The 128702-nt window shown below is 39.6% G+C and overlaps 1 protein-coding gene across 2 annotated transcripts; it reads left to right on the plus strand.

The window, feature by feature from the left end:
* The first annotated feature begins 74076 nt into the window (after window positions 1-74076).
* On the plus strand, window positions 74077-114429 carry LOC122809235 (protein BTG3-like). Of its 2 annotated transcripts, none has more exons than XM_044080548.1 (5): window positions 74077-74290; window positions 93375-93570; window positions 99562-99699; window positions 109218-109446; window positions 112632-114429. In XM_044080548.1, the coding sequence occupies exons 2-5, from the start codon at window positions 93404-93406 to the stop codon at window positions 112821-112823; spliced, it is 726 nt and encodes a 241-aa protein (XP_043936483.1). In that variant the 5' UTR covers window positions 74077-74290; window positions 93375-93403; the 3' UTR covers window positions 112824-114429. The 2 variants fall into 2 exon arrangements, with proteins under 2 accessions (XP_043936483.1, XP_043936484.1); XM_044080549.1 differs by lacking the exon at window positions 74077-74290 and adding an exon at window positions 74300-75322.
* Window positions 114430-128702: the final 14273 nt, after the last annotated feature.

Here is a 128702-nt window from a genome sequence, read left to right on the forward strand (position 1 = left end):
CTATAAGAACCAAATAGATGGTCTAAGTAGGAGAATTTTTGGAAAGAGTTGTTGGAAAAATAGGACTTTGCATCGTATGAATATGCACCCAAAATATATTTATAAGAACGTATTGAAAGGACAGTTTTTTGCAAGCATCCAGGCTGCACACTAATGATTCAGAGTTAGATAATATATATAATTTAGTGAATAAAGAATTTAGAGAAAGGGGATGTAATAGTGATGAAGTGGAATGAACAGTAGCCCACATACCAAGTTAGTAAGGGATAGTAAAGGGAAACCCTATTTTTCAGCTAGAGATGAGCAAGATGAGAGTGATTAGGTAATGGTGTGAAGCCTGGTAAGGGTGACTATAATATAAATATCAAAAATAATGCAAAATGACCTCAGCATATTCTAGTAATATTAATTTGGTTTGTGATACTATCAGAAAGAATTGGCCTATTTTATTAGCAGACGAGGGACTGAGGAAAGTGGTTGGTGATAACCCTAGTTTTTGTTTTAAAAATGGGTTGTCTCTAAAAAGAAGGTTATGTTATGGTAAGAAAAGAATTAAGGGACATGCTGCACCTCAAAAAAATCCAAATCCCATCGAGCTACACGCTCAAGAGACTTGAACCTCAGCACTGAAATAAATAGGACATGCTGGAGGGACAGATTCATAACCCAGAGGCTCCCTTCACTCTGGAATAAAATCCCAGTCCAGGTTAGGCAGAGTCCCTCATTGACTCTCTTCAAGAGGAATCTTGATGAGTGGATGGGAGATCGTAGGTTTACCCCGGGTATCACTTCTGTGTCACTGTTAGACAGAGGCACAGTATACTAACCTCGAAAAAGGGCATAGCAAAATTAATTTAAAATGGGTGGCGAAAGCCAAACATACTCTGGCTAGGCTTATAAATGCCCTAGGGCAGATAGCCTAGTATGAACCTATGAACCTATGAAAAGAGAGAATGTTAGATTAGTCTCAGACAGAATAGGTACATTTCCATGTAGGAACTGTAAAACCTGTGGGTCAATATCCATGAAGAATGTATTTGTTCATCCAGTAACTAAGGCAGAATATTCACCTAAGATATATGCTGGTTGTAAAACCAGAAATTTTATTTATTTAGCTATGTGTAGGAAATGTCCATGTTATTATGTTGGAAAACCAACAGGAGTTTGAAGGATAGGATTTTAGAACACCTGGGAGATATAAGGAGAGATGTAGCAAGTAATGCTTTGAATAAACACATAAAGATCCATGAAGGACATAGCTCTGGGTTTATAGTCTTGCAGTTAATTTATGATAAAAACTGAGGAGGTAATATAACTGATAGGACAGAAAATAGTGAGATGAAATGGATTATTTTACTACAAGCAGACAAAGGATTTGGCTATAATGGTAGTATACTACTGAAACCAGAACTCAAAGCAACAAAATTATGTCATTAACTTTTATTGGGTTTCTATGGACAACAATTGTATGTGATTAGATTTTAGATTGTTTAATTGATGCTCCTAATGTATTTAAGGTGATGTTTTGTTAGAATATTATATGGTCTGATGAACTGCAGTTGGCACAAAAGCGCTTACCTGAGTTTGCTCTATTAAATTATTTCTTCAGCTGAGGTGGTTGATTGTTTGAGCCTTGATTGTTAAGTTTACAGGACTTCTAGGATGGCAGTCTTGCATGCACATTTACATCACGGCAGACTAAGTCATAGAATATCTCCTTCACAGCTGTCAGAAAACAGTCTTCTTTCTGCTGTCATTGCAGGCCCATGGAGATTTTATTTTCTGTGTCATGATTCAAGAGGTACAACTCCTGTCATGTAAGGACATTATTTTCCTTGTTGTTGTACACTCAAAGATCATTTCAGTCAGACAGGATACATACTTTGTGCTATATGAGATGAAGTTCAGCTGTGCACTGCTGGAACAGAGTCACTGACTCCAGCAGATATACATGAGCATTAGCTGCTGTGGTACCTCATTGTGTTTTTTAACACACCTACTCCATAGTTTGGTCATTATAATGCGTGTGTTCTATTTTCTACACATCTTAACGAGTCTGCTATTCTGATTTCCATCATAGGATAAACAAGGTAAGTTTGACCAGATGGCATGAACACCTTACCAACACGTCATTGGACACTAACACCTTTTGCAAGGAGGACAGAGCCTGTAAGTCCAGGGGTAATTTTAAGAAGACCCATCCAGTTGCACAAGCTATGTTTGAAGAATGATAAGGAATCACTAGTTGCCATGCAGGAGGGGTCTGTTTCACAGAAAGAAGAAGTACTGGGTGATGAACCTATCTCTGCACCTAGTTTCCTTAATGAAGGTTGAGATCTTGTGTTCTGCTGTTGGCTGCACAATTTAATTTGCTTAGGCAAAGGAGGTTGAGAAGAATTGGATCTCTACAAGCATGGTGAGCTAATCATAGGTCTCCCCTCAGGAGCATACATGACACTGAATGCAAGGACCAGGTTTCCAGTCTCTCCTGGTACCTAAGGTTCTTCAGACCAGAGACCCTTTTTCTTAGGACTCTCTGCTTTTTTTTTATTTTTTTAATGTGTTTAACCAGATACATGCTGAAGGGTACACTATATTCATGAATAGGTTTGACTAGTGCAGAATATAGAAGAACAGTAATTTCTTTGGTTTTATAAGAGAAGCTTTTGTCAATTAGTTGTGAGATGTACAAGAACTGCCTAACTATAGTTACCATGTGATAATCAAATTAAGGGGAGCTACCAACCCAACTATCCAGATCTCTGATCACGGATTCATATTGGAATGGAATATTTTCAGTGCATTAAGATGCAAATGTTTATGCTTCCTGAAGTGGATGATGCCCTTTCTCTAAGCACCAGGAATTGCCTTTAGTTAGTTCTTTTTGGAGGGTGTATCTATCCAAAGGCAATCTGGCAACCACACTTAATTTGCATTCATCAGCAAACTTTGTTTATCAGTTTGGATGTCCAAAAATAAATATATTTGATTACATATACATACTTTTTTATATTTTTATATGGTTTTATATTTCCTGTATACATTACTTACCTGCAGATAGTAGAGATGAAGCATATTTAGCTGAGGTTTAAACTAGGTACTTGGTTCTCTGTAAAACGACACCCATAGTGATTTTCAAAGTTAATTGATTTTAAACACTTGTCTAATTAAGCTTAATGAGCTGTGTTTTATAAGCATGTAATTTTAGCTGATGCTTATCTGAAGAAGTTTAGCCAAAGTGTTAAACAAAAAGTGCTTAATCTTATTCAGTTTTCAGTTCTTTTGTGTTCTACAATAAAGTGGATTTCTGGTCAGTTGAGAAGACTTTTGTGTTTCCAAGTTTGTGTTCATGTTTCCAATTTTGGTTTAGCAGTTATGGCTTCTGAAAGTCTTTCAACTTCCTCGACCAGTTTATCTTCTCCGAATGGAGTGAACAAAGAGAAAGAAGGTGACTTAACTATATTAATTAATTTGATGAACCAATGTTTAGATGAGCTTTCTAACCGAATGGACAGTTTATCACAATCTAGTTTTCAGCTATCAACAAGGGAAGTTTTTAATGTGCATTCTACACAAGGTAATGACAATCAACCAACTGCCAGACTTGTTAATAGTGGCAACAAGAACCAGATAGAGACTACCAGCAACTTAGTGAACAGTAATATAACTGACCATAATTCATCTAACACCAGGCATTTCCAACAAGGCGCCCTAAGTGGTGAAAGTATAAGAGTCCCCGACCTAGCAGTTTGGCTCAGAGATCTACCTGACTTATTAAGAACCAATGACAGTTCAGTTCAAAGGCAACCTGCAAGGGATAGGAGTAGTATAGTTTCAAACTTGAGATCCCTTGACCAGAGGCTCTTCAAAATTAAAAAAAAAACTACAGTTGGAAGTCTCTTATTTCCAGGAGTGTTTGAAAGAGGAAATTGTACCTAAATTTACGTTCCTGGCAATACCCGACTGGACTACAGCCAGATCTCTCTTCCACCAGGAACTTTTATAATTATTTAACAAACATGGTTTAGAATTGTTACAATTTATGTCTAAACATTATCAGCTTTTCATAGCTAAACTGGAGGAAGAGGTGGCTCAAACTGACACTATCAAACATGATGATTTTGAAAGGTACCACTACGATTACAGTAGAATTTTAAGCAGTATTAACCAACAAATTAACAAATTCAAGGACATCAAGATTAAAAAATTGCAAAGGGACCGTAAAGATTACAGCAACCGAGTGGCATATCCCAACCCTCCCCCTTCTCAAACATGGAATGGATCAGGCAGAATACACAATGGTAATGTTAGACCTGCCGTTAACCAGGAAGTGTATCAATCTAACAGCAGGCAAGGTACTGAATGGAATGGGTTCGGACGCAATAATGTAGAAGAAGAAAATATTCTCTCTGTATATGGAGTCAGGAACGACTCTTCGAATTTAGCAGTGGACTACACACTGACAGATAACCAACAGTACCATTTTCCCTCAACACAAGGCCAAAACCACCAACGGAAAAAACAAAGCCAACAACCCAAAACTCGGACTTACAACACCAGGGCGGGCAATTCGAAGAGGAATCAGATGTGAACTCCCAGACTGGTAATTAAACATTTTTACACAATTCAAAACGTGACTTTAAGCTGTACAATTTCACTGATGTTAATTTTGATACAGAACTTATTGAACTGTTTGCCAAAGGCTTAATTTTCATTCTTGCCAAACATAGTGACTTGAATTCAGTATTGTTAGACTTAAAACTTTACATTACATAGTTGAACTTGGCTGTGATACTAGGCAATCATGTGCACAACAGCAGGGACATTGTATATATTTCTAGTACATTTAATCCACCACTGCACCCCTTATTAGACTTGTTTGATACTGTTTGTGAGTTGGATATCAGGTCAGAACTTGGGTAGGTGTGCCACCACCCGGTCAGCAAAAACAAAGTATCTGAAAAACTTGGACCAAACCACAAAAGGAGGGGGAGTATCGATATATATCAAAGATAACCACACCTACAGGTTGGTGGCAAAGCACGAAGCATCAGAGACTATCCATGTGCAACTAACAGTGGGTAAAACTGCCTTCCAGTTTATAGCCTGCTACAGACCACCCTCCCAAACCCAGGAACCCCACTCGACCTTTCTGAGAACACTGGAAAATATGAAGGTCTCTCCAAACACCATTATATTGGGTGACTTCAACTACCCAAACATAGACTGGGAGCATTACTCTAGCTCCAACACCCTAGCCCAAAGGTTCCTAGAATTTATAAACTCAAATGCTATGGAACAACTTGTTACCACTCCCACAAGAGGGGAAAACATACTGGACCTGATCATCACAACATGGGGACTCTATGCTCCAGACCAGAAGTGTATCCCTCACTGGTAAGATCAGACCATAAACTAATCTCACTGGATATTCACGTCCCGACCCCACCCCCTGCCCAGAAAACCACAGTGAAAAACTTCTCTAAAGCAAATTTCACACTCCTCAAAACCGAGGTGGAATCCTTCAAAGCCCCCGGGCCTGTAGAAAATACGTCCAGACTGCAGAATCCTTTATAAATGCATTCTATGAACACCTTCAGGAATGCATGGATCATGCGATCCCAAATAAAACCAAGACCCAATCCTCCAAAGGCAGACGTCCTGTCTGGTGGACCCCAGCCATAAACAAACTATACAATAGAAGGAGGAAGCTACTAAATGATAGAGCAATATCCCAAAAAGGGAAGGCGTCACTGATCATGTGTGCAAAAAACTACAGGCACACATAAAATTGTCTAAGGCCAGCTTCGAGAGAAAAATTGCACAGGACACTAAGGATAATCACAAGGCTTTCTTTAGTTATGTTAGGAACCTGGGTGGTAATTCCCAGATATGCTCAGAATTAGTCCAAAATGACAAAAAATACACTGAACCCACAGACATTGCCAACATCCTAGCTGACAGGTTCAGTGCAAACTCTCCCCCCCCTCCCCACCAAAAGGGCAAATATCTATCCCAGCAGAGTGCTGCCCCCCTGACATCTCAGATGCTCAGGTAAGAGCCGCCCTCTCCAAAGCAAAAAGCACAGCATCAATGGGACCAGACAGTGTCCCGAGCTGCATCCTACACGAACTCCAAGAAGAGCTAAACCCAAACATAAAACTACTGTTCAATCTCAGCCTTACTACAGGATATGTGTCCAAAGAGTGGCGTACAGCAACAATGGTCCCTCTCCATAATGGTGGTGCCTCAACGGATCCTGGAAACTATCGCCCCATAAGCCTGACTAGCTTAGTCTGCAAAGCTAGAGAAAGGATCATCATGGACCTCATAATTAAAGATATTGGGGACCTACAGACACTGGATCCTACCCAGTTCGGCTTTGTTAAGGGCATATCCTGCCTCTTAAACCTGGTTGATTTCTTTGAAACAGTCACCAAGGCCATTGACGAGGGGAAGGTGGTCCACACAGCCTACCTGGACCTCACAAAAGCCTTCGATACAATACCCCACTCGGGCATTATAGATAAGCTCACCAGCTTAAATATAAACCCCTATGTCACTAGATGGATTGCAAACTGGCTCAAGGACAGAACCCACATGGTTAGAATTGCTGGAGCCATGTCAGACTCCAAACCAGTTACAAGTGGTGTCCCACAAGGCTCAGTCCTGGGACCTCTCTTGTTTGGTATATATTTCTAGGAGGTACAGGCCAGCACGGAAGGACTGTGGCTAACCAAGTTCACAGATGACTGCAAACTGGGTGCCATAATTGACTCTCCAGCCGACACAAGCATCCTCCAAAAGGGCCTCATAGAAACAGACAACTGGTGCCAGAGCCATGGCCTCAAGCTAAATGCCAAAAGTGTATAGTCATCCCCTTTGGCAAAAACAAAGTGCCCACAAATTACCACATAGGTGGTAATCCATTAAGTACTGAAGAAGTAATTAGGGACCTGGGGACCCAAGTTGATAGCAATCTTTCATTTGACAATCACGTGGCCAAAGTGGTTAGAAAAACATTTTATATAGCCCACCTAATCATGAAGGGATTCACATCTAGATCAGGGGAGGTCATCGTGCCTCTTTACTCATCCCTCATCAGGCCCATAATTGAGTACAATGCCCCTTTTGGGATGTACCTTACCAGACACCTGCAGCAACTGGAAAGACCCCAAAAGTACCTCACCAAGAGGATCAAAGGGCTCAAACAGATGCCATATGCTGCCCGGTTAAAGAAACTCAAGCTCTACTCAGTGGCATACCGCCTGTTCAGAGGCGATCTGTGCCTGACGTATAAAGCCATGTCCAACCCGGAATTAATGGACAAATGGGAGGAGGACTTTGTGTTAAACAACACAGACTACATGCAGCATATCACATGCTATTTACGTTTTATTGACAATGTCTTTATTGTGTGGGAAGGTGACACCTTGCAGCTTGGAAATTTTATCCCTTACCTCAATCAAACAACCCCCTTCCTGAAGTTTACCTCTTTCCATAGCTGTACTTCAACCACTTTTTTAGATATGCAGATTTCCAAGGAGACCAACAATAACAGAATCACCACTGATCTGTTCAGAAAACCAACAAGGGTTAACTTATTACTCCACAGTAAAAGTCTACATCCTACAAAAAAACAAGTATAATGTAATGAAGCCCCAAGGCTATAGATTAGCTCGAATTACCACAGAGATGCAACCATTTTTGAGAAACCTGAACAACTTAGAGAATGATTTTCTAGTGAGAGGCTATGAAAGTCAGATGTTAAAAAACATCCTGGAACCCATTATAGAACTGAAAAGGACTGAAGCACCTTCACTCAACCTCCCCAGTAGAAAAATGTTAAGTAATCCCACAGAGAATAACAAATGCAAAAATAGCTGCATCCTGACATACACTTTGGATTATCACAGTATCAAAAATATTATTGAAGAAAACTGGGACATTGTCACAGGAAACCCTTTTCTGATTAACATCTTAGGTGAAGCCCCATCATTTGTTTATAGGAAGGCCAGGAATATTAGAAGTTTTGTTGAATTTAAACCTAGACCATGTGAGAAAAGCACTAAAAGATGTGAAACTAATTGTACATTTTGTATATTTATACAGCAAGGTGATAGTTTTATTGCCCTTATTTAAAGAAGATCATTAAAACCTGTGCAGGGGTGACTGTAACACTAAAAAGTAATTTACAGGGCACAGTGCAATGAATGTGATGCATTCTATGTGGGCAAGACTGTAAATAAACTCAAGCAAAGGATTTCATGTCATCTGTCAGAAATCCGCTCTGGATGTAAAAATAATGCACTAGCCAAACACCTTTCTCTTCATAAAAGACACACAGGTTTTAAGTTCCAGATCCTGGATCGCATAGACATGGGTGATCTTGAAGGAGACATCCCGAATATTCTGGAGAAACATGAACTCATGTGACAATTAAAGCTGAACTCTTTTAGAAAGCCTGGACTAAACTACTACTGTTCAATTAAAAGTGCACTGGAACTTAGAAAATTGCCACATTGTTTACATGACTAATTGTATTTTATTTTATTATTTTTTTCTACAAATTGGTTTTAAATACCATTTTAAATCATTTGAAATTTAAGTGTATATTTTGTTTCCATCATCATACATATATATATTTTTATATTTCTTTTCTGGTTCTCTTTTTTCCACTTTATTCAAAATGATGGTAATAACAATACTAACTAATTATACAATTATATAGGTTTTTAGGGTTCTTGTACACAGACCTGAAGAAGTCTAGAAGGACGGAAGCGATCTTTGTTAACAATAGGTTATGAAAATAGAAACTGATTTTTACATGCAAAATGTATATGTATATATTTATATATAATTTTTGATCGCAAATTGAACTTAGGTTGATATATTTCCAGCCATGTAGTATATTGCCTTGTATAAAATCACAGACTTAATAATCTACTTAATAATTTGGTTAAATAAGATGTACCATTAAAGTACGTTAGGGCTATATATTATTATGACAGCTACTAGGTAGGGCAGGACCAGCTTGAATGTCACACTGATGGGGGAAGGGATGTGAATTTAACATGTGTACCAATAACACTTTGTTTTACAGCACAGTAAACCACTCCCATGCCTGATAAAAAGTATATATATATTTAGAAAGCTTGTGAGGAAATTATTACTCTATTTTTGTTTTACTTGGATCGCTTGTCTGTGTACTTAATAAAGGATTTTCGACTGGAAACAGACTGCCTGCCTTGCTTGGATTACTTTTGAATACGTAGTAATGCTGTAGAATTATATATTTTCTATTATTACTTTTTGACTTGACGAGTTTACGTTCACTGCTTCTACTACTATTGTCTGATCTGATTAATATACAGTGATTAACTAGAAATATCTGGACTGAAAATCTTCCACACAGAGAAGTTTCTTACACTGTTTTGTTTTTAGACCCACTACACTTTAGTGGGTTGTTTTGTGACTTCAGGGATACCATGGAGATTACTTGTTTTTTCTGACCTGTATACATCCATACCCCATAGAACACGGATTGAATGGGTCATTGATTTTATGAGGAACAAGCAAGCATCTGCGGAAGAGATGAGACTGGTAGAGGTACTTTTGGAAATAATCTTAGAAAATAACTTCTTTCTGTTCAACAAGGAACATTACCTACAGCAAATTGGTGTTGCCATGGGTTCACCATGTGGTGCCAGCTTCTCCAACTTAATAATGGCACAATGGGAACACCAATTTGTCTTGGCTAATGAAGCTATTAACAAGTACATTTTCTTCTACACACAGTTCCTTTACAACATTTGTATAATATTAAAAGGGGACAGTCAGAATTCCTGTGACATGGTGAATTATTTTAACAACACCACCAGGTTTTTAAAACTCACAAGTGCATTTAACAAGGAGAAAATGAACTACCTGGACATTGAATTAAGGAAAGACAGGGCAAACCAAAGGTACACATCCTGCATATACAGGAAAGAAACTTATTACAACACCTTTTTGCACTTTTCTAGCTCGCACCCTTGACATCAAAAGAAATATGTTCTTAAGGGTCAACTGGTGCGAGCCGCCAGGATGACGAGTGAGGACAGTTATCAAAGAGTGCACAATATTACGAAATATGTTTGCCCATAGAGGATGCCCGGAAACCTTGTTAACCAATGTAATTACGGAACTTAAACTAAAATGTGAACTAGGGGTGCTCACCCCCATTCTTTACCATGACGTTGGACATGTCTATACCGACAGTGTAACGGCACTTCCAATGTCTACGGTAACCTCTGTGAATGTGACAGGATGCATAGAAGTGAACAGCACTAAAGCTCAATTTACTTTAAGTTTTACAACAATTTATTCAACAGATGCGATTGAGGTAAGGCAAATACTACGGAAAAGCTGGGCTTTATTGAAAACAGATAAAATGGTGGTACAGAAACTAGGATCCTCACCTGTGATTACTTATAGAAAAGGAAGGAATTTAAAAAGTTTAATCAAAGTTGAGAAGATTAATACCAGCAGAAGTACAGGAATGTACAAATGCGAATCCTGTAATCAATGTAAGTTCATGGACATGGGGCAAATGTTTAAAATTGGAGCCCTTACATTTAACACCAAATACAGATTAAACTGTAATTCAAAATATGTGATATATTTAGCCCAATGCCAAACCTGCCCAGCCTTTTACATAGGCAAGACGGACCGCAAGCTGAGGGAACGTGTGTATGAACATGTATATAATATTAGTAAGAAAAAAGGGGAAAATGCCCTAGCCCATCATTGTACTGAATATCCATTACACAAATTCAAATTTAGGGCTATTGATCATGTTCCCTCTGACAGTCGTGGTAGTCCTACCTCGCTTCTGTTGGAGAAACATGAGCTAATGTGGCAGCTGCGAGTGAATGCTGAATGTCCACCAGGTTTGAATGACATTTGTTCTTTAGCGTGTGTCCTAAAACTGAAAAGCCTGGAGAGAAATCACTATAAGTGTAGTGCCATATGGTCTTAGTCTACACTTTGTAAATACTTAGTAAATGTTTTAGTTAACTGAGTTATGTAACACACAGTCTGGTGTTAAGATGTTACTCATTGTTTGTACAGTGATATTTTATTTACATAGGTATACTGTTTTAGTTTGACATTTGTCATCATCATCATCATCATCATCTTTCGGCTTTTCCCATTAGAGGTCGCCACAGCGGATCATCTCTTTCCATTTCTTCCTATCCTCTGCATCCTGCTCTGTCACACCAACCGCCTGCATGTCCTCTCTCACCACATCCATAAACCTTATCTTAGGCCTTCCTCTTTTCCTCTTACCTGGCAGCTCCATCCTTAGCATCTTTTTCCCCAATATACCCATCATCCCTCCTCAGCACATGTCCAAACCAACGCAATCTCATCTCTCTTGCTTTGTCTCCAAACTGTCCAACATGAGCTGACCCTCTAATATACTGATTCCTAATCCTATCCATCCTAGTCACACCAAGTGCAAATCTTAACATCTTTAACTCTGCCACATCCAGCTCTGACGCCTGCCTTTTTGTCAATGCCACTGTCTCCAACCCATATAACATAGCTGGTCTCACTACTGTCTTGTAGACCTTCCCTTTCACTCTTACTGGTACCCGTCTGTCACAAATCACTCCTGACACTCTTCTCCACCCATTCCACCCTGCCTGTACTCTCTTCTTCACCTCTCTTCCACAATCACCATTACTCTGAACTGTTGATCCCAAGTACTTAAACTCGTCCACCTTTACCAACTCTACTCCCTGCATCCTCACAATTCCTCTACCCTCCCTCTCATTTACAGACATATATCCTGTCTTAGCCCTGCTGACCTTCATTCCTCTGCTCTCTAGAGCATATCTCCACCTCTCCAGAGTCACCTCAACCTGATTCCTACTCTCACTACAGATCACAATGTCATCTGCAAACATCATAGTCCATGGGGCCTCCTGTCTGATCTCATCTGTCAACCTGTCCATCACCACTGCAAATAAGAAAGGACTCAGAGCTGATCCTTGATGTAATCCCACCTCCACCTTAAACGGATCTGTCACTCCCACTGCAGTCCTCACCACTGTCACACTACCCTTGTATATATCCTGTACCACTCTTACATACTTCTCTGCCACTCCCGACTTCCTCATACAATACCACAACTCTTCTCTAGGCACCCTGTCATATGCTTTCTCCAAGTCTACAAAGACACAATGCAACTCCTTCTGACCTTCTCTGTATTTCTCCAATAACACTCTCTACAAAGACACAATGCAACTTCTTCTGACCTTCTCTGTATTTCTCCAATAACACTCTCAGAGAAAACATCGCATCTGTAGTGCTCTTTCCTGGCATGAAACCATACTGCTGATCACTAATCATCACCTCCCTTCTTAACCTAGCTTCTACTACTCTCTCCCATAACTTCAAGCTGTGACTGATCAATTTTATCCCTCTGTAGTTACTGCAGCTCTGCACATCACCCTTATGCTTAATGATAGGTACCAAAACACTTTTTCTCCACTCCTCAGGCATCCTCTGACTTACCAAAATTTCATTAAACAATCTAGTTAAAAATTCCACTGCCATTTCTCCTAAGCACCTCCATGCTTCCATTGGGATGTCATCTGGGCCAACAGCCTTTCCATTCTTCATCCTCTTCATAGCTGTCTTTACTTCCTCCTTGCTAATCTGTTTCACTTCCTGATTCACTATCCTCACACCATCCAACCTTCTCTCTCTCTCATTCTCTTCATTCATCAGCCTCTAAAAATACTCTTTCTGTCTACTCAACACACTCTCCCCTCTTGTGAGTACCTTTCCCTCACTATCCTTTATCACCCTTACTTGCTGCACATCTTTCCCAGCTCTGTCCCTCTGTCTAGCCAATTGGTACAGGTCCTTTTCTCCCTCTTTAGTGTCCAATCTCTCATACAACTCTCCATACGCCTTATCCTTAGCTTTCGCCACCTCTCTCTTTGCCATGCGTCTCATCTCCTTATACCTATGTCTACTTTCTTTATCTCTTTGAAAATCCCACTTCTTCTTCGCCAGCCTCTTCCTCTGTATACTCTCCTGTACTTCCTCATTCCAACACCAGGTCTCCTTGTCCTCCTTCCTCTGTCCAGATATCACACCAAGCACCTTTCTAGCAGTCTCCCTTACTAGTTCTGCTGTAGTTACCCAGCTATTCGGTAACTCTCCACTGCCTCCCAGTGCCTGTCTTAACTCTTCCCTAAACTCCACTTCACAATCACCCTTTTTTAACTTCCACAATTTAATCCTTGGCACTGCTTTCACACTCCTCCTCCTCTTCCTGATCACCAACGTCATCCTGCAGACCACCATTCTATGCTGCTTAACTACACTTTCCCCTGCCACCACTTTACAGTCTCCAATCTCCTTCAGACTGGCCCTTCTACATAGGATATAATCCACCTGTGCGCATCTTCCTCCACTCTTGTACATCACCCTATGCTCTTCCCGCTTCTTAAAATATGTATTCACCACAGCCATGTCCATCCTTTTCGCAAAATCCACAATCATCTGACCTTCTGCATTCCACTCCTTAACACCATACCTACCCATCACTTCCTCATCCCCTCTGTTCACTTCGCCAACATGCCCATTAATGTCCGCTCCAATCACTAGTCTCTCACCCTTGGGTACACTCACCACAACTTCATCCAACTCACTCCAAAATTTCTCTTTCTCATCCATCGCACACCCAACTTGTGAAGCATGTGCACTAACAACATTCATCATTACACCATCAATTTCGAGCTTCATAAACATCACTCTGTCAGACACTCTCTTCACGTCTAAAACACTCCTGGCATATTGTTCCTTTAGTATAACCCCTACCCCATTTCTCCTGCCATCCACACCATGACAGAACAATTTGAACCCATTTCCTAAACACCTGGCCTTACTTCCCTTCCATCTGGTCTCTTGCATGCACAATATATCAACCTTCCTTCTCTCCATCATATCAGCTAGCTCTCTTCCTATACCAGTCATACTGCCAACATTCAAAGTTCCTACCCTCACTGCTACACTCCTAACCTTCCTCCTCTCTTCCTGCCTTTGGACATGCCTTCACCCTCCTCTTCTCCTTTGGCCAACAGTAGCCCAATTTCCGCCAGCACCCTGTTGGCTAACAGTACTGGTGGCGGTCGTTGTTAACCCGGGCCTAGACCGATCCGGTATGGAAATATGAAATTTTCACGCCATAAGTTATGTGGCAGAATTTTTATGCCAGATGCCCTTCCTGACGCAACCCTCCCCATTTATCCGGGCTTGGGACCGGCACAAAGAAATGCACTGGCTTGTGCATCCCCAGTGGCAGAGTTTTTAGTTAGACATTTGTATTGGTAAAATATATATATATATATATATATATATATATATATATATATATATATATATATATATATATATTTATATATATTTGATTACACATACATACTTTTTTATATTTTGATATGGTTTTATATTTCCTGTATACATTACTTACCTGCAGATAGTAGGGATGACGCATATTTAGCTGAGGTTTAAACTAGGTACTTGGTTCTCTGTAAAATGACACCCACAGTGATTTTCAAAGTTAATTGATTTTAAACACTTGTCTAATTAAGCTTAATGAGCAGTGTTTTATAAGCATGTAATTTTAGCTGATGTTTATCTGAAGAAGTTTAGCCAAAGTGTTAAATGAAAATCATTTAATCTTTTTCAGTTTTCAGTACTTTTGTGTTCCACAATAAAATGGATTTCTGGTCAGTTGAGAAGACTTTTGTGTTTTCAAGTTTGTGTTCATGTTTCCAGTTTTGGTTTAGCAGATGTGTCCAAAAATAGATGCCAAACAGGAAGAAGCCCAGTACAAGTCCCTCGTGGACATCACTGGTCACCTTCTGCCTATCTGAGTTGAAATTACCAATTACCCACTCAGATGAAGTACATTCTATCCTTAAGGCATATGGCTATCCATCTTATCATGTTGATATTAACATTTAAGGTCATCAACTTATAAATGATTCCATCATGTGGTATGATATCAAATGTCTTAGCCTGATCGAGGTAGGCAGCATGGATGGTATAACTACTATCAACAACTTAACTGACCTTCTCAAAGAAGCTGACAGAATTCATCATGCAGAACGGACCCTTTACAAAGCTGAATTGCTGTGGATTGAGCGTAGTCAGATTTTGGATGTCATGATTTATAACGTCAGTGGTCATGCTCTCCAAAGCTTTACCAGTATGACTCACAAGGCTGAGGGGTTTATAGTTTCTGGTATCTGTGATGTGTCCTTTCCTTCCTAATGGGTAGGCATTACTGCATCAGTATACAACAGTTCAGGGAAATAACCTGTGGCAAGGCTTAGGTCAAACAGTTTGTGAAGAGGACCAGTAAGTGCACTGTTTATTGGACACCCTGAGCTGTTGTCTGGACCAAGGGAGGAAATGTACTTGATCTTTGAGAGTACCTTAAGAATGTGTTCCTTAGTGATGGGGGTGGTACTCAGGGATGGCAATTTCAGTGGAGACATTTGTTATGAACTCATTAGCTGGCATGTTTACAATGTCCTTTAGGTCTAAATGGGGGCTCCATTATATAATAAGTTTGGGGCAGTATTGATAGCTATTTCTTAGCTTTCTGATGTAACTGAAAAAGGACTTGTAGTTATCCTTTGCTTCCATTGCTAGTTTTACTTTGTGCGATGAGTTGTCTGTAGTTTCTTAATGAGATTGTTAATATAATTTTGATGCTGTGGAGTTCTAGACCTAGAAGACAATTTAAGGAGTTTCTTCCTTATTTTACATAGTTTGTTTGTATCTGCAGACCACCAGGACAGTTTGTTTTCAAATTTACCACCATATTTGCCAGGTCAATACAATTATATAAATCAGCACAAGAATTCTTAGTGTAGCTGGCAGTATAACCAGTGTTAACTGGAGTTGACATGGGTGAATTTAGAGATTTCATGATATAGATGTATGAAGTCTGTCTTTCTGAAGTTTCTTATGAGGGTGGTACAAGTTACTGAGGGAGAGAAAGTCCTGAGGGGGAAAAGTAACTGGGTAATGGTTAGACTTTATCAATGAAGAACTGACCATGGGAGAGGAGCAGACAGGGGCTAAGTTTGTGAGTACCAGGTCAAGAAAGTTTATGTTCCAGGTGAGTCTGAGTACAATCTGAGTCATGGTGTCTGTTTACCCAAGCTAAGAATCACTGAGCACACTCAGTGTTTGAAGTGTCGCTGCTCCAGTCAGTGGAAGAATAGTGAAGTCACCAAGGATTAAAATGTCCTTGCTTAATGAGATATCCTGTAAAAATGACAGGAATTTAACATGGTCATCAATATCAATCAAATGATCGATAGCAAGTTATGAGTCGACCATTTAATTTCTATAAGGTGACCTAAAATTCAGTAAACTCACTGGGGGTGTCTCTAGGCAACCATGTTGAAGGCATATTGTGTCTGATGAACACTGAAACTCTGTTGAAGTTACCAGTGGGTCTGAAGGCATGGTAGTCATGAAACTCAAACAAAGAAGGGGTGCGCTTTAAGGATTTGAACCATGACTCAGCAGCAACACATAAATGAACATATTGTGGAGTTTTTTTTTTTTTTCCTGGCTCTCCGCTGAAAATGATTTGTTGCCTTGTCAGACTTTCCCAGTCAACAAAGATAGATAAATAAATAAATGGACATGTTCCAAATGCAGCAGAACCATAAGGTCAGGAAGTTTATTCTTAAGACTTGTGGCACTGAGTAGGGACACCTTGATATTGTCATGTTTGGGAATTGTGGTATTTGTCAGATTGGACTGTCAATCATTTCACCCCAGGGTGATACCTACTGGATCCTGCTGGAATTATTATCTTTTCTTTGAATCTGGACATCATTCTAGGAGAAGGAAGGATTCCACTCAGAACCAATGTGCTTTACACCTAGTTGAAGCTAGTGTGGTAAGCTTCAACATATACTGCTGCATGGTCTTGTGGGATTTGAGTGTCAGATCTTTTACCCCCACATGTACTACTATCATGTGATATTCATACTTGCTGGAGGAAAGGGTATTTAGAGCCCTAGTTAAACCCATTATCTTGGTTCAAGAGACGCAGGTGACTGTAACCCTGTCCTTGGCCAGCCTAGAGAACATAGAGTCTATGTGCCGAACAATAAAGTCACCAATAACTAGGATGCTCCAAGTAGCTGAATTTTGACTACCAGAAAAGGGAGTTATTTGTTGTTGGTGATACATTGATGTTGATGCTAATGTAAAAGTATGTAGAGATACTAAGGGATTTATTCTGATGCCTAGTCTTAATAGTTTTTGGAGGTTTGGGTAGAGATTTTTTGACAGCATCAGTATAAGACAGTTTTGCATTGCTAGTTATAAAAATATTGCATTGGCATGGGTGGGGGTGTGTCAGTGCTATGCTCACTACAAGAAGAGGATTGTGAGGGGGGTGTCTGTAGAAAGCTCCATGATGCCCAGTGCTGAACTTTGAAAAGGACCATTTTAAGAAGTGCACAGAACTATGACGGTGTTTATACAATGTAAGATATTTAAGGAAGACTACAGAGGTGCTTTTTACAAAATGACTGTTTAGTGTGTTGTAATACAGAGGTGATGGAGATACCTGGATACTAGTGTTTAAGAGCTGGTATAACAGACTGTTTAGCTCACAACTATACTGTTTTAGTCAGCTAGTAAGTGCTGTGTATTGTATGGAGGATGTACAACAGCAACAACCTGCATACATAGGGCTGATATTGCTCCTGCTAAGGATGACATTATAAAAGGTAGAGGTTCTGGCTGACGGGTTATCCACAGCCCATCTAAGGGAATCTGTAATGCCAGGGATCACTGGACTGGCTGTGTTGGCTGACTATAAAAACTGGAAGGGTATGTAGGAAGGAATACACTATGCTGCAGAGGTCCAGCTGACATCCTCAGGCAAAAGAGTATTCATAGTTTCATAGGTTCATAGGTTGGTACTGGGCTATCGGCCCTAGGGCCTATATAACCCTAGCCATAACAATTCCCTGGCTATTTCTTCCCACAATATTTACTTCTCTTGACCCCCTGTCTAGCAGGGTGGCTAACTGAACCCCAGGGTGAATTTCCTATCTCCCATCCAATCTTCAAGGTTCCTTTTGAAGAGGGCCAAAGAGGTGCACTGCTTGATATGTATGGGCAGTCTGTTCCAGAGTCTGGGGAGTCTCTGGGTCAGGAACCTACCCCTCCAGCATGTTTTGTTCATTGTGATGACAAGGTTTAGATCTCTGGAGCATGTGGCTCTGTGGGATTGGAATTTCTTTAAGTGTAGCAAGTCCAACAGCTCTGGGTTTGACATGGCCTTGTATGTTAAGCAGAGATCGCCTCTGAGTAGACGATATGTGACAGAGTAATAGATGGAGTTTTTTTAGATGGTCAGCATAGCAAATCTGCTTTAGACCTGTGATTCTTTTAGTGAGGTATTTCTGTGGCCTTTCCAGTTGTTGCAGATGTCTTGACAGGTACATATCAAATGGGACGTTGTATTCTGTAATGGGTCTAATGAGGGATGAGTACATTGGGACAATGACCTTCTTTTTTTCCTGGATGAAAAGCCCTTAGAGATGAGGTGTGCCACACAGAAGGATTTCCTGACTGTTGTGGTGATGTGGTTATCGAAGGTGAGAGCACTGTCCACCTTTGCCCCTAAGTCTCTTATCACACTTTCGGTGTTTAGTGTAATTCCACCTATGTGGTAATTCATGGGTACATGTTTGTCCCAAAGGGGATAACTATGCATTTCTTGGCATTGAGCTTGAGCCCATGGCTCTGGCACCAAGCATCAGTTTCTGTAAGGCCCTTTTGTAGAATATCCACATCATTTGGGGATTCAATAATGGCTCCCAGTTTGCAGTCATCTGCGAACTTTGTTAGCCAGAGTCCCTTAATGTTGGCCTGTTCTTCAGAGAAATAGATGCCAAATAAGAGCGGTCCCAGGACTGAACCCTGAGGTACTCCACTTGTCACTTGTTTGGAGATGAATTTGAAGTTGGCTACTTTTATATTGTGGGTTCTGTCAGTAAGCCAGTTGGCAACCCATCGAGTGATGTAGGGATTAATGCCCAGCTATTAAGTTTATCTATGATTCCAGAGTGGGGGGTGGTGTCGAAGGCCTTGGCGAGGTCCAGATAGGCTGTGCAGACCACCTTACCCTCATCCACGGCTCTGGAGACTGATTAGAAGTCAATCAGGTTCAGGAGGCAAGATCGGCCCTTCATGAACCCAAACTGGGTGGGGTCCAGTGTTTGAAGGTTGCCAATGTCTTTGTTTATAATTTCCATGATAATACATTCCATGGCCTTGCAGATCAGGCTCGTCAGACTGATGGGATGGTAGTTCCCAGGATCCAAGATGGATCCACCCTTGTGGAGTGGGATAACAGAAGCTGTGCGCCACTTAGTGGGTACGAAGCCTGAGGTGAGGCTATGAATAAACATGACACTTAGGTGAGGTGCAAGTTCATTTTGTAGTTCATGTAGTACACAGCCTGGGATGTCATCTGGTCCTATGGATGCTGTATTCTTAGCTTTGGAGAGTGCATTTTTTTAACTGTGTGCCCGTTATTACTGGAATTTGGCAATCTTTTGGTGTTGAGATGGACCCTTTAGGGGGTGAGAGGGGGGTGAAGTTGGCACTGAATCGATCTGCCAGGATATTAGCAATATCCTTGGGATCAGTATATTTAATGCCATTCTGTTGTAGCTCAGAGATCTGAGCATTGCCATTTAGATTCTTGACATAGCTATAGAATGCCTTGTGGTTGTCGTTAGAATATTTGGCAATTTTATTTTCGTAACTAGCTTTGGAGGATTTTATGAGGGATCTCAGCTCCTTACTGAGGCTGGTAAGGGAGTTTTTTGCATCCTGGGATTTTCGGGTCTATATTATAAAGTCGACCGCTTACTTCATTGAATACCTAAACGTCGACCCATCGTCATCGAACCGCATAAACACCAAATGCTCTAAACCGCGAAATTTAAAAAGCCGAACTCTCATACTTGTCCAACCCCACCGCCCGCTACATACTACCTACATAAACAAACTAAATAAACCACATACATATACTAACCAAAACCCTACTTCTAACCCTAAACTAAACCCTACTACTAACCCTACACTAAATCTTACATATACCACCATGTATGCACCTCACTTAACCCGCACCCTAACCCTAAGGTCCGTAACTATCGCACACTTACCTTAAAAAGCTAAACCCAAACAAACTAAATAATCCACACACATACACTTAACAAAACCCTACACTAAATCTAACATACATTACCATCTATGCACTTACCTTACCCCGCACCCTAACCTTAAGGTCCGTAACTATTGCACACTTACCTTACGGAGCTATACCGCAGAAGGCCAACCATGACAAGTCGACATTTCTGCTTTCACTCTTCTGGACGATCAATGTTTTCACAGTTCGATAAAGACAGGTCGACGTTTAGGTGTTCGGGTAAGTAAGCGGTCGACTTTCTAATATAGACCCAGATTTTCCACTTTTCTGCAACAGTTTCTTCCTTTTGTTGTAAAGTTTGTTTACGGTAGGGGACCACTAGATTGGCTTTCTTTTTTTGGAGGAGAGTGTCTTAGTTCTGTTTGGGATGGCACAATTCATGCACGAGTGGATGTGTTCATACAGTGCCTTAGTGTAGGATTTAGCAGTTGAACTTTCAGTTCCCATCTGCATGGGTGTCATGACGTTTATCACTTCTGACTTGAGTAGCATGAAATTGGCTTTGGATAAATTTTTTACAGAGGTTTCCTCACTGGGGGGTGGGGGAGGGATGTGGATGTCAAGGGTGATTAGCTTATGATCAGACATGACCAATGAGGGGGTGACCATAGGTGTGGATCATCGATTTCCCATGTTGGTAATGACCAGGTTTTGGATATTGGAGCCCCTGGTGGGACTATGGATTAGTTGATCAAAGGCATTGGAATTTATGAATTCCAACAACTGTAGGGCAAAGGTGTTGGTACATGAGTAGTTTTCCCAGTTAATGGCAGGGTAGTTGAAATCACCCGGTATTAGGGTGTTTGGTTGTATCTTAATATTTTCCAGTATGTTTAGAAAGGTGTAGTGAGAATCTTGGGGCATGGTGGGGGATCTGTAGCAAACTACAATTTGGATTGCAGTCTTACCTAGTGTTAGTTGCACCTGGAGAATTTCAGACGCATTGTGTTAGGTAACTAGCCTGGTGGTGTGAATATCCTTGGTGAATATGGACACTCCTCCACCTTTAATGTTTCGGTCCTGAGTTGGTGGCCGAAAAGTGTGGTAAGAGTTGTAGTCTGGTATTGCAGGGGTGCTCTCTGCAGCCTTGAACCAGGTCTCAGTTACTGCACAGATATTGATGTTCTCCATTTTTAGGAGTGCCTCAAAAGAGTGCATTTTGAGGTTTAGACTTCTAGCATTGAGTAGTATTACCTTCAGATTTTTCATGCTTGTACCTCTTATTGTGGTGGTTTTGTCCTTTGAACTTTGTCTAAAAAAGGTAGTACCGCCTGCCACCAACCACTATTATCAGCTACTATAAGACCCTTCCCAAAGGGTGGCCAATTTCACTGTGTAATTTTACTATTATACAAATAGTAAGTGTGACTGAGCAGCAAGACTATTGGAGTGGCTTGGACAGTATCACCAAATACATGCAAGTACTCTAGAGCTTAAATTATCTCTACACAAAACAGCCACAGTTGAAAGGTTTAAAATATTTAATAATAAATAATAAAAGCACAGCCCAACACAAATCTCATCAATTCAACACAGTGCTAATCAAGAGTTCAGAGATCACAGGGAACTTTAAAAACAATATTGTAGGATAGTCTGACATAAATATAGAAAACAGCTTGGCTAATCTGGCTATATTTCTATCTAACTCTACGAGAAATCACTGTTCTAAATATTACTTACATACAGTGCAAGCAAGTGCTGGTGAGCTGTTGTCAGATCTAGATCAAGATACAAAATGCTCAGTCTTTCTCTCTGAGAAAGTCTTAAATTAATAACACCCAGTACTGTTGAGTCATTTCACATTACATCATTTATCACTTCTTTAGTTCCCAGGCTAGCAGAAACTCAAAATGTACATTTCTTTGTAAGCTGCACCTGGCCAGGAAGCCACAGCAATAAACGCCACTTTTACATGTAAAATTTAGCAATTATCTCTGTCTTAATAACAACTGAAAGAATTTGCTAGCCCAGACATCCTGTCTCTGTGCCTGAGATCAAACACAGTTGTAATTCTTTACTTAACAGCTTTCTTCCAGCAGTGTGCACTGTGGTTACATTTTTGAAGTTCAGCATATAACACAGTTTTCTTACATTTAGTTTTCTTCACATTTGTAAAAACAAGCCTGTGGATTATATTAATATTTATAATGACATAGAATTATCTACAAAATTCTATCAGGCTGGGCTGACAGCCCCTCAGTTTTTCACAACAGGTGTAATAAGATATGACACAATTACAGTTGAATCTATTCTCTGATACAGCCATATACACAACAACCAAAAGTTCCACCAGATAACAGTCTGAGGCTCCCTGTGCCCCATCTTTGCACATGCCTTCTAGGTGACAGTCCTCTGAGAAATGACATTATTGACAGTACATACTGTAGCCCTGCAAGGAGAAGAATAAGATATCTCACTTTATCATCTTAAACATGTAGTGCAGAATCTCATAAGGCAGGTGATGATCTTAATTCATACTGGAGGGCACATTTTTTAACATGCATCCAGTATTAAAAATCAAGTAGCATCCATTTAAGTAAGGGACATTCTCACAATGCCCTTGGTGATGCATCAGAACATATCTGAATCCAGGGTCATGACAGCAAATAGAATCTGAGATAGAGAGCTCCATCTAACCCATCCGTCTGTTTTCTAATCCACTTGCCTTACTGAAGACTAGCGTTCTAGTAAAGTAACCATTGCAAACCAGGCTTCTTACCTCCAGCAACAATTCTCAGTTTCATCTTCCAATGTATTCTCAGACAATCTGAGAGATGTAACCTCTCCATAATGTCCTAAGTCTGAACTGGGCCATCCTATGATTCTGCCATGATGGAAAGATCCTCTGTGAGATACCCAAGTGAAAATCTCATTCAGTGACCAAACCATCTCAACAAACTCTTCTCAATCTGAAGCAACAGCAGCTCTACTCTGAGACCATGAAGAGTAGCTGAGCTTCTCATTCCTCATAAAGAATCTTCCCAGCCTTAATGTCTATACTATAAAATTACTCCCCTAATTGTCCCCTGTGATCAAGTAACCACGTTCAACTCACTGTTCAAAAATCAACTAAATCAGCAGGGTATTCTCTGTATTCACACCCCATAGCTAAAATATAAAACACTATGCCCACATCTATAAGGACAGACAGACCCCCTCAAATCCTTCACACACTCTCTTAAAAATTATCTAAAATATACATGGCTCTGCTCATGCTCTACACCAGGTTAATCAAATAGCTCCCTAATTTGTAACTGTAACAGCATTACCTTCCATCTTGCAATACAATTAATATAACTGATAACTTATTGCCTCTTTTACCTATACCTTACACTACGATTATCACTATACAGTCCCCAAACTTTTCTTTCTCCCTTTTGCTTCTTCCCTATCCGTACCCCACACTTTGCTAATACACACATACATTTCTATCTTCTACGTTCCCTCTACTGTAATTCCCCTCATCTCTCATTCCTGTGCAACAAGATATGTATACCAAGTACATTATAATAAACAAAAATTATTTAACTATCAAGCCGAATCATACTGATCTGAATCATATAAGCATGAATACCACTTGTCTCATGTATATAGTCTACTTAGTAATATCTAATGTCTGTAATCAATGTGCAGGTATGGTTCATCTAGTATATGTAAAAATGATGTGCTATCCATTATTGTATATTCTGTCTTGTATGTGTAAGCGTTCATTGTTGCTCTGTAATAAGCTAATGTAATATGCTAATTGTCTGTGGAGCTTTTCTCGCCAGGACTCCACTGAAAATGAGCACCCACCCAGTCAGACTTTTCTGGTAAACAAATGTCAAATAAGTAAAATAAATAATTTTATCACAGAGACTGAATCCAGTAACTCTGCAGAAATACCTCACTTCCACTGCCTGTATCTGTAGTAATGTTCATTTTGTCACTATCCAAAGCAAAGAATCATACCTAAAGCTCATAATAATAGGTGAGAATGGGGACATGTCTACTAAAGTGAGAACTCTGTGCTATGAAATGGCACTTACTTAATCATAACAATTTGCTACCATGTCCATAGCACTCCCTAAGATTCACCCATTATCCTGGTCAGTCTCTTTGTTTCCCTACCCTTGCTAGTGAAAAAGACCTTAATATATTTTAACTCTTCCCCCACACCTGGAGAGAACAATGAACTAATCTCCAGTACAGAACCATGACCACTGATTTCAAGGTACTGATCTTCAGCCCAAACAGTTCACACTCAGTAGTAAGACACACTATTTCATGCTGAAGATCACAGTCATTTTGGGCTAACAGGACTAAAGTGTCTAAAAACAACAGAGATGCAACCCTCATGTCCACAAAGTGTACAGTCTTCATATTCAACTATGCGTTGAACTCCTGTCCATGGCAATCACAAATAGGAGTGAAGATGAGAAATAAGGGTGCCATACCCACTATGAATGCATTTATCTTCAAACCAAGACCTCAGATATATCCGGAAGTTGGGAGTTTGTGCAGGAGGTTGGCATAATGGTTAAGGTGTTTACTTTACAGACATAAGGTGCAGCATTTGATTTTCAGATGGGGTAATTGGCTAGGCTTAAATGGCCTACAAGGGCAGTTAGCCTAGTATTAACATATGAACCCATAAACCTATGAACCTAAGTATAGTTAGGTTGGGGTGAAGGGGGCAGCTGCCCCAGGAAGAAGGTGTTAAGTGGTATGATTGGTAATTGTTGAAGAGGCTTTATGACAGTACTCAGATTTAGAAATTAATGCCACTACTTTAATTGGTATTTAGGCTGAAGTGCTTAGTGGGTGGTATGATAACTGTAGGAAACCACTTGATTCTAAGTACACTTGTATTTATAACAAGTGATTTGGTATATTTTTAAAAAGCAGAACTCCTTTTTTCTTTCCTTGCTCCTGAACGTAAGGGTTGAGGCATGGAAAACTGGAAGACCAGACCTAATGTCCTAGGAGAAGCACTGCATCAGAGAGAATGGCTTTAAAAAAAGAGCCAGATTGTCAATGTAAAAGCAATCTTTTTTAGAGGAGGTCAGGGGTTCCAGACTGGAGAATGGCACCGGGCCCTATATGAACATGCTACAGCACCGGATACATCTCTCTCTCTCTCTGTGAATACAGGGACTGAATGGCACAAAAATGGCAAAGGGATTTAATACTATTGTACCCTTCCCACAAGATACCCCAGAGTACATGGTAAATGCCTTCTCCACATCCATAAAACACATGTAGACCATATTGGTGAACTCTCATCCTCTAATATCCATGCACGGACCAAGTTAGTCCTGTGTTGCACAGCCAGGATGGATCCTTTAATGCTCCTCCTGAAACATACTCAGCTATTAAATAGTTTCTTTTCTATCACTCTGACATAAGGTTTCACAGGCAGGGTGAGGAATTCAATATATTTCTATGTAGAAAATAGCTTTCTATTCCTCTTTTTGAATAAATGATCTACCATCACAGTTTGTCAGCAGTACTCTCTTTGCTTTCCACACCACACTGTAAAGGCACTTTAACTGATACGTCAACACTATCCAGTGTCTTCAGCATATTCATATAGATGTCATCCACTCATACTGCCAAACCACTCTGAAATGGTTTAATTGCTACAGACCCTACAGTGACAACATCTACAGAAGTGGACCCTGTCCAACTAGGTGGTTCTGGCACTGTCTTAATAAAGGATGGCATGTCTGCCAGCTTCAGCTTGTCAATGTATTCCTTCGACCACTCGATGTTCCCAGCATTTCTCCACACTTGCAGAGAACAGCCTCAAGGCCACCCCCTCATGTCACCATATGATTTGTCAGAACATCTTTGAGGCCATCTGAAAGTAATTTTCCTTAGCCTCACCACACTTTTCCCATATATGAGCCTTCACTTTGGTGGCTCACACAGCTACTGACTTCCCAACCTGTCATTATGTCTTGATCAAATATAGAAATGTCTCCCAGTAGCAGTATATGGTAGGCTTCTTTCTTTAACTTGACAGATTCCCTCATATACTGATCCACTAGAAGGTCTTAGGGTTAATACAAGGACAAACACTCAACTACTCAGTTCTTAAAAGTGGTCCATCTGAGCTCAGTGTGTCTGACCTTTCCCTGTAATTAACAGAAGCTCTTCAGGAGGTGGGGTTTGAAATAAAATCCTACAGAAGCATTAGGCATTCCTGAAATACCCTCACAACACATTTGAGTTTCCCGAGTCTGTCCAACTGCCACTACAGCCATCTAACCCAAATCACCAACACACAGTAGTCATTTAACACCTTAGGACATCATTTGAGCAAATTATCCATAGTATATAGTATCATATCTTAAGACATGGCTACAAAGTTACTTAACCTTTGGCCAGTGGTACTCTTGTAGCAAGTACAACTTCTGAGCCACATTGTATTTCAGCATTTATTTTTTGTTGTGTGCAATATATGCCTAACACAGAAATCCAGTAATAATTTCTTGCTTGGGTTCAGATAAGGCAAGCTCTGCCTCCATATACCTCCAACATTCTCCACATGAGTACTGAAGTATGCAGCAGACTTACAGAGTCAAAAGGTGTTACACCATCAAACTCTACACCTAGTGTCTCCAAAAAGGTGACGTTTCCTATAGCTGTTAGGTGCATGTACACAGACAGTTTCTACAACTCAATCATATTGAAGTGACCTTCTCATCTACAGGCACAAGCCCTGACTATGTGTTTTAACTGGCTTTAAAGCTACAACATATGGATCCTTTCCTGAGTCTCCATCTAGACTGCATATAATATTATGTGTTTGAGGGCAGATGACCCTGTGTATATATGGGAGCTATTCTCATGAGTATTTTGTTGTCTTTTTAAGCAAGCGACTCCTTCATTTACAGAAGGTAGTCAGTTAGGTTTCACAATTGTTGTTGCATGAGCTGAGAGTTGTAGCCATAATAAAAAAAAAATTAAACTTAGCAAATATATGGAAGTTTTCCATGAAGATGTGGCCCTTTCTTCAAGGGGTTACAATACTTCAAAAGCTGGTTCTAGTTGCCAGAAGATCAAAATATGCTACAAAATATTATTTTTTCAAGCTTCACACAATTACAAAAGGACATTTATTTCATTATTTTCTATCTTGTATAGGAGTATAACAATCATATATAGATATGAGGCATGGAAGACTGCATTTACAAATTAAAAAAATCAGATTAACTTACATGATTTTTTTGTATGAAATAGTATTTCACAAGCAATGCAAAAACATACCATTACTTAGACTGCACCTTTTGAAGAAATAGAATACTTAAGAGTTGGGGTTTCTTGTCTGCAAGTGAAATGTGTCAAGGGTAACTCACTTATCTTACTGAAAAACCTGTGAAATGTTACATGAGAGACAACTGCATTGTATTACAGCCTCACACTAGGTTTCAGATGCTGACTCTGATATGCCACAAAGTCTGTAAGACTAAGATAATAAGTAAAACAAAACTTACTTCCCCCTAAAATAACTGCTGTTCCTGATATACGATTTTTGTAAAGAGGTACTTCTTAAGGGCAGTACTTTGGCCATAAATGACCTTGAATTCATGGCCAGTTCAAAAGCAGAGCATGTAGTTATAGTTGCTTATGGAAAATCCAGTACCTTATTGAACATTTTCTCAGAAGAAAAGAATATTACTTATACAATGCCAAAGGGTTAAGCTGGAAATGATATACGTAACACACTGGTAACCACTACATTAAGCAAATCACCCCTGTTTATTTTCTATATTTTTCTATGAATTTCTATCCCAGCTAGTTGACCTTAGACTAGAACTGCCGCTGTTGACAATGCAAGCTGTCCTTGGACAAACACATCATGTAACATTTGCAAATTCTTGCACAGCAGATATGTAAACAGCCATACATTGTCATGCCAGCCCTTTATATTAGTGTTCTGAATACAAACTGTTTCATTTTTCTTGGAAATTGACAAACAATTATTAAATTAGGAACAGCAGAGTCAGAAGTGGTGCATCATAGCTTAGTTTTGCAATTCAAGTACTTCAGCATGTAACAAAAGTATGCAATTGTAACAGTAATTATAGAAGATGTGGAATCTTGTACATGAACAGCATTATGTTTCAGGTCTATATAATAAAAAAATTATGAAGGAAGGCCAATCTTATTCATAAAATCTCTGGTCTAAAGTACTTTAAATATACTAAGCTGTCTATTCGGTAACCTTGCTGTGAAAATAACTACATACTACTTTCATATTCCAGACTCAAAAAGTACTGATATAAAGTGATGATATTTTTGTAAATACTGACTACAAAATAGGGAAAATTACCCTATTGAGGATTTAATGCTGAGAAATACAGACTATAGAGGAGGACACCTATTTATTATGTGCTTCTTACTGTCTACAGTGAATCTTGATGTTTCAGGGGGCATATAATATCAGCTACATTATCTATCAAAGCACAAACGAAGAGTAAGTCTGCTGTGTAATACTTGTCACCAGAGATCTGCAGGGTGCTCATTGTGAGGCCTAGTCTTAGATGTGGATGGTGTAAGCCCACAACTAAGGGCAAGAGTGCATACTTGCTGTTAAGGCCAAGCTTTATTTAGTGACTTTGTTCAGTGATTCATTTATGTACATATTTTATATTTCATTCTGTCTGGTACCAATAATGTGGATTGGGTTATCATACCCACTGGTGCCCATCAGATTAATGTGGGCAGCGGAGTTCATCCATGGACTATAGCCCCTTGCTGCTATCACATATTGTTGGTAGTGGTGGGATATTGCAGTTGGAGTTATTCAGCCTGCAAAGCATTTTTATCACCAAAGCTGTGTGTACACTTTTAGTCACAAGATAAATATACTGAGGCATAGTTTACACATAGATTCATAGGTCATCACATCAATCTTTTTTTTTAATTAAAATAGTTAGAAACAGGAAGAAATTAAAATATGAAGAATATGCTATGATGTCAATGTAACAGCTGACTAAGGAGTGCAAAAACATGAGAAATCTGTATAACCACATATCCATGGAGGACATGACAACAACCTTGTGTGGAGCTAGAATCCAATCTACTGAATATGAAACAACCAGGCAGGGGCTGTGTGTGTGCCACTTGCAGATAAAAAACATTTCTGTTCTCCCTCTAAAGATCGCAAAACCCAGCTGTAATTAAAGAAACTTGAGATGGACATGGAATAACTGGAACATGAAGCAGCAGAAAGACTAAAACAGCTTTTGGTGAAAAGGAAGTGAGAACAAGCCAAAGAAAGAGAAAGACAGCGCCAACAAAAATGGAAGATGATGACCCTTCACAAGAGGCATGTGAGAACTAAGGAAGGAGAAACCTAAAGCATAGATGCCCAGGTCAGTACACCAAATTATGCAGTATAAAGAGAGGGATGATTTACTAGTTTTACTTGGACCTTTAAAAGGGCATGTAACCAATGCCAAACTGACTAATGGCGGTAGCTGAGGTTTTTAAATCCTCTCTCAATGGTAAGGCAATGCATGCTGTATGAAAAATGATTGATGTGGATTGTTTAAATTATGATAAAGTTAAACAATGTTTTTGGAATATTTTAAACTGACCCCTGAAGCATTTGGAAAGAAATTCAGAGAGTGTAGAGCTAAGGCAGGCAACACAGCAAGTGATCACATTGCAAAATAAGTACTTAAATTCATAGGTGGTGAGAAGATGCCAGGTGACTTTGTTTGAAATGCTAGCAGACATTTTAGCAAGAAAGCAACACTAGGCACTCTTCCTGAGGATATAATGATCTGCTTGTAGGGCTGGGAGTGTAACACAGCTAAAAGGATGGGGAAAAGGGGGACCTCTGTATAGTTAGCAGATCATCCCACAAAATGGGTATCCAGTGATACATAAAGCTATAAGAGAGCCCATAGGGGTAGCATAAGCTATCACAGCAAGTTCCACAGGCAAAGGAGAAGCCACCAGTCCTAGTACATGTCCTGATCTTGGGGGGGAGGTTTTTGTTGTGACCAAATAGGTTATGCATGATATAAATGTCCACTGGAATGAGAAGGGAACAAATGTTACAGGAGACAGCAAACCACCATAGCACTATGACAAGAGTGGGTTGTCGGCAAACAACCTGTCTTCCAAACTACAGCAGGGGGTCTGCACACTATCCTGGTGAAAGAGACCATTGGCAAGGGGGATACAGAATTAGTCATAACTATTGTTAAACAGTGGTTAAAATAGAGCAATTATTAGCCAGACAGTCTACTCCAGTTACAGCCTTGGGAGAAATACCTTTTCAGGTACCACTGGCCAGAGTTTACTAGGATTGGGAAGGGAGACAATGAAACAAGCACATGGAAATGTTTCATGGAATCTTAATGAATGTTTTAATAGAAAATTATTTTGATGAGTTAGACATTGCATACATGTGATTACATGTAGCCAGGCATGGAGGTAAGTACATGGGGAATGCAGCAGGAGGTAGACCCAACCAGTGCTCACACCTTCAGTGAGTCTGATGATTGGCTATTTCACAGGAGTATATAGTTAGAAGCAGTGAGCCTGAGCCTGACCTACTGCAACCAAATGATATAGGCTTCCCTTAAAAGTGGCTAGTTTTTGGGGAGAGTTAGATGGTAGCAGCAAAACAGATTTTTGAGGCATCACTGTCCAAAGATATCTGAATTCCTTTGGAAGGAGAATTAGGGAGGGTCATAAAGAAAGAGTTGCGAGATTAGCTCAGTTTGCAAATTCTACCTTACCAAACCTGTAGGAAGTAGCTAGGGAGGATTCTGATTGTCAAGAGCAGGGGGAGTTCATATACTGGGACAAAGAATTATTACACACAGAATGCACTCTGGTAGAAGGGGTAGAAGGAGACGTTATACTCCAGCAAATAGTACCAAAATCCTACTGACAGGCACTTATTCACCTAGCCCACAATATTTCTTTTTTCAAGTCATATGAGAGTAAAGCTTTCAAAAGAAGGATTATGCAGAGCTTCCGTTGACCAGGTTTTCAAAAAACATGTAACAGATTACTGCAGGATGCATGATCAGTACCAGAAAGTTGGCAAAGTAGGAGTTAAAACTGAAGGTGCTTTAATGCCTTTGCTTATTTTAGAGGAATCATTTCTCAGGATAGCTATTTCATTTCACAAGTAAAAGGTGAATGTATATCCTGGAGGTGATAGACTATGCTACTAGACACCCTGAGGCAGTGGCTCTGTCATCTATTGAGACAGAAAAGACGGTGAATGTTCTGTTAGAAATTTTCAGTAAGGTAGGATTCCCCAGAGAATTACTGATAAAGGTGCCAGTTCCATGTCACACCTTATGACCTGTCTGTGGAAGTTTAGGGGATAAAGCATTTTAAAACTACCTCCTAACATCCATAGACTAATGGTCTGGTGGAAGAGTAAAACCATGGTGAGAACATTCACTACCCACTTCAAGTGGGAGGGGGACAATTACCTGTCCCATCTCCCCTTTACATACAGAAAGGTACACCAGGAATCTACATGTTCTCATCCTTGGTATTGTATGGACACAGGTTGAGGGACTTGCTTGGATTTAATTTATAATTAAGTAGAAAGGTGACTGTAAGTCCCACTAGGAATCTTGTTGTGGACTTTGTCACACAGGTACCCAGCAGACCATCAAAGCTCAGTACTATGTTTTTTTGATGGTGGATGTAAAAGTTCTCTACACTTCGATCCCACAACAAGTAGGGATCGAGTGGGTTACACTTTTTGAAAAACAAAGGGGCCAGTGATTCAGACATCTCATTGGTGGGGGCATTGTTAGATATCATACTCAGCAACAACTATATTTTGTTAAATAAGGAATATTACCTTCAAAAAGTGGGGGTAGTGATGGGATCGCCATGTGGCAGATGTTTTGCGAACTTAGTAATGGCAAAATGGGAGTCAGACACCATTTATCAGAATCAGGAAGTACGACAGAAAATCTACTTTTACATCAGGTACCTGGACGATAGCTTTATGATCGTCAAAGGTGATCTTACTATGGCAAATGAGGTGGCGTCACACTTCAATAGTAGTACGGATTTTTTAAGTTTCACAACCCAATTTGATACAGATACGATGGCATACTTAGATGTCACTATCAGATAAAAACAGAGTAAAAGGAGAATATGTAGCAACCATATACAGGAAGGAGACATATTTCAACTCCTTCCTACATTTCACAAGTAACCATCCTTTCCATCAAAAATGTGCAGTTGTAAAAGGGCAACTGGTGAGAGCAGCCAGGATGGTGACTGAGGACACAGATTTTATATTGGAATGTGGAAGACTAAAACATGTGTTTATTAGGTGAGGCTACCCTGAAACATTAGTTCAACACCTCATAACTGAGGTGAATACAAAAAGACAAGAGGGTAAATTTTTACCCATTTTGACAGTCAGGAATTGTAACAGCAACTAATGTAACACAAATTAGTAATGAAACAATCATTTTTTCTATGAGTTTCTTTACAACCTTCAGCCTTGATGCAAGTAATATTTTAAATATGATACAGAAAAATTGGAACATTTTGATGGGCGACCCCTGCAGTATGCCAAAAACTAGGTACCAACCCTAAGGTTATATTCCACAAAGGATAGAACCTGAAAACTTTATTAGAATGTCCACGATGCATAAATGCGGGATGTGTTCGCAGTGTAGAGTGGTAGAAGTAGGCAATACGTTTGATATTAGAAGCATCAAGTATAAGATAAACAAGAAGTTCGACTGTAATTCTAAAATGGTTGTTTATTTGGCCCAATGCAAACTCTTCTCAGTATTTTACATAGATAAAACTGAGCGAAAATTCCGGGAAAGGATTTATGAACATCAGGATGCCATATTAAGAGGCAAATTAGAGAATGCATTGGCCAAACATGTCCAACAAGAAAGCACACATTCCTTTAGCTTTCAAGTAATAGACCAGATTCCATCAGACATTAGAGGGGGACCCAGTTCATTGAAATTGGATGAACTTGAGCTATATTGGCAAATTCTGGTAAATGCCTATAGCTACCCAGGTCTTAATGAGGCATGTTCTATTTCATGCATTTTAAAACTGAAGAGCTTAATAAGATAAAGATATCTAAAACAGTTTGGAGTAGGAATGAGATACCAAAACAGCATAAGAATGTTGGTTTGTGTGTTGTAAATTCTTTTATTTTTATTTTTAGTTTTTTTAGTCTTATTCTTATTATTATGATTTTTATTTCCATCTTACTTAGGAAGATACTATTTACATTCATATTTATACTACGCATTGATAATACTTTTATATACCTTTATATACATTTAAGGTGAATATTGAATTAGCTGAATGGATTTGTGGGGAGTGTCAGTTTAACATCTACTATCATTGGAGAATGTTGAACACATGAGTCAATGTTTTGGTTTAAAACAAATAACTTGTAACTAATGTATTCATCTGAAGAAGTCTAAACATTGGTCAGACGAAAAGCGCTTTATGCTTATTGTTTTGAATAAAGGTGCCGGACTTTTAGAGGAGTGCTTTTTTGGTTTTTCCAATGACCCTTCACTTGCCACTCAGTTCTGTTTTTACAAGCACAACAGTAGAAAAGGTTTGGTATGACTGGACAATGGACATCCATGGCCAGAGAATATTCTGTTGGTCAGAAAGTAATGGTGTTTATTCCTATCTGACACAATAAACTGCAGTAAACAAGGGAGCATCTTTTCATACTGTGAGAAAAATAACTGATGTTAACTATATAGTAGAGCTGTAAAGCAGGCAACATAACCACAATACTCTACTGTGTTAACATGATGAAGTCCTACTATGAAAGAGGACAGAGGTACTCAGTGTATGCAATGTTTTATTGAAAGAATTAGAGGAGGATCTTTTGGTAGGCCTTTTCAGTAAGGCCTGGTTTTATACCTTAGTGGATGAGGTAGCACTTTCACAGCAGTTATCTCCTTCCTTGGTTCAGGACATCTGTATGGCACTATAGGCATTTGGATAAATGTCCAGTGGTTGGTAAGAAAGTACCTACTGGTGGAATACCATGTGGACACAGGGACCCAGCAGACCATCCTTTATGTATATTATCATATATTTGACTAAAATTTTGGAGTACTTTATTTTCTTCATCTACTGTACAATGATTCATGTCAATTGTGGTCAGTGATATTGATTAAATTTTATGCATTTGAAGTGTGGCATTCTTTTTGGATTCTAATAACTTTGAAATGCAAGCTTTTAACATGAAGAAAAGAAGACCTAACAATAAAATTATAATAGCTATAAGATGAAAAACTTTAAAATACCTCCTCCCCATCCAGAAAAAGATTAGTTAATAATGTCCATTGAGAGCTATCAGTTTCTTCAGCAAATGAAAGTTCAGCAACTTTCTGAATGATTTCTATGGGAGTACAAACGGCACCAGTATTAGCAGATCTAAATAAGCAGCACTCAGTTTTGATGAGCGTGCACATACCCCCTTTAGAAGTGAGGGTGAAATCAAGTGCCATGATGTTATCTAAGATCACACTACACATTGCAGTTAATTCTTGAGTAATCAAATTAATGATCTCAAAAGCAGAATTGCTAAAAATTTCTAATAGCTTAGATAAATTCCTAAGCTCCCATATTGACTTCCCTGCTGCATAAGTAGGTATAATTACCACATCCCCAAGATACATGCGAGCAAGCCATTTAAAAGCAGAATTTTATACAGTGGTATGATAAACCCAGGGAGCATCATTTTTTCCATCTAGGTTTGGAATGTCTTTAGTGTCTTTCCTGTGATGAGCATTATGAATCTTTACTTCAGGTAGAACTGCTGTATGTCATATAAAATAATTGAAATAACACGACCAACATAAGAACAATCAGACCAGACAGATATGTAGGTAACCAGAGATAAGCTTGATTTCCACAAATGTATTAATATTCATGTACTGATGCTTTGCCCTACCCACCACCTCCATTATACATTTTCAAGGTGAAATTGCAAACACTATTTACAACAAAAAGTATTTAATTTTTTACGATAGCAAACATGTACCTTAACAGTCATAGGTAGTTCAAGCTGCATTACTGCAGAGGAGATGGAAGCATGTTTATTCTTTAAATTTTAAGCAAGAAAAATAAGATGAACTACAGTATGAAGCTCTGAATCAGTCACTGGTGTAGGAATCAATAGAATACCCCCATAACGTGCCTTAGGAATATGCACACAAACCCAGCAATTGCTAACATTAAGAGCCTGTACATAAGCATGCAAGGCAGCAAAAAAGTATTAAATCTAAGATGCATTCAGGTGTTCTGCATTCACTTCTAATCAAATGACTGTACCTGTTTTAACACTGAATGTATGTCTATCAAGAAATGATTCAATAATTACAGTTAAAATGGTCGGGGATGATAATGCACTTACGGTTCTGGAAGGCAAAAACAAGCAAAATAAAGTTATGTTGAAAATTACAGTAGCTATCCCAATGATAGGACCATAAGAAAAATTAGCATGTTGGGGCTGGAGAGGGTTTTGAAGAAAGTGCAAACAAGAATGTTGAATTGTTTGTTCACGGTTCATATGAATTCTGTCATCAAACAGTCTTTGACCAAAAGCATTAACTGCAAATGACTTCTCAAATGAATTTTGTTTGGATAAAGCAATATCTATGTCAGCATCCAAAAAGCATGACAAATCTGCAGTATTAGATTCAGAAGCAAGAAAAAACACTGTTGATGTTGAAGAATCACTGAACTTTACTTCAGACAAGGATGAAGTAGCACAGTTCACTTCCTGATCTGGCAAAAAAGGTAACATAGCTGCATTTATTTCTGGGTTTGAACTGGATGGCGGATGTGGAGTTATGCTGGGTGGGAAACAGTTCATAGGTAGTTCCGGATTTGCTCTGGATGGCAAAACATCACTGGCTTTCATTTCTGGATGCAATGATGTCCCTGTTTTTTGTCTAGTTCTGCTGGCAATAGGTTCTGCTGGCTCAAGTGGCATGATGTCAACTAATTCTTGGCTGTACTCATCACAAGGGAGATTTTCTTGACATGTGACACACAGATCCAGGTGAGGAGGTCTTCACAATAAATGGCAGGAGCAGCTGTGAGCAAAACCAAGTACGGTCCGTTACATCTAGGGCCAAATGATTTTCTTTGGGAATGTACTTTAATGTAGACAAAATTTCTGGGTTTCAAGTCATGACTGTCCTCCTCTGTACGCAGAGTAATTTTATTTTACTTCTGCAAAATAGAGCAAAGAGATTTGCAATACAATAGTATAGACTCATTAACATCTTGCAATTCTAAATTCTTAGGAAGGGGTGTAGCAGGCATTTACATGGGTCTGCCCATGAGGATTTCATGAGGGGACAATTTTCTAGTAGCACTAACTCCACTTCTCATACTAAATAAAATCTGTCCACTTGAGACCAGCTTCCTCACAAATTTTAGCTAGTGTTGCTTTAATATTCTAGTTATCGCTTTCCACTATCCCTGAGGCTTGTGGTCTACAGGGAGAATGGAACTATAATTTATCATTTGGGGTTTTACATATACAACTCTTCCCCCTATAAGGCACCATGTAGATTCTGTGCTGCTGGCCACAACTCCATTCATTGGTGAGTTTGAGATGGAAACACTCAGCATGTTTTTCGGACGTGGGAGAAACCCCATGGAGACACAGGGAGAAGATGCAAACTCCAAACAGGCATTGTTCAGAGGTCAGGATTGAACATTATACCAAAGGGGACATCCACAACTGTGGGCAGTACAGAGGCATCAAACTCCTATCACATTGCATGAAAGTTCTGGGGAGGGTGATTGATAAATAGATACGCAGAGTAGTAGAATGTAAGATTGGAGATGAGCAGTTTGGATTCAGATCAGGATGCAGTACAACTGACCCAATGTTTGCATTGAGACAGATGCTTGAGAAGAAGCTACAGATAAGGAGAGAGTCCAACTGGGCATTCCTAGACTTGGAGAAAGCATATGACAAGGTCCCAAGAAGGCTGATCTGGGCAGTACTGCGGTGGTTTGAAGTCCCAGAAACATTGATAGAATTAGTGCAGGCTATGTACAAGGACCCAAAGAGTCAAGTACGAACAGTGTTTGGCCTCACAGAGGGGTTCCCAGTGGGAGTGGGTGTACATCAGGGTTCAGCTCTGAGCCCACTGCTGTTCATACTGGTGATGGACTACATTAGCAAACAGGTTGGAGGGGACAGATCAACAAAGCTGCTGTATGCAGACAATGTGGCAGTACAGGGAGACATTGAGCTAGAACTTCAGCAAAGGATAGGAGAATGGAATGCAAATCTGAAGGCACATGGGATGAAACTAAGCACAGATAAGATGGTTGTAATGGCAACAAACTGGGGAAATCATAAGAAGCTGAGAATAGAGATAGAAGGGAAGATAGTGGAACAGGTAAACAGCTTCAAGTATCTGGGAGGGGTAGTTGAGGAGAAGGGTAGTCTGAATGAAGAGGTCAAAGCTATAGTCAGAGGGGCTGCAGCCAACTGGCATAGAACATCAGGTGTAGTCTATGATAGAAGAATTCCAAAGAAGCTGAAAAGTAAGGTGTACAAGACAGTGGTGCGACCAGTACTACTGTATGGAACAGAAACCTGGGCAGTAACAGCAGAACAGTTGAAGAAGCTAGAGGTGATGCAAATGAAGTGCCTGAGAAAGGTGGTAGGATGCACACTGTGAGACAGACGAAGAAATGAGGACATAAAAGCAGAAGCCAAAGTAGCTCCAATTGTAGGAAAGATCAAAGAGAACAGATTATGGTGGTTTGGGCACGTGTAGAAAAGCAGAAGACAATCTGGTGAGGAAGATTTGAGACAGACACTAATAAGGTAAGATGAAGCGTGGACATCCAGCAAAGAGTTGGATGGATTGTGTGAAAGAAGATCTGCGACAGTCAGGCATGAGTGTTGAAGAAGGCAGGAGTGTGGCACTGAATCAAGAGAGTTGGCTACAGTTAACACAATACCCCGACCCCATGTAGAAAAATGGGAAAAAGGGGGCTGATGATGATGATGGTTTTACATATCTGCTGCATTACTTGACTAGTAAAATCAATGATCTGATTGATTACAAGAAGGAACCATAAATGTGGGAATCAACTCAGTGAGGAGTTTCTTCACTATCATTATAGCATCATTTTTTAAACAAGGATATGTTTCTACCCATCCAGAAAAATGTCAACAACTAATGCATATCTATGTTTCTGTACTTGAGGAAGGTCAATAAAGCCCCACTGTAGATAGCCAAATGGTCCCAAGGCTTTTTGAGTAATTGAATAGGTGTGGGCACCAATTTAGACACATTATATTCTAAGCAGACTACACAATTATTTACAAAATGTTAAGCAACTTCTGAAAGATTGCAGACATGCCAGTCAGTAGAAATGTGTTTATAAATGCATATTTTGCTCAAATGAAAAGGTAAATGGTAGTATTTTACCAAATGATTTAAGAAATTTGGAGGAGCTACTAGTCGTTCATCCAGGTGGTATCACAAAATGTCTGGAGATTGATTGCAGCCACTGCTTATCTACCTCATTCTTTCAGAGTCTTCTGTCTGATTCTGAAAAGATACTAAAACAACTCCTGTAAAGAAAAAAAATATTTTTACTTTTATTCATCTGCTGCAAAAATATAGCCTGAACAGGACAGGACAATGCAGCCTGTCTTACTGCCATATCTGCAAAAATATTGCCCTTTGTTACATATGAATCACTGGTTTTATATGCAGCATACTTCACCATGGCAACCTCTATTGATGATAATAAAACATCTAGCAAATCATTAATATACAAAAACAACATTTTTAATAACAGTTGCTGCCGATGTTAAATAGCCTTGCTCTTTCCAAAGTATTCCAAAATCATGAACTACTTCATAAGCATAACAAGAATCTGTAGAAATTGTTACTGACATATCTTTGTCAGTCTTACAGGCTTCAGTGATAGCAACAAGCTCAACTACTTGAGCAAACACATTCCCATTTAATTGTCCACTTAACAGAATTCTGTCTTGTGTACAAATGGAAATGGTTGCCCCGAGTTTACTGTTGTCTCTTCGAATACAGGAGCCATCCACCAAAAGAATCATAGATCTAGTAGCTCCTATATCAATGAAAAATGGGAAAGATGAATTTTGCACTGTAACATTTAAATAAAGACTATCTCAGTCAATTGGTACCAAGAGAAATAACAGGGGTTCCTGCTCATGGCTGTCCTAATGGTTTTCCTACCACATTGGTGGCTGCCAAGTAGTATTCCATACAGGAGGGTTTCTATCAGTCTGCTGTGGTGCTTGAACATTTGGTGAACTAACCTGCTGTCCAGACAAAGGACACTCATTTCACAAACATCCAGCCTGACCACACTTAAAACAAGTGTTTAAATGTGGTGAACCCTGAGGTGACTGTGATGAAGGGGGAGGATAATAATTTTGCTGATATTGCCTTAGAGGTTGCTGTTAGAAAATCGTAATCTTCCTCTTCCCCCACAATTTCGTCTTCTTCCCTTTCTCTGTCATCATGAGTTGGTACTGAACTGTTGGAGCTACATGTCTACTAGCGTTTTCTTTTGCTGTTTTTCCTCCCCTAAGTATGTTGCCTGCTGCATACTGCACTTGATTCACACTTTCAGCAATAGCCAAACTTGGCTAATTTAAACAAACCTGTTGAATAGCAAGCCCTCTACAAAAGCTGCTGGCAACCCACTGGTTGCTGCACCTTCTTCAGGCTCCAGATGTCCAAAGTAGGCATCAAACTCATCTATCATGCATTGCAAATACACATCAATGTGCTTATTTTCTTTCTGTATAAAAGCTGTAATTCTTGCCCAATTAGGGGTGGGTGCTTCTTGTAATAATGGCTTTTAATAAGTTATTTCTAGTAACTAAAAATTCATCATCTGTGTGCTTTGGAATGTTATCGCCTATATTCGATTTTCATTATTTTTGTAAAAATATCAGGGGGGGTGTGGAGGCTTTTAATACCACTCTTAAATCTTCAATGGTGGGGGTATTGCAATTGTACATGTCCTTCTAAGATTTTTGCATATTTTGCTGAATGCATCCAAATGGGAGGGAGAGAATCTACAATGGTTTGAAAATCCACTTCTCTCTATGTTCATACTACCCTTATATTAGATTCAGACTCACTATTTCTAGCTGCTGCTAGATTTAATCCTTCTCACGATGGATGTACTTGTGTAGGAGATGTATCAGAATCAGTGAAAGAATCAGAATCAGTTTCTTCCTCTGCATTTTGTTTGGCAAGGGGTGTCCAATGATATTTTTCCCCATCTTTGACAATAGGAAACTGGATAATAAGGTGCTTAATCTTTTTCAAAATATTAGTTTTTGGTGACAAACTTTTATTAGGAAATACTTTTAATTTTCCCAGATGTTTAGCATTAGCTCTGCATTTACATTCATGATACATTTATTTCCCTTCATTAACTATTCACATTAACGTTTGATCTGATGGTCTTAAGTAGGGCACTGAATGCCACTGTTGATATAATATAGTATTATAAGCTGGCCCTAAGGGTGATTAGAAGTGCTGACAATGTCTAGGGTTATATTTAGCAATGTGATAGTTCTTTCTACATTATTTACCTGCATCTATCTTCTCAGGATGTTTAACTATCAGCTTCTTTAGATATGATTGGGTCATGAGGTGGAGGGAGTACAGAAGGTAATGGATGCCAGTCATTGTCTCATGATTCTGTCTGTGTGACAGATAACTTTTCTAATTGACTTAACAGAGACATACTCGAGGAATGGGAATTCCTGTCTGCACATTTATGTAATGAGTTTATTCTCCTATTAGCTGCCTGCAACTGTGACTTTAATCTAGCTGAGATATACTTTAAACTTCTAACAACATATTCCTTTTCCTAATGTTTGGCTTCTTCTTGCCAGTCATTAAAAGCTGACCAACAAGAGACTGATATCTTAATGCCTTTCTGTTTCAGTTTAATATTTAGATTTTCTAAAATATTCTTATTAAAGTACCTCTTTTTCTGGCATCTATAAAGTGCTATCATTTTAATGAGCTCAGACCATTTTACCAAATAACTAGAGCTGTTTCTTTCATATTTATTAAACATATACCTGCTTGGAATCCCAGCCTATGACTCTTTTAAACCACTTATAATGGCACATATTATAACAACCCGCTCTCGTGCCAAAGGGATAGATATGCAACTATAATTAGGTTTGCTTATATTCCCAGTGAAGGAATCCTCTCTGTTTAATTTAGAGATTAAATCCTTTGTTATGTACACTCTATCTATTCTAGAGTATGTATTATGTCTATGGGAAAAATGTGTAAAGAATAGTGAATCTGGGATAGCATACTCATTTATGTCAACTATATTAAAAGTTTCAACAAACTCAGATAACAACTTTGTTAAAGGTGATCTCTTACGTGTAGTTTTAGTATTTGTGTCAGTTTCTTTTATAATGCAATTGAAATCTCCAGCTATGATTAAATTGCCTTTGGTATATTGTACAATGTCTTCTAAGTGTTGTTTGGCCACTCTAACACCTAGTCCTGGTATCCAATAAATATTCACTAATGTATATATCATTTAATTGATAGATATTGTCACTAGACAAAACATTCCTGAGTTGTCATGGAATGTATTTATGATTTTAGGCATTAAAGTAGTGTTTTTCCACAAAATTGCTACTCCCCTTTGCTTCTGATTATAGGTGGAACTTGCTAGTATTGTATAATTTTTATTGTTTATTTTATTTATGTCTTCCTTTGTAAGGTGTGTTTCCTGTAAAAATACTAGTTGCGCTTCACATAGCTTTAAATATCTATAAAGACTTCCCCTTTTGCAGCTATTATTTAAACCATTTACATTAAGAGATATACATTTTGCAATTGGATTTATATTAGCTTTGCTTTTATCCATATTCATATACTCATAACAATGTGTAGATGTGTGTACATGAAGAGAATGACTTGTTCTTTCTTCTTCCAACAGTATTAAAATAGATTATAGACACCCAATAAAAGTAATTACAAGATCATAACTGAGAACAATATAAGATAAACAACCACCAAACCCCTCCATGAGAAAAAACATCTCATCCTTGAATGATCTAATCATTCAAGCAATCTCTCTAAGTCTGCATTTCAGCATTCTCCCCCGGCCCTGCCATATGGTAGTTTTATAATGCAAAGTATCTTATATATCTTTTAAGTATACATGTATCTGTCTTTACAGATTACTTAAATACAGTCTTTATCTATTTTTAATATTTTATAAAACACTAAGGCAACACAACTATACATAGATTTAATACTTAACTATTTGGTTTTGTTTAAATTGTAAAGGAAAATCTTTTATTTTAATATATCTTTTGTGTAGCAATAATGGTTATGCATCTTAAAATTAATATGCTTGCTGTCTATCTCCCTTATAGTGTGAGTGGCATTCATAGGTATCAAATTTATTGTAATGGTCTATATATATATATATATATATATATATATATATATATATATATATATATATATATATATATATATATATATATATATATATATATATATATACATATACATACATACACATACACACACACACACACATATATATATATATATATATATATATATATACACACACATACATACATACACACATATATGCATACATACATTAAAAAAAAATGTTAAGCATTATATGCATCAGTTAACCATGCCACAAGTTGATTAAATCAGAAAGTATCCATAACAATGAATATAATGTTACATTTGTATTGTCATTTATCAGTAATCTTATAGTTTTCTTTTAATTCAAAAAGTCATATTTTAGTGGTATGAATGCTACTAATTTGTTTTTGGCATTGGTATTATATAGTTTAAGACTATATTTCTTAGCAATTCCAATATATTTATTAGTGCCACTGGCATATTTCATCGCTAGTGTACCACTATTGTAATATGTTAGTAAATGCCTATGCTATTCAAATCATATTTTAATGCTGATTGATATGAGATGTAGCTGACAATGGCTTTAGCGTTTGTGATGTTATATAATATATATTCAGTATTATAAGTAAAAGTATGCTGCATATCTATTTGCAATCTAAGGTTCAAGGCTGATCAATTTAGACATACAAGACAATCTCTTTAGCCTTGGTTATATAATGGGAGTTACTGTGTCTCTACACAACCATTCATTTTCAGTGAGGATGTTCAATATTAATTTAACTTGCCTTTAATAAAAGCATACTTATAATTCAGCAGTTCTTTCCTATATATATATATATATATATATATATATATATATAAAACAATACCATAAGCAAGACTGAGATTTTTTCTTGCTCATTACTGCTTAATGATTGTGCTACTTGAACAATTTAATATTTACAGAGTATCTTGATAATTAAACAGCAACTCCTTTTTACCCTTAAAATGCCTAATAACACATAGCTACATTCATGAACCTTAATTGACTTACTATCCTTAAGGTTGAGTACACTAGCTGCAGTGTGTTTACAAATATGTTACATAGCTCCAATCAAGGACTTAAATATATAAAATTTTTATAAAATTAAGTTAAATTTTAGTAATGTACGTGGGTGATCTTATCAGAAAAGATTATAGTAAAGTCTGTATGTGTTAACTATTCATATAGTTTCTTCCAAGTGATATACTTCTTTTTAAGCTTTGTGTGCTGTTTATGTGTACAATTCAAAATGAATAACAAATATTACAATATGATAAAACATCATGTATGTGCTGATACCTTCTAAATTCATTAGGTACTTCAGTGTGCTTTTAATATTTGTTAAAACTGTAAAAGCACTTTGCCATCTCATAAATAGTGTGCTAGTTACTTTAAGTAGCTTAGGAGCTGACACCACACCCATACTGTCTTGTTTTAGTGCTGACATCACTCATGACTGTTTACTTTCATTTTGTGCTGTTAGAAGGTTTAACACACTGTAATGGATTCTAACTGAAGAACCTTCATTCAGGGGTGGTAAAATAAGAGTTCCCAGCTCGTGACCATGGCGGGAAGACAAAAACAAAGTAAGTGAAGTTTTTAGGGCTTTTTTTAAACTGAACACCAACTCATTAAACTTCTATTAGTTTTCTTAACATTAAGGGCAGATATACAAGCCAAACAGTTGTTTGTTAGTGAAAAAGGCACTTTTAGCATCAAAGAATAGATAATTACTTTTCAAGGCACTTTTTGACAGTTATTACTATCAGTTTTTATATATTATTATGTGTATTAAATACATCAGTTTAGATATTTCATGCAGCTTAGTGTAAATAATATAAAAAGGGATCATGCTCATTTAAACACACCACATTAATATGTCAGTGTAAATACATCATATTCTATACTAGCAGTAAAAAGCAGGTAATAAACTATCTAAAAATCATTTAGAGTTAGAAAAATCATGACCGTAAGTATTTACACTGTAATAGAGAAAGATATGTTACCTTGCTTTCTTTTAGGGTTGTTTCCTTTAGTTATAAAATGTCCTGCTTATCTTGTATTTATATTGTTTCAAAGACTGACACATTGTAAAGCATGAATGCTTTCAAAGAACCTTTTTGCCTTACAGAGCAAATAGAAGACAATAATGTTTGTGTTTTTCATATGTCTTTTATCGTTTCTTCTTCTTCTTGTCAGCAGTGCTCCATTCATTTTTTTCTAAGTGACGCTTAGCCCCAAATTGAGAGAAATCCATTTCTTCCACATTATCCAAGGTTTTATTAGCTGAAAGATAAGAAACTGTTGCTTGCAGAGTGTCAAAAGTTTTAGGACCTTCAGTAAAAAATATTTTTATTCTTGCAGGGAACAGCAAGTGGACTTTAAGTTTTCTTTTTTTCAATTCCTTTATCAGAGGGAGACATTCTTTTCTTGCAGTTATAACTCCAGCAGAAAAATCATTATCAAATCTGATTATGTTGTCTTTGTATTTAACTGGAGAAGTTGACCATGCTGTTTTTAAAATAAGTACCTTGTCCTGTGATGAAAAAAACTTTACTATTATTGATCTCGGGTGATTTTTTGATTTGATGGTTGATGAAGCAGCTCTTAAGGATCTGTGGGCTCTTTCAATTCTATAAGAAAGAGCTTCAGGCAATTTTAAAACTTCTGGTAACCAGGTAGTAAGGAAAGTCACCATGTTATCTCCCTCAGTTTTCTCTGGTAGCCCATAGATGCGAAGGTTATTTCGTCCGGACCTGTTCTCTAGATCCTCTATTTTATTTTGTAATGAAGCATTTTGTTGTGATAAAAAATGTAGCTGAAGCTCTTGTTCTGAGAGTCTGCCCTCAGTATCATTTAAGGATCTCTCTATGTCAGCTATTTGAGACTTCTGTTGCGTCATTATTTCTTGTAGTTTCTGTATTTGTTTTGTAGATCTCTCCTCAAAAGTGTCCAGTTTGGTATTCATTTTGTCAAATTTCACTGACAAGTCTTGTATAGCATTTAATAAAGACTGTATCTCCTTTTTCATCATCTGGTCCTGTGTGGTATGCTTAGAAAAGCTCATTTTCAGTAGATTCATATACCTTCCTTCTTGTTTTTGACAGGAAAAATAATGTTTAAAGCCAATTTTTTTGCACTGTACACTTCTAGTGATATTAGTAGAAGTAATTCAACAAAATAGGTTTGTCTACAATATCTAGTTTTTAAAAATTCCTGTCAGAAATATTTTTTGAGTGCAGAGCTGAGAAAAGATGCTGCCAACCAGTCTACATCCTAGCCACGTCCCCACCCCCCATCACCAAACTATTTTGATGTCTATCAGGTCACAGTTTCAGCAGAGAATAATAGTTTCCTTTATTACAAAGAAAAACATGTATATGGGAGACTAGGAAGTCAAGGTCATGTTGCCTCAAACAATAAGTTATACTTTCTTGAAAATATCTTTTTGATGAAAAGCAACATTATTGTAACAATCTTAGAACAATCACTGACCAATTAAAAATGAACACTACATATTATTTTTTCTAAGATCTCCTGACTCATTGTTTATGATCTTCCATATTAGGCATGAGTTCCAAATTCCATAATAGAACTTTTCACAAAGAACAGCATTTTCTACATTTTGCCATGCTGGCAGTTTTTGATATTTAGCAGGAAGTAAATCATCAGATACATACTGGAAAACACTTGGGAATCCCTCTTGTTAATGAAAGCATATTAGAATAAAGTACATACACTAACATTTTTCCTTCTGTGTGCACCTCACCATTCACAGGCACTTGTTAGCTAGTAAGTGAAAAACAAACCCATTATCTAAAAGAGGAAAAAACTGGTTTCAACAAGACATTAACTCATAAAAACTTTCCAGAAAGTACCATGGGCTGTGGTATCAATGTTGCATCGCCCATTGTGGATACAATACAAAGCATCCCTCCAAAGCTCAGATGAAATGACCATGTCTCCAGATATTGCTGAAATGGCAATCATTGTTTTACTTGTTGCATGGGAATTATGCAGGACTTTGTTAAGCAAGAACCAGCTACAGCTACTCTGTACTAGAGAGTCTGTTTTGTTATTTGCATCTCTGCCTGTGTTGTGCTGAAAATTCATATTGTAAAGATAGGGACCAGTAACTCTTCCAGTTAGATATAGCTAGGAAAGATCTGCTCATACTGTTTATTTTTCCTGAACAGTTATATACTTTCAGCACATTTATCTTTTAACTGAATGTCCACCCACCTCTTTTTAAAAGCTGTGTATGATTTATTTATATAATTATTTATTAATTGATAAAAGATTAATTACTATGAGTGGTTGCTGGCTGCTAACATCCATTTCTGACTGGACAGACAGCTCTGTTATAAATGAGCATTTGTGTTTCTATTGATTTGACTTATTTCTCAAGAGTGAAACAGTAATTGGAGTTCTCAAGTCAGGAAGTACAGAGTGGTGAAGTGATCTACTTTGAATCAGGATAAAAAGTTGTAGTACTGGTAAATATTGCCAGCCTTTCTTACAATATAATATATGTATGTTTGAATGTAGTAGCTTACTCAAAGTACAGTTACAGCAGAGAAGGGAGCACTGGAGGCACTGAATGCAGAAAGAAGTTGGAAAGGGCAGTGGGAAACTAGGACCAAAACCTTAATCCAATGGGTAGTCAGTGTGATGCCTTTTCTTGAGTGTGGATGGTGTAGACCCATAGACCAGGTCAGCTACTATTGAGGCCAAGCTTCACTAAGTGAGTTATTCAGTGATTTGTGTGCACATTTCATATTCCAATCTGCTTATTGGCAGTGGCATACATCATGAGACCCTAACCCCTTGAGGCCATCAGATTTTTATGGGAAATTGAGTCAATTCAAGGACTGTTACTACAGTCCATTGTCACACTCACATACAGACTTAATTAAGTGAATATTACATAAGTTGGTAAACCTGTCTGGAACTGAGATTTCTGAAGGTAAGACCAATAGACCTCAAATATTGTATTCAGCACTGAACATTCATATTGAAGAAAAGTGACAAGCCATAAACAATTTTGATGTAGTATATATATTTACCTCCTTCCCTGACACACAGTTAGTGCTAGTGCTATCATCTCTACATTTTCCCATGGAGAATCTGAAACAATTCCTACCATAATGAATGCAGGTACATGCTGTGGCTCTGAATGTTGTAGGATGGCCCTGTAGCTGTCAGTATGTCTGTACCATATAATTAACAGATCTTGCAAGTTTTAAATGAACATTTTATACAGATTGTAGTAAAATGGTAGAAACTCAATGCAGAACAATAAGTGAGGAAATTCAGCAATAGGCCAATGCAACAGCCACTCCCTTCATGATGTACCACTGGAAAAGTGCAGTACAACCTGAGGTACTCATGTTACATAATTGATAATGTTTTGCTTTCTCTCTGTATGTACATATATATCTATATGCATCTCTATATATTTAACTGCATATATATATATATATATATATATATATATTTATATATATATATTTATATATATGTGTGCGTGTGTGTGTGCGCGTTTGCATTTGTATATACATATCTGCACACATAAACACACACATATACACACCTACACACACACACACACACAAACACAAAACACACATATAAAATAGGCTCTACTGTCTACTACAACTGTTCATATGCCATTAGTTCACAGGATACCACTTGTTCACTGTCACTTGCACTAAATTACAAGTGCTTCTGTCCCACTGGTTCAGTCCTAGTGAATTACATAGCCCTCCCACAGCCTGACTGTGGTAAATTGCATAGACCTCTCAGAACCCTTACTGTAACTCTAAAACACCTGCCTATTCCCTAATCCTAACATAAATCCCCACCCCCTAACACTAACCTTAACCTCCCTTTTGGTCCTTAAACTTAATGTCCCCATTTGGTCCGTGAAGATCAGAGTGTATGTGCTGTATCTTTAAGAAGCATATCAAGGACTGAATGTACACATATAAATACTGGGCATGTGCTATTACCAGTGCCATTTTGAGAGTGCAGTCAGAGAGTGAGCATGTATGATTGCAGTAGTTAGTTTGTATATAAGTTACTAAAGTAAAAGTCAGTAAGCTTCTATAATGATGTGTTTGTATATAATAAAGCTGCTTGAACAGAACCCATGAATACACTTCTATTGTATCCAAAGTAGGAGAGCGACACAGTGTCAGAACTGGGATTCCAGAGAATGATATTCAGAGCCATGAGGTGCAGAGATGTCAGTAAAGGTAAACTAAGAGAAACAAGCACAAAAAAGAGCCAGAAAAGAATCAAAGGTAATGAGAATTTGCACAAATTGCTTATTTTATAAACAAACATAAAATGGAGCATTACAAGGGCACAAACCACATTATTAAACAAACGGGAGGCACAAAAGGTTTATTAACTAAGGGAAATGTTTAAGATTAAGATATTTGATGAAACGATTATCACAAAAGCAAAACAAGTATGCTTAAAGCAAAAGGAGTATGTTTACAGCAAAACAGGCATGTTTAGAGTAAAATGAGCACAAGAAAAGTACGAGTATGAAAAGAGATTAAAGGACAACAATGGGATTCTGTTAATAAATGCTCAACTTCTCTGTCTTTTTTCTCCTTATTTACTGTCCCTACTATGAATAAACAACAATACAGCATGTAAAATATTTTAAATCAACTGTTTTTCTCTACTAGAACAGTACCTTACTGCACTGTGGTGGTTTCACTTTCAAAAAACGTTTGTCCTGCCCTGCTAAAGCTTGCTGCAGTCTCCAATTCATTGATGACATCAACACCTATGAATACAGGTTGTTTTCTGGCCAATTCCATCCCCAAACTGACATTTCCACGACCTTCCTAAAAACCCACCCATGCTGTGATATCTCAGCTGTCTGGTCCTTTCCCTACCCATACAGAAAGTAAAGGCTAGAACAAGGAAACAGTACATGAGTCAAGTCCCCTGCTGTGGGCTCTCAATCACAGGTGGTAACAGCTCAAATTACCATTAGTACTTTGACAACTAGGGAAGTTAGGTGTCAATGGGGATGGGAGATGAGTCAAAGTAGTACAATTCAGGCTTCACAAAAGAGTGAAGTTTAACCATTCTAAAAAGGAGCAGCAATAAAAGGCACTTTGAAAGTCTATTCTGTGGCATTTGCACTATTTGTGTTTTAAGTAGTCATTGAACGGCATGAAATGTTACTTAAAACTGACTGAAAGACAGCAGTGTATGCATGTAAAATCAATGCAGTGACAGGAGCTTCAGGAAAAAATAGGCATACATGACATGATTTTTAGAGACACACACTGCATTAAGGGGCAGACTAAACAATTATTTCAAGATGCCGGACTCCATGTGGTCAGACTCAGAAATTACATATAAAAATATTTAAAAACCTGTAAATAATCCTAAAGTGGTGTTAAAATGTAGGAAACACCAAACCATGATGAAATAAACATGTTTTTTTTTAGTCTATGGGTGCGGTTCTCCTTTAAATGAGTAAAATGGATATAATAATGGCAAAAAGGGCACATTGAATGTAAATAAAGCAAGGTGACTGCATGTTTTTTGGCAAAGTGCTGTGTTTTGGCAAAACTACAACTTTGTATTGTGTCAAGGTCATAACTAGAGTTATTCAAAGTATTTCAAAGTGTGTAAAAGTCCTTGCAGTGCGTGCTTATTACTGTGCATGTATTCTGAAGAGTTTATTTGTGTGCAAAGTGCAACTATTTTGTGAGGTACAGTCAAAGTATAGCCATTTCAAAAACTTCTTGTTCTGGGTGTGTCTATTCGCAAAATGCCACCATTATAGAGTACTTCTTGGACTGTAAAGAACTGCCTAGCAAGGTGCTGCCATTTGGGGGAAATTTCAGTGTGCTGTGTACTGTTTATTCATCAAGTGCAATTACTTTGAAATGTTTCTGACTCTGAGCTTCTCTTGCCCAGTTCATTCACATTGTGCAGTTATTTGAAATGTTTCTTAAACTGATGAGGTGATTTCTGGCAATACAGTAATTTCAAGAGTATTACAGTGCTTGAGAGACTTATTCTGCAAAGTTCAGTTATAGAGAGGCTTGTTGTGCTATTGGGCAAAGTTACAAATACTGGCATAAATTTCTGGCATATGTGTATGTGTAAGTGTTTGTGCTTATTTGCAAAACCCTTCACTGATATGTGTTAATATGGCAGATGGGTTTTAAAAGCCCTTACCACTTGTATTTGATCAGAATATTGTAGAGAACTGGAAAATATTTGAGCAAGAGTATGATATTTTATACAAGCAGCTTATTCAGACAAAGATGCACTCACCAGGGCATTCATTTTTGCTAAACCTAGCTGGGTCAGAGGCTATTGAAAGAGAGTGTTCATTTGTGTATGCACCAGCAGTATATGGGGGAGAAGGTGAAAATTGTCATATTGTTGTACAGGCTGAATCAAGGGAAGACCTCAAGTGTTTGAAACACAAATTCAGAGAAATGTGTAACCCCCAGACAAATATTACATTAGAGAGACATTTGATTTACACAAGAGATAAGAAACCAGGGGACACTTTTTCAGCTTATTTTACTGACCTGAGAAACAAAGCCAAAATGTGTCTGTTTGGTGACTTAAAGGATGAGTTAATAAAAGACAGGCTCATATGTGGTATTAATAGTGCTGCTGTGAGAAAGATTTTGCTTTGTGATAGTGATTTAATGTTGGGCTCAGTGATGCTTTCATGTTATTTTGTTGAGAACTGTTACAGCTTGTTATTCTGTGTAGTCTGAAGACCAATACAGTCATTATGAGTCTCAAAGACAGTTTGAGAATGAATCTGTTTACCAAAGAAGTTCATCACATAAGTGCATATCCTAGTTACAATTTTTCTGAAGCCATTTTCTCAGAGTATGCTGATGCTTTTGATGACAAGTTGGGCAACGTCCAGTTGTGTATTCCATGAAGTTAAACCTAGAAATCACTCCAGTAGTCAGACCAACAAGAAGAGTTCTGATGGCTATGTAGGATAAAGTCAAAGCTCAGTTGGATAAAATGGTACAGCAAGGTGTAATTTGTCCAGTTAGAGAACCAACTGAATGGCTGTCATCCATGATAGCAGCTCACAAAAATGGTTTAGATGAAATCAAAATATGTATTGACCAAAGAGATCTGAACAAAGCATTAAAGAGACTGCATCATCCAATGTGCACAGTTGAAAAGGTCACAGCTCTAATAGTGAACGCCACTTTTTTTCTCTCTTGGATGCAAAATGTTCATTTTGGCAAGTAATGCTTGATTGCAAATACTCATTAATAACCACTTTTGGTACCCAGTTTGGCAGATACAGATTCCTAAGGATGCCATTTGAAATAAATTCTGCAATTGAAGTCTTCCAGTGTGCAATGGAGCAAATTTTTTTCAGGTTATCCTTGTGCCATAATAGTACATGATTTATTGGTTGGAGGCAATGATGAAGCAGAGCATGACTGAAACTTAAAGAGAGTTCTAGACAGAGCGTGTGAAGTAAACCTGAAGCTCAATCCTCTAAAGTGCAAATTCAGACAACCAGAAGTTACATATGTAGGTCATTTATTTACTCGTACTGGCATGAGATCAGACCCCAACCATGCAAGCAGCTATTCTTGAGATGTCAGCACCAGATAATATTCAAGCTCTGCAGCATTTTCTAGGCATGGTCAACTATTTAGGCAAGTTTATGCCAGACTTCAGTGAGATGACAGCACCTTTAAGAGAGCTGATGTGTAAAAATGTTTCATGGTCATGGTTAGAACAACACCAGAAGGCATTTGAAGACCTTAAGCAGAAAACTGCCACCCCACCTACATTAAGATACTATGATGTAAATATGCCAGTCAGTCTTTCCTGTGATGCTTCAAAATTTGGTCTTGGTGCAGTTATTCTTCAAGAGGGCAGACCAGTAGCCCATGCATCTAGAACACTTACCCAAACTGAAATGCAGTATGCTCAACTTGAGAAATAACTTTTGGCAATAGTATTTGCATGTTCAAAGTTTCATGATTATATCTATGGTCAAGCTTTTCAGACAGAATCCAATCACCAACCTGTAGTTACTATTCTAAAGAAGCCTATGCATTCAGCTCCAGCAAGATTATAAAGAATAATGCTCAAACTGCAAAAGTACAACTTCGGAATGGTCTATACGAAAGGCAAACTACTTTATCTGGCTGATACCCTATCCAGATTGCCAAGAAATATGATGAAACAGCTTGACACAGAGAATTTTGACTTTGATATGATGGCAGTGCATAATTTCTCTACCACTAGACTTGATGAGCTGAGAGATCATACAAAGACTGATCCAATTTTGCAGAAGCTCAACCACTACATTAATGCTGGATGGCCATCAAAGCAATCTAGTGCACCTGAAGTGCAAACCTATTTTCCTTACAGAGATGAAATGTTGATGGAAGATGGCATTAATTTTAAATGTCCTAAAATTGTTGATCCTGCTTCCTTACAACAAGGATATATTCAGATTTTGCACTGGGGTCACACAGGTTCTGCATCTACTAAGAGAAGAGTGAGAGAATTAGTATGTTGGCCTTCTTTAGTGAAAGATGTTGATTTTGGCCTTCATTAGTGAAAGACATTGCTAAAGTACTTTCTTCTTGTTCAGTATGCAATAGTACTAAACTGCATTTGCAAAGAGAACCACTTCAGCTAAGTCAAGTTCCTGAACTACCTTGGTCAACAGTAGCCACTGATATCTTTGAGTGGGACAATCAATACTACTTAGCATTGGTAGACTCTTATTCCAGTTGTTTTGAGATTGACTTACTACCTAGTCTAACATCCACTACTGTTATTAGTAAGTTGAAACGTCATTTCTCAGTGCATGGTAGTCCACACAAAGTTATTTCTGACAATAGTACTCAATTTAATAGTCAGTTATTTCAGAAATTTGCAAAAGAATGGGACTTTGTACATGTTACTACCAGTCCTGACTATCCACTCTCAAATGGACTAGTGGAACATGCAGCGCAGAGTGCAAAGCAATTACTTAAAAGGTCAAAGTGTGACAATACTGATGTCTTTTTGAATTTACTTAATCTCAGAAACATACCCAATGATGACATATTTGGCTCACCTGCTCAAAGACTTCTATCCAGGCAAACCAGAATGATGATGCCTATTATTTCCAGTTTATTGAGGCCTAAAGCTAAAAACAACAGAACCATCAAGTCTGAATTATTCAAGAAGCATTCCATCCAGAAGTCCAGTTATGATAAATCAAGCAGATTTCTTCATCTGTTGAGGGAAGGAGAGACAGTGAGGATGCAAATGGTGAAAGGTTTCGACCAGACTGGTCAAGTTACAGGTATGTGTACCGAGCCGAGATCCTACCTTGTAGAATCTGAGGGTGTGGAGTACACTAGAAATTGCAGACATCTTCTTCCTGTTCCAGAATCATTATTGCAGCATTGTTCCTGCGATACAGACCCTAGATCTCAGAGCGAACCAGATGTTGTTCCCATCCCAGAATGTGTTTCAACCTCTACTTCCATTCCTGAGGATGTTCCAAATACTCCCAAGGTAGAACATTCTGTAGAGACAAGCTCCAGTTGCTAAACCTAATTCCCAGTTTTATGTCACACGATATGGTCAAATTTTCAAGACCAGTGTGAAATACAGAGCAACATGGACATAACTGTATATATGTACCTAGTCTTGTATAATTGCTTGACAAAGAACTACTTGTATTATCTGCATGCCAAGTAAATTCATAACGTTGCATGATCTAGTTCTCAAAGGGGGAAGATGTACATCGGAGTGTATGTGGTGTATCTTTAAGAAGCATATCAAGGACTGAACGTGTACATGTAAATACCAGGCATGTGCTATTCCCAGTGCCATTTTGAGAGTGCAGCCAGAGAGTGAGCATGCATGATTGCAGTAGTTAGTTTGTATAGAAGTTACTTAAGTTAAAGTCAGTAAACTTCTATCATGATGTGTTTGCAAATAATAAAGCTGCTTGAACAGAACCCATGAAGACTCTTCTATTGTAACCAAACTAGGAGAGCGACAGTCCCTTAACCTTAAACTCCCCTCCACCCACCTCCGGTCACTAAACTTAAACTTCATGTTGCTCACTAGCCCTAAAACTTCTACCCCACTCCCTAAATGTAAATCCCCCAAATTATCTGTTGAATCTAAATACACATCCCTCTTCCTAAACCTAAAGTCACCTCCCAATCACTGCCTAAAACCTAATCTAAACTCCTACCCCACCACTCCCTCCACTCAGATGCTGCACTTACCTTCCTCGAACTTAAGCTCATGCAACGTGTAGCAGCAACTCCACTCTCTCTCTCTCTCTCTCTCTCTCTCTGTGATTGGCTGTAGAAACTTGGCTTGAGCACATATTAAAGCTGCAAGAACATTGAGTCACTGGCTGTGAGGCTGTGGTCTTGAAGCACCTATTTCTGTGTTTATGTTTTGCATAGATTTAATATACAAATTCAGCAATAAAGTTTTACACCTCTTGATATACACACCTGCAACTCTTTTGCTTCTCTTTGTTATGAGGACAGTCAGTAACCCATTGTGCCTTCGTAGTTATTCCTGTTTTCTTCTTTAACATTCTGGGTCTTACCCTCACTCCAAACAACATACTGACAGTGTCTTCATGCATATGTGTTCACACAACATTCCTTAGGATTATTCTCCTTGGTTCACATATGTCCGCAGTCTCAAAGGAAACACCCAGATCTGTTGAGAGCTGGTGGTCAAGGACACCACATATACAAATGCTGTAGATATAGCCAATCTATTTGCTGATAGATTCAGTGAAAACTTCATCCCATTGTCCCTCATCAGTAAATCAGGACATCCCTGGTACCTGCCCCTTATCTCTAGGGAACAGGTCATCACTGCCCACTTCTTCTTCTTTCAGCTTTTCCCAGTTAGGGGTCGCCACAGTGGATCAGCTGTCCACTCATGATTGGCAGTGGAGTTTTACAGTGTCGAGTTGCCAGCCCGGCGCCCAACCTTCCAAAGAAGGCACACACATGCACACACTCACACCTAGCGCCAATTTTAGAGTGTCCAATCCACCTACAGCATGTCTTTGGGATGTGGGAGGAAAATGGAACACCCGGGCGAAACCCACGTGACCACAGGGAGGACATGCAGACTCCGCACATAAGGCACCCCAGCCAAGAATCGAACCGGAGAACCTCTTGCTGTGAGGCGACAACGCTAACCACTGCACCACCGTGGCCACACTTGGTCATCACTGCCCTCTGAAAGGCCAAAAATACAGCCTCCATTGGACCCGATAACATACCAGGCTGCATACTACATGAACTCAGGCATGTACTTGCAACACCATTAGGCACCGTATTTAACCAAAGCCTGAGAACCGGCTTTGTCCCAGCTGAGTGCATGACAGCCACTGTCAACCCTTTATACAAATGTGGAGCGTCCATCGATCCGGGAAATTATAAACCCATCAACCTAACTAGTTTGATCTGCAAGACCATGGAATGGATTATCATGGACCTCATTTACAGGGACATTGGCAACCTCCAAACACTCAAAACCACACAGTTTGGCTTTGTCAAAGGGAGGTCATGTCTGTTAAATCTGGTCAACTTCTTTGAGACAGTCACCAAAGCCATGGGTGAGGGGAAGACAGTGCACACTGCCTACCTTGACCTGGCCAAAGCCTTCGACACTATTCCAAACTCGAGCATAATAGATAAACTCTCCCAACTAGGCATCAATCCATATGTTAGCAGATGGGTAGCAAACTGGCTCACACTGACAGAACCCACCTAATCAAAATAGGGGACGCCACCTCAAGTAGTAGACCGGTAATGAGTGGTGTACCCCAGGGATTGGTCTTGGGGTCTCTGTTATTCGGGATATACTTCCCTGAGGTGCAGGCTAAAACCAGTGGGCTATGGCTGACCAAGTTTGCAGATGACTGCAAGCTGGGCTTGGTCATCAATTCCCCAGGTGATGTTGATGTCCTCCAAGAGGGTCTCACCCAAACAAATAAATGGTGCCAGAAACATGGCACCATTTATTTGTTTGGGTGAGACCCAAACAAATAAATGGTGCCAGAAACATGGCCTCAAGCTGAATGCCAAAAAATGCATCATCATCCCCTTTGGGAAGAGTGACATCCCAACATATTATCACATTAATAACAACCTTTTAAGAATGCAATTAGCAGTGAGGGATTTGGGCACCCAGGTTGATATCAACCTGACTACTGGCCACGAAGTTGCTTCCATTGTACTAAAAGCTTTCTACATGGCTCACCTCATAAGTATGGGTATCTCATCCAGGGACAAAGAGGTCATAACATCCCTGTATTCTTCCCTTATAAGACCAATTACTGAGTACAACGCTCCCTTTGCATGTACCTCGCAAAGCACATGCAGAAGCTGGAGATACTACAGAGGTTCCTCACCAGAAGAATCCAGGGCCTCAAACATCTACCCTACACAGCTAGGCTAAAAGCTCTGTCCCTCTCCTCAATTTCATACAGACTCCTCAGAGGTGACCTCTGTCTGACATACAAAGCAATCTTAGACCCTGCCTTGATGGGACTGCTGCATATCTGCATATCAAGCTCCACTCGAGTAACCCATACGTTTGACCTCAACCTGGTCTGTGATATCAATAGTATTTGTTGGCGGGACAGATTTGTGCCCCAGAGACTCCCTCCTCTGTAGACTAGACTCCCTCTCCACGTCAAGCAGAGTACTTCATTATTCCTTTTTACGTGCAACCTGGATAACTGGATGGGAAACAGAAAATACACCCCTGGGATTACATCTGTGCCCCTACTGGGCAGGGGCTTTGGGTGCTGAGTTGTCTAAACATATGCTAAGCTCCTGGCTAGGCTTATAAGGGCCTCAGGGCCAATAGCCTAGTAACTTCCTATGATTCTATGTATATAACCAGTTTCCTGCAGTAGATACTATAAAATTGGCATGGTGTCTCAGTTTTGTCCAAGCACAAACTAAATAACTCATCTGATGTCAGTGATATGGTACAGGCTTTTGTATCAGTATTCCTTCTGACCACTCCCTGTTTAGGTGATATGTCAGCTGCTAATAATATTGTGCCATTTACCAAAGTTTTATTATCCATCACTCTGCATATGTCTTTTACTTACTGGAGATTTTCCTGTACAATTTATCTAGTAGTTGGCCAAGACCAGCAGCTATGACATAACATGCTCTATGCAGCTACTGGCCACTTCCAGTTGTTATATTATACCAGCTACATTTGATTGCATCTGTGTTTATTGCATTGTGTGCTTGTTTTATTTTGCACAGGTTAGGCATACAGTTGAACTATTGTATTTTTTAAGAATGGCACTTGCATCTTAATATATCCATATATATTATCTCTCTCTGTAATCGATCTGTATGTCATCTAAATCCATATTTTTGCAGATCAGTGTGTCACTATGCTAACACTTTTTATATTTTTGTACTCTCTGATAGATGGATCAATGTGCAGCCAGTTGTCTTTGCATCTTCCTGCTTATATTAATACCAACAGGTCATATTTTACTCTGTTTTGGTATTTTAGGTCACGTTTCCATCTGTTTTGTTAATTTTTGTTCTGTTTATCTATGTACAGGCAGATCATATTTAGCACCATTTCATTATTTGTGTGCGTGCTTATTGCACACTTACCCTGGCTGTCTGGTTACTATATCTTTCTCTTCAGCAGTCCAGATTCCTCCCAGCAATTACCAGACCTCCTTATTTCCCCTAACACACTGTATATTGCATAATTCCTTGCTTGCCTGTTAACTGTGATTATTATTTTTTATTTTATTTCTAAATGTGGGGCACCTCCAAGTTCTTCAACTTGCACAGTTCTGCAAGCTGAAAGAGACAGCTCACCCCAACCTCAACAGTGTCCTGCCTGAGTGCTGACACTTTCTTACATAGTTTAGGTAGTGCACATTTTCCCTGTATTATTCCAGCAACTGTAAACATTCAGAGTCTTGGCTGTCTCAGCTTAGATACCCTGATACATGTATACATTCGGGCCTTTGAGTGGAGTGTTGTGCAAAGTGAGGATGGTGGGGACCCGATTGTTGTTCACTGGTGTTGCTCACTGGTGTTGCTTTACTGGATTCAGATTTGGCTTTTGTCAGTGGGAGGGAACTGGACTGGATTGGGACATTGTTGGTATGGAAGATAAGGTTGGTGATGGTTGTGGATGGTGAAGATTGTGAAGGTTGATCTTGATCGTTGATCTGGCTGTTCAGGCCTTCAGGTGGAAGAAACTTGATTTTTTCTTTCAGTTGTTTTGCAATGGTTTCTGGATCTGAATTGGTAAATCTGAATTTTGAGCTCTGTTGTTCTGACTGGGACTTTGGATGGTGGAAGTGAGGTGGATGTGTATTGCTATAGTCATTGTTATCAGCACCGTAAATGAATCGAGGATGGTGATGAAGCTTCTAAGTGCCTTTAAACTCTGTTGTTTATGTGTTTATTGTTTCTGTGCTTATGTTTAAATATTTTTATGTTTATGTTTATTTCAGTGTTTATGTTCACACATGAGTTTGGAGAAACATAATTTCATTCAGCTGTGCACTTTTTGTACGGTCTGAATGATAATAAAGTTATACTTTTTACTGACATACATTCCTCTTCCACATACCCAGTACCTTTTATTCTCTAAACAAAAGTATTTAGATTTAAAACAATGAACAAAACTCTCCCTTCACTAACCATTTCACCATGTGTTTCATTTCACCACTATTGTTTCCTGGATAAAACAGCTAAATAGTTCCCCCCTCCAACCACATTAACACTGCATGCCATCTCTGTTCAACAAGATGAAATAAAATACATCTCTATGATCATGCCTGTTCAGCCTCCTTTCCACAACACTATCACCAACCTCAGTTATACACAGCAATCACAGAATTACCCAGCTTACAGTCCCCTGACTGGCACTACCATTACGAGCCCCCATCACATTCAAAACTATCTACAAAAATACCCCAGCTTTCTCCTTAATTTAACAATTTTCCTCCTTTACTTTCTGTTATAGAATAATTTGAACTTTAACCCCTGTCTTTATCTGATTCCCCCCATCAATTTTGTTGCCATACTACAAGCACTTACAAAAATACCTATATTAAATATATACTTCTACAGCAATGTTGCACCCTTCTCAAACAATTATTTCAGACTTCATAGCCATAAGATAATCAGAAATACTAAAAATATATATATAAATACTTCCCTAGCCTACATTTCTAATCTCCTAAATGACAATACATCCTCAATGCATGTCCAGGAAACAGAAATGCAAAAGGCATCCTTCTACTGCATAAACATCATTTCCAAATTACACTCAAATACTCACTAACTCAAAACAACAAGAGATCATCAGGCTGTTTCATTGTCAGTATCTCTATTTGAAATGCTACTGATGCAATTCTGGCAAAAGCTTGCCTTCATCCACCATCCTCACTTGAAAAATTCAAGGAACTTCTTAGCACTCTCCTACTGGCCTCTAAACTAAACTAAATACAAACCTTCTAATATTAGGAGACTTCAACATAACTCTCATAGGATCATCGGCACCTGACATTACTAGCTTCCTAACTGAAAATAATTTATTTGAAAGACTCAAAATTAATAAAAATTCCCTCCCAGGCTTAGTCATCACATATTATCCTACTCCAACTACCCCACTGCTGATCCTGGCTACTTGTGGCTACTTTTATTAATGATCACTGCCTTGTAATGTTTAACTATACCATTGCCAATGGAAAAACAGACTCTCAGCTAATCACAATCCCTGACAAATACAATCAAAACCTACAAAAAGAACTAGACTCAATGAACTGGACAGTCATTCACAACTTTGAAGACAATGACCAAGCTGCTGAACCTCTAACAAATATATTACTACCGCAGTCACAAAACAAGTATTTCCCATTAATCTCAAGTCTGTACAAAGCGAGAAAAATCTGGATTACTAAAGAAGTTATTGTGGTATATAAACTGAGAGACTCCGTCTGGAATAACCAGTAAAAAATCACACACCAGTGGGCAGAAGTAAATTCATACTAATTGGGAATCTAACAAAATAGGCACCAGGTAGAATATCCCTTTCACCTATCTTTCCAAGGTAATTCAGAAGCATCCAGGAAACTAGTCAGCAGTAATTCAAGATGAACCTGTAAGACTAGTCAGACAGGTAAACACTCCACAGAATCATCATTGGGTTCCCTAACAGCTTATGATTTCCTCAAAGTATTTAAACAGCTCCCTAACACTGATAACAGCTTCAATTATTCCCATCTTTAGACCATTGAACCTAAACCATTCATTCACCTATTTTTTTCTCAAAAGAGTACTGAAAAAAAAACAGAAAGCTTAGTAAATCAATAGATAATGTCAATCTTTCTGAGCAAATTGTTCATCTCCTAAAATAAATTTTCAGCTTATGCCTAACTAAAAGTACAATGCCAACACTGTGGAAACATTCAACATATATCTGAAACCAGCCCACCTCCAGCTGTCACACAACACCAAGTTCTAAAAACACTATCAAAGGTAAAAATACTGCATCAGTGTGTCCTAACAATATCCCTGGGTGCATAGCCGGTCTTAGGCATAGGCCAACTAGGGCACCGCTCTACCAAGGGCACTTTACCAGTATTTATTTGGTGCATGTAGACCAGGATGGGGGCACTGGGTGGTGTGTGGGGGGGCACTGTGGAGCCCTTTTGCCTAGGGCGCCAGTTCACCTAAGGCTGCTCCTGCCTGGGTGTGTCTTAAATAGCCTGCAGCATGACTTAACTACCTACCTAACCTAACAACACAGTTCAACCTCAGCCTCCATACAGGTTTTGTACCATGAAAATGGAGAACAGCTACACAGCTTTCCACAGACACAGGCAATTACAAACCCATAAGTCTAACTAGCCTCATATGCAAAGCTACAAAAGGTCTTATCATGGATCTAATGAGTAAGGACATAGGGAACCTCCAAACACTGGAACTGTCTCAGTGCGGATTCATCAAAGGCAGATTGTGCTTACTCAACCCAGTGGATATTTCTGAAAAAGTCAGCAAAGCAATGGATAAAGGTAAAATGGTACATACTGCATATCTCAACCTGGCCAAAGCTTTTGACACCCCCCAACTCAGACATAGTAGAAAAGGTAAATAAAATGGGAACAAACCCATACATCTCCAACTGGATTAGCCTCCGGCTCATAGATGGGACACAGGAGATCAAAAGAGGGGAAGCTACCCCAAACCACAAAGAGACCAGTCACAAGTGAAGACCCCAGAGTTGAGTTTTGGGACCTCTGCTGTTTGGCATCTTCTTCTCTGACATAAAAGCCAATACCAAAGGGCTTTTGCTGACTAGGTTTGCAGATGACTGCAAGGTAGGAGCAGCCATTGAATCCTCAAATGGCAAGGTTGCCTCAAACAAATATCTGGTGCCAAAATCATGGACTGAAACTAAGTACCAAAAAATGCATTACTGTATCCTTTGGGAATTTATCTATCCCAGGGGACTACACATTGACAATACGCCCCTAAGAGTTGACCCAGTTGTTCAGGATTTCGTTGACTTGATTTTTGACCAACATGTCTCCACTGTCATAAGAAGGTCTTTCTATATTGTGCAACTTATAAACAAAGGGATTCTGTCTAGCTATAGAGATGACCTTGCCCAACTGTGTCTAGACATGAGAGACTTCATTGTCTCCCTTTTCTCAGCCCTCATTTAGGCCAGTCACTGACTATAATGCCTCCTTTGGCACATATCTGTCCTGATACATGCAGCAACTGCAATGTCCACAGAGATATCTTACTAAAATAATACAAGGCCTAAACAACAGGCTCTACATGGACTGACTCAAAGTTCTGTCGCTATACTCTGTCTCCTACAGACTGCTAAGAGGTGACCTGTGTATGGTATACAAGGCACCTCTGACCCAATACTTATGGATTTACTGCACAACAGCAAGTCAAATGTCATCAGAAATACTCAGTCTAGGAACCTAAACCTCTTCTGCAACATCAACAGAATGGTTTGGAGGGCATGTATATCTCACAGAGAATAGTACTGGTCTGGAACAGGCTCCCAATTCATATAAAACAAAGTTCATCCTCAAATGTATCTTAGATCTATGGATGGGTATTAGAAAATTTACCCCAGGAGTGCCGCTGTGGGTAATGACAAACTAACACCAAATGGGACAGATTAATTCAAGCACCAAAAGAGAAACTGGCTAAGCTTAAAATGGCCCACAAGGGCAGCTATCCTAATACTTACATGAGTCTATGAACCGATACAATTACCAATCCCCTTCCCAAAATCTCCAAGCCTACCATCCCAATATTCCATAACTGCGGCTTACCAAGTTTGCTAATAACTGCTCATCCACTGACATTAAGCAGCTTGACCAAGAGTTGGAATATGTTCATGCTGGTGATGAACAATACATATATATGTATATATATATATTTATATAGATAGATATAGATTAGATATAGATATAAAATAAATGAATTAGGCAAACTATCTTTAAAGTTGTCATCTGCTTTGTTAACACACTCTGGTTGACAAAGCAGAAGCCTGACAATTGTGTAAGATCATTATTTTATTGGTGTTGAGGAAAACATCCATTCCCCAGTATTGTGCGATCTTGGAGTTAGTACACTCTATAATTAGCTAGGGGTGGGAGATGCAGGGAAGGTTTGCCATCTGCAAAAAAAAATCATTTTACTGTTGCATGTTTTGAGTTTATATCTCAGAGCATGTGCACATGAGTGTCAACATTATTTTTTGTGGTAACATTTTTGATATTTGACATTTGGGTGTATACATGCAAACTTCAAATTAGTTGTATGAAAGTCCAGGAGTTCAGAAATTAATAATTACCACTCCAAGAAAGAAATACAGCACTCTGCTGGCTCCACACTTTGCTTAAAAGTAATCAGTAACAAGCTGCAATTCAATAAAGAAAAAAACCCAGACTGCAAACTTGTCACCTACATGGCCTCACCACTGCAATTCACTGTTTTGAGTCTCAGTTTGTTACTGATTGGGAAAAAGTGTGGAGTTGGGACAGTACTAGATTTCCTTTTCTGAGTTTTACAAATATATATATATATATATATATATATATATATATATATATATATATATATATATATATAAAGATACACACAGGTATAAGGCTGTAAGGCATACTGATCAGCTAACAAAGAGGCTAAGGGCAGGCAAGACTAAAAAAAATATATGTATATACTAAACATCGAACATTCACAAAAGTGAACATTAAAACTCTGAACCCACATCACCAAAAACCCAGAAATTCGGACACTATGCCAGGATGACAAAATCTTCATTTATGCAGGGGGAAGGCCTCCCCATACCCCACACTCCCCTACTAATTATATTTAGAAACTCTGAGATTACACTACAGTAGGGAAAGGGGAAAATCCCCAGTCCCCACTGCACTGCAATCCCACATAGTAACAGCTTGCAGATTTTTGGTGCTGTGTGTTCACTGTTTTAATATTTGCTCTTGTGAATGCACAATGTTAAGATAACAAACCATATAGATATACATTAGGTGCACATTTTCTATAGTAGCCTGTTAATTCAAGGAAAGCCTTCACTTTACTGTTTGTGGATGGTATAGGCAATGTTTTTAATAGCCTCTATTTTTCTAGTTGTGGTACTACCACCCGCTTCCTAAATATTTGTCATTTGTCATGCCCAATTTACTCTTTTTATGCATTAATAGTCAAGCCTGCTTGTCTTATAGAGTCCACCACAGCATGTATTTTTAGTTTTGGTAAGTGGGGCTTACAATTCCTGAATGGAACACTGCAGCATGTAAATATGCAGCAGCATATCATGGATGGTGGTTTTCAATAGGTTATAAATCAGGATTTTAATATGGCTGTAGTTCCATGTATACCAAATGGTAGTAGCACCAGATAATGAAATACAGCATCAATCATAAAAACTTTTTTTTGTAGCAGAGGGAGAAATTGGTATAAACCAATACCCCTTTATGAAGTCTATTCATCAGTTCTGGATATGTTATAGTTCTCAAACAAACTTTGAAATGCTTATTCAGTTTTCTAAAGTCCTTATAGAAGCTGATACTTCTCACAAGTTTGGGAAACAGCACTATTTCACTTCTCCACTCACTCTGTACCTCTGTTGTTAATCCAAATTTGAGCATCTTTTGAGCTGCTTTTGCTAATTATTTCTGTTACTCTGGTACTGTGTAAAACTTCAGACTACCCTTAATTTCATGTATCATCTTTATGTTATGTTCTATCAGTGTGGTTCTTCCATGGATTTCTGAGAACACACCTGTATTTAGTAATAAAAAAGTCTCTGATTTTCTATGTTTGTACTTTGGTGAAGGTTTTTTAGATGTGCTTCATATAGATATTCACTGGTATTTCCAGTGTGAATGTCAGATTGCAAACTAATCACAAAACATTCTACTTTTTCCCATAAATTTATGAAGTTGGGGGTTGGTAAAATGGCCAAGGTGTTTACTTCACAGACACAAGGTACAAGGTTTAGTTCTCATCTTTGAAGGGAAAATATGACCCATAAGGACAGCTAGCACAGTACTTACTTATGAACGTATTTAGTACATTAATGCAATAGATTTGCTCTATATTTCTCTTTCCTGGTTGTCCAACTTTGTTGTTCACTGCATTCACCCATTCAGTCACACCGAAAGTGCCTTGCCACTTAGCCAGAAATATGTTCTCTGTGGAGGGTATTAATACCAATACTTGATCCCATGGGTTGAATTGTCTAAGTCTTATTACAGACTTTTTGTTGTACTTCTTAGGATTTTTTCTGCATGTCTAGTTACAAAGACATTGTTTCAATGCAACAAGAACACCTCCACTATACCAGTGTTTTTGCATATATGACTCCTTCAAGCCCTTGGGTAACTGTGGGGAAGTATATGTATATGATAGAAATGCCATCACCTCACAGTAAGTTACCTGTACCCTAGCATGGAGCTCCTAGATATCCAAATCATCCTTAGCAAATGCATCTATTACTTCATTGTTAGTTATAGATCCCCATCAATGTTCCCTGCAAATCATGAAAAGTACATTAACATCTTCAAGGGCTAACTATCAAACCAAATACCTTCTTGCTATTGTACTTCAATTGCCCAAGCACTGACTGACACACACCTGTAAAATAGATATGCTCAGCATTTCCTGGACTTTGTTAATAATACCAAACTTTGGATCAAATCATAAAACTACCCACTTGAAACTCTAATATCCTTAACCTGGTCCTTACTAACCTAGCTCCAGCCTCTAACCTACCTCACATCTCCTCATTCCTGGTGAAGTCTGACTACAAATCATTCATCTTCTTTGGCAAACCTAGTGGTATCCCCCCACCACCAAATGAGACAGTCTTTAGGAATTTCTCCAGGACAAACTTAGATCAGTTTGTAGAAGACTTAGACACATTTTCCAACAATCCACAGCAAAAAGACCCAAATGAGAGAGATGCTGCATTCACCTCTGACTTTTACCTGCACCTAAATATCTGCATAGAAAAGTTAATACCCATCCATCCTAAATATGATGTTAAATTCAGGAAAAACCTATCTAGCAAAACTCTTGTATTAATAAACTGAATAACAAAATAAGGACAATACAAACAAGAATTGTTAAGAAATCTCCATCATCCTACTTAAAGGTTTCAAAAAACAGCACTCTTAAAAAAATGAAAAGTGGAATATGAGCATAAGGTCACTACAGATACCAAAGGAAACTATAAATCTTTCTCTAATTATGTCAGGAAATTATAGAATAATGTCCAAAAATGCACTGAGCTCATCCATAATTACATCCCAGATTATGCTCCTAGAGGTATAGCTAATATTTTGGCAACAGATTTGGTACTGACTTTATTCACCTATTCACATTGCTGCCCCCACCATCCCTGAAAATTTGATTCTCGCTGAAATCAGTTTGGAACAAATCTCAGAATCTCTGTCAAAGGCTAAAAGCAATACTTAAGAGGAACCAGGCTACATACCAGGTTGTAGTCTCATCACTTCTGAGTATGAACTATCCAGGCTTCAGAATGTGTAGTGGTAGAGTTCACTACTGTGGACGTAGGTAATGTAACTAATCTGGACTTCAATCGGTCTGGTTTTGAGAAGGGCAAGACCTGTCTCCTGAACCTAGTACACTTCTTTGATAAGGTTACACAGGCACTCCATGCATGCTGCTTACTTTGACCTGGCCAAGGCTTTGGAAACTAACCCCCATGCTGGTATAATTGAAAAATTAGACAAAAACTTCACATAGACCTCTACAATATCCAAAGCACTGCAAATTGGATATCCAACAGATCCCAAGTTGCTGACACTCATAACTAGTGGGTTACCATGGGATTCAGTGCTGGACCCTCTCCTTTTCCATATTTATTTTACAGATATCCAAGCCACTATCCTAGAAGCATGAACAAATTGGACACACACACACACTCACATATTCCTAGTATTCAAAATGGCCATAAGAGAAATAGAAAAAAAAGTGCAACACAGTAGCATTTGATAGAAACTCTGCCCCAGTCTCCTATTTAGATGGACACCATCATAAGAAATTTTGGTACTTAGGTGAACAACTCTGTCTGTCTCATTTCATCATCATATTTCCACCATAGTTAGTAAATTCCTCTGTCTAGACCATTTAGTTTCCAACAGCATTTTCTCAAGATCCAAGGAATCCATCACATTGCTGTGTTCTTCCCCTATAAGGAATCAAACTTGAATACAATGCCCCTTTGGTAGGTAACTATCCTGACAGATTAGATCAACTGTTCTTATACTAAGTATCCTACTAGCTATTCCATTGTGACCTATGTCCCACTTTTTGAGCTACAAAAGACATAGTCCTAGCTGACCTTCTTTATTCTTCACAAACCCAGTGACTCTACAAACATCTGCACTAGAGACCTAAATCTACACCAACAAATAAATAAGACTCGGTGAAGGGATAAGTTCCTAGCTCACCTTATTCCCAGACTTTCAAATGAGTTTACACTACAGGTTAAACATAGTACTACCTGGGATACCTTTAAGGCTAGCCCTAATGATTAGATAGGTAGACACAAATTTACCCCAAGGTTATCTTGTATTGCCCTGATTGATTTTAGAGATGAGTACTGCTGAGTGCTCAAAATGGTGTTGAGAACTTTTAAGGTGTCTACTTAAAGGTGTATATGGCTAGACATCTTATAGTCTCCATGATAGCTGCCTACTATTGTAGCTATGCTCTTATGTTTTTTATGCTCATTTACAGGCATAATGATCTTTAGACTATCTTGCAAATTACATAATTTCCTATCACACTTTTAAATGGTGCCTTCTTTTCTTTCTAAGGTTTTAGTAATATCAAATAGGTGAGTTGCTGCTGTACAACAGCTGAAATGGGGTAAACTCATTTGAAGCTTGTGATGCATATCTTATCATAAACAACAAGCAGGATATCATACCACTTCCACAAGGAGACTGGTCACCAGCAGAGTACCCTAGGGATCTGTGTTGGGAATGGTCCTGTTTGGCATCTACTTCTCAGATATCAACGCTAATGATGAATGACACTGGCTCATCAAGTTTGCAGATGACTGTAAATTGGGAGCTGTTGTAGATTCCCTCCTCAACATCAACATCCTACAAGAGGGTCTGACACAAACAAATTGGTGCCAGAGCCATGGATTAAAACTCAATGCAAAGAAATGCATTATAGTGCCCTTAGGAAAGTTGTCCACCTAATTTAATTATTCCATTGATATAACACCCCTAAGAGATGACCTGGTAGTTAGAGATTTGGGAGCATATGTAGATAGTAATTTGGCCTTCGACCAGCATGTAACCAAGATAGTATGAAAATCATTATGTGTCGCCCAACTCACAAGCAAATGTATGACATCCAGATCCAAGCCAGTTATAATACCACCTGCTCAGCCCTTATCAGACCTATCATCAAGTACAGTGCCTCTTTGGCATGTACCTAACCAGTCACCTGCAACAACTGGAATGCCATCAAAGTTTTTTCTCCAGGAGAATCAAGGGTATGAATACCCTGTCCTATGCAGATTGCCTTAAGGCCCTATCTCTAGAGGTAACTAACATGTGATCTTTTCCTGGCATATGAGGCATCCTCACTCAGACCATGCTCTGATATATCTCTTGCACATCTGCATAACAAACAATACCAAGGACACTAGATGCAAGGACCTGAACTTTGCCTGTGACATAAATAAAACATGTTAGAGATACCAATATGTGCCTCAAAGAATCCCATACTCTGGAACAGACTCCCCATCCATGTGAAGGGAAGTTTATCCCTGACCCTTTTCAAGTGAAACCTTGATCACTGGATGGGAAATTGAAAATTCACCACTGGTCTGACCCCCATGTTTCTGACTGACAGAGAATGAAAGTTAATTAATTAATCCTAAACTAACATTACCCCCCCACACACACACACACACACACACACACACACATAACTCTTGGCTGCTCCTTACTAACATACCCCCACCATATAAGCATCCAATGTACTCAAGGACAAAACTCAGTTGGGTTGCATGGCTAGGCTTATAAAGACCTGGGTGGTAGATATCCTAGTACAAACCTATGAACCTGTATAGTCCCATTTCGTAACATCAATATCAATTCCTTTTCTTAACATGAATTTCAGGATTTTACTGAACCTCTCTACTAAACCATCAGTCTGCAGACGGTACACTGACATTTTTAATTGCTTAACCCTAAAGCATTGACATAGCTGATGCAATACCCTAGACATCATAAAGTAAGTGTCTCATTAGGGATACCCACTCTGGAGAATAACAGTACCAGTTCTCCAGCAGTAGAATTAGCAGTAACCTTGTATAACTTTCTGGTACCTTTTTAGCATAGCTTAAAATCTAAGAGGTGATTTTTTTTTTTTAACATTCTGGACAAAAAAACACAAAAATGTTCTATTTCTTCCATTATACCTGACCAATAAAATCTAGATAAGTTCCTATGCTGACATATTTAGCTTCTGTTGATCCATCCCTGAGGAAAATTTTTGATAACACATGGGATTCTTTTTACTATCCAACCATAACCAGATTTTAGCCTATTTTAGCTAGCTACTTTTGATATTGGTTCTGGGTCTCTATAAAAGTGTCATTGTCCTGCTTCTCCCATTCCTATATGGAATGTGTAGCATGGGAATCATATGAATCATAGAATACATAAGGCAGATGATTTTTCTGACAATTTACACTTTGCCAGTGTTCAAACTGGAGTTTGCAGGAGGACGGATGGGGTGTATATATATGTGTGTGTATATATATATATATATATATATATAGACAGAGAGAGAGAGAGAGAATTACATGATTAATCTTTTTCCCAAACCAATTCTGACCAAAGCACAAAATCTCATCACTTAACTCAAATAAAAAAACTCTCAACAAATCTAGAATAACCTTAATAGGGACCCTGCTGGGGGCCAAATCCACATCTCCTTGTTTTTTTGTGCCCGGTAAGTTGAGTTTCAGTGGATTGTATTCAATATTTTGTGCATCAGTCAGTCACAATCCATTCAAGAAGACAGACTGCTGCTATACTTTATGTGTGTGTGTGTGTGTGTGTGTGTGTGTGTGTGTGTGTGTGTGTGTGTGTGTGTGTGTATTTATGTGTGTAAGTTTAGAAAGATACATCCCAAAAGTGATCCACTCCATGCTGAATATAAGGGAGTGATTACCTCTTTAGACCTTGATGATATTCTTTTGACAATTAGCTGGGCTAAATAAAAGGGCTATCAGCAACAGTTGTTACATGATGGTCAAAAGAGAGACAGCTATCAAGTCAAGTACCTAGATCCCTAACAACATTTTGGTATTGTAACTTGTCTAGAAAATATGATCCCCGTGGATCCTTATGGCTAGATCTATCAAGTCATAAGGATAAGGGTTACTGACTATTCTGATGACTTTCTTTGAAATTTCTCATACAATATATTTTGCTTATCTTTCCCTTCCCCCTAGACTCATCTTCCTTTCCTCAGGCAGAAATGTGACTCTGAGGCCTTCATCAGAAGATCGCTAAACTACTATCTCTTTAAGAGAACATCATCAAAATTGCACCTCTGGAACTATTTTTGCAAAGTTTTTCATTAGCACTCTTCAAGAAAAATCTTGATGAGTGGATGGGAAATAGGAAATACACCCTGGGGATCACTTCTGTGGCTCTGCTAGACAGTGGCACAGGAAAATAACTTTCTTGGATGGCGTAAGCCAGGGAACCTTGTTGGCTAGGCTTACATAGGCCCTCGGGCCGATAGCCTAGTACCTACCTATGAATCTATGGTAAAGATTTTTACAAAAATTCTGACTATGCATCATAGTGCTTTATTTTCCAGTTCTTTTCTTGACTTGGAGTGCCATCTGTGGAGGCCCTGTACATCCTTCTTATGTCCTTGTGGGTTTACAAAGGATAATCTAGTTTCCTCTGAAATCCATAAACCATACTGTAAGTGAACTCTTAATTCTCCGAACTGCCCAAAAGTGTGTGTGTATGTTCATAGGTTTATACTAGGCTATTTGCCCTAAGGCATTTATAAGCCTAGCCCAAATTTTTGTGGCTTACGCCACCCCTTATATGAAAAAATACTGTGCCCATTAGTTTGTTGTGCCTCTGTCCAGCAGTGACACAGAGATGATTCCCGGGATAAACCTACGATCTCCCATCCACAGGTCAAGATTTCTCTTGAACAGAGCCAGCGAGGTGCTCTGCCTCACATGGACCGGGATTTTATTCCACAGCATGGGGAGTCTCTGAGTGATAAATCTATCCCTCCAGCACGTCCTATTTATATCCGTGCTAAGGTTTAAGTTGCTTGCTCTAGTGGTTTTGGTGGATTTGGATTTTTTGAGGTGGAGCATGTCCATTAATTCCGGGTTGGACATGGCCTTGTATGTCAGGCTCATGTCACCTCTGAGCTGACGGTATGCAATTGAATAGAGCTGGAGTTTCTTCAATCTGGCAGCATATGACAGATTTTGGAGTCCCTTTATCCTTTTGGTGAGGAACTTTTGGGGTCTCTCCAATTGCTGCAGATGTCGGGTGAGATACATCCCGAATGGGGCATTGTACTCGATCATTGGTCTGATAAGTGAAGAGTACAGGGGAACAATGACCTCACTAGATCTGGATGTGAATCCCTTCATGATCAGGTGGGCAATGTAGAAGGTCTTTCTAACCACTTTAGCAACGTGAGTGTCAAAAGAAAGGCCACTGTCAACCTGGGTCCCCAGGTCCCTGATAACCTCTTCTGTGCTTAGTGGATTGCCACCTATATGGTAGCTTGGGGTTACCTTGTTCTTCCCAAAGGGTATGACTATACATTTTTTGGCGTTTAACTTCAGGCCATGGCACTGGCACCAGCTATCTGTTTCCGTGAGTCCCTTCTGAAGGATATCCGTGTCCGATGCACTTTCCACTATGGCGCCCAGTTTGCAGTCGTCAACAAACTTTGTCAGCCAAAGTCCTCCCATGTTGGCCTGTACTTCTGAGAAGTAGATGCCGAACAATAGGGGGCCAAGGACCGAGCCCTGTGGGACACCACTTGTGACCGGCTTGGAGTCTGACATAGCGCCAGCAACTCTAACCCTGTGGGTTCTGTCCTTAAGCCAGTTTGCAACCCATCTTCTGACATATGGGTTTACATTTAAGCTGGTAAGTTGTTCTGCAATGCGCTGCTACCTTATCTAGAATTAGTTTATCTGTCTTGCTAACACTGAGTGCCAAGAGAGACTCTGGCTCCTCCACAACAGCTGGATTAAGTGGGTAATCTGGGACTAAATTAATTAATATTCTATCATTTTAGGCTGCTTGTAAAGAACACTGTTATTTAATTGCATGTAGTTCTTACACTTTTAAGCATTTTAGTACTTTAAACCAGTAAATAATAATAACAAAAAAAAAAACAGGTGTCTCTCGATTCAGTAGCTCTTCAGACTGCGCTTCTTCATTAGATATAATTTGTATTTTCTAGTTCCACAATTCGGACAGTACTTCAGGGATACCACTTATAAAGCTAATAATAATCAATCTTGCACTTCCCTGTATGTTGTTTTACTGCAGTTTGTCTGCTTTCAATTTTCTGTTTACATATGGATGACCATTGCTTGCTTCATCTTGTACATCGACGGTTGCTGCAATTTCAAAGTCTAATTCGCTTTTAGGCGGTAAAGCTGTTGGCATAGTAATTTTATTGCCATTGAGCTCCAGTACCAAACTTAGAAAAGGTCACAGAAATAAACCAATTAGTAAAAACTGCAAGAAAAACTTAACCAAACAACCGTTTTCACTGTGTGATACCTTAAACATGTCCTGTATTCGAGGCCCATAGGATATATGCAAATGACCCCTAAAACACATCAACGTGTTTCATCTATACGGCACTTTTTACTTTTCTTTTTTAAGTCCTTGTTTTGGCCTTCGTACAACGACCCTGCTTTTCAAAACTACAGCCAAACAGTCCACGTATGCTGTGCTGACAAGGCCGAAACATGCATTTATCCTTAAGGGTCATTTGCATATATCCCATGGGCCTCTATTACAATTTAGGTTGGACAGGATTTCTTGTAGTTTTTACAGTAACAGACGCACTTTAAAGCAGAAACTCTGCTTGTTGACTCGTTGTCAAGATTAAAAAGTAAACTGTTTCAATTTATTCCTAGTTCATCGCTCTTTGAAATGCTGCATTTTAAAATCTTCTTACAATTATTCATGTATTTAATGTTTGGTTAGATCAAAAAGTACATTGGTTTATATAGTCAGAGAGAATGCGGGAGCTCTAACTAAAGGTGTGAGAAGCCCCCTGGCCTAAATATTTTTTTTTCTGTTTACCAAAGAATACATTTATCCAGCGTGTTGACACCAGAAAAAGTTTTCGGAGGAAAGTTTTCCTAGGACTTTCCAGTGGTTACAAGTTGGCCCCAGCAGCACCACAGCTAACCACCAGCAGAGAATAATGTCGTAGGTGCTGTGGGAAGAGTCCTTATGACATCACAACTACTTAACTATCGGTTCCCGCCTCGCCAGCACCACACTTCCTTTGTTATTATTCAGAAGGTATTGATAATGACTATAGAAGCACCACCCAAGTCTGACTGGGAGGGGCTTATTTCTATTCCTGCCTAAGCCCTTCCAAATGGTAACACTAACTTTGGGCGGTAATATCAATGCATGAAAGTGTTCTGTCAATACTACAAGATCTAAGGTTACGCCTGTCGTTAAGTCCCTCCTTCAGAACTACTACTACCTCGTGGATATGAGAAAGCTTCCAAAAACACGAGTTGCTGCCGTCGATAACTGTTAGTGACAGCATTCTGCGCTGCCTTAAGGTAACTAGTGCGGGCTGCTCATTCTTCGTTTCAATTAAAAAATTAAACAAAGACAGAAAGGCACATTGTGTAATGCCAAGTAACTGTCAGTGAAACTATTAGGAAATTTAGAGTGTGTTTTCTGTCCTGCAGGACTACAGCATTTAAATTGCACGTTACCACATGGCGTTGTCACACCGTTAAAAAGGTCATTGGTGTATTTAGATTTGTTTGAGACTTAAATAAAATAATGGACCTTCAAGGTCGCTAGCATTATTTCAGTCGAGTGTTTAATTCTGAAACGTATTTGTTCTTATGTGTGTGGCAGAATATTTTGATTGGCGGGGGATGATAATCGCTGAAAAGAAAGGTTCGTTTTAAATGCTGCTTTGCGTCAGTTTGTAGTACAGTATCCAAAAGCTTTCCATCAGAAACTGTGTCCGATCAGAAGCGTGTTTTTAAACGGCGCACTTTTTAGTCTTGGTGGACGCACATGTTCTCTCATGACAAAGGAAACCATAGCCTAGTACTTACAGAAGGCGAGGGAGGGAAGTTCGTTTAAAGTCCATTGTTCTGCATGTAGCCTTGGGAGACTTTCATGACTGGTAAAGTCAGATGTTACGTGTGTGTAGTCCAGTACATTGGCACAATAGGTTCTTAACAATTCTTTAATTCTAATCTCACGGAAGGTGGTGTGATCATGAGTGGTAGATGATTCAATCATGCTATTAGTTAAGTAGGTGTTAAGAGCGAGTGCAGTCATCATACCAGCCATCGTCATAGCTTGTTCATATCCTGTTTTGATTTGCTTAACATGTGAAGTAGTTCACATCCACCAGTATTTTAGGAGACGTAAAATCAGAACAGTTGTAATGAAGGCTAAACCAGTGGACTGTATGACTGTGGCAACGATCATCTCCTTCAAGGATCTCATTTGAAGTTAGCTACTTTGAAGAGACTCATTTTGGCTGTGCTGGTTACATGCCTCTTGTATTCACAGGGAGCCAGGTTATGTTGACAGACTGGATTTCGGCGTAAATTTTGTAAATTCAGGTACGTGTCCGAGGTAAACTTCCTCTTGTCCATTGCATATTTGTTTAGATGAATCAAACTATATCTTATTGAGTTAAATGTGTTTACATTTAATGTCATTTTTATTCCTTTAAGTTAGCGTTCTATAATTATCTCTGCTTTTAGCTATTGTTTATGCTATTTAACTATCCCCTGATGTAACTTGTTTTTGTTTACCGAGTAAGTACATTGAGTGGTGCCATGCCCGTAATGAGTACAGTACATTATGCCTGGAGGGCACATGAGCAGTGAAATGGTACATGGTGTTTTGTTTTGTCATAGGTGAACAAGGAGTTACTGTGGTATGTTAGTAATAATTAACTGCGAGGTACAAACTACATTCTAGCTAGTAATTGTCATAAGTGAACAAGGAGTTGGTGTGGTTTGTTAGTAATAATCCACAGCGAGGTACAAACTACATTTTAGCTAGTAAGTGTACAACCACAGAAGAGTTTAAATTGCAACTAAATTTTATATGCTGTTGCAAAATCAGATTTGCAGTCATCAAGTGATGCTTTATTGTAAATGAAGTAATGGAAAGTGTGTGTGTATACAGAAACGGTAAGAGAAAATACTCGCTGCTGAACTGGATTAACTAGGTAAAGAAATAGTTTATAGAATACACAAAAGGTGCAACAAGTTAGATGTTAAGAAAAATCAAAGCCCTTCAGTCTAAATGCATGCAGCCTTTCAGTGGATTATAAAAAGTCTGAGAAGATAACTTAAGTGATGAGTTGTTAAGGTCTTTAGTATCAGTCACTGCTTACAAGGTTTGATTCATTCCACTTTCCTTTGCCTGATGTGTGACTGAGCAAAGAACTTAACCAGCTAGTGCTTGCTCCCAGGTTTATCCTGAAAGTGTCAAGTTTGTCCAGTAGTTCTTTTTGGGTGGCTGGCGTTCAGAAAAGGAGTGTATGAAGTGTGACTGTACAAATAAGTTTGGGTTCTTTGACGTGTTTCTTTCTTGTGAAAGATATGGTTCTGTTTTGTTTCCATGTAGATGCTTTTAATTGTGTACTTCTAGGAGGGTAGACTCTGGGAGGAGCACACACACTCAGACAAATGCACTTGATCAGGTGGTATGCTGCTGTAGTGAAATATTTGCATACTGTACAGTGTAGGTATTGGAATGAAGTCTAAGGACCGATTGCATGCAGAGTACTGTAGCAAAATTGATCAGGTGGTATGCTGCTGTAGTGAAATATTTGCATACTGTACAGTGTAGGTATTGGAATGAAGTCTAAGGACCGATGAATTGCATGCAGAGTACTGTAGCAAAATTGGAGACTCTTGGAACTTTTTCAGAGTAGAGAGCGAGGCTAAGCTGATGCTAAAAGTATGAGTCACATGTGGCCGGTTTTAGCAAATTGTTTGAAAAGCTTAGCTGTCGAACATGCAAATGGATGTTAAAGTCAGGAGTGAATCATGACAAGTATAGACGGCAAGTATTTTCCTGTTAACAGTGAAAGAAGCAGTAGAGACCTGGTAAGAACAATTGATTGTTATGGAAGGAAGGGTTGAAGTGTCACAAGACCGTTCTTGTCCAGTAAGTCAGGGAACAGTAAGAGTATACAAGACCTTTAGGTGTTGGAGAAAGAAGGGGTGGATATAGAAAATGGGATGTATGAATCACTCTGCTGAATATTTAATATGAAATTTAAGTGTGGTGAAGTGATTGTTGGGGGGGGCAAGTAAACAGCATTTTATGCCGAAGCTGTATAGGCTGTGAGGTAATGGAGGGTTGCTGATCAGTTAAGTATAAGTTTTTGTCAGTATATGAACTGCACTCCATGACTGAAAAACTAAAACAACTCTGTCCAAATAACAGCAGTGGATCGGTATTGTAACAGGCATTTGTGGCATATGTTTGTTGCATAATGCGACCAATCATGACTGTCCAAGATGTAATTGGTTGGTTATTGTCAGTACTGTAAGTTGTGCATCAGTTAACGTGCACGGGATTGGCAAGGTGGGTCTGCCATGTTAATATTTAGATATTAATAGATGTTTTTATACACTTTGGAGTTTTACATGAGGCTTCTTGTGTGCAGTAAATTGATTGTGTGTGGAGGTGAATTGGTGTATAGTAATGTGCATTAATATGGAAAGGCGAGGGAGAGAGCTGTCAATGGATCTGTGCACTTACCTGGTCCAAGAATGGGGAAGCTTCTGTGCTTCCTTAGTTTGTGAGGCAGTAATGAAACAAGCTTTTAGTAGTATAATGTGTACCATTTGAACTGAAGGATTTAGCTATAACAAGGAAATGATTGTGGGCATCTTTGCTGCCTTGCTGTGAAGGTAATTTGGTAGTCCTAAAGAGAAAATATTTTGTGGAATGTTCTTTCTGTCGAGCATTCCTTTCTAAAACCAGACAGAAAGGAATAACATGCCCCTGATAAGAGGTTGAGGCCTGATATGCAGTTCATATGGACATATTGGTAGGCAGATTGGAGTGGAAGAAATTCATATTTTTGTATGATTAGTTTGGCAGTATGCTGCTAACTTTTGGACACTGGATGGTCTCGTAGAAAACAATTTGCAGCGTGTACAGGGTGTTTTTCCATTACCAGTTGCCTAGTGCTCGTCTTAGCTGTTAGAAAAAGGATACTGTTTTTACCATGTGACTCCATTTCTTTCAGGATACTTTCTTTACCATGTGACTCCTTCCTTTCTTTCATGGTGCTGATATTTTGTTTTGCTTAGTCTTTCAAAAGTTCATACCTGTGAAACATGGGGTTGGTTTGCCTTTGGTAGGTTGCTGTTTGGACCCTTTGGCATTGTGGATTTTCAAGAAAACTCAAGGCTCAATGTAAGCCTAGGCTGTTAGACGTAAAGTTACAAGGAAGGGTTTTGCATCCCAGTTGCTTTGGGGTTGTCCTTGGACTGTTTGTTTATTTATGTGGCTGTGATAGGTGGATGTTTATTTGCTAGTTTTTGTTTACCTGGAATCTCTGGCTTGGTTTAAAACCTTTTTCAGTGAAGGCCAGGGGTAAAAACTCAACTCTTATAGTTATATGTAAACCAGATATGCACAGTGTTACAATTGTTGTACAGATGCACATTGTAATAATTGTACCAGCTGCTGACCTAAAACGCATGGATGATATATTACAGTTGTATTCTAGATATATTACAGTTGTATTCTAATCTGTTAGGTGGTGAATTGTTGAACTTTACAAGCTTCTGAGAGAAACTGTAAATATTTTGACTAGTTTCACAAAGGAGTATGGACTACTCTAAAAAAATCTTTTACACATCCACAGCCAAGTGTGTAAATGTAATGCCTGAGGTTTTGGTCCCTGCATTTAATGTATGGTGATCAACATTGCTGACTCCTACAATGTCCTTGGAGTATTCTGCCCCTAAAAGTGCAGGTTTGTTTTCATGGGATAAACAGGCAACAGAAAACATTGTTCTATGGGGCTGTGGGTATTACAACCTGCTCTGCGACAGTCCCAAGGTTTGACAACCAAAGTACTGTATCAAGTTTCTTTGGAACTGCTGGTACATGTGACTTTTGGGTACAGTTGTTTCCACTGAACCTGTGATGGGTTGTTCTTTACAGCAGCAGCACTTGCTAATTCCTCCAAAGATATTTTGTGAGGCTGCTTTTATGCAAAGACGACAGTAGTTTTAGAACTGTGTTTTTTTATATATTTGAAAGTGTCTGTGCTGCATGGAGCATATTTGCCTGATTACTTTCATGTTGTAGGAGATGGGAGTTGGTTAGAATTGGATTATTTTGGCTATGAGCTGAAAGGTTTTGAATTGGGATCGAGTTTCACACTGCAGAAAAGTTGAAGTCTTCTGGATAGAATTCAGTGCAGCACGAGTCTTTCTGTAGAATGTGAGTCATCTTCTTTCGGCTTTTTCCCCGTTGGAGGCCACCACAGCGGATCACCTGTCTGCTCATAATTGGGAGTTTTATGGTGTCAAGTTGCCAGCCCAGCACACAACCTTCCACAGAAGGCACACACTCTCACCTAGGGTCAATTTAGAGTGTCCAATCCACCTACAGCATGTCTTTAGGATGTGGGAGGTAATGGGGGAAAAAACGTTTAGGAAAGTGGAGATCTGCAAAATGCAAGGTGATTTAATGCTGGTGAATAATAATCCAAGAAGTGTAGTAATTTCACTGAATAGACTAAATCAGAAACTAGGGAATCTCCAAACTGTAGAGCCCACACAATTTGGTTTTGTGAAAGGTAGAATCATGCCTGCTCAACCTGGTTGAGTTCTGAGCTGTGGATGAGGCAAGGCAGTTCATACAGCCTACTTCGATCTGGCCAAGGCCTTTGATACCATTCCCCACCCAGGAATTATTGATAAACTCACCAAACTAGGCATCCCCCCCTATATCACTGGGTTGCACATTGGCTCACAGAACCAACAGTGTGAAAGTAGTGGACTCCAATTCAGACTACTGACCAGTCACAAGTGGAGTACCACAGGGATCGGTCCTGGGTCCCCTCCTGAGAAAGCACCTCTGGGATCACTCCAGTGGCTCTGCTTGATAGAGGCACTGGGGACTAACGTCAGGCTGCCTGGGCACTTCTACGGGCTAGGCTAGTAAAGGCTCCAGGGCTATTAGCCTAGTACACACCTATGATCCTATTAAGGTTAGGTTTTGTTGGCTACTTATTTTGCAGTAACGTATAAAACAACGTGTCTGTCTAAAAGCTGAAGCAACATAGCAGTGTACAATTTCCATTCAGTGCTTGCTTGCTGATGGTGAGTTACTAGGGCATGGCCAGATATCCACTAAGCTTTTATGTATCCATTTAAATGGCTGTAGGGTTTACACCTACTCAGACAGGGTGAGAAGGACATAGCACTCCCTCAGCAATTCCAAATGGCTTGTTTTCACAAACCCATAATTTGGAATTTGTTTTCATGCTATATTACAGTGTCTCAAATGTGGTACTATAGTCTTTTGCAACACCTAAAAAGGACATTTTAGATGGTTTATTTTTGTGTTTTTTTTTTTTTGTTTGTTTGTTTTTGTTTTCCAATATTTTTTGCAGGACAGGAACTGCCAGACTACCCTCCTGCAAAGAGGGAAATGTCATAACATTTGTTGTTTGATGAATAATTAGTGCTGACAGTACTGAAGTATGCATTGTTGTGTAGTCACCGTAACTTCGTTTGGAGAATTTTAGTAGGTGTGTGTAATTGCCTTAAGGGACTCTGCCTTGCCTATAGTAATATCTTAAGGTGTTTTTTTTTTTTTTTTTTTGCATTATAATCTGACTAGGCAGCAACCCCTTTTCAGTGGAGGACTGAGGAGTAAAGCTCCTGTCAAACAAGGAAACTAAGTAAAATGAGTACAGTGGCAGTATTGAAGCAAACTTTATGTAATATGATGTCTTTTGTACAGTGTCAGTATGGTGCGCCATTGAATTAGCTAGTGTATGTGGCTTGTCTGGCAGCATATCTGATGAGTGCTTTCCACTCTGCTCTTTAAAATTCTTTTAACTTTATGGGGGTTTTACTTTTGTGGCAAGTATTTTTTATGTTTACTGTTTCTCCTCTCAGACTCTAACTCGGCCTGTGTAACACCCAGAGCTGTGGCAACAGTCCTGACCCAAAATGTTTGTAGATGACTTGTGAAAATCACCTTGCAGGTGTCTGAATCCTACAGCCTTTTTGATGGTCAGGCACACATTTATGCTGTGGTTTGCAGTGGTTACATTGTACTTGTGACCCTCCAGGTCTCCCTGGTCTGCTAGAAGTGTGCTACAGCATGGAGAAAACCTTGCATGCTACTGTAGTCAGTTATGTTCCAGTATATTTTTAGATAATGTTTCTACTTATTGTAAAGGTGTAATGGCCCCCACACAGACTGCCCATTGTGCACTGCCTTTTTACTGCCCAGTGACATGCCCACTGGGCACCCTGCTGCTGATGCCTTCCATTCTATCTGCTGTCTGTAGGTGTCTTGGGGGGCCATGGACCTTATTTTTCCCCTTTGTATTGGGCTGTAGAAGTTGTAGACGTGACACTGTATGCTTTTGTTTGCCCACAGGGGATTTGCAATTACTGTATTGTCTCCTCAGCTGAATGTTACTTCAGCCTTGTGTCCCCATTAAAATGTACTGCAGGGAAATATTGCACTGCTTATAAGCCTGAGCCCTTTTGAAAACGTGTGTGTGAATGAAAAGATGATGTTATTAATCTAATCATATCCGGAAATGTTTTCTTAAAAAGGTAGTAACTGCCTAATGCAGTTGTTTTTAAAGTTGTTCGGTATTTGGTGGCTGGTAGTTGGCTGAAGTGACATGCAGATATTGTCATGAAGTGCACATCACTTTTGTACAAGTAAAGTGTCCGATTCTTGTCATCCACTTTAGGAACTAAATGGGTAATAAGTTTGTCCTGTTTTAATTCAAAGTACATGATGACGATTGTTGTTTTCTTGGTCACTATATCAAATTCAGTGGGAAGCCCAGACCAAGAAGCTGGAAAGTTATGAAAATTCCTGTGTCTGTTTGGAGGTGGTTCCCTGAAGAGGATGCTATGCTGTCTACTTTCACTGCTTCCATGATAATGGCTTACTATAATCCATCCATGTGGAGTTTGGGGTGTGGCATTGCAACTTTAGCCTCTGTTTACATCAGTTGACTGATGTAATGGTTGAGAAATAGTTGTACTAGGAAATTCAGGTCTTGAAACTTTTCCAAGAATGAAGTCAGGCAGTGTGCAATCTTCTGGTACAGACTGAAAGAAATTACATTCCTTGAACTGTTGGGCCATATTCGACTACACTACAGTTTCGTCATCGTAGGGCTAGAGAGAGTAGTCTTCTTAATGCCACACATTTTCTTAACTTGAGATTCCTGTGTATTTGCAGTGCAGTTAACACAATTGTGAATATCTGAATGACCTAGGATTTTTTAGTTTACTTGCATTTTTTATTTTTTAATTTAATTTTTATACAACTTTTTTCCAGTAAAAAATGCATTATAACATACCTCCCATGTAACCTCTAGAAACTTCCTAACACGTCTTCTCAATACATGCCCCTGATAAGACGCAATTGGGATGGGTTGTACAACTAGGCTTATAAAGGCTCTGGTGGTCTTTTGGCTATTGTGTATCGGAGCCTGTAAAGGTGACCATTTATTTTATGTCTACAGAGATGTAGCAAATACATAAAAATAATATAATGTAAAGTTAAAAATAATATACTGTAAAGTTGGAGCAAACTAGAAAGTGTTCATGTATTATAAAGTACAGATTAGGTAAATGAAAATACAGTTCATCAGTACTAAATTCTCCAATGAAGTTTTTATTTGCTAGCATCAGATCACCACAGTGTGTTTTGCATCATTGTACATGTGAATTTGTTGTGAGTTTGTGTGGATTCGTTTTCACAGTCATTTGCTCTGAGGGTAGGAAACCGACCAGGGCTGACCACCATAAGTCCTTCGCCTTTTCCCTGTAACAGTTTTGTTTTTCTGGTAAATCGCTGAAGACTATAGTTTGTCAGTAATGCCAGACATTAGAGTATCATTTATTCTTTAGAATAGGATTGTAATTACTAGGCTATCAACCTGACGTTCATTTTAAGCCTAGCAGTTTCATTCCAGTGTAATAGCGTACAAATTCTAGTCAGTACCCAAGAATGCATTTAGTGATGACTGCCCATGTCCAAGGGGGTTGTATGGGTTATGGGTGCTGTCCCTGGTAGGAATTTGTGGTGCTCCATCCACTTGTCCATGTTCCTTGTGAACAATGTTGGAGGTGCTCTGCTTCACATGAATTGGTAACCTGCCCCAAAGATGCGGCTGTTGCTGAGAGAGAAATCTGTCCCTCCAGCATGTTCTATTTAAGTTCTATTTAAGTTGCAGGTTATATTTCGGTCCCTGGAATGGGTAGCCCTAGTCACGTTTGATTTAGTGATATGCAGCAAGTTCATTAGGTATGGGTCTTGTATTGCTCTGTAGGCCAGTTATAAGTCTCCCCTAAAGTCTGTATGATACGGAGTATAGTGACAGGGACTTTAGTCAGTCTGTGTAAGGCACATGCTGGAGCCCCTTTATTTTCTTTGTTAGAAACTTCTGAGGTCTCCAATTGCTGCAAGTGCTTTGTACGGTACATGCCAAACGGGTCTTTTACTCAGTTATGGGCTGGATAAATGCTGAGTATAGAGGGGTATGTTCTCAATACGATGCCCGAACACGATGCCTGAACTAATCAAGTGTGCTATGTAAGCTTTCCTTACTACAGTAGACACACGGTGGTCAAAGTTGAGGTCGCAGTCAATTTGTGATCCCAGGCCCCTTACCACTTTGTGGGAACTTGAGTACTGTTGATTTGAAAGTGTGAAGGACATTGTGCTGAAGGGAATGATGATGCATTTCTTTGCATTCAGTTTGAGGATGTGACTAATACACCAATCGTTAGTCTGCGTGAGACCCTCCTGGAGTATACTGACATTTGGGGATTCAATGATTACACCTAGTTTGCAGTCCTCTGCAAACTTGAGTCACTCGCTTTGGTGGTGTGTGTCCAGTTTGTGAGCCATTTGACACCCCATCTTAACAATGAAGGGGTTTACATTCAGTTTGCTACTTTTATCGGTAGTGCCTGAAAGTGAGTGTGTTGAAAGCCTTTGCAAAGTCGAGGCATGCTGTGTGCACAGATTTGGCCTTGTCAGTGGCTATGGTCACATTTTCAAAGAAATACACCAGATTTAGCAGGCAGGATCTGCCCTTGACTATACTGAATTGGGTAGGATCCAGGGATTGGGGTCACCTATGTCCTTATTTATGAGGTCCATAATGATGCATTCCATGGCCTTACAGATGAGGCTGGTAAGGCTTATGAGTCTGTAATTCCCTGGGTCTGTTGCTAAGACACCTTTGTGGAGGGGAATAACTGTTGCTGTTCCCCATTCCACAGGAACAGAGCCTGTGGTTAGGCTGTGATTGTAAAGGGTACTTTGTGGTGATGCAGGTTCATGTTTTAACCTGTTTAGAAGACAGTATGGGGTGTCGTCCCATAGAGGCTGTGTTTTTTTGCCTTGGACAAGGCTTTAAGGGACGTGTTCGTTAAATATGTGGGGGCGGGGGGTCTGTGATACATAATAGTGAAACTTTTACTCCCTTATCCTCTCCTAAACATGTCCGCCAGCATGTTTGCTATCTCTGTGGGGTCAGTGTGTGTTTGATACTGTTGGTCACCAGTTCTGCACATGCTTGGGTTCTACCTTTTAGGTTTACGTAAACAGCTGTAAAAGGCCTTGTGGTTATCCTTGGCTGTACTTGCTAAGTTGCTCTCAAAAGAGACCTTGGAGGATTTGACATGTTATCTTATTTGCCTGTTGAGGCTGAGGAGGGTGCTTTCCATTGTTGGGGCCTTGCCTTTGTTTTCTTGGACAGCAACATTAAGTTTGATGCTGGATGTCCACCATGGCAGCTTGTTTTTACTTTGGGCTCTGGCTTTGTTTTTACTTTGGGCTCTGGCTTTGATTCTTTCTGGTACAGCTGAGTTTATACACTATGCAAGTGATTTGTACAGGGTTTTAGTGTAATCCTCGGTGTAGTTGCCACTTCTAGGAACTTTTGTGCTAGTGTAGGTTTCTTAGTTGATGGTGGGATAATTGAAACTCTCTTAACCAGTGTGGTAAAATTTAGGTGGTCTCCAGTTTGGGTAGATAAGCTTTGTGACCCATTAAGGGGGGGTCTACTTGAATGGGGGGGTCATACCCACCGTAACCTGGATTTAGAGTGAATCCACAGAGTTGTCAAGTATAACTATATGGGAGGTGAATTTATCTGTAGACTGCAACACTGGCTCCTTTGGTTTTTCTCAACTTCATTTTATGATGTGTGGAAGGCATTGTAGCCTTGCAAGGCTATGGTAGCGTCTGAGGCCTTGAACCAGGTTTCTGTGGCTGCACAGACATCTACATCTTCTAGTGATAGAACTGCTTCCAGAGAGTGCAGTTTTTGGTTTACGTTCCTAGCATAGAGTGCAGTTTTTGGTTTACGTTCCTAGCATTTAACTTTACATTGGTAATGTTTTCGAGACTTTGCCTAAAAAAAAGCCAAAATCTTAGAAGTGCCAGGCGCAATCTGTCTGGCAAAGCAGCCAGGTTTGTTGACCATGGCTTCCCAGGCTGACAAGAACTGGATCCCCTTCGAATGACATCAAAAACTAAGCCAGTTATTGAAATCAATAATTATTTGTTTATTCTGTGGCATCATTCTAGGTGAAGATGGCATACCTGCCTGGGACACATACTCCGAGCTCCTCCATGTCTCTCTCTATATTGCCAAGTGAGGTACATCTCCAGTCGTTCACACCAGCTTGAACTATGACAGAGTCATAATGGTATTTGAGTGCATGCGTGATCTGACAAATCTTAACACTGGACATGTAGCTGACTGTGACTTTCTCTTTGTCCAACCTGGTGAGTGGAACATCGTATGTCTCCATATTGAGTCTCCAATTACAAGAAAATTGTGTTTCCCCTTACTGGCATGGTAGGTGAGACATTGGTTGTTGCTATGTGTCAGGTGCTCTGGGGAATGTTAATTGTAGCAGTCTTTTGTGTTTTGGAGGTCTCCGGTGTTTCAGTAAGTTTTTCGAGAGAACCTCCATGTATGTGGATTTTTGTGTTCTATAAGTAGTGGTACTGTGTGCATATGTAGTGGTGGGTGAGTTGACAGCCTTTTCCGTGTTACTGTTTTGAGTGAGAGCATGGATTCAAGATTCTTGGTGTAGACTCAAAAAACAAGGGTAGTCCAACTGTCCATAATGCTAGGTTATAGACTGTTGTCACTAGGGTGGCTTTTCAGACTTGATCACAGAAGACCTCAGTTGATGGATATTTCTGCCTGGGTTCTAGGGAAAAATTGTTGAATTTAAATGTCTGCCTTTGGCACACAATTGTGTGGCAGTGAACAGTGCTGTGCCAAGCACAAACAAGCAGAAACCTGCTCAAATGCAGGGCCCAAGTACCAGAAGCTAAAAACTAGAAAAAAAAACTTAAAAAGATTCAGAAGGACCAATGAAGGCGCTTATTCCAAGCCCTAGACAGGCCTCCCTTTACCAGACCCTTCCCAATCTGCATAATCCTCTCACTTTAGCGAGGCACTAAAAAAAAAAATTAGCAGAAAATCAGCAAGAAGGCGCTACAGAAAGTTTTAAAACTGCTAAGATCAGTTATTTAAACACTGCTTAAGAACCAGAACAAGCGGCACCGATGGCTTTAAAACATTGAAAAATACCAGTAAATACTTAGTGAAAACGGCAAAAAGAGCTTGGTAAACGGTGAAAACAGCAAGAAAATGCATGTTGATGCAAAAGTCATAAGTGAATTTAGGGTTATGTTTAAAACAGTATCCCCAGTTTGTCCTCGTTTTTGGCTTTGCTCCTTTATTCTTGAGCAGGGAAACTGAGAACTGCAGACCATGCTTGTCCCTAGTACAATCTGCTTCTCTTCCTTTGAGATCTGTAGGCATTCCTAGGTAAGCTGAGAAATCCCTCAGACGGATTTGGGTCTTGGCACCACCCACTAATGGGCCATAACTTGTACACCTCTCAGAAGCCACATCCATGGGGTGCCCAAATCTCATCAGCTGTCTAGGACCACTGCTCTAAGGTCCACCCAGATGGCAGAGCTGTTCATTGCCTCAGTGAGTGAATTCAGCAACCCTGTTGCTTTTATCCAGTGTCATATTTGTCCTTTACTTAGTCTTATATTTTTGGGTGAGGACAGGGGCATATCACTGTCTGATGCTGTGTCTTTCGGCTTATCCCGGTTAGGGGTCGCCACAGCGGAACTCCAGTCCGCTAATGTTTGGTAGTGGATTTTTATGTGCCAAGTTACCAGCCCTGACGCACAACCTTCAACACCCATTCACGCATGCCTCCACACAGAAGACATTCTAGCTGAGAATCGAATGGGACAACGTCTTGCTGTGAGGCGACCGCTACCACAGGACCACTACCGCGGGATACCACTGTCTGTAATGGCTACAATACTTTTGTTTTTAAATGTAAACATTTTAAGCTGACATTTCTTTTCTGTATATCCTGTGCATATTTTATGGGGGGGGGGGGTGTCAGAAGTGTCTGCTGTGGATTTTTCTTTTCTCCATTAGGCATGCTGTATTAACTACTGCACTAATTCTCCCAAGTCTGCAGCAGGATGTGTAACAGTGTCTGAAAAGTTGTGATATTCTGGGGTGTGATAAAGCAGTGATGTTGTAATGAGACAGACTCCATACCTTCTGAGAGAGAGTTAAATAATTATGTGCTGGCAACTTTTTTTTTGTCGGTAAACTAACTTTTGTGTGTGTATTCTGCTTATCTGTATACCTCATTTTAGTCAATTCTTTTTGTAAAGCCACTGTATGCAGAAGAAAGACTTTTGTTAAATAGTGTAGATGAAACCAAGTAAAGTTTCAGAAGTTCATCCTTTTATGGCATTTTCGTAGAAACCTAATACTTGCAATTTGACTCTCCAGAATAGTCTCTGCTGCCTTGGATGAAACTCTCTATGGATGGTTGAAAAGGATCATAGGAATGTTGATAACCGTAATCTAGTAGTAGCATTTCACAATGATCTCAAACACAGTGCATTTTTAAGATGTGTGATTTCTGGCACTTCCTAGGGAAAAAATTGGAAACTTTTTTGTTAATTTGGGGGAGGTTGCCTAGATGTGCATACGTTCATTCACTCTTTGGTTGTGGTGGGTATTTGTTTTTTCTGCTTGTAAACAGGAGTGTTTGAATGGTACCTCTAAACCTGTTTAGTGATGGAGAACTGGGTCCAGGTGTTTGATAACAAGTGACTTTTGTGTAAAAGCATTGTGACACTTATCAGGAAGTATTTCACCTCTCCTCGCACATCTAATCTGGGTAAAAAGTATTCATCACACGTGCCTTGTCTGGCCTGTTGAATGCCCCTCTTCATCTTCGAGGAAACCAAGAAAGTAGTCACTTGCATCTTTGGGTGTAAGTGAGCACGTAATGCACCACAAAAAATGGTTTTGTTTTGTTTGACCTTTTATGTAGTTCATGCACACTTGTCATGATGTGTACTTGAGCTCGTTTAGTCTGCAGTGCAGGAAGGGGATTTTTCATGTTTTAGACACACTGGTGTTGCACAACACAATTTAAAGGTCTTGTGTGGGAGGAGTAATTTCCCTAAACTCCAAATTTCCTTTTAAAGTTACTTTTTAACACATTTCTACTTTCACCTGAAAGTACATTTGGTATGAAGAAATAATAGTATTTTCTGTGCAATTTTTTTGTCTTGTACACAATTATTGTACTACATCTGTGTGTTTTAGTTGAAAGTAAAAGCAACCTAAGAAACTGAAAGTTGAACGGCAAGTAGTTACTGAATGATTTTTGTGGTCAGATGGTATTTCATCTTTACAAAGTCTTCATTTGTTCTCTGCCTCCCCCTATTGCTTTCTTTCTAATACTATTATTGCTGGAAGCGGGACAAAACAATACGTATTCTTCTAGAACTCCTAAAGATTAGTGTTCTAAGTGTGACTTGTCTTGTGTCTGAACTGCTGCCAAGATTATAGTTTCCATGAGAGCATCTTACTCTGCTGTACACTAGTCTCAGAGTTGGTATGTACAGGTTGTAGGGCACACACTATGGGGGGGGGGGGTGCAGGTGGCAAAGCTCTACTGCCAAAAGTTACCTGCGGCTTTCTAATTGTTTGCTACTTGTGTGCAAAGTCATACTTGAAGGTTCACACATTTTAATGTCTGGATCTGGTATGATATTTAGTCGTGCAGCATGACTTAGCTTCACAAAATTTTCAGCCCCATTGTGTTGTCCTTGTTGCTATTTTGTAGTCCTTTTTGCAGCTGCTTTTATGTATCTCAGCAAGTTGCACTTTATTGCGGAAGTATGGTTATTTTTTATATAAATAAAATGTGTGTGTGTGTATATATATATATATATATATATATATATATATATGTATGTGTATTATTTTGTTATGCAGTCCCAATATCTCCTCTTCAGAACTCCATACCAGTGACCCTTCGCTGTTATTTGCTGGATGTCCGAATTATTTCTGCTGAGTATGTTTTGTTTTTTCCCTTGTTAATTTATGATGCAGTAAGACCATGGAATATTATGGTTAGGTTTTGTCTGAATGTCTGCTTCACCGATTATCAGGGTGTGCTGATGAGGGGATATGAGTGGGAGATTTGGTCTGGTTGTATGGATCACTTTGTGCTAAACAGAAAGGTAATGAGATTGCACAAAGTTGTTTAAGCCTAACTGCTACTATTCATTTTCATGAAGGCTGCTTACACATATGTTAAGCTTTTGTATAGCTTCAAAATTTTGATACTCATACAAAATTTTTATGGCACAATGGTAGGGCAGTTGTTGAAGTTGTGCTCCTAACTTTGAAAGCAGAGAAACTGCTACATCTTATTATAGTGTTATTTTTGTATTACAACATTTGGGAGTGCAGGTTTCAGTATATATTCTTTTTATACTGGAATGTCCTGTTTGAAAGGGTGCAGTGTTCTTTGTTGTTCAGCATATTTGCAGCGAAAACTTCACAGGTACATTTAATCTAACCGATACTATCTTGCTTCTCTAGCTCCCTTAAAGCCCTGGAAGTGTACAAAAGCATTTGTCATGTTGGCTCAGTTCCCTGGTATGATGAAGTTCATGGATTTTGAACCTTCACCTTCACATACAAACCACAACAAAAAGGAGTTGAAAAATTAGTTGCTTTCTGAATATTTTTAATATGCCTGTGGGTCCACACCAGTCATTCAACCATTGCTTCCATTTTGTCCTCATTGCAAAGCTGCCTTGGAATGCACCATATTATTTGTGCTCACATGTGTGCACACGTGTGTATAATACATATAGCTTATAGAAGGTTACCTGAGGGCCTTATAAGCCTGGCCAAGTGTTTAGCCCATTTTTAGACAAGTCAGCACCCTACGCCCCTGTCCAGCAGGGATACGGGTCGAATCCCAGGGGTATATTTTCTGTTTCCCATCCAGTTATCCAGGTTGTGATTAAGAAGTGGTAAATGGGTACTCTGCTTGACACGGAGAGGGAGTCTATTCCATAGATGGGGGAGTGTCTCTCTAATACAAGTCTGTCCAACAGGTCGTGTTGATGTCGCAGACCAGGTTGAGGCCGCGTGCAAGTTAATCGAGTGGAGCTTGACTTGCGGATATGCAGCAGTCCCATCAAAGTGGTGTCCGTGATTGCCTTGTATGCCAGACAGAGGTCACCTCTGATGAGTCTGTATGAAACTGAGTAGAGGGTTATATCCACATCACTTGGGGAATTGGTGACAGCACCCAGCTTGCAGAAATGACCTCCCCTTGACGAAGCCAAACTGTGTGGGATCGAGTGTTTGGAGGTTGCCAATGTGCTTGTTAATGAGGTCCATGATGATCCATTCCATGGCCTTGCAGATCAGGCCAGTTAGGCTGATGGGTCTGTAATTTCCCAGATCGGTGCACGCTTCATTACATGATTGTGTAAAGGAATGACAGTGGCTGTCTTCCACTTAGCTGGGACAAAGCCGGTACTCAGGCTTTGGTTGAATAGGGCGCCTAATGGTGCTACAAGTTCCTGCCAGAGTTCACATAGGATGCAGTGTGATATGTTAATCGGGTCCCATGGAGGCTATATTTTTTGCCTTTGAGAGAGCAGTTGATGACCTGTTCCCTGGATATGAGGGGAAGCTTGCAGGTACTGGGGGATGTCCTGATTTCCTGATGGGGGGACAGAGGGGTGAAGTTTTCGCGGAATCTGTCAGCCAGCAAGTTTGCTATATGTATGGCATTTGTATATGTGGTGTCCTTGATCACCAGTTCTGAATAGATCCTTTGAGGTTGCAGACATATGTGAAGAAGGCCTTATGATTGTCTGTCTGTAGTAGATGTGGCCAATTTGATTTCACTAGTGCTCTTTTTTGCTTGATCAGGCTAAGGAGACATTGCTTTCAATTGGGCACCTGCTACTTCTTTGTCTTAGACAGCAATTTTTCCCTTTTGTACAGTTTATTGCAGATGTCCGCCAGACAGGTTTACTCTTCCTAGCGGAGGATGATTTAGTCCGGTGTAGTATTCCTGATTCCATGTGTTTATATAAATTGCTCGTATAGTGATTTGGTTCAGTTTTGGATATTGGTTCCAATCCCTACAGAGGGGGAGGGGACTGTGAAGCTGTTTATAGCATACCTCAGGAGGCTTAATCAGCTTTGGAGAAGTTATGTCTGATCCTAGCTAGAGGCAGGTTTGGGGAGATGGTGACTTTGAAAGTGACCGCTTTATGGTCTGATATTACCAGGGAAGATGGATGCAGCAGTGGCTACTCATGTTTAATACCAAGTCCAAGATATTATCAACTCTTGTGGGGGTATCAACTAGCTGTTCCAAGGTATTTGCATTGACAAAATTGAGGAATGTCTGGGCACTTGTGTTCTGGAGTAGTTCTTCCAGTCTGTTTGGGAAGTTAGTCACCCAGGATCAGGGTAGAGGTTGAATCTTGATATATTTGAACAGGTCCACGTGTGTAAATATCTTGTATATTATAGTATGTTAGCAATTGTTCTGGAGCAATGCTCACTGGGAAGGGAGAAAATTAACCTTAGTGTAAGTCACCAAAAACAAGATCCTATGTGGATTTTGTGGTAAACATAGGGCATTTTAATGGTAGGGAATATTCTAATCTTGGCAAAAAAAATTGTAGTTTGCTAGGACCTCAAAGTCATTCTTCATGGCCTACTGATCAGTGGCGTAGCTTGGGTTTGTGCCACCCAGGGCTGTGTTTGAGTTTGCCTCCCTTCTCCCCACACAAGTTTATTTTCAAACTGGACTCCCATACACAGCCCTCCCCCCTGCAGCCATTCTGATGTCCTATTACTTTGCTATTTCTCCCCACTTACTTTTAAACACTGTAATGTGTGTACTGCTTTACTTCTACAATGATAGTTTGGATTTAATTTAAAACTTTTAATTTGCATTTTATAGCACAAAAACACTAATAGACCTCTGCCAAATTAAAGCAATACAGTCTCGCACAATGAAAATAGACTTGGCATTAAAACTTCTCTGCCCTTGAAACTCGCATTAATTGAAACCCACATTTAAAGAAAATGCATGTGGCCAGTGGCGGATAAAGATTACCTTTGGGCTGTTTCAGGCCCCTTACCCTCCTGCCTGCAGCTGTTAAATAAGTAAAACATTACTCCTGCTTGCAGCTGTAGGTAGATAAATAAAAGAAGCACACACACACGTAAACGTTAAGTTTTTCTTTAGCCTGCAGTTGTTAAATAAGTAAAACATTTCTGAAGCTGCTGCACACACACAGTAAAAGTCATAATATTAAGCACAGTTTCTCCTGCCTGCTGCAACCCTTAAATAAGTAAAAAGTTTTGCCTGCAGTGCAGCCGTTAAGTAAGTAAAAGATTCTCCTGCCTGCTGCAAGCCGTTGGATAAGTAAAAGAAGCTGATATTTCTCCTGCAGCCAGACACAGCAAAACGTTTAAATTGTTCCACAGCTGCTGCTATATTCACTCCAAAACTGTTAAAAAACAACAGTCCAATAAGGCTGATGTCATTCACGCATGCCCCCTGTAGGCTGGTGATATGTGATGATGTCAGCCATAGATTTAGAGTTGTAATAAAAAAAAAAAAAAAAAGAACTAAATAATCAGGAAAAATCAGGAATTCGTGGGACCTCATTATTTTGCCCTCAAAACCGGTAAGTACCTTGGAATTCGGTACTGTTGAGAGGTATGGTGTGTGTATGTGTGTGTGTGTGTGTGTGTGTGTGTGTGTGTGTGTGTGTGTGTATAAATTATAAAATATATGAGAACACATGGATGCCAAGAGCACATAATATAGAGTTAGGATCAAAATAATTTAAAAGGTATTCATAGCTTGAAAGCACATGCGACACAGTTTCAAAATTTGTTAAGAGAATATGGAACGATGCATGCTTAAAATTTGAGAAATGCCTCTTCCTTGCAGACTTTTTATATTTCTCTTGCTTTTACTCTTTTCTTAGCTCCTTAGAGATCTGACTGTTACTTCGAAATGAAGGAAGAGATAGAAGCTGGAGTTGCTTTCATCTGCAATCTGATGTTAAAAAATGTAGAAGATGAGACTGTCAGAATATTTACAGAAAAGCTGAGAGACATCCTCTGTGAAAGGTACAAGGGCCACTGGTATCCCAATAATCCCAGCAAAGGCCAAGCTTACAGGTAACTAAACTGTCATAACTAGTTTTCTCTGTCTCAAATAGACCACATTTAGCCGTTAGCAAATTAGACTTTTTGCTCATTTTTCTCTCTCCATTCTGTATTGAATAAAATAATTTTCTCATCACAGTAGACGTGTGGTTTTCAAAGGTCCGGTTACTGTCCGTATGCATTCCCAGATTCCTGATCAATTGGTTTACTTTTAGGGATGTGTTGCATTACATTTTAGTCCATTGCCCCGACACCAGTTGTTTTTGTCTCTGTGTCAGGCCTCTTGTAGGATATTTGCCTAAGTTTTCAGTTGTCAGAAAACTTAACCAGAGCCCCTTGGCATTTACGTTGACTTCAGAAAAGTAGATGCTGATCCTTCTGGGACACTACTTATGACTGACTTCTTTCTGGAGGTGGATTTCCCTACTTTAACTTGTGTCCTGTCAGTGACATATGAGTTTGTGCCTAATTTTGTAAGTCTTTTGCGTCAAAGTAGGCACTTTATGCTGCTGATCTTTGTGTTTCACTGTTGCAGTCATTACATTTGGGTTATCTGCCTGCAGGTAGCTCTCAGCCGGCCTGAATACCAAAGTCTTTGGATTTCTGCATCAGATACGGTCTCTTCTTGCATGATGTCTGGTCGTCAGGGGTATGAAACATGCAGCCGATGACATTATATCAGTCTTTCTTGCCGTGCAGTGCCCGAAGCAGTTCGCAAGTGCTGGTTGGCAGACTCCTGAAATTTTTCTTTTTTAGTTTCAGATCCGAAGTCTTCAAAAAAGATAAGTACCCCATTGGGGATCCTTTTGTTGCTCCAACCAATTTCAGTAAAAGTTAACAATTGTCTTACCTGTGGAAAGCAAATACCTCATTGATTTTCATTCGTACTGCATCCCTTGTTTAGGCCCAGACCACAATATCCCTCGCTGTCTGTTTTGTGCCTTGTTCAATCCCTGAACTATTCATCATCGGGCTATTTTTGCAGCCAATTACTTTCGTACTCTGTCTCGGTACTCCAAAATGGTTTTGTTAAGCCATCTGACTACCGATCTTCTGAAAAAAATGTAAGGATAAAGACAGAGACAGACCGCATAGGTCCAAACTGCCAACGACGCGTCTGTTAAGCTAGTTGCCAGTCCGCTGGTACTCGGTGAGGTGCTTTCGCAGCCCCTGATACCCGCTACTTTTGCAGGCCTCTACAGAGAGAGACCCATTCGGAGTCCGGTATGCCACGGGATGCTTCTTCGATTATGAAACCTGCGGCTGTCTCTACCTTGGATGGGTCCGGAGCCACTGTGCAAGCACCGGCTTCTGAGGGAGTATTCAGGCCTACAGACTTGCATTTTAAACTGACGTACAGCCTCCCAGATTTAGTAGGCATTGGCCTTCAAAGAATTGGTTCTTTCCAGTCTCTTCTAGGCCTTCTCAGCCCAAACCCAGGAACAACAGACCACCTAGGTTACACTCTAACCTTAACCCTTCCAAGTCCTGCTCAGCTTCCTGCTCACTTAGGAGGAAAGCTCGCCCTGCATGCAAAAAACTGGGAACTCATTACCCAGGGCAAATGGGTTTTGAACATAGTTTCCCCAAGGATACAGATTCTACTTCCACACACTACCAACCCCAAATGGTTGGCCAGACCTACCCCCAAATCAGTGGGCGGAGGCCCAACAGCAGGTTCTCTCTCAAGTATCGGGGCTATTCAGCCTGTCCCAGCAGAACAAAGGGGACAAAGTTTTTAGTCAAGACTTTTCCTACTACCCAGGAAAGACTGCTTCTGGCATCCTATGCTGGACATCTCTATTCTCAACATTTTTCTGGTAATTCTAAAATTCAAAATGCTAACACGTCAACAGCTTCTTCCTATGCTAGGCAAAAATGCTTGGCTGGCAACCTTAGACTTAAAGGAAGCTTTACCTGCACATTTCAATAAGGGAATCTTGCAGGAAATACTTGTGCTTCTGGGTAGGCTCCATGCACTCTCAGTTCTCTGCACTTCCCTTTGGTTTATCTACTACGCCCAGGGTATTCACAAAGTGTCTAGCTCCAGCCGTTGCATTTTGCAGGTAGAGAAATATTCAAATATACCCATACTTGGATGACTGATTTCAGGCAGAAAGCCAGGACTTGCTATTACAACATCTGGCATTCATAAAGAAACGTCTAACCTCACTGGGGTACATCATAAACTAAAAGAAATCTCACCTAGTACTCAGATTTGTGTTCCTGGGAGCAAGCTTGAACACAACTTCCCAGATGGCATTCCTCACTCCAGAGAAACAAGTTTATTTGCCAACCATCTTCAAACTATTGGCCACAAAACCCCACTCATGGCCTCCTTGCATTCTACTAATTCCATATGCAAGACTGCATATGGAGAAACTACAATGTTCTCTAAAAAGCCTATGGTGTCAACATTCTCAGGACCTGGAATCAATGATTCCTGTCATTCCTTGTATAAGGACCTGGAATCAATGATTCCTGTCATTCCTTGTATAAAGACGGAGTTCTTTGGTGGGCAGAGGCCTGCTACCACAACAAGGGGCTCCCTTTCACTCTACCTCCTGCCACTCAAACTCTAACAGACGCATCAGACTGCATGGGGGGGCTCACTTGGCAGGGCAGTGCATTCAGGGCAAATGGAACCCGGGACAGATGCACCTGCATATCTGTCAAAAAGAAATGTTAGCTGTGCAGAATTCCCTGACAGCCTTCAAAGACCGTATTTTTCCAGGGCAACTGTTAAAGACTGACAACACCACAGTTATGTGGTACATAAACAACAGGGGGAAACCCACTTGTACCCTCTCTGCAGACTAGCCATGGCTCTGTGGAACACAGCCTTGAGCTACCAAGTGCAACTACAAGCTCAATTCATGCCAGGTAAGCCAAATTCACTGGCAGACGTGAGCAGAAATCTCATGGACCCACACAAATGGAAACTAGAGCCAAAAATATTCATCCTCTTGAGGACTCCAGAGGTAGATTGTTTGCCTCCCCTCAGAACTACCAATTGGACAAATTCTGCACAAGGGCTCCCTACAGCAAAGCTTGGAAAGTGGATGTCCTGTCCTTTACCTGGGAAAGCCTCTCTGTTTATGCCTTTCCCCCTCTGCCTCTCCTTTTGAATGTTCTGCTAAAGATCAAACAGGACAAGCCAAGGACAATACTAATTGCACCAGACTGGCATGCCAGCATTGGTACCCCCTCTTGCGCAGTAGGACACTGCTGCAACCATGGCACCTGCCTCAGACCCATTCCCTGCTGTCCCAGCAAGCAGGCCAGATTCTACACCCTCCTCTTCAAACCCTGAACCTTGCAGCCTGGCTAATTCCTTGAGCTCTCCTCTAGCATCCCTCAGTAAGCAGGTGCTAGATGTCATTCTGGAGGCAAGGAAGCGTAGTACTAGAAAATCCTATGCTGAAAAGTGGAAAATGTACTGTTCCTAGAGCCAGATTCAAAGGAGGGGCACAATAGTGCCCAGCTTACCTCATATTCTTCAGTACTTAACAGAAATGCTCCACAAGGGCCTATCCTTCTCTTCAATTAAAATTCATGCCTCTGCCTTTTCAGCACATTGTAATACTGAGCCACCCCTCTCACCCCCTGCTAAAATAATTCCTTAGAGGGGTCAAAAATTTAAGACCCAGCCCCCCTCCCACTCCAGCCTGGGACCTTAACTTTGTTTTGGAAAAGCTCACTTCCCCCCACCCCCTTTGAGCCAGCCGCAACAGCAGAATTGAAATTCCTGCCGCAACAGCAGAATTGAAATTCCTGCCGCAACAGCAGAATTGAAATTCCTGCCGCAACAGCAGAATTGAAATTCCTGCCGCAACAGCAGAATTGAAATTCCTGCCGCAACAGCAGAATTGAAATTCCTGCCGCAACAGCAGAATTGAAATTCCTGCCGCAACAGCAGAATTGAAATTCCTGCCGCAACAGCAGAATTGAAATTCCTGCCGCAACAGCAGAATTGAAATTCCTGCCGCAACAGCAGAATTGAAATTCCTGCCGCAACAGCAGAATTGAAATTCCTTTCCTGGAAAACGGTCTTCCTTCCTTCTAGCCATCACTTCATCAAGAAGAGTGTCTGAATTCCATGCCCTCATGGCAGTGGGAACGCTTCATTATCTTCCATGCGGACGGGGTTTCCCTCAGGACCAATCCTTCCTTTATGCCCAAGGTGTTATCTAGTGTGGCCCTAAATCAGTCCATTCATTTACCTACTTTTTTTTCCTAATCCACAAAACAAAGGGGAACGGATACTGCACTCTCTGGATGTGCACAGACAATTTAGATTATATTTGGACAGGACTAAGCCTCTCAAAATCTGAACAGCTGCTAGTTGGCTTTGCTGCAGAGGGGAAGGCCATTTCAAAGCAAACAATTTCCAAATGGATAGCCCATTGCATTAATTTCTGCTACAAGCACCATAGAAAACCTAGCCCACAGGGGATAAGATCACATTTCTCCAGGGCTGCGTCTACCTCTGCAGCCTTTCTCAGAGGAGTCCCTACCAGGGACATCCTAGAAGCTGCTACCTGCAGCTCTGTATATACCTTAACCAAGCATTACCACATGCCTATTTTGTCTAAATCCAGAGCTGGTTTTGCCACTGCAGTCTTGCAGGGCCTAATAGCTGGCCCTAATGCTCTTTAACTTCCTCCTCCATTCCTTAGCTTTGGGAATCGATCCAAATGCGATGACTGCAACAGTGAAACACTAAGAACATAGCACATTTGTGTACACTTACCGTAAATGTAGATGTTAAGAGTGTATTCACAGTTGCAGTCCTGGTTACCCTCCCTCCAGCCCCCTGAATTCTCTTGGCTCTACATTTCCTTCACGTTTTTTGTATTTAGTTTTTCTGGTGTATTTGCTTTTTAATGGAGGTGTACCATAACATATAATTGCTTCCCATTGTGGGGGCACCTGACATCTGGGGCAAGAAAAACTGATGTAATGGCATCTGCTGCATGTTATACCCCTGACAACCTGCCGTTGTGGAAGAAGAGAGAGCATCCGACGCAGAAATCTGAAGACTCTGGTATTCAGGCTGGGTGGGGGATACCTGCAGGCTGATAACCCAAATGTGATGACTGCAACAGTGAATACACTCTAACATCTGCATTTATGGTAAGTTTACACAACTGTACTTTTTGCTGTCATCCATAACTTTAATGGCCATTTCAAAGATGTCCACCAGGTATGACCTACCTTTGACAAACCAAATTGGATTGTGTCCAGTTATATTACTGCTTATCAGATCCATGAAAAATATTTATCTGGCCTTTCACATGAGACTGATCAGACTTCTGGGTCTGCAGTTAACCAGGTCCATGAAAGACTCCATTGCAGTCTTCCCATTCTGTCTGGGAGAAAGCATGTCTAGAGGCTGTGGTTAAGTAGAGATTCTAGCAGACCTGACAGGTCATGTTTCATGCTTTTCAGGAGGCATCCTGGAATATTATCAGGGCCCTTTAAAACAGGGTTCTTTGCATTAGATAGTGCTGGCAGCAGCCTTAGAATGGAGACAGTCTGGGGCTGTAGGAGAGGCTGGTAGACCCAGTGATGGACAGGGCACTGAAGTAAGCTAGATAGTGATGCAGATGGAGAACCTAAAAGTGGGTCCATTACTTTACAGCACTATACACCACTCTTAAGCTATGTTATACAGCTGCAACTTGTTCTCTGGGATAATTTAGTTTGAATTTTCTAATTATCCTTGCAGTATGCCATAACGATTTAGCAGAGTATTGGTATTCAGTTTGCAGAATAATGTTTTGTCTAGCAGTTAGGTCTGTACTCTTACCATAGGGCCCTTTGTTCTGCTAATTTCAGTTTTGTAGTTTATACCAGTAATTATTCTGTATTTTGCACATTCTCCTTTTTGAAAATGTTTTAACTTCTTGAAGCAATGGAACACTTCTTTTTTTTTGGGGGGGGGGGGTACGTAAGGGGAAGGGATGTTACCAAATGATGGACTTGTGCTGTTTTGAACAGGTGCATCAGAATTAACAGGAAACAGAGACCAGATGAGTCCTTGCTCCAGGCATGCAGAGAGAGTGATGTAGACTACTACCAACTTAAGTTACCAAAGGAGTTGACACTTTGGATTGATCCAGGTGAAGTTTGTTGTCGGTAAGTCTCTCCAACTACTAATTTTTTATTCTAGAGAGAGAATATGGTTGGCATTTCAAGATGACCATCAAGTGGAGCAGGTCATTTGCTTTGTAATGGTGATAGCAAAATATTATCACAGTGTGCATTTTAAACTACAGTGACGTGTTCTGTTTAAGAAAAAGTAAATGAAGATACAATTATTGTATCTGGAAAAGTGACAGTGAATGAAGTTTTATATTGGACAGAAGCACAGCTGTATATCATCTTGAAAATGGTGTAGTATACATTTACTTGTCAGCAGTATTCACATTTTTGTTGAGCTGGCACAGGTCTTCCCCATTAACTAATAAAACGCATGGTTAAATGTTTCTCATCTGCAACAAATTTTTGTGTTTTAGCAGTAGTCCGAATAATGGCTAACTCCTTACATTTCTGCTTTTGTTGGAATCTGGGCCAACCTTGAGAGAAGTGGAACCTAGGAGATGGACTTGGTGGTGCTCTTCTTGGCACCCATATTCCACACTTCAGGTGCAGCTCTCCATCCCAGTAGTTTCATTAATTAGTTGTATAACTTAAACACACACACATACGTGTGTGTGTCTGTCTGTGAAAGAATACATGATTTACATTGCAGTACGTAGCTGCAAATTGTATAACTAACCTCCTTACAAGGATTTTTTTTTTCTGGGATGTGCAGATTTAGTTTTTAAACTGCAGGAGTAACAAGATAATGCCCCGTGTCTCATTTGCCCTGTTTAAGCTACACCTAAGGTAACCTTTGCAGTTCTGTAGCTCATGGGAGAGAAACTGCACTGTAGGAAGAATGCAATATCTGAAGATCAAAAATCGTATTGGAGCAGATCAAAAATCATATTGGAGCAGGCCTCGTTACTGTCTTGGGAAAGAGTGTGTGTGAGTGTAGTGTTATATATAGTGATATGTATTTTTTATATATATAAATACATATCGCTATATATAACACTCCACACTCCCTCACCACTCCACACACGCGCGCACACACAATTAATAAATTCCGTTTAAAAACGTTTGGTTTTACCTTAAAACAGTGGAGCAACTGCAGTCACAATATGCTTCAATTAAATAGAATGCGCACTCCACATAATGGAGTAAGCACTCAAAAATGTGCGATAAGCACAGTCGCTAATTCATCTAAACAAATGCATTACTGTGTCATTGGATCGTTAATAGGTATATTCCATTTGAAAAGTTAAGACAGCCCTATTCATTCCCATATTGCATATTACGCTATAAGCATGCAATGCCAGACCACTTAGTGATATCTCAAGCAACTATGAAAAAATCTCCATTAAATGTTATGTTCACTAAGACTGTAAAAGATAAAATATAAAATATTTCAAAAGTAATAATGAGCTAACCCTAGGTTCAAGTATTAAAATGGTTAGCATTCGCAGTTGCATGAACATCAATATACGCATATAGACTATAGTAATACCCCAGCAAACTCGACAGACATACTGTCATGTCATAAATGCATTCACAAAACCATTCTAGTTGGCTTTTGGTCTTACCTTGAGAGCAATAGAGCAAATGTAGTTGCAATACGCTTTAAATAAAATGGACAATCAGTCTTGCATAGACATGTATACTCAAAAATGAGCAAAAAGCATACTCACTATTTCATCTAGATAGATGCACTGCTATATCATTAAATTACTTAAAAATAATTTCTATTAAAAAAATGGAGGCATTCCTATTCATTGCCATAATGCGTATTACGTTGTATGCAAGCAGTGCCAGTCCACTTAAAATGATAGCAACTCGAGCAATTATGCTAAAATCCCCATTAAATAATATATTCACAAACTATAAAATACAAAATATATCAGAATTAATAATCAACCAACCCTAGATTCGAATATTAGAATGATTAGCATGTACAATTGCATAAACGTCAAAATATGCATGGTATTCCAATGAACCTGGCAGGTATATTGTCATACCATTGATATCGCAAGTCCATTCTAGTTGATGTTCATAAATGCAACCCAGCTTATTACAATAATAGTTATCACATTGTATGTAAGTATTACAAGACCTATTTAAGACAAATTATTCTAATCATTCCCTTTTAAATAATATATCAACTGAGAATACGTATAAAAGATGCTACTCGACTAACCCTACATGCAATAATGTTTAATGATGTAAATATTATACAAGATATCTTATAAATAATATATTAAATGCTGTTCTATACGAGTAAATACTCGTACATGAATTGTCCCTTTGTGCACAAGAACGAACAACAATATCTCTGGAGCATTACAGAATAAGCATGTAACACTAACTGTGTTATTCCTAAAAACATGTACATATTATTTTATATTATATTATAAATAAGTAGTAACCTAAATCAGATACATGTAAAAAAACACATCTAAGTAGAGATAAATGAATCAAACACATTCACTCAGGTGTATCACATATATAAAACAGGAGTACTTAATGCATATAATCAGCTATATATGCATACATCTATAGGATGTAAACATGTATAGAAAATGTTGTCCCAGTCAACTAATCCCTATGAAAACCCCTTTACATTCAGCTGTAAATTCATAATATAGGTATTCTAGCTTCCAAAATAGGTTTAATAGATATGCATGAAGTACCCCTGTTTTATATATGTGATACATCACCCATTAGAGTTTGAGTGAATGTGTTATCTCTACTTAGATATGTGTTTTTCACACGTATGTGATGTTTTTAGGAATAACACATTGTTAGTGTTATATGCTTATTATGTAACTCGCTCCAAATCTAAGGCACATTCCACAAGGTCTATGACCTTTTTTATGGCCTTTGTCAAGAATTTCTCCATGGTTGACGCTTGTGCAGCAGCCACTTGGTCCACACTGCATACTTTTTCTAACCTTTTTTTTTTTTTTTTTTTTTTGGGTTATTAAGATTGTGTGTATAAAGTTAAAGAAAACATTGTTTTCTCTTTCTTTGAATGTAATCACTTAAAATGCCCATAGTTCCTGTAGGATCATTGTTGCCATTGTGCAAGTCAACATATGATATTGTAGACACTGACAAGATTGGTTATCTGGCTACAACACTCCCCTTCCCTCTAATAAAAAAAGTGATGCTTTTGTTTTGCAGTTTTAAGTACTTTTTAACCAGAACCAATCTTTTAAAAAAATTAAACTTTACTGTTAATGGCTTAGAGTACTTGAGTTGAAGCAAATGCATTGTTTCAGAATGTTTGGCAGAGTGAAGGAAAGAAAAAAACTGTGAAGACCCAGTGACCTATTGCAGTGTTGTAACTTTGCTGGTTGGCGATTTGTTAATATGGAGGAGGAATCCAGTTAAATGGCAAAAAAAAAATGCTGAATGTCTTGCAATTTTTGGCTACTTGGTTGAAATTATTATTAGCAACCCTGGGGTTTGATTTTATGTGAAGGAACAGGCAGTGAAAAAATTTTAGCAGGTGCTGTCTTTCTTCAAGTATCACATCGCTGGATATCCAGTCACCTTAGAGATCCATCAGAAGGTGCTCATTTTGTTTTGTTATTGTTAGCATATTTATGGAGTACTTATGAAGACTGACCTCTGTACATAACTGTTTATAGTTTGATCCTGTTAAAATGGGAAAGATGATATTTCCTCTTATTTTGACGAGAGGTTTAGCCAATCTATGTAACAGAGCTTTACTTTTGCATAGCAGTGCCGTTTTGTATTGCTTGCATGTAATGGTGTTTATGAAATGCTGTAGCTTAAATTTGTTTAAGGAGAAAACTAACAAAAAACATATCCCTGATCACACTATACTATACATAGAAACTTCTTACCTCAGCGTTACTTAATTTTTTCAGAGACACTAAACACTAACATTCAGTAAGTATGCTTTTGACTGGTCTGATTGCCTTGCATGTCCTTTTGTCCATAACACTAATTCCAAACAGTGTGAAAAGGCGATGATAAAAAAAAAACAGGAACAGCACAACACCTTCTCACCAATCTGATATGGTGCAAATAAGACGGGCTAATTTAACAATCCACAATCAGTTTATTCCAGCATAAAAAAAAAAGTTGGTCAAGCGCTTTCATCCAGGAACCCTGGACTTCATCAGAACCAATAACACAATTAAAACACTTCATTTAAATGTGTTAAACAACCAATAAAAAATGCTTAATGATGGTTTGTCTAGTGTTACCGAGTACTCAGCACTGAATAGTGGTAACTTAACTTATTATGGTCCTTACATAAAAGATAACATCATCATTGCAGGAAACGGTGGGTAACTTAAAAGCAAATACCACTATATATTCAAGATTGGGTTCCCGTAGTTACAAGGAGTTGCATCCGGACAATACATGTGATCTGTTACTTCGGGATTATTTAATTATGCTACTGTTTCACTGTCCCAGATGGAGGTGCCATGTGGACAGGAGAGGGGAGCCTCCAAACAATCAAAGGATACTCTAAATGTTTGAGACTGGCTGAACATGGGCAAATATAGTTTTTCAGGTTCCTATTCGACAACAAGCGAGGGAAACATTAAGAATGGACTTAAGGACTTTGAAACTACGTTATTGAAGTAGTTTTTCAGGTTCCTATTCGACAACAAGCGAGGGAAACATTAAGAATGGACTTAAGGACTTTGAAACTACGTTATTGAAGGTATGTAACCTTCAATGCGACAATGCATTTTTGAAGGAATCTCTTAACTAAAACATGTACCTAGAGGGCTTAAGAGTGTTTAGATTCCCTAACTGGTTATCTAAAGACGACACTGAATGTGAGGACATGTTTGAAAGTTTCGATAGACACTTGTTTGAACTCATGGAGTTCAATATTAATGTTAACAACAATAAAAGAATCGATAACTTACTAAATGAAGTTGATTAACTTAATGTTATCGTAAATGGTGTACATTTTGCTGATTTATAATGCTTGGTATGAGGGCATTTTTGACAACATAAACAAACAAGACATTAATATTAAAGGGAAGAAGAACAAACTTTTTAGGGATGAGACTGAATATAAGGATAGGTTGGCCTACCCCCTTCCCCAATCTTATTTATTGAACACCAACAATACACAGGGCCCACGGGAGAGAGGGAGGAATTATGGCAGTGTTGGGAATCAAATGGACAATGGTTACCCTGAGAATGAAGATGGAAGTGTATGAACAGGAGTACCCACCCTTGAGGAGATCCAAAAGGCTTTTGAATAAGGGGAATAGTTTTAATAATAATCAGAATTTTTTAGGAAGACAGGGTCGGGGGAGAGGCCAGACATCCAGAGGACAAGGGTGGAGAAGGGGGAGTTACAATCATTGAATAATAGTGTGACTGAGGGTGTAATTGTAGACTATGAAGGGAGGCTTTTAAGCCTTGGGGGGGGGGTTAACATTTTTAACTATTCTGATGAGGTTATTACGCACGAGCACTTTTTGCTGTTGAAAGGGATGAAGTTCATTCTTGCTAGAAAAGATGCATCACATACACTTTTGGAACTTAAAAATTATACAAGGGAGTTAAATTTAGTTTATTAAGAACAATAGTGTTATTAGTAAGAGTGAAGGTGCTACATTACCTCATAAGTTTAAAAAGTTGTTTTAACCCCCAACTACACCCAGCCATAGCATCCTTTTGAGGAGGTTTGCACACAGGAAAAATTGTACAATACAAGTAAAAGGGAACAGTTTAACTTATCTGTGGATGAAAGTAAAATTTGGAAAATATTAGGGGCAATAATAGTATTGGAGTAATGAAGCCTGATAAGGGTGGGGGTACTGTTGTTGTTAACAATGGATTATAACGGTCACATTTTGGCTATGTTGCATGCTGAGGAGAAATTTGTTCTGGTTTCTAAAAATGAAATCAACATAGCACAAAGAAAAAATAGGGTTAATGTTGGACAGTTTGTTCCAGGCTAGTATTAATGAAGCCATACATAAACACCCATTAATACCCCTTGTATTTGGAATTCTGAAGACACAAGGATATTTTGGACTCCCATATAGGCTTATTATCTCTTCTCAGTATAGTATGACATATTCTTTGGGTATTTTTGTGGATAGGCTGGTGAGAGAATCCTTAGTCCCAATAGATTAGGATTCATGTGATTTATCTCTCTAGGTTTAAGAAAGAATTATATGATAATTGTTTTACTACAATTGACGTGTGTGACCTCTTCACTTCTATTCCCCACGGGATTGGTCTGGATTTATTTTATGATGACCTGAGGGAGAAAACATCATTGAACAACACTTTTTATTGAACTTTGTTATGTTGTGTATGGACATTGAATCTAAAAAAAATAAATTTATTTTGTTTTGAAGGGGAATGTTTTAAACAAAATCAGAGGGTTGCTATGGGTTCTAGTTGTGCCCCCCTCCCCCCTGTTTGCTAACTCTGTCATGTATAGCTGGGAAAAGAAGAATGTGTGTTTTGTACTGAATTTCAACACAAATGGTCCATGTACTTGAGGTTTTTGGACAATCTCTTTATTTTATGGAAGGATAATGAATATGGTGAGCAATTTTGTGATTACATGAATGAAATCTGTGATTTATTTCAAGTTCACTTCCACACAAAATAATGTGGAAATTAATTACTTGGATGTGACTATAAATAGATATTTTGTCAAAAGAATTTTCTTCCACTATATGTAGGAAATCTACATTTTCTAATGACTACTTAGAATTTAGTAGTAGCCTTCCCTATTTTATGAAGAAAGGTATTGTTAAAGGCCAGTTCATCAGAATGGCCAAAATGTGTTCATCCTTCAGTAGTGCCACTGAGGAGATGGATGTGTTGTGCCATTTTTTTAATGACAGAGGTTACCCGGACAAATTGGTTATGGAAATGTACAACTTTGTGAAGGGGAATTGGGGTGTTAGGTATACCCCATTATCAGGGAATTCCATAGTTGCCCATAGGGAGACAACTACCCTTGATAAATTTGAGAACAGTATGGTCCTAACGTACGGTGACTATAGTAAAAAAGTTAAGGACGTACTATGTAAGAATTGGATTTTGTTTAGGACTAATAAAGAACTAACCATGGGGAATAATCCCAGTTTTGTGTTTAAAACCAACGCAGACTTGAAATTTTTGTTTGAACACCCCAGTATGGTAAAAGTGTTTTTGACAAAGGTGCCACTTGTTGTGGACACTAACTATTGTAAATATAGTTTTTAAAGAACCAATTTTGTACATTGGTGAATTTGGGATAAAAGTAAGGACGATATTGGTAATTGTGGTACAAAGGGTTGGGTCTGTTGGGCAGTATGTCAGGACTGTTCTAACATCTATATAGGGAAAACAGAAAGATCCCTTCGTAGGAGAATATGCAAACATATGTTATACAGGGAAAACAGAAAGATCCCGTCATAGGAGAATATGCAAACGTATGTATGCCATTAGACAAAAGAACGCTAATAATGCCCTGTTTAGACACTTGGGTTGTTAAACGTTTTTGTTTGGTATTTTAGAAATAGTAGTAATAAATTCTAGGAGGGGTGACTGGGCTAACGCACTTGAGAGAGCAGAAATTAAATGGGCAAATAAGGTTAAATGCTACCCACTCCCCCGGTATTAATGAACACATTTCTATCATGCCCTTTTTAGAGTATAGAGCCCTAGTGTTATAAAACATCAAATTAACAATTTTTTATTAATTAACAAATGTATTATGGTTGTTGTAAATGTACTGTGTGATTTTAAATTCTTAATTAATATGTATACACCTAGTGTACTTTATTGGTTGTTATATTTAAATGGTGTGTTTTAATTGTGTTATTGGTTCTGATGAAGTCCAGGGTTTCCTGGATGAAAGTGCTTGACCAAACTTTTATTGTTTTTTATGCTGGAATAAACTGATTGTGGATTGTTAAATTAGCCTGTCTTATTTGCACCATATCAGATTGGCGAGAAGGTGTTGTGTTTTTGTCCATAACAAACAAAAGATAATGTTGTACTGCTTATCTTTCAATTACAATATTTTTAGTGAGTCCTTGTATAGGTTCATGATTCCTTCAGTACCTTTTGTGCACTGCACTAGATAGTGTCTGTACAGATGTTAGTTGCTGATGTTTTTTATTGCTTCAGGTGTGCTTTCAAAATAATGTATATGTATACATTTCTGTTAACCGGGTAAACCCAGTGGACGTGAGTGTCCCTTTTCAGGGGTGACAGTGGAGCACTGCCTGTAGCTTGCTCAGTCTTGGGGGAGGTGGAAGAAACCAAACCATGTACCCTTAACTACAGGAAACAGCAAATCTTTATCCTCTATGCTAATTGCGCCAACATTAGAAAATAAATGTAGAGAACTAGGTTCTGTTACAGACATGTTGTTTTTACAGAACACCTTGCGTGATGCACAAGCAGCTGAGTGCATCTGCAGTACCAGGTGGCTGTACCATCAAAGAATCCATGCTTTTGTTTAACACCTTGACTATTTTGTTTAATACAGTGAAATGTAAGAAAATGGCTAACAGAAGATGGGTTGAAGACCTTTCAGATACAAGTATCATGCACGCATTTTGACAGTAGTGTGGTGCAGCAGTTAGCGTTGTTGCCTCATAGCAAGAGGTTCTCTGGTTTGATCCTTAGCTGGGATGCCTTCTGTGCGGAGTCTGCATGTCCTCCCTGTGGTCGTGTGGGTTTCCTCCCACATTCCAAAGACATGCTGTAGGTAGATTGGACACTCTAAATTGGCCCTAGGTATAAGTGCGTGCATGCGTGTGCCTTCTGTGGAAGGTTGGGTTGGCAACTCGACACCATAAAACTCCACTGCCAATCATGAGCGGATGGGTGATCTACTGTGGCAACCCCTAACGGGGAAAAGCTGAAAGAAGTAAAATGATGTCATTACTACCATGCTAAAATAAATTTCCAAATACCTCAGTTCAGAGGTAAGCAAGGTCTTTACTACACTACCCTTTTGAATGGTTAATTGGTTTTGAAAGGTCCTGCTTGCTTGATCACAGCACTACAAGTACAGACAAGTCAGTAAGTCGGCACACCTGTGGCATTACTGTAATCCCCCCCCCCCCTCTTAACAGACTGTGGGCTAACTAAGCAAATGGTGCTAGTGGAAGGTGGTAACTATATCTTGCCAATGCAGTAAAGCTGACAAAAATGGCTTTGCCTATATTTTTCTAAATTCCTGAGCAGATGCTGCATACATATGACATGTCTGTTATTCATTATGGTGCAACTGAACAAAACTTTCCGGTCCCTCTTTATGACCACTCTGCTGTACCTAGAATGAGTATTTGCACGTACTCGTGCACACATGAATGTTGTGTTGCTGTTAAGGCAGTCATTGCAGACTGTGAGGAATCTAGACAAATCTGTTTTCTCTGTCCTTGCTGATACTCCTAAGGAAGCAAGGTAACTTTGGTACGCCACCTCTTCTGAGCAGCAGCTGCTACCGCTCGTGGAAAATTTCCCTCCTGTATTACTTTTTGCTCATGCCCTTTGAAGTTATTGTGATCATGTCTTTTAACTTTTAACTTTTTTTTTTTCCTCCACAGCACTGGTGAATCAAGTGGCTATTTCACAATTGCTTGCTTTCATGAAAAACAAACAGAAGAAACTAATACAGAATTCTCACCAGAGCTTATTGAACAGGAGACTTCAGACTACCACTCTGAGAACTCATCAGAGTGTCCTTCTGAGAGCTCAACAGATGATGAAAGCAGTGGCAATGAACTGGTTTCCAGTCCTAAACCAGTCATCGGTGCTTCGAACACAAAATCTCAGGTGATGTAGTGTAATGGTATGCACTATGATTAGTGGTTTTGTAAGAGCAATGGAAGTGTGTTCCTAGATGTAAGCTGGGGAGTTTCAGACTTGGAAGGTAACTTGTTTAAGATGTGCCTTAATTCTTCAATCTCATTATGGTACAGTGAACAAGTGTGTTCTTTTGTTTTAAGAAAGCCATGGGTAGCTTTACTCCTTTATGAAAGATTTTGGAGCAACTGGGTAGCATCCCATGCCTAGAGGAGTTGATGCAGAATACTTCTCAAAAGCTGACTGCAACCTCCTAAGGGAGGATATCTGTAGCTTCACACCACTGCCCCCTCCAGAGGATGAAGACAACTATGCTGAACGATACGCCAGTGCAGTTTACAAGTACCTGTACAACTGCATGGACTCAGCCATACCCAGTAGAACTAAAACCTGCTCCTCAAGGAAAAACAAAAACCTGTTTGGTGGACATCTATCAACAGGTGTTTACAACAAAATGAAGAAATTGTTGTCCAAGGGTAAAAGGGAACAAATTCCAAATAACTCCCTCCTTAGCCTCCACAAGCAAATTAGATCACTAGTGAAATCCTCCAAGGCCAATTTTGAATCAAAACTAGTCTCCATAAAAAAGGGAAATCATAAAGTCATCTTCAGGAACCTCCGTGACAAAGCCCAGGTTTGTTCCGAATTCATACTTAACAGTATGACTTACACTGATCCTGTTGACTTGGCCAGCCTGCTAACAGATAGGTTCAGTGCAAACTTCACCCCCATGTACCCCCACCAAAGGCCCTTTCGACATCCCAGATACTTGTCTCGCACCTCACATCTCCATAGGTCAAGTGGCACAGTCCCTATCCAAGGCAAAAAACACAGCTTCCATGAGACCAGATAGTGGCCCAGTATGTATTCTGCACCATCTCCAGCAAGAACTGGCTTTGCCATTGAGCACTTTTCAACCACAGCCTAAGTACTGGCTTCATTCCAGCAGAGTGGGGAATTACCATTTTCACCCCCTTACACAAAGGTGGTGCCAATACTAACCTTAGAAACTATCGCACCATTAGCTTAACACATCTGATATGTAAAGCCATGGAGCATATTATTATAGATCGCCTAAACAATGGCATAGGCAATCGTCAAACACATGACCCCACCCAGTACAGGTTAATCAAGGGCAGAGCTTGCCTGTTGAACCTGGTTGAATTCTTTGACACAATCCCCCACTCTGGCATCATCAAAAAGCTAACATAACTTGGCGTAAATCCCTATCTCATCTCACCGGCACGACCCTCAACGTCAAAATAGACACCTCCACCTTCTATAGCAGTCCTGCCACTAGTGGGGCTCCCCAGAAATGTGTCCTGGGACACATACTGTTTGGCATCTATTTCTCAGGGGTACCGGCAAAGGCAAAAGGCCTGTTGCTGACCATGTTTGCCGATGACTGTAAGTTGGGTGCTGTCACTGACTCCCCAAACGATGTTTAACATGTTATATAACATACTATAAGAGGGTCTGGCAGCAGCTAATGACAGGTGCCAAAGTCATGGCCTCAAGCTAAATGCAAAAAAAGTATCGTACCATTCAGCAAAACCCATCAAAAAGATTTGATGGGCTATGGCTAGTTGATTGATTTTTAATTGCTGCTGAAATTCAAGCCAGCCTAGTTCCTTTAGATTAGTGCAGTAGTGGGTTCTGTAAGGGTTACCTGTAGCAAATCTGGCTATGTTGTGGTAGGAGTGTTCTAATTTCAAAAGATTCTTTTTTTGATAAGTTAGTAAATATGGGTAAGGCATAGAGGAGGTTTGATTCTGTAATGAGAGCCTATTTTTTATTGATAGTTTTCAAAGTGTTATTTATATGTATATCGAAGTTAAGGTTGTTGTCAATGGGTAATGCCTAGTAGTTTGGTAGTAGGATCTTGTGATATAGATGTGCCATTTTTAGATGTTATTGTAAAGTCTATATGGGGAGACTTACTGGAAGGTGTGAAGAGAAGGAGTTTAGTTTTTTTTGGGTTAAGTAGGAGACAGCGTTGTGAAAACCATTCTTCTACGGAATTAAATATGTGTTTTGTGAGGGAGTGAAGATCTGATACAGATGTGGCTGAGCAAATTAGTGTAGAATCGTCTGCATATTGTATGCATGTAGCTTGAGTAACTACTTGGTGGAGGTAATTGATAAATGAGGGGACCCAGTATGGACCCTTGGGGGACACCAATGTTAACAGGTAGCTGGGAAGATAGAGTGGAGTTCCAGAGTACTGCTTGATGTCTGTTATTTAAGTAGGATTTGAACCAGTTAATAGGTTGGATTTCAAGTGACAAAGATTGAAGAATGAGTTTTTGGTGGTTGACCATGTCAAAAGCCTTGGGCAGGTCTAAGAAAAGTGCAGAGGAAAGGGTGTTATGGTTACGATTTTTGTTGATTGTGTCTGTATAGGTGAGGAGGGCAGTGGTGGTACTGTGGGAAGGTCTGAAACCATGTTTGGTATTAGAGAGTAAGTTATTTTGGAGAAGATGGTCAAGCAGTTGCTTGTGTATACATCTTTCCATAATCTTAGATAAGGGAGGGAGTAGGGCTATAGGGCGGTAGTTAGAGATTTCAGTAAAATAAATAAAATAAATATTTTAATATTTTAAAAATTTACATTCTTTGACCATCCTTAACTTCTCTGTGTTGACCAGATGTGTTTGAAAGCAATTTGCAACACTATGGACCATCTTTAGAAACTATGTACATTATTGCATTCCTGACACCAGACACTGTCTACTGGTTATGGCCAATTTAACCACTAATTTAGAATGTTTACAGATTTTGTTCGTGGCCCAGGCCCCGAACTGTGTAAGCAAGCACTTCACTTACTTAGTCTTATGGCAGTGGGGGGAGGGGGTCTTACTGCACTGATTACATTTGCTCCCGCATGAATAATGTTAGCTATGACCACTAGATGACATTTAAGTGGCATTGTTATTAGCTGTCTGTTTTAGTTGCACTTCAGTGCATCTTTTCTTGTACTGTTGATGTGGACGATTGTGGCTGTTGGAAAGACTTTTTAAAAAAAATGGAGTTTTAAAAAAATTTTTTCAGTAGTTATTGAACACCATTATTTCAGTTTTGCTGATTAAACAGGTGTTGTTTGTTTGCTTCATTTTTTTTCCATGTCTAATTTTTCCCCTTTTTCCCTTCTGCAGGCTGTGGAATATTACTATCATCCAGCTCCATTTTGGTCACCCTTTCGGAGGAGAGTGGTGACTTATGTGCCACTGTACCAACCAGTAATTGGCTATTATATCATCCCCAAGGTAAGGAAGTTGTATTGCAATCCCACTAACTTCCTTATGCCCCAAGGCAAACATTACAACAAGAGGACTACCAAGCGCTGAAAGTTTCATTGCTACACCAAACTGAGAACTAACTGGATCTCGTATTGTTGAAGAGATGCAGCTAAACTAAACAAAATCACTCCCCAAGAGCTTTTTATAGCCTTTATAAACCTTGAGGCAGAACGGTCTCCCGTGGCCAGCATTGCCTTCCTGTTACCTAAATAGAATACCCTACATTTAGGACTTACATGAGCCATAGTTTAGTCATGTAAGGTGTGCACACAGTTTGGGGGTATACTTTGGATCTTGATGAGTCTTCTAAAAATGCATCGTAATCTAGTTTGTGTGTAATGCTTGCAGCTCCCATAAGTATGACACACCTTTACTGATGGTCCATCTAAATTTTTAAGAACAAGCTGGATGAAGCTTTGACTTTGGGCACCCAAGTCTGTGATTTACAAGAAGATGCATCATTTGCAGAAATGTACGACCAAAGCCTAGCATTTTTAACTGCTGTACATCTTTTGAAGACATAAACTGCATTTAATGTTTCTTCATAATTCATCAAAACACACTATGGGCATTAGTGCCTCTGGGTATGCTTATTATGAATTTAACTGGATAAAGTGACAAGCTGACACCTTCAGAAACCAGTGTGGTGCTAAGTAAAGTTTCTTCAGAGATTCTCAAAGTGACATCATTGTGAAAATCGCACATCTTCAGACTTGTTGAACCAAAATAGTCTGCATTTTCACTGGCATTCATTCATCAGTTTTAAATGTCTTTTCGTTCTTGTTGCCTGGTGGAAAATTGTTGCTTGTTCTTCTTGGGGGGGGGGGGGGGCATTGAAGTATGATTTTCATGTAATTTTTAACAGATATACAAAGATGAGTTAGTCTGTCTGCTGGTCATGTATGCGTTGGACTCCAGTGAAACAACAGATGTATGAAATCGTGATGTTTCAGGATATTGTCTACCTGGACTGTGGGCACAGGCATGTGCTGCTATGGATGCACCTACTACAGGGTAGAAGGTTTATTATGCATTTTGGCCTCATATTGTAGGTTTTTATTTTTGCTGCTGTTTTATTAATGTGCAAGTGCCTTCTTAAAGAAATTGATCATTCTCTGACTTTCCTTGGGTACTTCTTAATCGGCAAATGAGCTTCAATGATCAGCACCAAAGATACTCATTTGCTGCAATTCTTAGCTTATTGTTTGCTTAAGGAATTTACGAGACACTGTGTTGTGAAGTTGGGGGGGGGGGTGGTATGAACTGTCTGGAGAAGTAAAAGAAACGTCTGTTTTACGCTTTCCATTAACTGACTCTCTACCTTTCAGGCTAGCATGGTGCTAATTCATTCCTGTCTTCTCAGGGTATATATATATATATATATATATATATATATATATATATATATATATATATATATATATATATATATATATATATATAATGAATAATCTACATGCATATATTTATTGTACATAATAATAGTGATTGTATTTGAATGAGAAAAGGAAGTGGTGCTCAGATGTGTTTACATGCATTTTGATCTGTAGCTTCTGGAAGCATGCACATAATCATTGGAATTAGCCATTTATATTTGTGCCTTTATAGTTTATGATGCAGTCTTTTTACTAACATGTAGAGTATTGGGGTTTTCCTAAAAAAAAAAAAAAAAAAAAGAAACTTTTGCGCTGGTATTGCTTGCCTGCAATCTAGTGGCTTACATCTCATTGCAGCATAAATTTGAAATTGCACTTGCATGCCAAGCAGAAGTATATATACTGGCCCTAGGGGTTAGCCTCCTCTTTTCCTTTGTTACATTTTTGTCCATCTTCTGATAGCATATCGATCATGGGTTGGGCAAAATACATACCACTTCTAAGGCAGAGTTTGCATTTGCCATGGTGCTTGACCTGTTGGCACAGAGAGGTGTTAAATTGCTCATGTTAAGCTGTTTCTGTGGGTTCAGTAGCACCTGTGAAAAATATTTGTTTGGTAACCTGTAAATGCAAAGTGAGCAGTTCTGAATGCGTAAGGGTGGAAATTAAGAAAGGTGTACTAATTTTTTAATGTGCAAAACATCACCCATGGTAGTAGTGTGGAACACAGCATTTATTAGGGTGAATTTGACCCCCCCCCATGTCCATTGTATGAGACCCTTCCTGAGGTCCTGTAGTGTCCAATTCTGAATTGCAGCAGTAATGTTTTTCTTTTGTATTTGCTGGTTTTGACAGCAGATTGATTCTGTAAAACTCCCATTATGAAAAGCTGTCCCAAGAATTTCTGTATGCCTTTCATTGCTGAGAGTGTCTTTGCTGAAGCAGACTGTTTGCTTTCACGTGCAGAAGTGGTTGTGATTTCCTGCGTATGATGATTAAACGGCACTTGCTCATGTCTTGCACAAAGAGGACAAGTATAATAATGCTTTAACAAAGAATTTGGGTGCGGATGTTTGTAGCCTTTGAGTACCATTGGGATATTTTGGTAAATCATTTTCTGCTTTGCTGGCAGTTTTGCTCCTGCATAATGTGTGGACAATTGTTTATGCAACATGATGCCTAACAGTGTGATAAATCTTAGAATTTTAGTCTTGATTGTTAGTTTGAGGTATTAGTAGTGTGTGTTTTCTTTTGTGCCACCTTCACATCGTTGCCAGTTAATATGAAAATATAGTAAGATTTGCAACAGCTTTAGTGAGTGCCAGGTAAAATTGAGACTGCTTCTAGCGCATCATAGTGAATGTAGCTGTCAGCATTGCTGCCAGCCTCCTACTCCTTTATCTCTGGTTTGGTTCTTTGCTGGGATAACTTGTTTACATGTCTGTGCATCTGTGTGGATTTCTATTTGGTGTTTTGCTTTCCTTCTGTATTCCCAAGACCCTTTCCTCAGGTGAATTAGTGCTGATTCTTCAGATTAGCTATAGATTGACTGTGTGTGTGTGTGTGTGTGTGTGTGTGTGTGTGTGTGTGTGTGTGTGTGTGTGTGTGTGTGTGTGTGTCTACACTTGCCAATCCTTTGGATGACTGGTTTCCTTTCTAGAGTTAGCTTTTGTGCCTTTTGATCACTGAATACTGGAATAGCCGTCCACCATCACAGCCATTTAACTGAATTAAGCAAGGAAGCGAAAATTGATTTTTACGTGGTTGTATCTCCTTACTTCATTATTCCATTCTCTTATTTAAAACCCTGTTGACGCCTACAGAGAGTAATCTCTGTCCATTTTAAGAATTGTTCCTTTCTTTGTTAGAAATCTGTAGTGTAAGACGTAAGGTATTTTATCCTGACACCACCACCACCACCACCCTCCACTTTTCTGTACTTGAGACTTCTGAAGTATTTCATATTGTCATAGATATTCTGAGCCCTGTTAAAATCTAGTCATTCTTTTTGTTCATTTGGCTTGTGGATTTAGCAGGGCTCAACAAACTGACCATGACTTTATCCTTCTGTCTCACTGGCAACTCCCAGACCAGATCCTTTAACATGTTGAGGATACTGGCATTATCAGCTGAAGCTCACCTGCAGTACTGATAAGTTAATTTTAAGGTGTGCATTTCTTTCTCTGCTTCTGTACATACACATGCATTTACACCTGATGTTGATGAAAGGTCTAGGGAGAGAAGTGAGTTTTCTGATCTGGGCCATCACTTTGACCTGCAGAACCAGAGTAGTTGCATTAGTTGACCAAAAATGTACAGGCAGCTCTTCATTCTATAAAAAAAGAAAATGTTAAGGTCTATTCTTGTGTGCATGCCCTTGTTTGACTTGCTCTTTACTTTAGTAAAGCAGATTGAGCATTGCCCTTTTATGTTTTTCTCCCCGCTGATATTTGCTGCATTTATTTTCTTGGAACTGTTACTTATCCACGTGTGATTTGTACTTACATGTTTGAAGTCCTTTTTATGGTCTGTAGCCCCATGACATGGCCAGACTAAAAGAGATGGTCATCCAGGCTATCTTTCATTTGGCCATGGACAAAAATCTTTAGAATGTTGGAAGAGTGTAGCGATTTGTACAGAACAAAGTAATAGATCTGATGTTGTCCTCTTTATTCTTCCTCACAATTGGATCTCTGATGTGGCACTCTGATCTGGCTCTGCCACATTTTCCAGACATGGATCAAACTCTTGAGCTCCTCCCCTTACCTGTAATGGACTGCACTAACCCCAAAAGAACCTCCGATCTCGTTTGCCGCTTCATTGATCGGACACACATGTGCTGTCACAGCTGTTTGTGTGTTGGGTAGATAAGTAAAAGAAAATGTTTTTCTCCGTAGTTTTGTTATATTTTTAAGTGTATTATCTTTGTTAAAGCTCTGTAGTTGAAAGTTTTTTAGTGCAGTGCTAAACTGTGTGTGTGTGTGTGTGTGTGTGTGTGTGTGTGTGTGTGTGTGTGTGTGTGTGTGTGTGTGTGTGTGTGTGTGTGTGTGGCTTTAGGGCCAGCTCTGTGTATCTTGTTCTGCACGGACAGGCGCAGCAGACATTTTAAGGGGTCTCCTTCCATCATCTGCTTCTGAGGCTCAGATCCTCTCTAAAGCTGCTTCTTCTAAGGAGGCTAAGAAGAGATCTCTCTCTCTCTGCTTCCCCGAGAGATCTGTTGGAGACCATATCTAAGAAGAAGAAACCTTCACATTCGACCTCCACGAATCCAAAGGAAACTACCACCTTTACAGATCCACAATCCTTGTCTGATCCGACAGAGGTAATTATAGTGTCACCGCCTTCTAGTTTCACCATTTGTTTTATACTTTTGTGCCCGAAATGCACTAACATTCAGGGATGCCCAGAGGGGTTACTCGTACTGTAGAATTCTGCTTCCCACTCTGTGTATTGCTCACTTGTTAATATTGCTTCCCTGTTTGGCTTTGGCATGCCATATGCTGTTACGAGTGTTACATTTTGATTGTGTCCTTTCTCCAGCAGGTAGCAAAACATGAGTGATTTCCAGTACCTAGTGTGTTAACGTAACTGGAAAAGGCACTGATTGCTTACTCTTTTTGTGTTATTGAGCCAGCTTTTATCTTGTTGTTAATGAAAATGTTTAGTGATGAGCAAATGTTGTGTAGCTGTAGCATTCATTGACAGTGTAGCTTAATGATCACTGTCTTTTTTTTTTTTTTTTTTTTTTTCCTCATTCATTGTACAGTATTATTGTTAAATAGATTTTTATAAGTTAATGCATTTCTGAGATAGCTTATTTATTTCTGTATATATTGTAATGGTTAAACATTTTATCCTGGGTATGGTGTCTAAAAAATATTGTATTTTTCTACACAAGGACTTTGTATTTTGGGGCTGTACTAATATGCATTGAGGTCACATTCTGTATTTAATTAAATTTGAATATTCAAAAATAAATGGCTTTATCATCTTTTACAGTTTATAGTGTACTCTGCCATAAGGTTAATAAAATCCAGACTGAGAGTTTTAAAAATTCTGAGCTTCAAAATGCAGCAGCTGAAAATGAATTGTGTTTTTTTTTATGGTTTAATCATTTATTAGTCTTTTCTATTTTTTTTTTTTTTTTTTTTTTTGTGCTGCGGTAGCGTTGTCGCCTCATTGCAAGACGTTGTCCCATTCGATTCTCAGCTAGAGTGTCTTCAGTGTGGAGGCATATGTGAATGGTGCGTGCCTTCGTTGAAGGTTGTGCGTCAGGGCTGGTAACACTGTACGTAAAAATCCACTACCGATCATTTAGCGGACCGGAGTTCCGCTGTGGCGACCCGTAACCGGGAAAAGCCGAAAGACACTAACAAAATGGCCTGTAGCCACATTACCTCTATTCCATGTTGTATTTCTTTCGGCTTTTCCCGGTTATGGGTTGCCACAGCGGAACTCTGGTCCGCTAATGATTGGCAGTCAATTTTTATGGTGCCAAGGTGCCAGCCCGACGCCCAACCTTCAACGAAGGCACATCCATTCACGCAGGTCTTTCAAAATTCCACTCGACCACTGGGAGGACATGCAGACTCCACCCAAAAGGCGCTCCAGCTAAGAATCGAATGGGAGAACCTCTTGCTGTGAGGTGGCACGCTACCGCTGCACCACCGCGGCTTATTACCTCCATTCCATAAAAAGTAGAAATTAAAAAAAAAAAAAAAGCCTAATTGAGTTACATGACACTTCACTAGCACTATTCATTTTTGAATCCTGGGGGGTACATGTTCGTGGCACTTGGGTTAGGACATTTCAGTAAAGAATCCTGAAACCTTTCAGCAAAGAATCCTGAAAGGTGTGTCCTTTGATTTTAATCAGTTAGTTAATTTAATTAATTAACTGGGCTGGTTATTATTTGTGGATAGCATTGCAGCTTGGTGCAGTGTCTTGCTTCAAATGTGGACCGTACCAGAATCTTGGGACAATTTTCTACTACTGAAAATACCTATGATTCCTGTATGATTAGGGATATTCAGTATGTGTGATAGTACCTTTTGTAAAATAGGTTAATTTCACTGAGTTTGTCTGTGATTTAGGAGCTTTCAGACTGCAGGTATGTGACATGCATCACAATCTGCATGCCAGCTCAGCAAAATATTTGGTTGTACTGATGTGAAAGTACACCACATTGATTTAACAGGTGTATATGTTTGCAAATTCATCTAAGGGACCTGTTGGGTTACAGTGGCGGAAAATAATTGCAGTGACCATCTGAAGCCATACTATATCAGTCAGCATGTCTGGTTAATTCTGTCTATTAATACAGTCAGCCAAGACTTTAATTCACTGTCTGTTGGCACAGTCAGCAAAGACTGTTTCTGACTATATTACTCAATAAAAATAAACTATGTCATGCTGCATCGATCTACAGGTCAAATCAGTCAGAGCAGAGTGATGTAGTCCATGTTTCACAGAATGGGGCCAGATGTGCACCTAAACTAAATGTTATTGCACTTGGGTGCAGTAGCATTTAATTTGAATGAATACCTAGCCACATTTCCTCCATTCCATAAAAAGAGACGTTAAAGTCCAATCGAGTTGCATGATATTAATTTTTTAGTCCTGGGTTACATGTTTGTGATACTTTGTTTGGACATTTCTGTAGTGAGTATGTAATGGAATCCTGTAATGTTTGTGCACCATTCTTTGTAGGCAAAATATTAAACTAATGAAAACATCTGAAAAAAATCTGTGCTGTGCTGCGAGATACATGTGTTCATAACTTTGCACTGAACAGAAGTCGCAGCTAAACTGGAAGGTCCCCTATTCAGAAGGGGAACTGTGTTTTAAACATGTATCTGCTTTCCATTGCAAGTTGCACAGCTGTTAGTTTTTGCAAACGGTTGCATTGATTCCTTTGATGGTTGGCTGATTATAAGGATGGAACATTTGCCTTTTCAAGCTGTAGTTACACGTTTACTGGGAGTAGACGCTAAGGTAGCAGAACTTTTCTAATGAAGAAAGTTTGGAGTGAGGTTACAGCTTCTGATATCAGCTGCCTATTTCAGTGTGCTGTGAAGAAAGTAGTATGAATGAACAGCCTTTCAAGTGCCACAAAGACCTGTCTGATGGAAATGCTGTCCTGTCAGTTGGAGCCCAAGTTCCAGCAGCTTTTCTCAATGCTGCTTCCTGACTTCATTGCTGTTATCTTATTGGTACATATGATGATAGTTGTTTCTCTTGGCAGAAATTGTCATAGTTTTCCAAGATCAAGTAAAGTTTGCTGTGATTTCCAAACTACTTTCATAAGGAATTAAACCAATATTGGCTATATAATTTATTTTGCTGTTAACTTGTTTCAAAAAGTCCCAGATGCAGCTCTGACTATAATTTCAGGATAGGGGGCCCGACAGGGGTTATGGGGCCCCTTCAATGGCTGCCATCCTAGAGGCAGAGGCATCCTGCATAACCAGGGCTTCCATGGCCTCTTAAAGGAAGCCCTGCACCAAACCATGTAGATGACCATTAATATGGACAAATGGGTTAGAGTAGTAGTATTGGGGGACTATTTTTCTTTCCTTTTTCAGTTGCCAAAGTGTCACTTCTAAAAGTGTCCACCCTTTCAAGAGAGGGGAACAAAAGCAGATGTCTTAAACCTTATCCAAAAGAGACCTCCAGGTGGTTCCACTGAACCATAGAAGGTCTAAAGTTTACTCTGGATTATTTTAGTTACTATAAAAATCAAATGCCTAAGGGTCGTACTAAATTTTAGTCTAAAGCAATGCATTTAAAAAAAAAAAAAAGACATGGTGCAATACACACCTTTATGCCTTCAGGAAGGGGACTGGATGTGCTCATTGGTTTTCCAGGATGCATTATCTGCATACCAAATATTGCTAAGGTATCCAGAAGATTTTTACATTTCTGGGTTGGAGATGGTCAGTAGCAATTTTATGCCTGTCTGTTTAGTCTCGCCACAGCACCAGGGCCAGGAAGTCAGTTTACATGTGAACATACTGGAGATGAGGGAGGCTCTCCTAGTGTTGCAGGTAATCCAGAACCTCCTATCTATCCACACAGACATGGCAGTGGTGTGGTGTAGCAACAACTTAGGCAGCACCCAATCACATCATCTGATCTGAGAGGCAGTGAGAATAGTAGATCTCTGCACAGTGCTTTCTGACTGCAGTGCATATGCCCACCAGTTCAGCTGCCTAGCAAACATTCTCATCAGGTGTATCTTGGTGCCTCTGAGAAGGTTGCTCAATCTTCAAGTTGCTTGGAACTTATTTCATCACTGAGGAAGCTTTACTGCAGCCTATTTCCATCCCTAGCTAACATTAACTGCAGTAAATTCTTTCTTTCTTTTCCCTTGCCTCTCTACAAGGAAGGGTCTTGAGGAACACTGTAGTCTACCAGTGGTTATCTGGTCTGATCTATGCTTTTCTTCCACTCTCTAATGATGATGAAATTCAACCAAAAAGCAAGGTTATGCAGTGCCGTTCTCATAGTCCTATCCTGGTCATGGCAACTGCAATTTCCCTTGCTGTGGCCGCACTTCCAGCAGATTCCCCTGCTAATGGGTCCCATTTCAAATTTTCCCTACTGTCCATCTGGCAAGCGTCATGTGGGCATCACATCTTTTCAACTAACCACATGGCCTCTCCAATTCCACTAATGGTCATACCCAGCCCCTCAAGGGTAGTCCACATTCCTGCAACATAATCTCCTGCATCGTATAAACCAGTTCAAGCTGAACAACCATTTTGCCTTTTCCAAGCCTAGACTGGGACAGTAAGACTAGTAAGGAGATGCATTCAAACATTTTAAATTCTGTGGGGGTTGTTAGATCTGCCAGGATCCAACCTTGATGCTGATCTCATCTGTTCCAGAGCTGACTCCTCCCCCATCTATAATACCCTAGGTGAACTACAGATGTTAAGTTCACGTTTGCCTTTCTAGCAGTTTGGCTGTGCAGAGAGCTCGTTTAATTTCACAAAGGTTTTTGCAAGTTGTACTCTACTGTGAGTTTCTTAACTCACTAAATATTATTTTTTTTCTTTTTATATCACTAATAAAACTTTAAATAAAAAAAAAAATCATGTATATATTTTTGATAGCTAGTTTCTCCTGTTATATCCTAGATTTAGTATGTGCTGCTTTTTTCTAGTGATAGTTTTTTCTTTTTTTTCAGCCTTAACATGTCAGAAGCATCAGGCATTCAAGAAATATTTGGAGTGTTGGCACAAGTTGCACCCCTCAGCATACACACTTGTTTATTGTTAAGCTAGACCAAGGCGGACAGTCTTGTGTGGCCTTTAGTGCAAAGTCTTTTCAGGTATGACAGGTTAAATGAATCTTTAAAGGGTTCCTTCCAGCTCAGACAGGGGCTTACCCCTTCACAATGTCTACCTCTCCCAGCAAAGAGAAGGATAGAGCTAAACCCAAATCACAGGACAAGGAGAAAGAAAAGAAGTAAATCTCCATTGAAAGCTTCTGAATTCACCCATACTCCAGGAAAAAAAAACATACTCTCAACCCTCTTTGGTAGCATCATCCTCTAGGTCATCTAGAAGCCTTACAGAGATGGACATCAGGTTGATGAGGAAATTTTTGAGGACACAGATTATCCCAGCACCATCTCCTAGGAAGGTGCCAACTGTTGGCCAACTTAATCCCCCCAATTCAAGAATCTGCACTGATGCAACCTTTCAGCTCGAGTTCATCGGAGCCAACTGAAACTGTGTACTTTTGTCAGTGCCTGAATTCTGGCATCTTCATTCCTGACTATATCCCAATCTGTGTCTGCCAATACCATTCGATCAAGAAGTTGAAGCCCATAGCCAAAGCTTTGGAGCCAAAGGGGGAGTAATTCAGCAGAGGTTCTTGGAGCCATCTCTTCCCCTTGGGGCACTGGCTCTAGATGGCTGAAGACTGAGTCTACTTTGGAACCACGGCTTGTTGACACAAAGATTTCCTTTTCTTTAGAGTGGAATAAATTATTGATGCTTATAGCACCCTTGGCTTTAGAAGCTTTCAAATGGGTTTGGTCCCAACCAACCCCACCTGGAGTCTGTTGCTTCTCCTCTGCAGCCAGTCCTACAGGGACAGCACAACCTTCTGCCAAACCCTCAGATGTTCCAGAAAAGAGACATGAAGTGGAAACCTCTAAACTTGCCTTCAGATCTTTCATGGAAGATACTGACTTGGAAAAAGGAGAGGTCTCCCCTTGCTTCATCTCTAAAGATATCTCTTTTGGAGACATTCTAGAATTAATGACACACAGAAGGGGTTGGATATTACAAGACACTTCTCTGGATGAGAGTATATTCTTGGAGAGTTTGGTTGTGGACCAACTTTGTCCTGGATGATACCACTCATTGACGGGCTTATAGACCTGATGACTCAATGGGTGTTGAAGGATCGCGATGTGGTGCAACCCATTCCAGAGAAAGCCAATCGCATAACTCTGCCCTTACTGATAAGAAGCACTGGAGTAAGGGTCCACCTGTAGATGCTATTGTCCCTAAGCAAGAGCTATCCAAGGAAAACTGTTCTATTCATCCCCCTAATAGTATATAGGGCGATGGACAGATATGAAAAGCTGACTTGCACATCAGTGACTTTTGCCTTCAGATCAGTGAACTGTCTTGCTCACCTTACAAGATTCCAGAGAGACTTGACAACCGAGATCACAACGTCCCTGTTGAGGGTACTGCCGGCAGATATCTAGAAGGCAGTGGACTCCCACCCTTCAATCTTCTAATGTGGCCATGTGTCTGCTCTCTAATGCAGCTTGACAGTATGGTGAGATTAGCAGACAGCAGCATTACCATGCACCGCCATGCTGCAGGCGACTATATGACTTTGTGGAAGTCTTTAAGTCATCCTTCATTAATCCCCGTTATGATGCTTGTTTGGACTTAAAGCCAAGGATACACTCACCAGAAGTCAGCAAGATGGCAAGCTTTTCCACACCACAAAGAACATATTCTCTCTCTAGAAGCCAGAAATCATGAAAGGTGTTGTTCCACAAATCGTAGTCCTTTCAATGACCCCCAAGGTAAAACATTCCTACTGTCGAGGGGAGGCAATTTTAATGGATGCCCCCCCCCAGGAGGCAGACCCCAAAAACCAAGGTTTTCTGTGTCCCTATTTGGTGCAAGTCTTTTATCTCCCCTGAACATTGGCCCGACTGCTGCCCTCTGGAGGCATTTGGGGGGGGGGCTCTCTCCTTGCACCCTCAAGCCTGGCAAAAGATAACATCAGGGTGTCCTATTGACTTGCTGCAGTATTCCTAACCTGAGAGATCTCCCACCTGAAGGTGACCCCATGTCTTCGAGTATACAAAAGTCGTCTTACACTACTGTAGGGTAGGTGGGATGTCGCACACAGGCTGCTGTCAGGTGTAGGCCATAAAAGCGACTTGTGCACATACTGTTCTCTGAGCCTTTTTGCTGGCAGTCAGAGCACTATTCAGACCATTGATCTGATCGTTTCAGCTATTTGTAACTTCGGCCTTTGTAAGATAAGTGCCCCGTTGGGGAATATTTTCTCTTACTATTGTCTTGGTTATGTCATCCAAGAAGGTCAAGTGCCAGTGCAGAAGACCAATTCCACATACGGACAGCCATTCACAATTTCTCTTTTGTTTAGGCCCTAACTAGTCGTGTAGTATTTGCCAGTCCTTTGTACCCAAGAAACAGGCTCCCCTCTCTTGGTATTTACTTAGAGAAGTAACAGCTTAGTTTTTAGCTAAGCATATGAGGGGTACCTCGAGGTCTGATGCCAAGCCAGTGAAGAAGAAGGCCAAGAAACTTTGGGCTGCTACTTCTGCTGCACCTCCACCATCAGACATTTCTCCCAAGGGGTTTGTCAACCCAGAGGTTTGTCTTACTTCAGGCATGGATTCATAGCCTGAGACCAGTTCTGAGGCCACCTTGACTTTGGCCACAAGAACATTGCCAACAAACATCTAGTTGGGAAATTGTGGGGGAGTCTAGGCTGTAATGTACAGAGGGTGCTAGGGGGGGTACCACGTACTTAAGCAAGAGAAGATATTGAGTCAGACAACTTTGAATGTAGGCCGCCTTCTGGTCCTCTAACATTGCATAGGATAGTTTCTTCTGCAAATAAAAAACAAAATATAAGCATTTGTTCCCTGCCAGAGAGGACCCTACAGATTAGCAGGCCTTTACTCAAAGCTTGATTCAAATCTTCAAGGGCCTCAAGCTGCCTTCCTCTCGTCCTGTTCCTACAACTGCTCCCCAACCTGCTCAAAAAAAAAAAAAAAAAGGATTAGGGACAAAAACTAACAACTCTGAGTTTTCCTCTGATGAAGGAATTTTTGGATTATTCTACACACATTCCCTCCTCCCAGAATACATTTCCCCAGAAGAGTCAGTCAGTTCTGACTCCCCTGTGGAAGAGAGAAATCTCCTGAAAATGGGAGACTACTAAGTACAAGTTGATGTCCCTGGCCCTTCTGCAGTTCCACCTGTGCATCCTGCATTTCTGGATCCCTTTTACAATGCTTCAGAAAGCCCTGGCTCCCAAGAAGCCAGAGCACTTCTACAGGGTCTCTGAGGATTGTAAATTCTACTTTGGGTGCCTTGCTGCACACCCACCAGTCATTTCTGTAGTATTAAGACGCTTCCCTTTACCACCCTTCTCAGACAAAAAGAGTAGAACCCTTGAGAGACTGGGTAAAAAGGCCTATACTTCGGCCACCATGGCTTTCAGTGCCATTGATTATCAGATGCATATGACTGTTCCTTAGAGCTTCTGTCCTGGGCATCTAGTGCCATTGCAGATCTTCCAGATTCAGAAGGAAAAGCCTTGGCTCTGTCTACCCTGGGAGCTTCCTCCCAAGTGGCAAGACATTCCATTAAATGCAGCTATGATGCTACAGAGGTTTGTGCCAGGGCAGCTGCTACTAGTTTAGTTCTTTAGATTTTCCTGGCATCCTTCACATTAGACCTCCCAGAAAACCTATTCATCTTCCTTGGGACCTACGTTTTATTCTAGAAAAATTGACCCTGGCCCCTTTGAGTCCACATCTTCAGCCTCCCTCAAGCATTGCTCTTGAAAAACTGTTTTACTAGTGGCTTTGACTTCAGCTAGAAAGGTGTCAGAGCTACAAGCTTTTATGGCGGTGCTCCCCCCCCCCTTCTTGGTATATCATAAGAACAGGGTATCTTTGAACGTATCCTTTTGTGCCAAAGTGAGTAATGAGTTGTCCATTAACCATTCCATTCAATGACCTACCTTCTTCCCAAAACAAGATTGAGAAGGTACTACACCCCTTAGATGTACAGAGACAACTTAGGTTTTACCAGGACAACTTAGGTTTTACCAGGACAAGACTATAGCTAACAGAAAATCTGATCAGCTATTTGTGAACGTTCATCCCAGGGCTTTGGGTTTACCCATTTCCAAGCAGACTATTTCTTCTTGGATTTCAAAGACTGCTTGCCTTTGTTACACACTACATGGAGAGAGCCTCTCTTCACCCATGCAGGTCCACTCTACCAGGGCTGTGTCTTCCTGTATGACCTTCTTCAAGGGCTTAAATAACAGTGCAATCCTTAAAGCAGCCACCTGGTCTTCTGTTCATACCTTAACCAAACATTACAAACTAGATGGCATCTCCAGATTCAGAAACAGATTTGCTAAAGCCATTTGACATGGCTTCATTGAGACCTTCTCTGCTCCTCCATCCACCCTTCCTTGAGCTTTGGCACTCTCCCTCGGGTTAAGAATATGTCCTTCTTTTCACTGCTGCAGTATTCTAGATTTTTTTAGTGTGAAAGACTGGGGACCTCAGACCCATTTTGGATCCAAGTCACTTAAACAAGTTCATAAAGCAGATACATTTGCGAATGGTCTTAGCCGAGTCCATTTTCCGTGTACTGAGGAAGGACAGTTGAATGTGCCCTAGAGATCTTCATGATGCGTACTATCACATTAAAATGGTGAAACACTCCAGGAGATGGCTCCTCTTTCACCTAGAACCTAATCATTTCCAATTCGGAGCTCTGCTGTTTGGTCTTGCCACAGCCCCTAGGGTGTTTACTGAGATCATGGCAGTTATAGCAGATCACCTACATATTTAAGGGATCCAGGTCTTCTCGTATCTAAATGATTGGCTTCTCAGTGCCCCCACCAAGCATCTCTTTCACAAACACCAGGACCTTGTACTCCAGTTGCATCATAACCCAAAAATTTCATTAAATCTTCCAAAATGTCATTTGACTCCAATGCAAACCATAGAATTCATAGGATGCCACCTGAGTACAAAACTTCAGTCAGTCTTCCCCTAACCAGAGTCAGCTCACTGGGCCTGACAGCTCTACTTGTTCTTCACCACCCCAAACCCCCAATGAGATGATCCTACTTCTCATAGCATCTGTGATAAATCTGAGTTGCACAAGTATGCAGAAACCACATATCATGGTGGCTAATCTCCCCATTGGTCACAAACGGCCATCCTTTCCAGATGGATCTTTGTACAGCAGTGGTGACCACAGAAGCATCCCTTCTCCAAGGTACATGGTTGATGGCAAAAGCCAGTGTTCACATCAGTATCTTGGAGATGAGGGTGGTCCTCCTAGTGTTGCAGGCATTCCAGGTCCTACTGCCCAAGGGTGTGATATCCATTTAGACAGACAATATAACTGTTGTAAGGTACATCAACAAACAAGGAGGAACCCATTCTTTAATCTCTCTTTCAGGAAGCCATGAAGGCTCAGCAGTGGGTGATGTCTTCAGAATGCTTTCCAATTGCAGTGTACATCCCAGGGATCACTAATGTACTTGCAGACAAATTGAGCAACACACTAGTAGTGCCCCACAAGTAGTCCCTCAACCCTAAGGTGGCACAAACAATTTTCAACTACTGGAGGCCAACCTGTTTGTGACCTCTTTGCCTTGTATCTAAATAACAAATGCAGTAGGTATTTCCCCCAATTTCCCCACAGGCAGAGTCACAGGGAGATGCTGTGGTCCACATTTGGTCCTGGGGCTGCTGTACTTCTCCCCATTACCTCTAAAGAGCAAGTTCATACAGAAAGCCAGACAGTGCAAGGCCACGGTTATAAACATCACACCCTTTTGGTCCCAATAGACTTTGTTCCCCTTATGGCCTCTTCTAGTACATCCTTCATGGATGCTGGATTAGTATCCCACCTCTTCTGACTGCCTCCTTTGGATCACATGTTCATGAAGTTAACCCTGTGGTATTTCCAATTTTAACCTTAGCCAGAGATGCAAGGCTTCCTCCTACAGTATTTAACATTCTGTCTGCCCCTCTGAAACCATCTAAGAATGTATCGCAAGAAGTGGGAAGAGCTTTTCAAATTGAGCCCTTTCCAAAGGGCCAGACCCTTTTTCAGCACTAATGCCATCTATACTTAAAGTTCTGTCTGATCTTTTTGATAAAGGCTCCAGTTGTGCAACTATCAAGAGTCAATCAACAGCTATTTCCAGTTTTCATGTTGATGTTAATGATATGTCCGTTGCATCCCTTAAATTTTCAAAAACCTTCCTTAAAGGT

Source organism: Protopterus annectens, chromosome 8.part0 (assembly GCF_019279795.1).
Source record: "Protopterus annectens isolate FY-2018-M chromosome 8.part0, PAN1.0, whole genome shotgun sequence".
Lineage (NCBI taxonomy): Eukaryota > Metazoa > Chordata > Ceratodontiformes > Protopteridae > Protopterus > Protopterus annectens.

Bases quoted from the DNA above. Each gene is read 5' to 3' on its own strand.
- LOC122809235 (XM_044080548.1), top strand. From the start codon at position 93,404: ATGAAGGAAGAGATAGAAGCTGGAGTTGCTTTCATCTGCAATCTGATG. The intron at 93,571-99,561 runs GTAACTAAACTG...TGTTTTGAACAG, and splicing joins AGCAAAGGCCAAGCTTACAG to GTGCATCAGAATTAACAGGA. The intron at 109,447-112,631 runs GTGATGTAGTGT...TCCCTTCTGCAG, and splicing joins CTTCGAACACAAAATCTCAG to GCTGTGGAATATTACTATCA.